This window comes from Corvus cornix, chromosome 1, assembly GCF_000738735.6.
Source record: "Corvus cornix cornix isolate S_Up_H32 chromosome 1, ASM73873v5, whole genome shotgun sequence".
NCBI lineage: Eukaryota > Metazoa > Chordata > Aves > Passeriformes > Corvidae > Corvus > Corvus cornix.
In genome coordinates this window covers 81,818,671-81,962,849 of record NC_046332.1, presented here as the reverse complement: position 1 = coordinate 81,962,849, position 144,179 = coordinate 81,818,671, and the positions used below count along the sequence as shown (strand labels likewise).

The window sequence follows — 144,179 nt, the reverse complement described above, 5'->3', positions numbered from 1 at the left end:
CTGTGCTCATTTCCTTACATGTATGGACAAATCAATTACATTGAAGCTGTGAAAAGTAACAAGAGTATTTGGGACAGTGTCCCAATCACACATCTGCAATCAGAACTCTACCTCTGTTCCTTTACCTCCACCCACATGGCCTTTGTTTGGTTCATATCTGAATGAAAAACAAAGCAGCATCTAGATTAAAATGACTACTAAAGGATGTGAATGGGTGCCCTGTTCAAACATTCAAAACTTAGGCTATCAGATAGTGGCAATGAGAGAAATAACCTCATACCATTCCTTCAGAATCTTGTCAGAGCAAGTCATCGGGAAGGCATGGATATCTATACCTATAAACACAATACCTCTGCAAAGATTAGATATCACTATGTAGTGTGAATGGACTGAACAGGAACAGCAATATTCCGTGTGAGATTGTACAAAGAAACACAAATGTAAATATTAAACTTTGCCCAGACAAGCACATCACTGGTACAGGCAAGTTATTACTGCCCCAAATACTATTTACAAATGTCTAACTACAGTAACCAAATGTTTGGTTTGAACATGTATTTTAAAGGTTGCCTTAGCTCAGCTATTCCAGTAGACCTATCCTGAACAAAACAGCAGCCTAGACAAAACCTGCAGCTGGGAATTTTTAGGGAGGATTTCATGTATTTGTACAAAGCATTGAGGCTGAAGACCTGACTAGTTGTGCTGGTGCATGACTGCAATTTAAGTGATTCATACAGTTCTGTTAAATTGCACTGTTCGGGTATGGTTTAATTCTTTACTGGAAACCTCTGTTTACAACAATTTGTTAAGCATAAAATAATAACAGGTACTTTTCAGAAATATTTTTCCAAGGTGTGGACTGATGAAATTAGTGGAAAAAGATTGGAATTTAAAAAAAAACCCAACAAAACAACTACCCACAACCAAATGTGGGGAGGGGGGAGGGAAAGTGTGTGTGATTGAAGTTTAGAAGTACATAAATCACTTCAGAAATATAATTTGCAAATTCATTGTATAAAGTAATTAATCAAAGCATGGCTAAGTTACAGTACTTGAGAGACTTTGATCTGACAACTGGAAGAAATATAAAGAAACTACTGCGTATCAAGCTACAGTGTTAGGATGTAAAATGTTTCTCCATGCTAGTCACAAGTTTAATTACTTCTTTTTTCTGCTGACAGATCCAAATTAAAATAAATGGGCCACATCGAGACAAATTTCAGATGCATGGAGTGCTTAAGAATATGTTGTTCCCGTAATACAGAAACACCATGGAATTTATTAATAAAGCTGTTCATTTTTTTTATTTCTCTGGGAATTGTATTGGGAAAGTAAAATGGAATATAACAAGTGCTTAACATTTTCCATTTAACATGCTTAATTTAGAGGTTTTAAGGGGTTATTTTTATATTTATAAAAGCATATGTGTCTACCCAGATTTACAGCTGCATATAACAAGAAAAATAGTTATGGTAAAAAAACAAAACCTGTAGTTACATATTAACTGAATGGACTTAATACAGTCATTCCTTACTCTCAATATAAATAATTTCACTTCAAGTGATACACAGTGATTACTCTGCTAATCTGTATTGCTGAAAGTGACTTGAGATGCTTCTAAAGTAACTAAATGCACTTTTAGAGTGACTAATTGCAAGAGAAAAAATGCAAATATAAAATATTTATTGGAAAAATATATGTATATCTTTGTTTCAAATTTAAAGGGTTTAGGAAGTGGCACTCTTGCTAAAGGAAAATATTAAATCAGTATGTTCTGCTACCATGAAACCTGTGAAACACGGATGGGGCTGGTCCATCCTACTGGAACTCACATCAATAAACATGCATTCAGAAACTAGAGTCAGTATCAACACACCCAAGGTCAAGTTTTCTAGTCATTTCCCTCAAATTAAAAACCACAAAGCTGAAAAGAGCTGTCATTGTTACACCACCTGTGTTATGGCTTTTAAAACCATAAAAGTTTATTTCTGATACTGTATCAAATATTACAGATGATTATTAAGCATCCAAAAGAAGCAGACAACATGTAGGAGCATTCCCTCTCCTATCCTAGTCCTGGCTGATAGGAAGAGGTCTTGAACGGCTCTTTAATCTGGAGGGTGATAATCTCACTTTTTCCCTTTTCACTTTCTCATCCTCCCAATGTTACTTTCCAGCATATTTCTCCTCCATCTTCACAGTCTCCTACTTTCTTCTCGCAGTTTTCTGCCCCAAGTTATCTGTAGCCTGTACATAGCAATCAGCAGATAAAACACATAATAAAGCAGTAGGAAAAAATGAATGAAGCAGTAATGAAGCAGTAGGAAAAAATGAAGCAGTAGGAAAAAAGCCTCCTTTCATCTATTTGAGTGGCCATCCAAATGTAGATTTTTCATTGGCTGCTGCTGCTGCTATTACATAGCCATAATTCCTCTGCATATGCTACATACAATGGCAGTGAAGCAGGTCCATTCTCCTGTCCCTGCTGACTAAATTGCGTGAGTGATTAGGCAATCTTGCAGCAGAGGGTTCCAGAAACACTCCTTTTTGTGTATGAGCCAGCAGTGCTGGAGTTGTAGGGAAAAGGTGAACTATGTAAGAGAAGGAGAGTAGCATTTAATGTACTAGCACTTCCTCTGGAAAACATACCTAAAAGCCAGGCAATTCAGAAGATGTGAACACCTTTTTTCTGTGTGATTCACTAGTGAAATTATCCTCAAATAAGGTGGTTTTAAAGCAAACCCTTCACTCTTAAGAGTCTGAGACTTTAAGGTCCCCCGCACCTGGGATCCACTGACATCTTCAGATTTTATTGACTTCACAGCATTGAAGGAGCCAGAAATTCACATGGACTGTCAAGCCAGAAGTATCAGTCCTATAGCAAAAAGAGAATGAATAATCTTTTATTCTGCAGACAAAACCAAAACAATCTTAAAGCAATGAAATGTCTTAATTGCAGCTGTAGACACAATGTGCTTTGCAAGCCCCAGCCTCACTGTGTCCTTCCTGAGGCCCTGCTTCCTTCCAGACATCAGTGCTGGTTCGCATGCACCCAGTCCCAGCTCTCAGACTACAACCTGCTGAGTTCTTGTGTTGCTAAACCTGTCTTGCAATTCACCTATTCCCACAGCTTTGCAAAGGCTGCCTCGATCTCTTGCCAGGCTGGGAAAGATTTTTCAGCAGAGGTGAACAGGAAAAGCAGTGCTGGTTTGGAAATTTGAAAATAAAAACCAAATACATAACTAAAAAAAAAAAAAACAAAACACCCCTTTTGACTATTTTTTTGCTCTGCATTAATCCATACAAGCAAGCAAGACTAAGTCCATCCCACAAATGGGATATGCTCTTGTTCACACAAGTTTCTTTAAAATGTATATGTATGCCTAAAATCCTAAGACATAACTAACAATTATCTTTTTCAAGATTTCATTATGTTCCACAGAAGTTCACTGAGAAAAAAAATCATGCAAGAAAAGGTTGTCTTGTTACTTAGGATGAGGAACTAATTCAGTATTTTTCTAGAAGAACTTCATTAGGGTAAAAAGGGTTGCAAGGATGCTTGAATAACAACAGACAATCTATAACATATCACTAACCCTGGTTATATATCTTAGAAATTCATTCTTATATTCAGTTTCTTCAGTACCTAATGCAGAGAAGGAAGATTATATGACTGTAGCCTCCTTCCTCCTGCCTCAATTCCATTTTCTTTCAATAAATGTGTTTACTGTGAGATTTGATTCGGAAAACAAACCTGGAGGGAGGATGTTGAGGAGCAGGAAAGCAGTGAAAAGCAGGCAGAATGGGGATCTTTGTGGATAAGAGTAAAAGGTAAAGGGACATAAGAAAGTAAGATATAAAAGGGAAGAAAGGAGAAATGATGAAATGTCATATCAAATGAGAGATTTTTTTTTATAACAACCCAACTTTTAACTTTAAAGGACAATGTCTAAATGTTGTATTAACCATTCAGAGCTTTATCCTATCTGTATAAATAAAACTGTCATAAGCACTCTGTACTTATTCACTCTAGTATCTCCATAGCCACTATTTTTTTTTAAATTGCTGATGTTTCTTTTTGTCTGTCACTAAGAGATGCAATATTCTACTCCATGGGATTAAGCACTTTGGATTTTTGTAAATTCTTATGTTCTCTTACCACACGTAACGTGAGTGTTACATATGTCTGCAGATATTTAATCTTGATTTTTCTTCTATTGGCATTCGAACAGTGTAACCCTCACTTCTCACACAAAAGTGAACAATGTTCAACAAAAATGAGCATCTGTTCCTTTCATCAGCAGGTTATTTCCAGAATCTTCTGTTCACTCACCTCTTTTGCTTGAAGGAAATGAAAAAATTACTGATATGATTGCTACAAATTCTTCTCCTTTAGCAAGGTTTGAAGTACATTGAAGTTGATTTTCTGTGAGATATCCAGTGAAATCAAGTCATTATAGAAGATGCCCACCAAGATCCATTTTCTCCACTGAATTAAGAGCCTATATGGTATCAATATAAAGGCTTATGAAAAATGTTATTGTTCATTCTTCAAATAACATCAGCAAAGACTATCTTTGGTAGCTGTGGATATAATTAATTTGTTTCTTTTTTTTCAGAATTGAACAGTTTTCCACAAAATATGTGTCATTCTATATCATTACCTTCATCTCAGAAGATATCATTCAGTTTCTATATTGTGGCTATGGTAACAACTGAAAATTTCCAACAGCATGGATTCTATCCTTTTTGGTGTCCTTTCCCTCATAGTCACAATTTGCTCCTCCTCTATATTCTGATTACTTTTCCATGGGATTCCATGGCTCTCCTTCTTGAATATGACTTGGGGAAATTTCTTAAATCTGATGGTCCAAGAAACAGTTTTTTGGGGTTTGTTTGATTGTTTGTTTGTTTGCATTGGGAGTTTTTTGTTTGGTTTTATTTGGGGGTTTTCTTCCATCTGAAAATTAATGAGAAATTTTAAAAATAAAATTGACTCCTTTATTTTGGTGAAATTCCCCACTGGAAAAGTTTCGTGATTCTCATCTTACAGTTAGAAAACAGAAAAAGGAAAGTTAATGTCATAAACCCAAAAACAAATATGGGAAAATTGTGGTTGTATGTGGACTAAATAGTAGCTGAAAGTTTTGGGCAGCATCTTCCCCTCCCCTACCCTCTTAGGTGAGGTTACAACTTGTGCATGCAGAAACTTAACTGGCACTGAAAATTGTACTCTGCGCTGCCATGTCATACTGCCGGAAAAAAATGGAAGACGGCAGAAATTTGTGGGTTAGAGGTGCGAGATCTGCCAGCCCTTAAATGTAGAAGGAAACAGGAGGGGGAGCTCTCAGTACATCGGCCAGCGACGGAGGGACGCTCCAGCGTAGCCGGGCAAGGAGGATTCGCTCTCCCACTGCTTTCAGAAAGGGTACAATTTTCTCACCTGCAGAGTCTGACCTTCGGCATTTACTGGCCAAATAATTTTCTTTAAATTGCATCTTCCTCTTTCTTGATCATTGGTACCTTGTTTGTTGGATTGCACAGAAAAAAAAAAAAAGATCTAATTCTCTTCTCATCTTTGCCTTTTGATAAAATACATCTAACTTGGTTCAGCAAGCAACTATAGCAAACAGCTACAGAAAGAGCTCGGACAGCACCAGTAACAAGTCAGAGATCCAAGAAATACTGCACAGCAAGAGAACCACACACAATTTCTTTTCGCCTCGTTTTCTGTCACCATTAGCTCTTTACTTCATATGTTTGCAGAGCACCACAATCTTCTCCTGTCCTGCGGCCCTATATGCCAAATGCAAACCATGCCTTGGTCTGCAATCTACCAACAGCAAAGTCACCACTAGAAATCCCATTTCCTCTTTGCAGCTCTCCTCATTTATTGCAAGGTGATGCACTCACTAAACTTGAAATCAAGTAGAGACACTTGGGAGGCCTGAAAAGGAAACAGCTAATTACAGAGCAGCTACACATGCAAGTAACAGGGCAAAGAAGTTAATTTTATAAGCAAAACCAAAATACTATTGTAATCAGTCAGGAATAATTCATCCAGCCATTGCTGCCTAGCAATTTTATAGCAGGTAACATAAATATGCAGAAGGATTGAAACAAAGGTTTAATTGACATAGGATATGCTAGACACAGAAGATAGACTGTATATATTTTGAATCATCGCCCATCATAAATTCATAATAAACCAGGATGATTTCTAGTGTAACAACCCTAGGTTCAACCCAGAAAAAAAAAAGGCTGTAAATGGTTCTAAAATTATCTAATTTTACTCATCTGTTAATTCAGCAAGTAGTATTCTCTTCAAAAGAGAAAACAATCGGACATCTTCTATCCTTTCATTATGAACTGGATTCAGACCACTGAATACTGTAAAATCAATAGTTTTTAAGTAAGCTATAAGAAAGGCTTAGAGAAATATTATGAATAAAAACAATACTTGATACAAATCAACAGTGACTGTTGATTATTAAGCACTTACCAGCTGTTCATGATTGGCTTCTGAAGTTAGAAAAAAAGAAAAAAAACCAGCTGAATTAAGTCGAACAATAATAAAAGTAAGAAATTTGACTAAATGGAAGAAAAGAGTTCCTAGGATGGTCCAGGGAATAGAAAGAAGATTTTGATAAGTCTTGATTAATTTAACAAAACAGATGCTGACAATATACACTAGAGAAGTCAAAGAGCTGGTAAAGCTGAGAAACCAACAGTCATCCAAGGATGATAAAAAAAAAAAGTATTCTTGGTTAATATTAGACTGGAAAATTAGAAGAAGGTTTCTAATTGCCAGAGAAGTAAAATAGCAGCTTAACTACTTCTAAGATCAAACTGGAAAAGAAATTATACAACATGGCTGCCAGCAACAGCAGAGAGCTGTTACCCCAAGAAGTTGTAGCTGCTCCCCATTACCCAGGATATCCTTTCACATCTCATGTCCTACCAGACAGAGAGACCTCTTGGCACTGGTTGATATTCCACAAGCAGAAAAAGAGGCTAAATATGTCAAATGCGCTTTAGAAGTAAATTATCCACTGCAAATTATTCACAAGTTTTATTATTTTATAACTCATGCAGTGAATGAAGTTCATCTAATATTAATGAATTCTCTTAGTAGGACTAATTTAAAGATTTGTGGTTAAGCACTCAAATGACACGCATCAGACTCTCAAAGAATGCTGGCTACTATTTACTTCCCCAACATCACGATTTTTCAGGTTTTTTTCCCTTTCTTTTTCTGCAACACATATTTTCCATCCAGTATTTATGCAAAAATGTCTAAAGTTAAAATGTACTTTGAAAAGTAAAATGTACTTTGAAAGTAAGAACTCCTGGGTCCAAAACCCGTGCGTGTTGATACATCCTTAAGTCACTCCATGGAGGTAGCACCCAGCCTCTCTGCTGAAAGTTATCTATATATGATGAAGGATATGTATATATATACATATAATTATAGGAAAATATCTAAACTGTGATCCCAAGGTTGTAGATAAACAAGCACAATAGTCTTATTTATTAGTGGAGACAGCATCAGTAATGGAAAACATAAAATGTGTTGCAAAAGTAGAGAACACACTAAATCAGCTTGGAAATGCCAGCACTCAGATAAAAATGAGAAAGAGAAACTCTATATTCTGACTTAAAGGAAGTATCCAGAAGGCTGCTTTGAAAAATCTTAAGCATCACTTTGAATGGAATTGATGGAAGAATGGAGAAGGATCAGAGAAAGATGCTAAAGCTTAATGAAGAGTCTCTTTATCACCACACCTGGGGATTTGTCAGCTTCCTGTAAATTTACTAAGCAGGGGACTGAGCTACAGGTTTGGCATGGAGACATTGAAGTTCAATGTTTAGTTGTATTTCATTTATAGAAGAGCTTTAGGGGAAAGTTTATTTAATTTACTTGTAATTGTTCCTCATTTTCTTTCTGATTTGGATCTGGTTTACCCATTGTGGTTTCTAGATAAGAAATTATCGGTGTAGGCATGCTGTTGATGGGAAAGACATGGCTTCTTGTTTCATTTGCTCCTATCACCAGCAGCCTGCTTCCTGACAACAATATTCCTGTCTTTTGTTCAAGGATGGTACAAGGTACTAAAAAGATATTAACAGCCCTGCGAGCTGGAGCAGAGGCCATGTATCAGGTACATGTCCCAAAGCTTCATTCAGTCTGCTCCTTCCTCTTTCCCAGCCAATGGTTGTTTCTATTTCTGCAAAGAAGCGGAAATTTGGAAGGCCTCTTACTGAAACATTTTACAGAACAGCCTTTGAGCAGTAGCTGGAGAGTTCTGAATTTCTGGAAGCTAGATCTCACATTACCTGGGTACCACACACACTTTATGTGTTATCCAGGCTTTATGTGGTGTTCATGATCCAGAACAGTCTTCAGGCAGGCATGCAGGTGTGAATCACTGAAATGAGCCTGGGCATGCTATAGTTTGCCAGATTTTCCCCTTGTCCAAATCTAAGTCTGCACTGTTCAAAACCAGACAAGTGGAGAAAGTGGAAGAGCCTACCCTTAGTCAGAGGTACTTAATTTACAGCCATGTACCTTCAAAATTAATTATCTGCTTGCAGATATAGGTCATTGTGCTCGACTGTTTACATCACTAAATTAAAAGAATTCTTTACCTAGCAAGTTTAAGTGATGCTACAGCTTTGAAAATTGAGTGACACAATCAGAAAGACAGAGAAAATAATACCTAAAGGGTGAAATGAGCCCCTTCCTTTCCTGTGAGAGAAGAGAGAGGGAAGTGAAGGTGTGAGTCATTTCCAGATTTAGTTCTGGAGATCTCTGGGAGGTACTCAACTACAGCTAAAATCGTTGCCATTATAAAGTCCTGGATAGATGAGATGTATAGAAGATAAAGTGGTAACCAGAGTCTCCCTTGGAGCACTTTAACAACTCGGTTTGAATTTGTAAGCGGCCTGATTGTACATGTGCAAATACTTCCATATAAAGGTTAGGCACCCATTGTTATTGCGGCGTCTGTTAAAAAAAGATAGCCGTATTGGTTGCTAGGAGATGGCAGCCTTCTCCTGGAGAAAAATCACTCCTGATAAAAAAAAAAAAAAATTATTTTACATAAAGACCCTCTTAAATATAAATATCTTTGACAGCAGCTATTACTATTCACTGAGTTTCTTCACAAATGAATAAATGGCAGAAAAATATATTATTTGAATACCATTATATCCTAAAGTGTTAAATAGATTTTTCTGCCACTTCTCCCCTCCCTTTTTTTGTTACACAGAAGCGATATTTACTTCCAGCTAAAATTACTGCCTTCCGTTTTCTAAAGACCATTCAGTGAAAGAAACATTTGGAGAACTGAACTCAAAAATTGAACTTGCTTGTCTTGCCTTCCACTGTAAACCCAGCTTTGATTAAAATGAACTGTACTGTAGGATAAACATTTTGTCGGGAAGGAACTTGATGCAAAAGGATGAAAAAAAGCTGCAGCAAGTCTTCACAAATGGATGGCTGGGAGAAAGCAGGTGGGAGGCTGTGTCACATGAAAGAAACTAACCATCCAATTTCATTTCAATAATGTTTGGAATTTTGCTCCTACTGAGATGGCTGGAAGTACAGCTGCCCTATAGTTGTGTCCATGTGCCCAGCTTTTGGTGAAAATGACCTTAACAAATAAAACATGAAACAAACTATATACTGGCTGTTTTAAACTTGTGTAGTCAATAAATGAAACAATAATCTTTCCTAATTTAGTGTGCTCAGATTGGCTATTGTGGACATGAGAACTCCCCAGCTGCAAAACACAAAGGCACACTGCCTGCACAATATGGGGATTCAGCAGCTGTGCCTTCCATTGACCAGAGCTGGGAGAAATGTAGATCAAATACCGACAATAAGAGATCGATGTTGTAAATATTAGCATGAGAAAGAGTGCACCAAACTCTGTGTCCTTTTTTTTTTGTGCTTGTAATAAAGTTTCTCTAGAATTTTGCATGCAGTAGGGTGTGTGTGCATGTGCATGTGTGTGAAGTGCTTCCAAATCAGGGAGCAGCATGTTTCCTTATACAAATATTGACAGGAATCCTTCAGTTTATTTGGAATTTTCCTGAGAAAGCTGCAACAATATGGTAATACCTCTTCACTACTTTTCACACAGTTGTTTCAACTGTTGGCACCAGGAAATCCTTATTGTTTTAATCAATACCACTTGGAGTGATGACATGTTTCTTTTTTACTTTAAGTGACTGACACGGTGCATTTCCTTGCACAAAGTTCTCATGAGACACTTTTGCTCTGTGCTCAATATATCCAACAGAAACTATGTATTTGCCAGAAGGCTGAAAGAAGGGACTGCTATTTCTTCCTCTCACATTTTTCATCCTGATACTTTATGCTTCATTGCTGTACTTTCAAACTCACAAATGACCCCGAGAAAAGCAATGGGACTTCTGTCAATGGTTATAATGAAACATCTGAGTAATATCTGGAAGATTAGGATTTGTTCATTTAATGAAACTTTGACTTTAACCTTGATGGCACCCTCCTCCTCCATCTCCTTTCTACTGCTTAGACTTGAACAAAAAAACCTATACAATAATGCTTCAAATGCATTCTTTAATGCTTTATATTAATTTCAAAGTGATTACAGTTATTAAAACAATTTGAATATAATATGTATATATCCAAGTAATAGACTATGATGCATGAAAACAGCCCAGTAGCCTCTGTCCCTGTGCTAGTAACAGCAAGAAATACTCCATTTTGAGTACTCAGAGAACAGGCAGGACCCTCACTCCCTGTTCCCAAAGACTCTGAGCAGTGAAGGAATTCAACACCTGCAGTACTCATGTCAATGTTTGGGATAAACAGAGAAGATGCACTTGTTTGCATAGTGCTATATATGTTCATCGCCCAGCACAATGAACAAGTGTGCAAAATAAACATTTCAGACTTCAAACTTTTACAACTTAACACATGCCCCTTAAAGAGCTTAATTGCAGCAGCTGCACATCTACTGATCTGCTGAAGCTTATGGCTATGACATCCTCTCCGTTCCTTTTTTCCTGTCTTGATCAAGTAAATTTATAGCTTCCAAGCTTCATTCAGTTAAGTATTGCAAAGAAAACAGCATTTTGTGCTTTCTGAGTTTGTTTGTTTGGGTTTTTTTTTCCCATTTCTCCTCTTTTTCCATAATTGGGACTTTCTGTTTACCTCTCAAGGACCTTCAAATCATCCTTCAGTCGCAAACTTCCTCTTTCTGCAGCGTCCTGTACCACTTCAGACAGCAAAAAATTAGACATCTGCTTTAATGAAGGTGAGATTAAAGCCCAAATTTTAGCTGTATCACAAGGCCCAAGCTTCTGAGATGTTGAATGCATTTTCCTCTCATGGATTCTTTCATGTATGTGACTGCATGATGGTCCATATTTCTATAGTTAAGACACAAAAAGTGACAACCATCTCATCCTGTTTCTCTGGCGCAAAACCGATGTGGGTAGCCAAAGGAAGTGGCAATAAAGCATATTCTGCTTTCTGAAAAGATGCAGGTTTGAGATGGAGAATACAAATGGTTGGATTGCCATTTCTTTAAACTCTGAACTAATTTCTTTGTTTCAAACAGAGCCAGTCTTACAAGAAGATCTATATCAGCCTGTTCAAGGAGTTTAAAAGTAATTATCAACATTTAGACCTTGCAGTAATACAACAAACCAGTATAATTTTTCCATTCTGCTAAGTTATAAATCAGTCACTAGGTAAATTCCTGAAAATAGTTATGTTTTAGAACACTCATAATTAACTATCTTATTTGGGGCAAATGCAGGGTCTTATTCCTTAAAACAAAATTCAAGAGCAAATACAAATCATAGCTACTTTCCTGGGAATCCTTCTGAAAAAGAGAACTATGTGAGTCTAAAGGTATTATTGCTACATTGTAAGATTAAACAGAACATTCTGAAAAAAGTTTACACACTGAAAAAAAAAGTATGCATAGCACTTTTTATATTTGTATGACTTAAATTCAACAACAGAAAGTGCACAATAAAGGGGGAAAAATTAAATATATCAGGAAACATGTCTACAGCCCTAAAGATTACCTTCATTTTTTTTTCTTAATGCACAAAAATTAATTGCTGTTTCATATGCAGAAGCAACTTTGGACAATGGCATTCTGACTGTAAAATGATCTTGAAAGAGAACTTGGTGAGACTTGCCCTTGTTAAGCTTGAACTTTTTTTTTTCTGAAACTCCTTGAAAAATAAAGGAAAGAAAAAACAACTCTAGACATGCAGGAAATACCTGGTTTTGTGTTTTGTACTCAGTCATGAGAATTAGGAAATATATTTGGAACTGTACTGAACTACAGACCATTTGGCTATGCTAGACATTTGGCTCTTATGTCACTGGTGTTTAATGCTGATTCTATGACTAATAAATGCACAAAGTTGGGTAGGACACAGCTGGGGGCATGGCTGAGTACAGCATAAAATTTTCAAAGTGTTAGGGGTGGTAAAATTACCTTTGACTTCAGCGTAGTAGGGCATACTTCACTTTAACAACTGACTTGCAACACTTTTGACATTTATTCCATCCATCTCTTTAAAAACACATCTAATTAGCTTAACTTGATCCAGACAACTTTTAAAAATTACAACAAAAACAAATAAATCCCCCGATATCCCCATTTTACTAGCAATAAGTAGAGAAAAGTCTGAGTTTAAATGCTAGTTTTGACCCCATCTCCTCACAGAAAGTTAATGTGCAAAGAAAAAGGGAGAGAATCCAGTATGTCTTTTATCAAAAGTCAATTCAAATCTCAATATAAAGTTCAAACCTTCTGCAGCATACATTATCATTAAGATGAAATATTTAGTGGCTCTGTATTCCGGTCATCTTTTGACAATAACCTACAACGTCTCAGAGGTGGCAGGTGCTGGAGAATTCGGTGAATTTTTAAAGAATATCTCATTTTTCAGGAAAGAGGGTTGAAAACCACTAATTTGTATTAGCATGCCGTTGATTAAATTGCACCTTCCATTTTAAATGTCCTGAACAACTTCTATAAGCATTAAAAATTTTAGCGGCTTTGAATCTTTTACAGGCAGTTTATAAAACTTTGAAACATTGCTATTTAATAGCCATCTCCATCTGTTGCCCCAGTGAATGGGTATAAGTCTTTGTCCTGTGGAAAATAGGAAGTCACATTTTTGGAGTTCATGTAATGTTCTTTAGAGATAAGCTTTTCACAAATCATAGCTACTAATAATGTTTCGGGCTTCCGTGTGTGATAGGTGCAAGGTGAACACAAGGTTGGAGGAAAATTAAAGTAGAACTGCTTTTACAATTTTTTTTCAGATTAAAACCTCACTAACATTTAATATTTGAATTCAAGCAAGTGGCAAATGCTAAAAAGTAAAGCTTTTGTGATTATTAAATGAGCATTAAAGCAAAATGGAAATTGCATTGCTAAACATCCCATTGCATTCACATGGATATGCACACAGGAGATATTTCACATTTTGGAAAGCATCTGCCAAGTAAAAAAGCTTTTAAATACTTACTTTTGTGTGGAACTCTACTCACAGAGTTAATTCATACCACACACAGGGCAGAGGAAAAAGTACTTCTCTCTGGGGTTTCAGAACAGCACTACAAGCAACCAGCTCTCTGAGACTTCCAGTATCTTCATTGTAGATGGCATGACATTTCCATGAGTCTTTACTAATCAAAGGCAGTTAGGCTGACCTGGTACCAAGGGATAAGACCTCTGGGGGCTGGTACCACACTTCATGTCCACTGTTACCAGCCATGCTTACAAAGAGTATCTTCTCCATTAGTAGTCCCACTCCATCAGCAGGCTCACCTGTGAGAGCCAGACGTAACTGGAGCGTGTGACATTGCAGTCATGCAATTATACAATCATACAACCATACAATCATCAACGCTGGAAGAGACCTTTCAAATTGTCAAGTCCAGCTGTCAAACCAGCACTACCCCTGTGACCCCTAAACCATCACCCAGTGCCAGACCCAGGCACCTCTTGAACACCACTCCAGGGATGGTGACTCCACCACCTGCGTGGGCAACTTATTCCAATGCCGGACCACCCTAACAGTGAAAAAGATTTTTCCAATATCTAATCTGAATCTCCCCTGTCTCAGCTTAAGGCCATTTCCTCTAGTCCTCTCACTGCAGGTGTGGTAGAGGAGACCAGCACCCACCTCACTACAACCTCCTTTCAGGGAGTTGCAGAGCTGTGCCATTGCAGGACAGAGCAAAGGGGGAGATGTACTCTGCCTCCAAGATGTACAGCCCAGGTGTCCCTGGCAGGGAAGGAGAAGGTAACCTTGGACAGCTTTGCGAGGTCTGATGAGCAGTAAGGGCTTGGGGCTGAGCTTGACTCCATTTTCTTGTTCACTCCCTTCATCTCTCTTTTCTTTGATGACACAGAGAACAAAAGAGCAGCTATTTTGCACTTGCCTGAATGAAAAGTTCTGGATAATACTTACACATGCCATACTTGAGAGGATAACTGTACATTTTAAGGAAAGATCACTTCTATAAACATTTCCACCTCAATATATGCAAAGCAAAACTTTAACTGAAAAGGGTGGGAATGAAGCTGAAGTAAGCTTACAAAACCAGCTATATTAACAATGGAAAGCTTCTTTTTCTTTTCATTTTCTCTCCTCTAGCAATAAGATTCAAGAGAAACCAGATTCATAGAAAATGAGCAAGTAAACAAGTGCCTTTCCAGATGTAATCTAATACCGTTTTGAGACTGACTTCACAGAGGAAATGAACCCTTCAATTAATATTTGACTGACTGTTTCCTTGTCTTCAGTGATATTTTTTTAGTCTGAGAGAGTAAAATGCAGATTGTTGTGACAATTGTGAGAACAAATTAGTCAGAATTTATAAATCACTTGGAAGAAAAATTGGTATTGCTGATAATTATGAAATTGGATGAAATAAGCAAACATATTGCATTGAAAACCAGTTGTTTTCTGCTTTTTTCATCTCAAAGTTAGAAAGGTAGAACTGCAGCAATCTATTGGTGATTTGGTGATGAAGGCTCCAGTACTCCAGTTAGGGCTGTTGGGCTTCATACTCCTATCTCCATACTCCTATATTGCCATAATTTTGCCTTTCCAGTTTTGTAGGAATGTGAAGACAATTGACTCATTTGCACAAAACATCAAAAGTCTGAAAACATTGAAAAGTTTTCCTTTAGCTTACAACCACCTAAACTGTGCAAGAAATAACTGTGATTTGATCAGGTTTACAAGTGGAGCAGATGACTCCCAGATTCTTAAAAGTATAATTCACACCTCAGTAAACCCATATCTCCTAGGAAATACTGGCACTTGAATCTGTAGAATTGAAGGCAGAAAATTATTGGGGAAGGTAAGCCTCAGGGATCTGCTTCCCCTGGAGCCAGGCAGCCACACCTGCACACATACATGTACACACATACAACCCACGCTTCTCACAGCACAATTGTGTTTTGTTTATATTTTATTTTATTATCTTACTTTCTTTTACAGTTAACCCGAGGCTTGCATGAAGAACATTACAATAGTTCTTTCTTAGCTGCATGATGAATAAAGGCCACTGTTTGTTCTTGAGTTACAAAACATTGGTACTAAAATATGTAAGAATAAACACTGGAAAGAAGGGATAAGTTTTTGGTTTTAAACATCTGTTTTAAAGTGATATGAGGGAGTGAAATTAAATTTAATAATCTCTCTTCCTTCCTCTGCTTTTGAAATCATAAGACAATGTGGTAGGACATGTGTTTCAGATCTAGTGTGGTATTTTCAGATGTAGACAATTCATTATCCGTGGTTCTCCTTTTCTGCATAAACCATGATTTTTCTAAGTACAAAATTGTCTTCTAAATTGTCCCCAGGTTACACAACATAAAACAGCATTTATGTATAATAAGGCATTACCTCCACCTGCTATAGACAGTGTTTATTCTGCACATTTTGTTTTCTCTGTTGGATTGCAGCCAGCGAACTCAATAGTTTGTTGGAAAGCAACGGATCTTACATGTCAAATTGTCTGATTTATTTTACATAAGTTTAATCATCTGTCAGCCTTTTTTCAAAGGAATAGAAGGGAAGTTCTTCCATGCTTTTTAAGAGATATTTCTCCAGTGAGGTTTTTCCATGCTTTTTCATGGCTATTTCTCTAGCGAAAAACTCATTTTTAACATGTCATATTCTAACTCACATATGTGTGTGCTTAAATCAGGCCACAGGGTGTGAGCTGATTTAAGCACTGAGCTACAGGACTTCTGCACTGGCATTAATCACACACATGAAAATGCTCATCAGTTGTGCCAACCACCTGCTCATTCTCATTTATACAGTGTCTTCCGGACAACTTGGATTATACCTATGCCCATCTTTATGCCTACAGCTGTATGCCTCAGGGCATCACACCTCCTTGGACCAGTGGATCAGCCTAATCAAGAGAACTTTATCACACAGAAGCTAAATCTTTTGACTGACTGTCCGTTTGGATCAGTCAGTTGAGAACAAAGCAAAAAGTGACATAACATTTTTCTCTCCTGTGCAGGACAGAACTGTGCTTAATTAGGCATTTAAGAGTGACTTAACTTCTACAGTTCTCACCACACGTTATTTTCAAGCAGCTCAATGATCTGAAACACCAATTAGTTTCAATTCACACCTATTATCCTCCTTTAGTGCACTGTTAATTCAAAGTCCAAATTCCCATCCTTGTCAAAAAGTGGTAATTTTCTCTTTTTGTAAGTGTTTCCTCTGAAGATCTGAAACATATAGTGCCAAATGCCATTACTTAAAACTTCATATGGAGGCCTTACACCACGTGCCAAGTTTCCAGTTTTCATGTTTTTAGGCCCAGCATATTCTCTTGCTTTCTCTCCATTGATAAACATATTGTTTCAACTCCCTAGAAACATTCTCTCTCAACATTTTTCTTTCTAAATCAGGTATAGATTTTTACAGGACACCAGTGGTATCACCAGAGATGACTAAGATGACTGCAGACTCATAAAGCACTGCAAACAAACATGCAATATATGTTAGAAAGGTTGAAACATAAGGTCTTCACCTTTTTCACATATCACAGTCCATTCTGCAGTAACATCAGAAGAAACATTCAAGGCTTAATATGAAAAAAACCAAAATAAAGTAAGTATGCCTAAAAAAAAATCTCAATTATTTATCAGTTAATTTTCAGATCACTCATTTTCACCAGGCCATAGTCCAAAGAGGGAGAAAAATTCTTAGCCATGTTTTTACCAGATATGATTACAAGCCTGTAAAATCAGTGATACCTACAGCTCTGTGGGCATAGCTGATAGTAGCCCCTTATTTGTTCCAAATATTACTGTTAACATAACAGATGAAAGAAATGGGGGCAATAACTTGTGGCTTAAATACGGCTTTTCTTTGAATGTCTTTAATGTAACCTAAATCAGATAATGCTTAGAAGAAGAGTCAGAAAAAAATGACCAAGTATCAAAATAAGCACTTTAAAAATGCACTTGTTACTTTACCTTTTCCTTTAGAAAACTAATGCTCATAAATGCTGATGACTGATTCTATTAATCGCCCTTTTTAACATTTTTAATAGTTTATTATACAAAATCGTAAAATTGTTCAGCTGTTCGTTAGTTTGTGAATGCTTGTTTTGAATTTTGGGGAAAATATAAGAGGTGGGAAAACATTTCAAATCTCCTGCTTATGAGTTGATAGTACAGGATTACCCATCACAACACAATAACTTTCCTGCAATATACAGAGTTACTTACCTGTGCACCTGCTGATGTTCTTTCATGCATGCTGTCTATACAAATTAGCATGTTTCACAAACTGCTTCCAGCTACTGCAAACCAAAATATCAGTTACACATTAATCTTTTCAGTTAAGCTGACAACGCTGCTCATAATCTGTTGGAGTGCTTTGTCAGTCCAGCCTACCATCAAATATCCATACATTTCACATCTATCTGACTAGTTTTACATGTGATCCTCTTAATTATGGTGACAGATTGCATAAAAATGTATTGTGTTTGTAGGTAAAAAAAAATTGAAAAAAAACCCAAAAACAAAAACACAAACAAAAAAACCCCACTTTTTTTTCCCCCCAAAAACTGGAGAGACAGTTGTTGATTGGATTTTCAGAAAAATATGATGCAAATCCTTTGGTTTGGATAGAACTCTGGAACTACCTGTGATATGAACTACGGGCACGTCTTATTTCAGCACAAATGTAACTCTCAGTTTATATATATGCATGGTATATGCTACTGCCAAACAAAATATCTCCAAGCTCAATTTTGTATGCCTCCTGCACACTTCCAGTCAAATACACACATCAAAACCACTCAAAGGAAAAAATTAATTTTCCCTCATATCAGCAGCTAAGAGATCTAGCATATCTACAAGGGTCAAAACTTGCAGCTAACTGTATTAGAGACACAAGTAACCTCAATGCCAGAAAAAATGTAAAAGCCAGACTAGAATGTATCCAAGGTGGACTATCCACTTGAGACCATTTTTATTTAGATTCATAGAACTACCTTCTCATGCTCATGTTCCGAAATGAAAAGGCTGGACAACACAGAGCACCAGCAAAGCATTCAAGTCCCAAAAAACTGTTAAACACAAAGGTCTTTTCTGTATGCAAATTTGCACAGACCCTCCACAGCATTTGAAGACATCATAACAAAGCAAGGACAAATCTTATCTACAAGTGTAATTAATAAAATTCCTCGTTGTATAGAGGCGGTGAACAAGGATTAACAAAAAAGCAAGCAAAGTACAGCTATAAATCATAATTACTTCTCCAAACCAACAAGGAATATAACTGCACTTTCTTTGCCAAGGGCTAATTCTGGATAGCTAAACAGCACATTTTCTAGAGATTTTTGTTCCAGATTGCAGTTAAATCTGGCCAGGGATTCAGACTCTCAAAATTGAGGATGTTCAACCTCTAAACAGTCACAAATGCTCAGCTTTTCATCTACAGTTCCTATCAAATATAGAAACATCTTTCATATGTTTAGTTTTTACACAGATTTCAGTACTCTTCAAACTTATTTTAAACCATTTTGTAGCTATCCTTCCTGCCTGTTAAACACATCAAGTGCTTCAGTGCCAGCTGGTGTCAGAAAAGAAAGTCTAAAAACAAAAAACGTACTGCTGGCTGTCTTCTATCCTTGCTGGCACCCAGTGCTTGAAGACAGATTATAACACTACTTGTAGCTCTTCCAGCTTTCCACAGACACCAGAATTTTATAGTGGGAGAGGCAATTAACAGTACTGCTCTCCAGAAAGGGGCATTTTCTGAGTTCCTTTCCTCAGTTCAATTATGACCTTCACTTTTGATCCCCTTTTGTTTGCAAAACAGCTTTCTATGCAAAAAACTAAAAGGAAAAAAAAAAAACAAGGCAACTGAGAGAAATACAAGGTGACTCTAAATCTTTAAATTCTGTTCTGGTGTGACCAGTGAACAGAGGAAAACAAAATGTCTTTGTATGGTGTGTATTCAAAACTTTCAGGAGATTTATGCATGCAATCCAGTACTGTCTCCACCTTCCCTTTCAGCTCCCCCACACTGTTCCTTACCAAAGAAGAAGCTCCAACCACCTTATTTCCCTCTGTGCTAGCCATAAGCATTGGAAGAGATGATAAACTACACCACCACATCAGATGAGACAGAGCCATACAGCTCCATGTGTTCAAGAGTACAATAACACTGGAAAAAAAATGGAGATGATATAAATCTTTTCAAACTAACATGCTTGAGTTATGCCTTACTTTGGCATTTAGCTAAAAAGATAACTAGGAGATGTCTCATTTACTCCATATATTGATCCTGTGTTTTTTGTCAAAACCATAATTTTTTAGAGTCAGTGTGACAATTTTCGTTTTGTACATACAAACATTTTGAAATCACTTGGATTGGCTGTTCCATTGGCTTTAATTGGATCCATTTTGTGGAGCACCTTTAAGTGAAAACTATGCATTTTTAAATAAATTCCTACAGGACTGAACCATTATGCAGTAATTGTAGGAAGACTTTAATAAAGCAATTGTTTAATATATTCAGTTATTATTTCCATGAGACAACTTATTATTTAAAACCATATAAAAATTAGATGGCAAGTGCATATCAGCTCTCGCACCATTAGAAATTTTAAAAATAGCTGCAATGCTAATCTGATTAGAAGAACAAAGTCTAATTTAGTCAAAGTTAATCAAGTTTGTGGAAAAATGTCATCATATTAGAAATTATAGTATGTGAGTCTCCTAATTTTACCTCCTAGCAGGGAAATTGAAAGATCTGCATCTAATGTAGTCATTTTTTCAATATAAGTAATGTCCACCTTTTTTCCAATAACATGTTTTCTATCATGATTAAAATATTTTTATCCCTATTGCTGTTACTTGTCATAGACTCATAGAATCATTAAGATTGGAAAAGATCTCCCAGATAATCTGGTCCAACCTTTGACTGAACACCCCATGACAATGAAACCATAGTACTAACTGCCATGTCCTGCTGCTTCTTGTAAAACAATACCTTACATTTTTTACCAAATGCACTGAAAATAAGTGTATAAATAAACTGGTAAAAGTAGCTGCAACTGAATAGAAACATCACTTCATATAACTCTGGTTTTCACAACTACTACTTTATGAGACAAAAAAGCCTTTTTTACCTATAAATAGATGTTTCAAATGAAACATTCAACCCAAAGCATTATTAAAAGTTTAAATCCAACGTCTTTGGTTATTATTCATTGCTGGAACAAAAAGAAACAATAGTAAAAACTTTCATTGGCTGTGCCCATTCTGGCAGTTTATGAAACAAATTAATAACTACTTTGCAAGCATAACTTTTGAACTTGCAAAATAATAGACATTTTGGCACTGGTCTAGTTGTTCTGATAGAATTTCACTTGCTTCCAATCTCCAAATTTCTAGATAGAGCAGAATAAACTTTATGGCTCAGTTCCATCTAAAGACAGCTAATTCTAAATAAACTATTCACATCAGGAGAGAAAGTATATTTGTGTTATGGACGTACTTCAGCCAGAATAACTTACCTCTGAGAGAAACCTGTTCCAGTATTTCTAGAGTAGAACTTACTGCACTTTGTAGACAAGACTAAGAGTGAGGACCATGGGAGGATGCAGACATCTAAGGCAAAATATAGGCCAATGCAAAGGCCTGCATCCAAAATACCAATTTCATGTTGGACATGTTTACCAACAGCCCAGCAACAGGCAGTAGAGAATAAAGGTTTTTAGGTATATCACTGTACTCACTGTTTTCTAATTCACAGCTCTGTAAACCCACTGCAAAGCCATGCATTCTCTCAATGGCTATGTTTGAACAACCAAACTGAGAATTCCCAAGCACCAAAGTCCACTTACATTCTCCAAAGTGGTCTTTCATGTAGATGACGATTCTCCCTCTTCCATCCTTTTCCTTTTTCTCATTGCCAGTAATGGAGACCCTACTGCACAAGCACAGTTATCTTCCTAAGGAACTTGAATCTCCCTGCAGATTGTATCGGAATACTAGGTGTCCAATTCTGGACCACATATATGGGCACCCGAAAAGGGAAGAGTTTCAGAGCCTAGGTCTCAGTAGTGGACCTATATCTGCAAGTGGTTATATTATATACATAGTTATATATATAGTTGCAGCCAACTCCACAATCTTATTGCATCTGAAAGAAACACTATAAATGCGCCACACTCTATAAAAATAATCAGCCTGCATGCCAATCTCAATCTGGTCTTGTAAGCAAAGATTAGAGTGCCTATTTCTGAGCCAGTTAAAATAAAGGGGCACTCTACAGTTACAGAATAAGATAACACCAGTCCTGCAAATACAGTTCAGAAGTTTAAACTCAAATTGTTTGGATTTAGGTTCCAAAAATCATTATTAGTAAGTGTTAAAATTTAAAAATAAATATTTCTAATTAACAAATCAAGAATGCTCAAGTACATCTTGATGAAAGTGACACTGTCAGATTTTGTGTGGTCTCAAAGTACAAAGCAAAGACATTCCAAACCAAGAACGATACACTGATTCCCACTCCCTCCTCCTCCTTTTCATGTAACCCTTTCAACACCTAAAAAGTGAAAACACATCTTATTGCAATAGTTGCTGAAAGTTACTCATATTTGTTGTTTCTAAAAATACCCAACTTTGACAGAATAACTTGGACAGAATGTCAGATGCTGATGTATTTTGAACTAATCTTAAGGAAAACAAAGATATTTCATCCCAAAATATTCAAGCAATTTACAAATACGATTCATAGGTGATTGATTATGGCCTTGATATTACTTGCTATACCAATAAAAACAGTAACTCAAGACTTCAAACCTTTTTGAGACTGGTCCAAAAACGCTTATGAAACTTTTCGAAAGTGATGTCCAAAACCAAAAGCATTAATCTTCAAAAGCATTTTATAGATTTTATACAAAATCCAATATATGTACTCAAATTCAGGTTGATACTTAGCAAAATCACTTTTATAACAGTAAATACTTCTAATAGTTCCAAATTGACTCTTTCTTATGACTGTCACTTAAAAGTCTTATTATTATGGGATTTGCAATTGCTGTTTTGTGAGGACTGAGAAAATTTCTCTCTTCTGTACGATTATTTTTTCACTGGTTTTAAATGTTAAGATTCCTCTTTTGCAAAGGATTTTAGGTAAGGTTCTAGAAAATTATATTTAATTTTTTGGTTAACTGTAAAGTTCCAGCTTTTCAGAGACTATTCATGTATAGATTATATGTAAAAATAGCATAACCCAGAGAGATTTAAAAACAAAACAAAGCCACTCAACTTCTGTGAACCAGACTAATGACATAGGTCTGTGATGTTTTTGTCCCTGTTTCTAGGCCCTCTGTGGTGCCAAAAAGAATACAGTTTATGCCAGTCTTAATCTAACCATGGGAAAGAAACCGCCAAAGATATATAGACAGAACTGTTTACGAGATAAACAAAAAGTTTACTGCTTCCCACACATGAGGGAAACAGTTGGATTACACATCAGCATCTGGTTGTTCCAGACAATACTACCAGGAAGTTAATGAAATTGGAACAAGGAAATTACTATGACTCGGCACTCCATAAAAAAGTGTAATTTATCATCAGTAAAAAAACAATGGGAGCTTTGCTGATAAATTAACAAAAGAAAATAAAAAGGCAGTATTGCTGTAAAACAATAAATCAATTTTTTTTTTTCTGGATAAGTTAGTTCAGTTCCAAAAGCTGATGTCACCTAATATTAGAAAAACGGCGACCTCATTCTGATGAGAATTGGTGACCTTTTTGTGTTACAAGTAAGAAGTTTATCTGAAGTTTCAAGATACTTATGGCATGGTATTCACATGAAAACTCCCTTAGTTCTATTCTAAAGGGGTTTGATTCCAGCAAGACGAGGAAACCAGAATACATTCAGCATTTTGGAAAGTTTCTTCCTCTCACTAAAGGCAGAATAAGTTTTTCTCTTAAGAGACTCATTTCCCAGGAATAAAACTTGAACTGGCAGTTTGGTGACCTGACAGGAAAAATATTCTGAAACTCTGGAATTTCGTTGCCTGAAACTTCTTAATGTTAGTTTTTTAACTAAAGTTTTTTCAACTTTACTCAATCCACATTACCTGTGGAGTACTACAAAATGTGTTGTATGACAGTTCCTAAGAAATAATTTCCTTCAAAGCCAGAAAATTTCTCTTTCAGGAATGTACTTTTCATTCTCTTTGGCTGTTTCCACAGCAGATTTATTCCTGAATAAGATCTCAGTTATGGCACTACAATGGAGTAGACTATTTCCACTTCAAGTTCTTAAGAGTGTCTTCCGACCACTGTGGGCAGAGCACACCTAGGTCAGTACACCCTGGGGCACAGCACTTATCCACTAGCCCTGGCCCAGCAAGACTTTCTCAGGCTGGGCCCCCTCCTCTCTGGCATCTGTGTGCCAGCAACCTGGCATACCCACAACCTACACAAAATTCCGTGTCTGACTTATATCAGCAACTGGCAGCACTTCTCAACAAAAGGAGGAAACTTTGGTCCTGGTCTGGGTGTTCCTTACTCATATGCTCATAAGGCGTATTTGTCCATGTGCCAACACAGGAGCAGGCAGCAAGAAGTCACCCCACAGGCTCAGTCTTCTCCCATTTGCAAATTCTTCTTGTCTAAAGACAGCTTGAAGAGGATGGTGTGCCTTCTCTACTAATTTCTTGTGCATGGGCCTAAGAATACATGTGCCCCATACAAAGTCAAAACCCTCCTCTGGATCAGTATGAACGGATAGCAGCAGCAGGCAGAAACACAGCTCTTTAGTCTGGAGGGAATAAGGGATGGCACCATATGTATGCATTCTGGGGGCAGAAAATTGACTTAATGGTGGAGAATCCCAGTTCTCTAGGAGTTTCTATTATAAGACAAGTATAAAATGAAATGTTACTCCCTTCAACTTAATAATAGTAATTAAAAATCCCATTGTGGTTTTTGGGGGGTTTTTTTGGAGCAAATACATTGCTTTCTTTATTCTTGTCATCACTGAGGAACAAATATTCACTGTCAGCCCCCAAACTACATCTTCAATGTCCTTAATCATCTTGAAAACATGTAGCAGTAGACAGGATAGTCTCTTCCTCTAATCGACCTCTACTCTAAAATAATGCCCACCTAGAGTCAGGCCTCTAAAATAATGCCCACCTAGAGTTTTGCACTACACCAGATTAGGAAAGTCTGGCAATGTTACCAAAAAGGGTCTTCTTAAAAGACCCTCCAAAGATATTCCATAAATTAAAGGTGTTGTTGCACCTACAGTCCTGGGTTCCAAGCAGTACAAAACTGCACTAAAGACTCAACACATGTCCCTTGGGGTTGACCTTCAAATCAAGACAAATGAGACCTCTTTCTCTGATTATCCAACTGCCCAAAGTAAGTGATTTCACTCCACAAGGGAAATTCCAGTGGGAAAATGGCACTCTCAAAGCTGCAGCCTTGTGGTTGGTCTCTACTTACCTCCAGCATGTGTTCACCAAAATTGAGCCCAGGGGCTCTTGGGAGAAGGTCAGCTGTGGGGAAGCTTGCTTCAGAGATGGCGTAGTTTGTCAGAGCTCTTTTCTCAGACAGTTGTCAGTATGGAAAGTAAGCTGTCATCAGATCCTTTTGCAAGCCAATGCATTTTACTAATCTGGCAGAAAAATACAGCAGAAGAAAACCTGACTAACTTCCTGCCAGACTAGTAAGACAAATTTGTCTTACTGCAAAAGCTGACACAGGGGAAGGGGTGGAACCATATGGCTAGAAATCGGAGTAGGGGTACAAAAGAATATGGAGAAAAGATTGGGACTTCCAGTTTTCTTGGCAACAACTACATTGGCCACTTACCCACAGTCTGGGTACTCACCTGGTTCACAGCACAAGATGGTAAGAACTTTAGAGAACATGCAGTTCATAAATGGCAAAGGGCAGGAAGATGCAACAGCATTTTAATGAGCCACTAAGGTTCAGGGACTTGGCCCTGGCCCCTCTCAAGTCAGCGGCACAGCTACAGTCTTATCCATCTAGCTAGGCTTACTATCTGTCTGTCTCCTCAAAAACCCACTGCAGTGTTTCCAAAGCAATAGCCACTCAGAGGAGTACTCATATATTGGATAAAATACATGCAACTGCAGATAAATGAAAAAAACCACAGTAGGATAGAAGTGCCTCTAGCATTTGAAGCTACAGTGCTCAAGAAATATATTGCCTTATTATGAAAAATACTGCTTATTGGCAAACTTTTACCAACATTTTGTCACTCCATTAAATTAGTACCCTATGACTGTTCCCACTGAAACTGCAAGAATTTCCACTGTATAAAAGGCATGTATAAGTCATTACACGATTTAAGCCACAGATATGAAACTCTACAGCCTGGAAAATACAAACAGTAGCATTGTAACAACCCAGGAACTGTACTAAAAGTTAAACAATGCCTTTGGACATAAAAGATAAGACATAGAATAGGCTAACAAACTACACAGCTGATGAAAACAGTAGTGAATTGAAGACTTGAACAAAAAGCATGAAAAGGAAGAACATCTGCAATACTTCACTACTGGAGGAAACAAAAGACAAATATTCTTGTTTCTTTAGCTGCAATCTATATCCCCAAAACAGTTAAGCTAAAATTGAATGTATCTAGGAGGTAGTGCAGCCCAGCAGGAGCAGTGTAGGATAATCATATGCAATTTTATAACCCCATAGGCAAAACACTAATTCTATAGCTATGTGAAAGAAAGCAGACAAGTTGGAGATTCATAATTTTTCAGAGAGAAATACAAAGTATCCTTATTATTGAGAATGCTTTGCTGACAACTCAGTCATTATACATATGCATACGCACACTCTAAGTAGGAAGGACCACATCATTTATTTGACTGATTTCATGCACAAATTATGAAAATAGCTATATTTTCAACAAATTCCTAATTTCAGGAAACCTTCAAGAAGGTCATCCATCATATTGTAAATCCTTGAAGGGATGGAAGTGTACTGCCAAATAAAAGTGAGCTAGGAGGGAGGACAGGCGTTAGACTTGACTTGTTGCTTAACTGTTATTCCAGTGTCTGGCTCTGTTTTGGGCCGCTCCAACTAATCATGTCCAGTACCATACCCCAAAAGCCATAAATAATGCCAGTTTATTGCAGTGAGCACTCCTAAAAGCAAAATAGGGGCAGAAAATCTGAGAAAAGCATGTCAGAATTCAAGTAAATTCTTTTTGCCATCAAAAAGAAAGAAATATTAATATAGCAAACATTATTTCAAAATGACAATTTCGTACAGTACTGTTTAGTCCAATTTGAAGAACCTGACTCAAAATAACATGAGGAGGAAAATCTGATTTGAAGACAATTTGACAATGGGCAATTAGGTACTTTATGTAGGTAGGAAGATAGTAGGTACAGATGAGTTTCTAAAGGAAGTGCTTCTGAATGTTGCATACCACATAAAATCATTTTGAATCCTGATGAAAACCACAGGAAGTATATTCTCCCAATTAAAGCAAAAGAAACAGACTAAAATTAAAAGAATAACCAAGCCTCATAATGATACTATTAATATCTTTTTGTGAGACATTTAAAAAGGACATGTTATAGAGAAATGTAAGGCTGGGACCAAATGAATTATTAATGGTGGACAGAGCCAAAATACCAGAGAGATTGAAACAAATATTAGACCAATTGGTCTAATAAAGCAGACCTTCTCCTGTATTGCTAGCTGAGGAAGGCTCCACAATTTATATTTATATCCAGATTATGTTAAAGTAATGTGAAACTTAGAGAAGGATGTTGCAAGTCCAACATCTCAATTTTGCATATTGCACACTCTAAAGCCTAAGATAAGGGTTGGAACGTCTAAGACTCCAATTCCCCAGTTAGTTCATTTGGCTAATACAGGATTAATACAGGGCACTGTTTGCTGATCACCATAATGAAATTGCTCCACGTGGGATGCTGAGCCAAGGTAATTAATAAACTTAGGAATTTCTGGACCATGAAAGCTAGTGAGACATTTGACTCATGAGCACTTTTTTCTAAAAAGGTTTTAGAGGAATGTAGATTTAAATGAATCTACATACTTTATAAAAGACCAGTGCACTCAGGTGGATAATTAATCTGTAATTAGATCAATAAGGCTAAACAGCAGATAAACCAGGAATGCTGTTATGTGTCCGGTATTACTTAACCAAGCTATTTCATTTTTATCTTTATTAAATTAAAGGATTACTACTATAGAAGGCATACAAATATTGGAACAGATATTGAAAGATTGCTTTCCCTGATAATGATGTGAAAGTCTTTGTTAAGGATTTGTAAAAGGTCTGGCTATGTTTCTGAAGGCTTAAGGAATTGTTCAGGATTGTAGTAGTACAACATGAAGTATGCTAAATCTGAAATAACAAAAAAAGACAAGCAGCAGCCTAATTTTTCCAGTGCCATTAGAATGGAATGAAATAAAGAAAAAAAAAATCAAACAAAAAAACACTTAGAGATTTGTCGTTCTCATTCTATCACTCTATTAATGCTGAACTTTTGACCAGTAAAATATTTTGTGATCTGATAAAAAAATATTCAGTCTCATATAAAAATGTGAGCTGTTTTAGGTAGACATAGGAGGGTTTCATGTGAGGGTGAAAAAAAATGTTTACATCTATTTACCAAATTTCACTCACACTTTTGCATATCTGAACATGCATAGACTTACAAGTGTTTCAAATGACACATCACTGTAAAATATTTCACATTAGGAAAAGGATGCAAAAAATTGCAGCATCACCAAATCTAGTTCAGATGGAGAAAACAAAAAAAAGCTTAATCGGTCTAGATTCATAATATTTTACAGCTTGCTATCTCTCCCACTCTGTGCACAACAAGAAGTTCTTGTGAAACCTCTGATAATATTCTCACATATTTATCATGGAAATTGAATCTCTTTCCACAGTCTGCAACCAGTCCATAAACTCTGCAATTAATTGGGAAGCATTTTCCCTCAATGGGAAAAGACAATTAATTGAGAACTTTCCCTCCAAATTTAGGACCTTAGAGGCACAGTAGGTTTCCCATTTACTTGTGCAGAGTGGAAAAATGACCTGACAACATTTCTCCCCAAGAAAACAAGACTGTAACTAAAATTTGGGAGAACAAAATGTCACACCACATAATGGTTCTTTGTTGTCAATTGCACAAAACCATTTTATTTGTAATGTGGCCTATAAGAAAAGTGTGAGAAGTGGTATCTCTGAAATCCAGAATATATTCCAGTGATGAGAACTGCATCTCCTCGGTGCAGGTAACAGTAATCTGCTTGGCACAAAAGGCACAGAAGGCTATAAGGAGTCACAAATTATATATTATTACATATCAAAATGTAAATGAATTACATAATTACTTTTACATTTTTAGTAAGCTAGATCTCATCTTCAGAACTTAATGTGTTTGGTAATGTAACAAACCTCAAAGTTCTCTGCAGTAAATGCTTTTATGTACAGCAAGAAAGAAATATGAGATACTTCAAATGACAGCCTGAATGCTGCTTTAGTACAAGGGATAATTTAGTGGTCTCCTTCTGATTCAGTTGCTGTTTAGGTCAGCGGAAGTTGTGAATCCCTTAAATGAGAACTGCGTGATCAAATGAAATATAATTCTCTAATAAAACCTAAGTTGTTGCAAACCTATATTTTATACACTAATTCCACCCCGCAGTTAAAACTCAGGTCCCTGAACAATAAAAAGCATTTTGCTGAGCACAGTCCTTCCAGCTCCTAAGCTGCTCCTTCCCCCACTGTCTTCTATGTAACCAGGCGAATACAAAAGAGACCAATCAAACAAGATTTTTGTTTACCTTTCACTGGGAGATAGAAAGTGGCGAGCCTGCATATACTCCTTTGTCCACAGAGGAAATACACTAGATTTTGTTTGATACACATTTTTAAAGTTCCTTTTAAGTTTTCACTTCTTAGAGAATGGTTGTGTTGCTATAGCTTTTGGCCCCTTGCTAACAGCAGCTTTTTTCCCCCTCACCAGAATTTGAAGCTTTTGATCTCTTTTATCTTCTGCTTGCTCATAGCCTAAGAATTGCATCTGTGGCAAAGCTTGTCCTCTTAAGAGTCCATTGACTTATTGCTAGAAAACAAGGAAATAGCTTTCTTTTCGCTCAAGTCCCTGTTGAGATAATACATTCTGAAGGAAAACAGCCTGTGTGGAGTAATCAGAGCTATTGTTCATCACTGTTTGAAATGTTACAAGGGAGATGTGGGGGAAAGATGGAAATCCAAGAGGGCTTCTACCTAAGAAAAGTATACAGCTGGCAACCCAAAGTAGGCTTTTCTTTAATATCACACATCAGACTATGCTACAACTTAAATAGCACATACTGAACATAAACAAACAGAGAAAAAAGCTAATAAATACATATCTATATATTTTTTTTATTATTTCATTTCAGTGCCACAGGGGAGGCAAGGCATTAGTAGCACTCATCTTTCCAATTCAGAACGACACAGCACAGTCCAGCAGACCATCTCATGATAAGACTGAACCATGTTTTCAGGCTGATTTTCTAAACACTGGTGACTCTCCATAGCATCCTTACCAAAGAAAGTAAAAGCAGTGCTGGCCTCCACTGTATTACTATGCCCAGAGTTCACTAGCAGCTTGGCCAGAGGACTGTCATTTCCCAGCCTCAGCTGGAAAAGGAGTTCTTCACTTCCATCTTGCATTTCTGTACACTGCAACCCAAGCAGCTGGATGGCTGTCACCAGTGAAGCAACGACAGTATTCCAAATGGTCGAGACCGAACACCTTCCTACAAAAATCCAGGTGCAAAGATGCTCTAAATGTGACCTACTGGCTCCCAATCAGGTCCTCACTGCACAAGATCTGTGGTGGTATGAAATGCTTCTGACGCTGCCAGCCTATTGCACCACAATAGTGTTGGAACTATGGTCATGCAGCTCCTTATTCTGCAGCTTTCTCCTAATGGGTTTTCCCAGAACAATTTCTTTATTTCCACTCAATAAGAGAGAAAAAGTGGGTTGAAATTATTTTTATGCAGCTTCTCAGCTGTGATGTTTGTTCCTTGCAACTGCAAATTTTATTTTTAAAAACCTTTGAGTAGAATTGTACTCTACGAAAGCAGGCTATCATTATCTTAAAAACGTTTTTTTTTTAACTTCCTTTTCACTTCTTTACAATGCTGTAGAGACTGCACAAACACCTAATGGGAAGACATTATTTATATATCACAGCCAAATTCTTAATTTAATCCATTACTGTGTAAAGGAGCGCACACACTCATGTCTTAATTATTAAGAGTGGAAATTGTGTGTGTGTATTTATCTTTAACATCCCCTTCTTTTTTATTTTCTGCAAATAATTCCATTTTCATTCAGGGGAATAGCAACTTTCAACCCTGGAAGTAGAGAAACCCTCTGCAAAATTCTGACAATGCAATGTCTACATTCTAGAAAATGAAATATTAAAGGGTAAAAATGATTAATTTTATTTGTTTCTGAGTTTGGCAAAAAGAGGATATGAAAGTATATTAAGCAATGAATTTCATGTCCTACATACAGTGCCATAAGGGAATAAAGATTTAAAGGTTAACAGAGCAAGAAAGACAACCACAGCAGTAGTAAAAAGAAAAACAGCAATCTTACTGTCTCCAGAAATAAGCAAAAATTAGTATAGCATGACCACTACCAAATGAGTTCTTCACACTTTACATAAAGAATTGTACTAAATGATATCAAAAGGCCCTTCTGGTCTTCTATTCCCTCCCAATTAATAAATATTTCTTTGTGAAAGCTACTTTTCTGCCTAAGGAAAGGGAAACTACAAATAGTCATTTGGCCCAGTTTTTATGTCTTTTTTACAGACACATGATGTTATTTGACTTTATTTCACTTGCCAACTTTCTTTTCATAGTTCAAGTCATCAAGCACTAAGGTTATTGGTGAAAAAGTTTAAGAAAAAATGGCAGAGATACACAACATTTGGACTCAGATTGTCCTTTCCCCTTGTAATTTCTACAGGACATAGTTTCTTAGGTTCTGCGTGAATATTTTTTTACAAAGATTTGCCTCTGGAGATACGCAATTTTGAGGAAAATTCCTCAGAGCAGTCCCATACCTGCTCTAACTTCGGTGGCTTCCTCAAGTGAAGTCGCACCACATGCATTCCCACCCCGGAGGGTTGTTACTCCAGTATGCACCATCCACCAGAGAAATCAATGACAAATTCAGTGTCATTTGAAGCTGCATAGATCCAGAACAAGGACACTAAACATTTTCTCTACCAGCTCCCACCATAAATGAGAGTCAAAACTGACACAGCCGAATGGCTTATGTCACAGTTTTCCACAAGAACAGAGGAAATGAGGAAGAGCCATTACTGTAAAGAGGTTGAGATAAAGCTCTATGCCCTGCCGGTCATTTCCTATGAGTAGAAGTTAACCTAGACTAGACCTTCAGCTCCAGTGACAACACTGAATGAGAATTTTACTGCTTTTTCTTTTTCTTTTTTTTTTTTTTTTGTTTGTTTGTTTGTTTTTAAAGAATTAGCTTTTCTAAGATATACACTTAAAATAATGTCATAAATTATAAACTAAGTCTGTCAAATATAGTTCAGCAACAGTGATATAAATTCTCAGCAGCAGTAGTGAATATCTCCTCACAATACTTTTGAAGTCCAAAAACATCTTCGGAGATGTTTCAGGAATCTTTTCAGCCAGGCTTTCAGGCTGCATATCGGTTGGTTTAACTGTTTTGCATACCACATTGCGAATTCATTTAATGCACTTATTTGTTGCCTAATTCCCTTTAGATTCTGTTCTGTATGGACAATATTTTTTATACAGCAATTCTGACAAAAGCTTTAAATAAAGTTAATTTGTAACATTACGGCTCTACTAAGCTTTTCAAGGTTGCAAAACAAATAGTTTCCAGCCTTAACACAAGACTTAATCAAGAAAAAAAAAAAATATCCCAAATCAACCAAGAAACAAATAAAAATCTTATCACATAAAAGGCATTTTTGTTTTCACAAGAGATCTTTTTTTGCATAGTCAGTCACAAAAAAAAAGAAGTCCAGCTGCCCCTGAACTTAGTAAGGTCTGCCATGATGCGTTACTACTAGCAATGAGAACACCATTGGTATCGGTAAGAATGACAGCAATGAGGAAAAAATAACAGGTCACAGTTACATGGTCAATCAAAAGGTTGTCTCTGCCTACCAGTATGGACAGTCTTCACAACTTCATCATGGCTCATGGGATATTTAATACCTTTTTCTTGAAAATATAGTCCCAAGGTTTGTGATGATACTGCATCCCTCAAGTTTAATTTTTAAAAGATTCTATCCCAGGAAATTTCTAAGAAATATTTAAAACTAAACTCCATGCATTCAGAGGAAAACAAAAAACCAAACCAAACCAAAAAAAAAAACAACCAAACCAAACAAGCAAACAAAAAAAAGAAACCAAAATCTCCACCCCAAACAACTAAAAAAACCCCAGAAAACATAGAGGTAATATTTCTTAATATTTTTTAAATCTGCGCCTTTTAAATTTGTCCCCAGATTCAGTACATTTGGAAAGGGATTCAAACCTCAGCTTAAGAAGCTGCTCAAAGCAGTTGTGTAGACACCAGTTCTGCATAATAGCCCTTGCAGGCAAAAGAAAGGCAGCTGCCAGGGATAAGGGTTCCCATTCACACTGCCACACATTTCCTGAAATAGTAGTTGAACAGGTCTCCTTCTCTTCTCATCAACTATTCAGGGGACTTGGTTGACCCCTAAAGCTGGATGAGAATTCTTTCACTCCAAGTTCCAAACTAAGAATAATGTAACAGTTAAATTTCCTAAGCTATGCATCGACTAATTAATATTAAGAAAAAATAAAAAAGTTCAGGAGTATTTGAATCTAAGGGACATTTTTAGTTCTATTAATGCATTACTCATGTAGGATACAAGCATTACAATATATCCTGATAAAACAAAACCAATTAATTAATCTTTGACACTGAACTGGGGCTGAGTAATCAATTTAATTTTCTATTGCTACAAAACCAAGATGATTTCGGGAAAAATGCTACATCATGTTTTCACCACCAGTGGTCCAATAGTAGCTACAACAGCCAAACCACAGAAAGGTTTAATTTCTTGTGAAGATTATCATATGACAGTAAACATCTCTGAAATGGCAGCCTCAGAAACAACAAATTCCCTAAACTGAGATGACTGCCAAGAACCAAGTTCTGTGTAATGAACTTGCCCACTTTCTGATGTTTCATATGTTCCTGTTTTTACATGATATCATGAGAAGTCAGCATGACTCTAATACCAAATTTAAGAAAAATTACATGCTTTATGTTATGATTGTTATTACAGGAAATCATTACATAAAATATTTAATATTTCCAGTCACATTGTAGGATTCTAACTTTTGTTTTTACAAACGAGGGAGTTGTTTCACTGGAATAATTCTTTTCCACCAGGGTTTGCCAGTTCAGAGATAACTACTGTAAGGTTACCCAAGAAGTTCTTAAATCCCTGTGGCTTGACACAAGTAACACACTGCCAGAAAGTCTCACCCCTCACAGAGCTCCATTATTATACATATTTGTAGTCCAGCAGGGAAGGATGACAGTGAGTCAGCCACAGTCACTGCCCCAGGGAGATGATCCCTTCTTGATGTCAATCACAGTGAAGATTCTCTCACTCTTTCACTTGCAGAAAGGCTGCAATGGCCAAGGGAGGGTTCAGGAATGCAGGTAGCACTGAGCAATAAGAGGTCCTGCTTAAACGTGCTTATTTAGGGCTTAAATGCTATTATAATGATGCTACTGAAACAATCTATTACAAACCCAAAGGTTTCACTTAAAGGAAAATTTTACCAAACTTTATAAAATATCAAGTTCTAGGATACTAGGACAAGTAGTTTCCCCTTCTGCTGTGACACAAAATATATTCTTTGGGTCTTAACTAGTGAAAACAGCCTCTGCCTTTCATAAACCCAAGACAGCTTCATATTCTAGTATGGCAGCTTAACCTAATTACATATACAAGAAAAAAAGGGTGGTTGAAGGAGCATAAGAGGAAACATTGATGCCTTCAGCCATGGAATAAGACAGACATTCATCTGCAACATCTTCCCTGGAACTGTACTGAGGATAACTCAGTCTGAGGCCTGATTTTGAATTCTTTGTAATGATGATGATCCTAACAGTAATAATATGTTTGGAACAGGCAAATGCATCTTAAATAGTAATACTGGACTCATCATTAAACTTATTATGTGTTCCTGACATTAGACCACAGCAGGATCACCATGGATTGCTGGTACACTTTGATTTCTACAAGAATCTGCTCAGTAGGGGCATTCAAAATGCTGCTCCCATAGGTATTTGTACCTGTAGAGCCTATTAACATCAGCTATAAAGACAGGCACACAGCCAACCATCTCACCTGCCTTCTTCAGACCCATCCTTTGTTGAAGTTCCCCAATTTCAAAAGGATTCAGGTGTATTTAAAACACGTGTGATACAAAACAGAGTATCAGACCGCATTTTTTCACTGAATACACTTGCTTTCCAAAGTTTTTGTGAAGCAAGACATATTTTTATTAAGATCCATTATTATTTTCATTATCATTGCTGCAAACATTATCACTCATTATTAAAATGAAGCACAGAAATTGAATGGGCAAAGAAAACACTCTGATCAGGGGAAAAGTGTAAAATTTAAATATGCTGTTGCATCTACAGACTTACTTGGCATTACAAATACACTTTGTTTCTATAAATTGAAAACTACTTTAAACCAGTGATGAAGTTATTTCTTCATCAAGGAAGTTAATATGCTTTTCATAGAATTGTGGATTATAATGTGTGGACAATGAAAGGAAAAGTACTTATTTCTGTGAATTGTTAACTTGCTGGTGGTTCTGCTCTAACATTAATGCGCTGCAGATGTTGCTTACAAGGGGGTTTATGGTACAAAGAATATATATTGAAATATATAATATATATTGAAAACTTTGCTTTTAATGCAAAACTTCTTTTTAACTAATTCCTGCACTGTTACAGGAATATAGTAAGACACCTGAAGCCATAAAAACATTTAAGATATCAATAAAACTTAATAATGGACAAACTGGTTTGTCTCAAAATACACAAAAATAATTGGAGTGAGACGTTACATGCCAGGTTTCCACTTGGAAAAAAAAAAAAATAGTGATTCCTACTACTACAAAATACTGAAAATGAAGGTTCATAATGGAAATGCTGACCAACTATTTACTTCACCCATGCTAGCTAGACATATAAATGCTCTCAGACACTGTAAAAATCTGAAGCTTTCTTTGATAAACTCTGCTTCCATAACCAAAAATGAATGACCACCTTTCCCAGCTTTTAAGATCAGTACAGATATGGGCACAGAAATTCCTATCTTGTAAATTTCCTGATTTCCCACAATAGTCTGGAAACAGGAATTATTGTAAGTCATCAGTGAAGCTGTATTATAAGAAGTGCTAAGAAAGCATGAATTACACTATTTATGGTTTGGGTTTTTTTTTGGTTAAGAGACCATCCTTTGAAGAGGTCACCAAAGTCAAAATATAATTACAAAGTTAATATTCTCTTTTCAAGGCAAATTGAAGGCATTTGTTTCAGATTATCTATCCAATACAAGCTGGGGAAATAGCTATCTAATCAAATCAAGCATGGTTTATATTACAGTTTAGCAAAAGCCACTGTATCTGACACTTTCAGAAATGATTCAGATATATAGGTACAGTAATTTCTGTACAGCAGTAGGCCAAGGCCAAACACGAAATGAAACTCATCATTAATATAAAATCCTTTAGCCTATGCTGCTCTTGAGACTTTTGCAGTAGATTCTTTCAACAGGGAAGCAAATAGCTTATTTGTGATTCATGTTTTTGCCTTTTCTGGGAGTGGTTCCCAGTACAGCAATCTTTGCCAACGGGACCAAATCACGGTCTTCAGGAGCATGTTCCAGATTTAGCCCAATGATTCAAGCTCCCACCTGCTTTTAAAGGGGAAAACCCTTCTCTGTGGAACTATTAACCTGACATGTCTCCAGTCTAGACTAATAATTATGTTAAGAACTGAGTGAGTCCATTATCCACATGGAATGGGTGGAGGCTTTGATAAACCAGTAATAATAGGCGTCAGACTAGTCACCAAGGATTGTTCTTACTTGCTTTCTTATAAAAGGGAACTTTAGGCTCATTCAAGAATTCTGCTTCCATTGGGACTGACAAACAGTGTGTTTATTTCCATCAAAGGCAAGGGACTGCCCTGTAGTGCATATAAAATGGGAAATGGAATATTGTTCAACGAAGGTTGACCTCCTCCTGTAGATTTTTGTCAACACTGCTTTTGTTCAAAATAGGAAGCAGTGTTCCTCTAATTGTACCATACCAATTCTTCTCATTGCAGTATTCTAATGGATGCATTCATTTAATATATTCTATGCTTTGGAAAAAAAAAAAAAAAAAAACAAAAAACCAACAAAATGCACAAGCAAAACAAGTGTTGAGAACTGGAAAGAAGCTGATGACCCTCATTAAAAAAAGTAATGTACAATTCCCAAGGCGACAGTTTTGAAACGCAAGTTGCCCAGACCCCATCTCAGCAGCGGGCCTGGCAGAGGCTTAGTTTTCACCAGCGAAGGAGCTTCAGTTCTGGCAGGAATCTGCCGCTCCATCCTCACGCCGCAGCCGCGGGAGTGGGGGATGTGCTCTCGGGTGCCGTCTACTGGCACCGGGAGCACGCACTGTTGATACAATCCTGTGGGCAGTCATCTCTAACGCGTGCAGTTAGCCCAATATCCCCAAGCATGAGTGCAAATCCTTTTGCTAACCTCCCTGAGTCTATCCAGAGCTATTAAAATGTTGGGTTTTTTTTTCAATTCAAGAGTGTTAACCAAAGTATGTAGCTATACAGAAAACTCTTTATCCCATTTTGAAATAGGCAAGAAGAAAACAGATTTTCAAGCACTCTTCAGACAGAGGAAAATAAATCACATAGAGCACTATTATAAAATATTTGAATTATTCACTTGCATTTTTCTCTCAAATATCTCAAAGAATTGCAAGGAGATTGAGATGCATTGTTATCACTGTTTGTCACAGAGGGAAACCAAACGAGAAAACTAAAATACAGCTGTTTTATTTCTTACAAGCAAGGCTGTTACTGAAAAGGGAAATAAAATATTTCAGGAATTCTCATTTCTACATGCTGTTTTTCATATCACTCTTAAAAACAGCATATTTGAACTGATTGCTTTCATATTAATTCATGAGTTTGATATTTTTAAATAGCTGCACACAAATGTCTAACGAAAGATAAATGTATGACCTCTTTGAAAAAATATTGCTGATATCTAACTTTGCAGAGTTATGTCAGAAGTAAGAAAAGTTACCTTCTCTTATAGTAAAAATTTCTGTCATAAATGAACACTACAGAGTGAAGCACAGCCAGTTTCATACAAAGCAATATGCAAAGGTCCCAGCACAATGACCACTGAACAACTATCAGTCTTCAGCTATCAGTGTATTTTCAGGTTCAGATTTCTTTCAATAACAAAAATATGTTTAACATTACCTCAAAAGTTCCAAGTCTGTGTAAAATATATATATATATTAGAAACAGCAATTTGCGTGGTATGTTTCACTCCTATGCAGCAAGTACTAAAAGATGACTATGCTTAAAATTACTATGCAATTTATAATGTTTTCGTAATAAAAAAGCTTGACAATTTAAAGTGATGTTTTTCTTTCTCTTTAGTTCTCTGAAGTAACTATTCTAACAGGAAGCAGCAATCCTAACAGACTGAACCCTTTTAGGGAACAGAGATGCCAAACACAGATACAAAGAAGATGGAAGAAAAACTCTTAAGATTCAGTTAAAAAAAGCAAAGATGACCCTGAAGCTCTTGTAGACACCCTAATGTAGTAACATAAGACATGGACATCACTGAAACAAACAACGAAAAAACAATCAGGAAAGAAGATCTAGCCACAGGGCTTTGTTTTCCTACAGATGAGAAGCAGTGTGCTACAGTCCCTATAGAAGCGCAGTAATTGGTGTGTTGGGAACATCCAACACCCATCCATTCTACAGCCCAGAGGACCGAGTTTATGTTACACAATCTAACCCTTCCCAGCAGCATCAGCCTGGACTCTTTCCGCAGTACTGCCTCTCAGTCACTTTCCGCGTTGCACTCAGGTTTGAGAAAGTGACACTTGCCACAGCACGCTTTTTTTATGTAACCCCCTGTGATCGAGGAACAAACCTTCCCACAAATCGCTACACGCTGCTAGTAAAGATAAGATCCCTGAGAATGCAGAACAACTGCTTGCAGCATGACAAAGCTAAACTAGATGGTGCCATTCAGTGAGGTTACCTCTGAGGAAGGGCAGCGGCTGTGGCCACATTGTCAGCAGGCGGGAAACATGACCAGAGCACTGCACAGCCTCCTTTTGTCAAGCTAATCACACACCTCTCTGTTTATAAATAACAATGGCTGTTAAAATTTGGCCTTAACAGGCTTTGCCAGCTTGAACTTAAAATGAAATTGCACTCATTTTAAATAGGGTCTTGCTGCAACACAGATATTTCATTATTAATGTATTTTTCAAGGCTATATGGATCTCCTATTGAAATTCCTGAAGTTATGATTCAAGCACTTCTTCAAATTTTCTTTTTCAATAGCAAGCTTTGTTCATTTACTTCCTGGTAGGTAAATCGACTGTTCAAGAAAAACCATTACGCTTGCCCTACCAGTACCAATATTCTACTACTGATTCTGTCACCTCAGAAAGTGAGCAAAGAAAGCTACTGGCCTGTGATTTGCAAAGTCCCTTGCCTGCCATAAGCTGTGCAGCTGTAAGCACTGCTCTCCTGCAGGCTCTGCCCCTCATTTGTGAAGCAGAGATAATAGCTACTCCTTGCTTGCTGCACAATAGCTATGAGAAGTCAAACACAATAAACCCTCGGGAACACTTTGGTCATAAGAAGAGTAAAGCAGCAAAGGTGAAAAGTCAGGACATATTTATTTTCCTGGCAGAGCACTGCTCTCAGAACAGTAAGGCAAACAACAGGCAAAGAACCCTGGTGTAACAACAGGTAGGGTTGGTCGAAAGTAAGATGCATTCGGCCTGTTGCTGTTGACTGGTGTTGTTTCTGTTGCTAGCTTTGTGGGACACTGCGATCAAATAATTATTGTTTCCTTGGTTGCCAACTAAATTTCTTTTATTAGTAATACCGGCCTTTGTTTATTCTTCCTCTTCCCATGGGAAATTTCAACACATCTCCAGAAGGAATGTCGTATGACTCTCATTTATAATGGGATCCCTCCCTTTCTTCCCAGGCAAGGCTCTGTCTTTCCTTTTTTTCCCCCTCTATATTTGTAGAGAGGAACACCAAGTCAAATCTCTGCTGTGTTCGCATTCATGTGATCTGAACAAGATGAACAGATCAGCAGTTCTCACACATTTGCCTAGGAGACCTACAGCTGAGGAGAATTCATCTCAGACACCACTCCATTTGAACTGTTTAACATTCATTCTGACATTAGCAACAGTCTATAAAGAAAAGTAGTGCACATATATGTATGTAGTATATATACATTTCCGTGGGGTTTTTTTCTTCCCTTAATGCAGTGAGTGTTTTCTGGGATTTTGCATCCTTCATTTCTTGGCTCTTTTGCTCTCAATTTCGTACTAGTTCTCCCACCATGCTCTTTTCTTTCTCACCAATGCATGCATTTTACTATCTGTCCCCAATAATGCTCACTCACAGCCTATTTCTTGATGTGGTTTTGTCTGCTTTTGTTACCCCCACCCCCACCACACACCTGATCATCCTTTACATAGTTTATTTTGCCTTCTTATCATGAACTACTACCCTTTGTCCTAGAAAATCATTTTCTTTCACTAGGTCATCATGTACTTCTGTCATTCTCATTTGTAGCCCCCAGCTCCACTACTGGCAGCTCCTGCTGATGACAGATGTCTCACAATCAGCTGCAAGCCTGCTCTTGGCTCCAAGCCTGAGGGAAGCTCCAGACTTTTGTTCACATTTTCTCTTTGCAGCAGCACTTTTATACAGATGCAGCAAAGTCACCTTTTCCTGAAGTATAGCTTCTTGGAGAATTCCAGGTCTCTCTGCACCACCAAGACTGAATACCTGTAGAAACAGCCTGAGAAAAATTGCAGACAATGCTATCCAACAGGGTGAGTAAGTATGGATGGCATTTTGCCCTGGAAGTCCTGTTTTGAGCAGTCAGAGCATGTCAGTGCATTATTTCATTGCCTAATATACACAGCAGGAGCTCCAGAATTGAGTGTGCAGATGAACCTTCATCATACCAACCCTAGGCTGCATACATCCTCCCCCACCATCTAGTGCAATACTTTCATCTCTTCCCATGACTCCTGTGCCATTCAACCTCAGTATTATCTTCCCCTACTCATTTTGTCTACTTACCTTTGGCAAGCCATAAAGAATACATAATTGTCCAACATGGAGCTAAATGAAGAGAGTCTGGGGTGTGCTAAGTCATCAAACAACTAGCAGGAAAGTCTACAAATACAGATTAACTAGATATTCCAATGCTACGCACATTTAGATTGGACTGGTGCCTATCTATCAGGTGCTGGCAGTCAAATACCACAGTCTTGTAGCCTGCAAAAAAAATGTCTCAAGGGGATATGTCTATACAGATTCAATATACAAAGTAATTGTATCAACTTTTGGCCTTTTTGCCCTATGTGCTCCGGAGCAAAGAAACCAACACCAAAGGACTTGCTAACTCAGCTCTACGTGATGTTACCGCATTGGCAAGTAGCCCTTTGCAATAAAAGGTCTGTGAACTAAGAGAGTGGCTGCTGAGAACTGGATGCCCACGTGACCTGCTTTTGGCAAGAGCTTTACTTTTCACTAGCTCTAGACTAGTCCTGCAGACTGAAGCCCCAATAGTAGAGAGAGTTCTAGAACACGCCATCTGATTTCACAGAAACACAGAACAGTTCAGGCTGAAAGGGACCTTTGGAGGTCAGCTTGTCCAACCTGCCCTGTTCAAGCAGGACCACCTAGAGCTGATTGCCCAGGACCATGACCAGAATATGTCCAATTATGAATACTCTAAAACCTTCCCAGACAACCTTCTTTTTACTCTCACAGTAAAGAAGTGTTTATGTTCAAACAGAATGTACCATATTTCAGTTTTTATTTTACACTTAAAAATTTATTATTATCCAAAAATAACCCAGTTCACCCAGTTTGAGACTACTCCAAATGCAATCAAATTGATCTTTGAGAGATTTGCTTCAACATCAAAAACATAAGTTATCATTCTAGCTGAAATGTTATTTTAGATTTATTCGCTGTTTCATCTGTACAACAGTTGTGCCACTGTTATTCACAATCACCAGTGCCTGCCTTTAAAAAGTGGTGTTTAACATAGTATTTCTTCAAATGTTTTAACATTGTACGGGCAACTTTTTCTTCTTCCCTTAGCTGCTTCCCCATCTCCAAAAACGGGACACAAAGCAAAGTACAGAGTTGTCCAAATGCAAATATACCACTACACATTGCAATGATTTAAACAATAGAAACATATATTTCATCCATTCAAAGGTCGGTAATAATGTAGGTAAGAGATAAAGAAGAAATGTGCTTTCCATTCCACATTTACTTTGTTTCCCACATTACCAAGATTATATCCCGAGACTTCTTAAAGCCACAATTAGCATCTGTGATAGAAACGTGGAAACAACTTTACCAAACTTTTATGCCAACACAAAACACTGTCAGTGACCAGAAACCACATAGACATTGACGCCAGGTATACCTCTGGATTAGTATATCTAGGCAGTAGATACTCCATGCATTTAGAAGCTGGTTTTGTTCTAACACAGTGTCATCTTAGACCCAAATGAACCAAACCCATTGTGAAATCAGTGCCCAGCTGGGCTGACGGCCGATGAAAGAGACGGTGCAGAGACACTACGGAGCGTGTAGCTGTGTGCAGCATGGCACGACGCTACGTAAGCAGTGGGCTGGATGCTACATCTGCTGAGGGTGCCCGCTGTTCAGAGCTTTTGCGATTCACCAACACAGCCCTGTTCCAGTTCAGCTGAGGTCATGGTTTTTGTTACAGTTCTGTGGCAGATCATCAGCTGGGACAACTCAGCCAGATCCCTCATGAAAATACTATCCCTTTTGACCTGCAGAATTGCTATAATTCAATTTAAAAATTATCAAATAATCTGCAGACAAGTAGTACTGATTTAATTTAGGAATAAAAGATATAAGGAACAATCATAGAGGAAAATAACATATCCCTCAATATTTTTGGTCTTCCAAAAAGAGTGAAGAGACACTCAAAAGAAAACCCCCAGAATAATGAACTTCAAAATGTCTATTTCCTCCTCAGTATTTTATTACTCTTCAGATCATTAAGAAAGATGCCTATAAGTACCGGCTCTCAGTTTCTGCCATTCTAGTGAGATTTTTCTCAAAAAGTTTCAAAAGTAAAACCTCTGTTAAAACAGAACTGTAAAATAAAATTGCATCATGCCCAAAAACTTTATTCCTTCAACCTTTAACCTAACAAGTCAAGGAAATTAATTAACAAATCAACTTGCAAAACAAAACACAACTTTTGTGAATACAGGAGGCAGAAACTGGCACTCAGAAGACTTCCTGCTAAACTGGCTTGCTCATGTCTTATATTTTTTAACTAAACTGCTATTTTCTGCCCACTCTAATATGTACAAGTTTTAAAGTTCATGAATTTGCATGGTGATTAGAAAAGAAAAGAAGGTTTAGTCTGACCCTTTTTGGATAAAATTTTAACAGAATAGCTGTTAACCTTAAATAATGCTTCAGGGTCAATTCCCACTAATTGTAGTAGCATTGATTTAATTTTTAAGTGTGGGTAGGATGCTTTTCCCATAACTGCAATCCTATTTTTATCATAAACAAGTTGCTTCTTGACTACTTAAAAAAAAAAAAAAAGTAATCACTCCCAGTCATTTTCATACAGAAAAAGTGGTACTACTAGAGATGTGTGTTTAAAGAAATAAGCAGAAAAAAACCCAGGAAAAATCATGATTGCAGATAAAATATGCAAAACATTCTGGATATAAAATTTCCACAGCCAGTATTAAATCCAAATACTTTTTTCAAAATTAAACATAATTTAGGAACTCATCAAATACACATGCTAACTAGGAGTCAACAAGCCAAGAGGAAATTCTGTACAAGGAGGCGTGGCCGTCGCCTTGTTAAAGCCGAGGTGTCTGAGTCAGCACCACAAAGGTGGCATCTTCATCTATTCAGGAGCCAAAAACTGGGAGTACTCTCCTGAGGGCAGTGCCTACAGTAGCCTTTGAAGAACAGAACATGGCTCACTCCTTTTGAAATGCAGCTGCCTTGGGAGGGGAAATGTTATACAACACTCAAGCAGTTAACAGCACCTGCCAAGTTTTGTGCTCCAGCTCTCAGGCTTAGCCCTGTCTCTTTTCTCATGATTATGTAACAAAATTCAGAACTGGTCTGTTGAATAGACTTAAATCCAGAGTAACTTGCTCCCCTGCTTCCAGAGTACCACTGACATTAGGTTACAACATGTTGCTGCCTGCCTCTGAACATTCATTTTCTATTTTGTGAAATCTGTGAGGACACAGAGGGAAACTTTGCCCCCAGCTCCCTTCTCACCTTCCTCCAGCCTAGACATTGGCCTGGTGATTAACATATGGTCATGGGAAGGAAGAGATGTTGATATGAATGAGGACACACCTGAATCCCATTTTCCTGCTTGTCCAACTAGTCTAACCACTGTTAACCACTGAATCATCAGCAACCTGGTTTTGAATAACAGTGTTCGTTGCTACTTTGGTTTGTTTTGTTTGTGGTTTTGGGGGTTTTTTAAAGGTATTATCCCAGTGTTCACATTGGATCAGTCCCTCATGAGGCTTAGATGACACCTCAACTCATTTCTGATTGGCTTAAATCCCTAGTCACACATACCAACACTATAATTGCTATGAAGTCCTTCAGAAAAATGAGAGCATGCCTACTGAGTTAAAGTAGCTCTATGATTATGCAGCTGCTCAGGAAGCTTGGCTGGACTTTTATTATTGCCAGTCTTTGACGGACCAAGGCATAGGTCCATATATAAATACTTACATGTGATCTTAAACGTGCATACTTACCATGGTATCAATTATATTGAAAAAAAATACTCAGAAAAAGGTGCATTACTATGAACCACTATGATTTGCAGATCAGTGCCTCAAGTTGTGATCAAAACTTATATTCACCACTTCTAACAGCATTCAAGAGCTTTTGTTTAGGACCTAAATAGACTAGGCACTGCAAACAAAGCATACAGATGAACATTTCTTTCCCCCCTACCATGTAGACAGAAAAACGTAGTCCAAACGTTAAAAAAAAAAGTGGCTAGTGGGCTTACATAAAACAAAAATCACAAAGTGTCCTCTGGCATTGACAATGCAATTTTTAAATTCCCACATTGATTGAAATTTGGCAATTTTCTTTATTTTCTAAAACTAAATCCACATGGGAAAGAAACCAGATATTGTTTTAAATTAATTTGATTATCATATATCCACACACTAGTCCTGATTACTCAAGCTGTGCCTTTTTGCATATCCAAATTACAAAACACTTTCAACAGCATTCTGTACAGTATTGCTCATTTCCAAGGACATGATTATCATCTGAACATGGAAAAGAGGAAAATAGTTATTTTACCTAATAACTATACTTATGTATACAGTCTACTCAACTTTTCTTTATAAGTACAATGTGAAAACTCTTTGCATTTATTTAATTTCTCATTTTACAGCATTTCTTCTACATTCTTTCAATTAAACTGTTTTTCTTCTTCTTAGTAGTCCTTTGAAGCAGAGTTTTTGTCACTTATTCTCTCAAGTTTTAGAAAGGATATTTCTCTTTCTGCCAACTGTTCCATGATCCTGCCATGCCTTCCTCACAGCTGTTCTGCCCATCTCCCTACCTCTGCAGCTTAGCAGCTCAGAACTCCACAGAGCTGCTCAAAGAGAAACAAAGCACCTGACAAAAAACACATAAGCACAACAAGCAACTCCAGCATTAGACATTAAAAAATCATTAAAAAGTAACTAAATGATACAACTTCTACTCCTGTACAGCTTCTGTGATCTACGTGACATGAATCCCAGTGCTGCCTCATACTTAGAATAAAAAATAACTGAACCCCCCACCTGTATTCATAGTTTCTGAACTCTGGCTGAAACAGCTACTTTGAAAGAATCAATACACATTTAAACCACCTTTTTCTTCTTAGCTCTTCTGTGCTACTTCTGCCCTCTTACTATTGTGAGGCAGACTATACCAGATGACAGCAAATTACATACCAAACACCTTATCCTATTATGCTCTTGCTTTCTTCCCCTGCTTGCCCTCCAGAGTTCTTCTGTTTTAGACCTATTGCAAAGATGTCACATCCAGCTGTGCCACACTAGCACAACCCAAAATAATCCACCTTTAATCTCCCAAGATCCCTCTTGACCCAGCTAATGACAGAAGTGGTAGTGTAAGCAAGAGCAGGTACAATCTGGAGATTATAAGAACACAATATCTCCATGGAGCTATCCCCAAATGCCTATGGGTTGAGAGATTTCATGTGATGACAGTAGCCAAGGTAAAGAAGGGTGAGGTGCTTTAATTACGCCACCATTTGGCTGTCAAATAAGGTATTTTCCAACTCCAAGGCAACCGTTTTAAGAAGCGAATTATGCATTTTAATATACGGAGATACATTAAATGGAAAAAATTGCAAAAACACAAGGGTGTATGGAAATTCAGTATGGCTTGCAAACTGGGAATAAAACACGTACTTACAAGGGATTAAAAACACAACAATTCTAATATTATTTAATCAAAAAAAAATTTGCATGACTTTAATCAAATATTGAAAATTTTGAAAGAAAACTGACAAGGGAAATTACCATCTTTTTTAATTAGCTGAAAACAAGAAATTAAATTATGTAATTAAACAAAGTTTTTAAATTTAGTATTTACTAAAAGGTTCCTTTTGGTACTGTAATTCCATATCAATTGTAATTATATCTGGGTGGGAAAAAAAACAAACCCTAAATATTAATATTTTACTATCATTAAGCTGGGAAATATAAGGTGGAAGAATTAAAAAAAAAAACCAACCAAAAACAATCAAATAACTACCAAACTTCAAAGTAAAGAGAAATCACAGATAGCAATGTTCTTCTACTAAATTTTTTATCTATTAGGAATGTATTTTTCAAGAGGAAAAAGAGCTTTTTCCAGAAGTACTAGAAGTTAGACCTCATAAATAACCAAGTAAATAGAGTAATGACCTTAAACTATTACAGGTATTAAAAATCTTGTGTTCTTATTTATTTGGAAACTTAAAAAAAATGAGACGGAACAATACAATAATGGATTGGAGAAAATTATTTCATTACTCTATATAATTCCTTAATTCCACACAATCTATCATAATTAATTGTTCTCATAAAATATTGCATATTACATTTTATAGCTCTGATGAGTCAATATTAATAAATAGGAATAAAAATCTGCTGATGAAATTGGTACTTCTTCAGACAACCAAGGTTGTCTAAAATAACAATAAATACAGGTCCAGGTTAGAGTGACTTTACCAAGGAGAAACCTTGGTTTATGAAAATTATTTTTAAAACTCATTTATAGTTATAAGTGACCGTGAAATAATTAATTCTGCCCCTTCCTCCCTACTACATTTCAGGTCAAGTTTGGTACATCCGCTATGATATGTAGTACTAAAAAAATTATGATATATTTTTTATCCAGAACCTGATGCACAGTATGAATTTAAAGGCTCCAGCACACACTTGTAGCAAATTGCTTCAGGAAAGGTGCCAGCTAGAAACTTACCTACCCGGTGAGGGGCTAAAAGGTCTGATTATCAACTTTCTTAGTTACCTGTTGCATGAGCTTCCCCAGGGCTAGGGACAAACAAGTATGCCCAGGGCCTGTGGCACTGGAATTCCTGCCGTGCAGGTTTCACCATGTCCTTTACTCAGCTATTACTTGCACAATGACCTGTCAGAAAGATGCTTCCATTTTACTTATTTTTGGTACTAAATAGACTGAGTTTCAAAATAAGAAAGTCTTCCTTTGAGAAAAATAAGGCAAGTCAATCAAATTAGTTAGAAGAAAAGATCTTAACGTGAGAGTGGATTTTGTCCAATGGCTAAAGGAACCTTTTGCAAGCTTAGTATAAGTACTTAGAAAAAATGCAGACCTATTTAAAAAAAAAAAAAAAAAAGCACACAAGTTCTGAAAGCTATCAAGGAGCTAAAATTTTGGCTCAAAGTAAAGAATGAGGTTAACTATCTATAGATTGCACCAGTTCACTAAAATAAAGAATAACGCCAGTTCCAAATTTTGTTATAGCAGAAATGGCTAACAATTACACGGCAGAACTGGAATAAAAACATCCTACACATGCCTATAGAACAACTGAGTTCATAGTCTCTGCCTGACCTGGATACCACTGAGTTCATACTCTTCTATGCCTACACACCTGTTGCTAACAATGGACAATAACATGTACAGGTAAATACATTTAAATACGACCAAGAGAGCCGTTCCCTATGCCACACTGGAGACAAACTAGAAGGAAACAGACCCCTAGGACCCTGGGCATCTCATCGGCCAGACCGACACAGCTGGATGGACGCTGAAATCAGGATTGACATTCCCTCAGCTGGGTCGACGGTGGAACCAAAACTGATGACCTCTTTTTCAGCTTTAATTCTTCTTTCCCTCATTAATTCCTCTCTTCCCTTTCACCCTGCCCTTTTATCCAAAACCCACTGCCATGGGACTAACATACTAATTTCTTTGCCAAGTGTGTGTAATTCACTGATAAAACCTTCTGGTTGTTTGCGACCCTCTGACTGTTGTCGTTCCTTTCTACCAATGAGCATTTACGAATCTCAGGTGATTCGTTCCCTTTAAGGATGGGTCTTCACAGAGGTGCAAGAGGACTCAAAAACTAATTTTCACAATTTAGTGGGGCCTTTAAGCGTTTTTCGCAACTTCCGTAATCTGCACTGATAATTCCCTCTGTTTCCCGTATCAAAACAAAAGAAAAAGAAAATATTCAATGCTTGATACAACTTTCAGTTAAAGGAAACCCAGCAATTCTCTCTCAGGCAACCCCTCGGCCGGAGCGCTCCCCATCATCGCTGCCGAGGGGCCCGCTCCAAGCGGCGCTTGCCATTGGCTGCCGAACATTGACGAGTGCTCTCGGGCTCCTCCGCCGCGGCGCCGGAGGCGGTGGGGAGGGGAGCGAACAGCTCGGGCGCGGCGCGGTGCATTGTGGGGCGGGAGAGGAGAGTCACTGCTTAGCCAGGGCCGCCATCTTGGCCGCGTCCGGACTCACTCCCGCTCCCGGGGCCTGTTCCTTCTCCTCGCAGCGCAAAGCGGTGGAAAGGGAGAGGACGAAGGGCCCGCCCGGGCGGTGCTGATGCGCGCAGAGCCTCCTCGCACCTCTCTCAGGCGCCGCTAGCAAAGGGGGCGGGGGTGGTCGAGCGGTCGCCGGCGCGGCCTCTCCTCTCCTCTGCCGGGATGGGTCGGTCCCGCAGCCGGAGCTCGTCCCGCTCCAAGCACACCAAGAGCTCCAAGCACAACAAGAAGAACCGGAGCCGATCGCGGTCCCGCTCCCGAGAAAAAGAGCGGGCACGGAAGCGCTCCAAGTCCCGGGAGAGCAAGCGGAACCGGCGCCGGGAGTCCCGCTCCCGCTCGCGCTCTAACACGGCCCCCTCCTCCCGGCGCGACCGGGACCGGGACCGCGACCGCGCCTCCTCCCCCCCGACCGTATCGACATCTTCGGGCGCACGGTGAGCAAGCGCAGCAGCCTGGACGAGAAACAGAAGAGGGAGGAGGAGGAGAAAAAAGCAGAGTTCGAGCGGCAGCGGAAAATGTGAGCCCTGGGCCTGCGCTGGGGACGAGAGGGGTGGTGAGGGATGGGGGAGGAAGGGAGGTGCTCCGTGCCTTGGTGCCTCTCTCTCCGCGCCTTCTTCCTGTGGGCTAGGGCCGCTTGCGGCTGGGTACAGGCGCTTAGGCCCTCGCTGAGGCCTAACCAATGCCTGTTTTCCCGCCATCCGCCCCTTTCTCAAAGCCCGGCTCCCTCAGGTGCGGTAGGAGCCGCCCACTCGGGTGCGAGCCCCCCGCACGCCTCCTCCCTCCCGGCCGGCTCTGCCCGCTTCCCATCCGCCGTCGCTGGTCTCTCCCTCCTGCGCTGCTCCTAAACTTCCCTCTGCGGCGGAGGCCTCGGCGCCCCTGAGGCTTTGTGCTGCACTTCCACACGCCCGCCCCTCCCCTCGGTGGCGTGGAGCTTGTTACGCGTCGAGCGGAGGCACCTAGAGTTGCTCGACTGAGGTTTTCAAGAAACACTGTGCAGCTGCTATATTAACACTGTGGGATTACTTTCTTGCCAAATGGGACGGTGAGATCCGGTGACTTGTTTCATTTGAAACCTTGCCCTTTTTTCAGTTTGTTATGGGGAGTGTGGTTATTTATTAAGTCTGCAGATATAAATACTACTTTAATAATGGCGGTGCATTAATATGTTTAGCAACGTATAAAGTTATAAAACAGACCTTTATGCAGCAGAGAGGAGAACGGTTTGAACAGTTGTGATCACTACCTTTGCTCATTGGACCACCTAATTCAGAAATAGCACTTGTTTGTACATGCGAAGCCAAGTAGTGCGTTAATTCTCAGGTGGAGCTTTACTTCAGCCATATTGTTCTCAGGAAATACTAGTTGTCATTGTCGGGCTTGGTGACCCCAAGTTGTCACTTTCATTTTTGCTTGAAGACAATCACCTTTGCTAATTTCAGGGTTTTGACAGTGATGTCATCAAAAACTTCCACAGTAACACAAACACGTGGAAATTGACATGTTTTGACATACTGATCCTCGGTTTGTGGTTTAGAATTTTATTCAGTACCTAAATTAAGAAAAATATTCTGTGCATATCTACAATGAAGAACTGGAATGTGCTTAAGAATTTGAGAATAGAATGAATAGTTTACTCTAGTACTTACAAGCTGTTTTAGTTCATATGTAAGTAAATTTTCTATGTAAGTTAGCTTTGAAATTTTACAGCTCATGAAGTGTGTATAGAAGGAGTTTGATATTTGAGCAATACTTGCTGCAGAATAGTAGACACATTTGAGGAAGAATCAATATTGGAAGCAATTGGGCATGGAATTTTGATACTCCTTCAATACACTTTAAATTTTAAAAAGAAAAAGCAATAAAACTTAGTAGAGTAGAAAAGTATGGTATTTTAGTAAGTTATCTGTGAATTGTGTTCTGTATGTTAGTATAGATTCATGTTAGATAATGAAAGAAGTACTTCCTTTCTGATTGAATAAATCAGTGAACAGTTCATAGATTGGAAGTGACTTTCTTCTTCTCATGTCTTGTTCAAATCTCAATACACAGCCTAACTTCAGCCCTTTCCTGTAATGCTCATTTTCTTGCCTTGCAAGTATGACTTTTTTCCCCTCAGAAACTTTGTGAAATATAAGTGGTTTCTTTTCTGCAGATTTCATACAATTAGTGTTTAAGAAGTAAATGGATCATACTAAAAATAGTTTTTACATTAGTGACTTATCTGGTGCTCTGGAATCATAACTCAGTAGGCCAGGATGATGAAATGATAGAATACTGTAAGTTCATGTGATCTAAAAATAAAAAAAAAAGAAAAAGTTGGTATACTGCAGAATAAATTACCGAGATTTATATCTGTGTTTATAATTTTATTTTCTTGATAAGGTCTAAGTCATCGTAATATTATCATTGCCTACAAGGCTAAAACTACATTTGATTGGTTTAATTAAATTTGAGTGGAATTTGTTGGAATGAGAAGAATGAAATGTGTGCAGGCACAGTGCTTAATTTGAGTACATCATCAGTTGCTGAGGATATTTGAAAATCTATTTCAGACATGAGTGCCATGGTATTTTTGTAATGATGCACTATCTTTATTCAATTAGCTAACTTTTTTCCTAGATTTCCTGATGTTAAACATAAAGCTATGATAGTTTAATAAAACATGAGAATATGGACTTTATGATGAATTGTTTCTTTAGAACAGACGCTAAAGTATGCTAAGATGTATTGGTACAGGATGGTGAGACTGCTGCTGAATAAATACTTGTAAGAGGGAAAGAAAACCTTTTAAAATAAAATGATACCTAGTGTATAAAGGATGTTTAAACATTTGGCTACAAAGGGTCATAGCTTGGCAGCGATAACACTTAAATGGGTTTCAGAATGGCTTTGATGCATTTTTCTGGGAGTGGTCTAGGTTTTTTGTTTGTCTTATGTTGTTTTGGGGGTTTTTTTCTGAAAAAAATCACCTCAAGATATTTTGTGTCCATTTTGAAAAAATGACTGCTGGCCTAATGTGCCCCCAGCTAAGATTGCTGTCTTTGGAGGATCGTAAGACTAAAATTGGTATTCTCTGGCCGAATGATTGAGTTGAGGGTTCCAAAACATTCTAGGAAGGAGATCCACTTAGTTCAGTATACTTTTGAAAAGATGACACGTGAACAGGGGAAATTGGGAGCCTTTCACCTTTTTATTTCCCATATGTATGTAGATGAGTGATCCATACTTCATCATCTCCTTATTGCATATTTGCAAATTGTACCTTAGGTCATCTAAAAGTTGGTAAATTATGTAACCTTTTTTTTTAATTAGTTACTTTTCACATAAGATTAGGAAGGATCTTCCAAATGACATAGGAAAATGCAAACATTCTGAAAATGACAGAATATTAAGATATTACAACAGTAGTTGGTATTCTGAATCCTGGATTTGTGTTGCTGACAGGCCAGAAGATAAGTTTCATAAGATTGTTCGGTACTTCATGGAATATTTAAAATGAAAGTTCAGTGTCAAGTTTAAAACCAAGAGTCTTCTCCCCAAAGCTCATAATAATTCCAAGTAAATAGTACTACATGAAAAACAGAATATTCTCTGTTGGTCATCCTTGAATATCTTAATTGCGATGTTGCACCAGTGATTACTACCTGGGTTGTTTTTCTGTATTTGGTAATTAACCTGCAAATTTACCTAATATATTTGTATACTTTTTAATGAAAAATTAAAGTAGTGATCAGGCTAAATGATGATGCTGCTGCTAAATTAAAATAAAGACAATACATTTAAAAATATTTCCAAAATTCAGAACATGGAAAGCAGCAGTTTGCAAGGATTTATTTAGTGCTTGGTACTGTTGATAATTTATTTTGTATCATTATGGTAGAAACACGAGTGCTGCATTAAAAAAGTTAAGAGCTGAAGTACTTGAAATTTGTTAGGGTAAATGACTGGATAACCAGCTTACAGATACAACACCTAGAATTCTAGCTAAAATATTAAAATCACAAATTTTATTGCTTCTGTCTTCTATTTTAAGATACTGGAAATTAGTTTGGTGCCTCTAAGGTGGTGGCCTTATGACAAGATTTTACAGGATATTATTACTATATGTGAAAAATTGAGACCATTTAAACTCCTGAAGGGTGAATAATGGTCAAAGTTGGGTGAAGTTTGGATTTTTTTGAGGAGGGTGGCATGGTGTTGTGGTTGTTGGTTTAGGCTGGGGTTTTTTCTCTTTTTTTCCCCCTAATTGTAATCAAGAAGTAGTAGGATAAGTTGTCTTCAATTTAGTCTGTTAGTATATAGAAAGATGTTAAATATGGTGTGGTGTGAATGGATTTCCTGTGATAGGAACATTGATGGCCTGAATATTCACTTTCTTTAGATGTAGGGCAAAATATTCTTTAAATATATCATCTATGTGTAGAAGTTATTCAGTAGCATGGCTGATGCTGTGTGTTGAAGGAGTTTGTTTCAGTGCAAACACTATTGATTAAAAATGTAATTCTCATGTTTGCATTTTGCAGTCGTCAACAAGAAATTGAAGAGAAACTCATAGAGGAAGAAACTGCTCGAAGAGTGGAAGAACTTGTAGCTAAGCGTGTAGAAGAAGAGTTGGAGAAAAGAAAGGATGAGATTGAGCGAGAGGTTCTCCGCAGGGTGGAGGAGGCTAAGCGCATCATGGAAAAACAGTTGCTCGAAGAACTCGAGCGACAGCGACAAGCTGAACTTGCAGCACAAAAAGCCAGAGAGGTAACGCTCGGTCGTTTGGAAAGTAGAGACAGTCCATGGCAAAACTTTCAGTGTCGGTTTGTGCCTCCTGTTCGGTTCAGAAAGAGATGGAATACAGCAAATCTAATTCCCTTCTCATACAAACTTGCATTGCTGCGAAACTTAATTTCTAGCCTATTCAGAGGAGCTCACTGATATTTAAACAGTTACTCTCCTAAAACCTGAACAAGGATACTTGATTGTTAAAGGAACTGACCTACATATTTCAGAATTGTTTGAAACTTTTGCCATGGCTGCAGGATTTATCAGCAGTCCTTTCATTTTGGGGAAGGGTATTGAAAAATCTGTAATTATATATCCTTCATTTGTTTCATTTTGTTTACCTAGACTGTAAGAGGCTTTTGCCTTCAGTCAGGCAAAAAGCAGGGTCCAGCAGTGAGCTGCAGTACCTGTCTTTAACAAATAGGTTTCTTATTCTTCATTTAAAATGAACATTTTCCTTGAGCTTACATTGGACTAATTCTGGGACTTCAAGCATAAGCCAATCCATGTCTTCACGAAGGATCTCTGTCCAAATCATTATATCCATTTTTAATAACTACTAACAACTCCTTTTTTTCTCCCTAGAAGTTATAAAAGAGCAGGTTGCCCTTGTCTGAAGTCAAGCTGAACGTGTGACTTGGGTTTTTGGGGCTTTTTTTGTTGTTTTGTTTTGGTTTTTAATCAGCAGCTGGAGCAGAAGCTGAAAATGTCTTTCTGTGAGACAGTAATTTGCTACTAAAGGCTTTGATGCCTGCCTGCACCAATCATTCCAGGATCTAGAAATTTCAAGACAAACTTCAAACTGTAGAGGAAATTTGTGCTAAATAGTCTTAAGTGTCAAATGCTTTTTTCACTCTGTACGTCCTACACAGTTTATTTTAAATTAATATTTTGATTGGCTTACGAAAGGAGAGACAGTAGCAATGCAGCTTTCCCCTTCGTACTAGATGTGACTTGTCAGTCACATAGTATCAAATTAAATGGAAACAAATGGAATGCTAAGTTACAATAAATATTAAAACCAATAAATTATACTTTTTTTTTCAAATTCAGACTTTAATATCAAAGAGTTTAAGTTGAATTTACATGTCCATAGTCAGCAAATTCATAATATTTAGAGGTTTTCATTTGAACAGATGGATGACTTGATTTTTTTTAAGAAAGTATTTTTGGTATCGTCATTGTCATGTGGAGAAGTCCCACCAGTTCCTTGTAATGCAGAATAAACCTCCATGCCTGGAGTGAAGTGTGCTAGCTAGTAGCTGGTTACTAGTCATAGTAAGAAGTTTTCATATGCTTGCTTTGTTCGTATTAACTTTTTTTTCTTACACAGACACAAACCTCTGGCTAACTTTAAATCCTCCAAATATAAAAATAATTTGGATATATATTATGTGAACTGAAACACTTCAAAATTTTTCACGCAGTCTTCATATTTGAGTTGCATAACAGAGTTCCATAAAATTCACCAAGAAAACAACAATTAAAAGGCTTTATTTCCTGATCTTGCCTTCCCTGGACTCCTGAATTCCAAGTTCATACTGCAGACAGTTTCAGCTGTCTTAAAATTGTCAAAATACTGACTGAATGTTAAGTCCATTCTCCCCATGAAAGAAGCCCATAGCTCCATGAAGTATGGATTACCATTTGTATTTTTCACTAACAGTAAATGTATTTTTCTTATTAATTGTTTGCCTTAGGAATGATTTACATATTTTTGTTCCTTCTTACCATAAACATCTGCATTCCTCAGCTCAGCCTTCCTTGTATGTTGTTTCTTTATAAATGGTTGAGCTGCTGATGCAGGTATTGCCAAGCTAACAGTACAAATCATTTTAAAGAGGAAGCTGGCGCGTATGGCAGCCGAGGAGCACACTCTGCAGGACACTGGACAAGACAGTAAATATTCAACTTTTAATGCTGATTAAAGGAGTATAGGTAAAGAATACGTAGGTATACTTAATTGGTGAGACAAACTATTCACTTTATTTATATTTTCTATATTACTTTTTAATTTGGTAAATACTATCCAGTTTTTGTAGTTGTCCTTGTTGATTTGTGTGATATTAAAATTCTAGTAATAAATTGTCAGGATTCTGTGATTAGGGAGGGTTTAGTTGGTTGCTGTTTGGACTGGGCGGGATGATTTAAATTGAGTACTAGAAACCAGTTTTAGTGGCTGCACAGTTTACCGTTGTGAGGCAAAATAGGTGGCTGTAAAGCTGCCACTTTAAGTCAGTTCACAAGAGAATTCTGAGAAAGATTAGTGAACATGCAGAAATGAGTATTTTACTTTACTAACATCTTGCCCTGTCCTCCCCTTTAGGAAGAAGAGCGTGCAAAGCGTGAGGAACTAGAGCGAATACTAGAAGAGAATAACCGAAAAATTGCAGAAGCACAAGCTAAACTGGTATGTGAAGGTGTTTTTAACTGTTCTGTAGGGAAATACATGTGTCTTTGCCAGATTTGCGACACTTAAACAAATCAACCCTTTCTAGAGTTTAACTTGCATATTGCTGGTTCCATCAGTAACGCTGCTTTCCTTCCCCTGAGCATAAAAGACCAGATCCTTAGCAGTAACACTAGGTCGGTAAAACAGTTTGGATGCAGTTAATTTAGAAGGGAAATGTCTGCCTTCAGAATTTAAAAAGTACGTTTTAGCTATATCTCATGGGGAATGTTGAAGTAAGTTTGCAAATGTGTTCAGCTTTGTGTGACTAATTCTGTTTTGTTGAGCAGGACAAGTACAAACTAGATTTGATTCTAGTATAATGTTGATGTAGAAGTGCTGAAAGGGACTTTCAGCATAAGCTTAAGATGTGTAAGTTAGGAAAGTCTAACTTTTGTTGGTCTTCAAGCCCATTTAATCAGATGCTTGCCACATGAAAACATTCAATATGAATTAGCTGATTCTAATCAATTGATGATAAGACAAACTAAGCTGCTTCTAAATTCTGATTGAACTCTGTCAGTTTCAATTGCCCAAGTAGTTGCACATCTTTCATATAAAAATGAGGCTTCTTAAATCTTTTTGCTTGAACTACATCTGTTTTAGATCTTTCTGTTTTACCCTCTTCTCAACCTCTTATGGTGGAAACAGGACAAATGGAAAATTTAAAGTATTGACTGATGTAATGAACTATAAGCACCTTTAGAAGACCACTGAGAGAGTTGTAAGAATTATAGGTCAATGTAAGGATCGACAAGTTGCAAATCAAGTGAAGATGGTTTTGGATTAGGAGGGGTTTTTAGATGGGTTTTGGAGCAGGGAGACCTCAGCCTGAAGGTATGTTACTTCATTATGTGTGTATGTTACTTCAGCTTACACGTGACAAGTGTTGGGACACTTTCTGTATGTATCTAATGTCTTCCTTAATTAAAATATAATGTTATGTGCAAAGCAATGCTGAAAAACATGGCATGTAAGCACTCCAGATTTCGATACATTAGCTGTAGAAAGTTCTCAGTGTTTCTTCTAAACTTAATTGAAATAACCATTTTATAAATAGTTTCACTGAAACCAACTATGGCACCTAGCTCAGGCAGAACTGCTTACATACTTATGCAGGATTGGACCTGTTTGGAAGCTAATATGGACTTGTAAATTGCTTTTATGACTGCAAAATATGCTGGCCTAAATTTTACCATTTTCCTATATAGGCTGAAGAACAATTGAAAATTGTTGAAGAACAAAGAAAGATTCATGAGGAGAGGATGAAACTAGAACAAGAGAGACAGCGTCAGCAAAAGGAAGAGCAAAAAATTATCCTGGGCAAAGGAAAGTCTAGGCCAAAACTGTCCTTCTCCCTAAAAAGCCAGGATTAAATTTCAACTCTGAACTCTTAAAAGAAAAAAAGAAACAAACAAAAAACAAAAAAAGGAAAACAAACAAAAACTTTGTATGGTAGCTTCATGTTGAAGTGTTTTTTGGTTTTTTTTCTTTCTCTCAAATTTTTTTTGTCTTTTTTGAAAGTTGGAAAGTTAGCTTGTTCTAATAGGGGCTGTGCTCTGCAATTCTTTTTTTTTTAAACTTCCATTAAGTTAAACCCTTACCAGATCATCGTTGACTTTTAGAGGGTAATCTGTTTTCATCAATTTTGTTTCTGTATTGGTGGTCTGAAGCAACTCATGTCACTTAATGAACTGTGGATGATCTGATAAGGTTTTACTGACCTACTCATCAGAGTTTGACTCTGATAATTGACAGAACTTTATACTGGGTATTGCTGACTTTTAATGTTTTTATTTTAAAGTCAGTAAATACATGAGTAAATTGCCATAGTATTACTGGACCTCTGTGGTTTATTGTTAAATCAGTGTCCTATGATACTGTCCTGTTGTTGCGCTTGATGTTCCTGATACAGGTAAGGAAATAGTTTGTCATTTCTGCTATGAATACATAGAGAGTTCAGTATTGTCTCTGTTAGATTTGTTTTTATTACATTGACAGCATTCAACCAGCGTTCCCCATTGTGTAAATAAACCAATTTGCCGAATAAAGTGAAAGTCTTAAATTCGTATGTTTAAGTAAATTTTTTTAGTACACTTCTATAAACGGCTATAAGAGTGAAAATTCACATTATTAAATTCAAGACTATAGTGATATTTTTTTAAATTTTGCTTTAAACTATTGTGGCTTCTACTTATAATGCAAAATTACACACAGTAAAAAATCCCTGCAGTTGTGAATGTTATTGATGGCTGCTGCTGTTTTTATGAATGTTGGTTTTTATTCTGACAGAGACTTATTTCAGCTGTAGTATCATGTTTAAACGGCTGTTTGGCTTACTGCACCCAAACCAATACTTCCGATATCTAAACCCCTTCAGTTCACTTCATAATATAATATATTGTATAAGTTAAGGTCATTACCATATAATGAATCTGATGGATCCTAAAGGATTTAAAAATGGAAGTTTTTTCTCCCAAAGGACTGGACTGGCTAGTATATTTGAACTGAAAAACAGAAAGTGAGATTCTGTCTAAATATATTGTTTTAGCCAGAAAGCAACTGTTATACAGATCTTGAATATTATCCATTTATATATACAGGTTTTATTTTGAAAAATGAAACTACAGATTGAAAACTATATATATAAAGTTCCCCTTTTTGTATGTAATTCCTCTACCAAAACCTAGATTACTATAGCTTGTCCAGTTCTAAAACTTTCTTTTTCCTGTCAGCGTACAACATCTGTAGTAACCATAAAATGAAAGTTACCAGTAGTTGCCTGAGCATCTGAATGCCACTGGACAAAGTTGGAAATAATTCCTGATATTTCCAATGGGTCTGTTTCTGTAGATTTAGCAAATTAAATGTGAGATCAAGTTGAATGTGCCACTGAATGCAGTATTCAACATGCTTTGTATGAAACCGGGGCTTGGGGGCAGACTTATGTGTATCACTTTGTCCAGTATGTCAAGAAAATGTGAAGACGGTAAAATACCTACACTATTACTGTACTTAAATTTGTCTATATATTGTATTACAAAAGAAGGTTGAAAGTTGCTTAATGCATAAAAACAAAAGCTGAAGCCAAATAAATCATGTACATGACCTGTTGGCAGGAGCAGGCTGTATTTAAAGATCAACTGATACCTGTATTTCTAAAACAGAAAACATCCCCTGTTCCCTTATGAGAAACAAGCTATTAAAAGTCAATACTCAAAACAGACCTATGCAGTTTTGTTTCCTCTTCTAAAAGCAAGAAGCCAAGTAATCATACATGCAGCTGTGGTATCAAGCATTTTGTTCTGCATCACATAATTTGCTGCTAAATAGCAGCATTTGTTTTCTGCATTTAATATTGTGTAGGCTTAGATGTTACCAGGTTATTTTCAGTCCCACCTCTAGGACTATCTTGTGGACAAAATGCCCATTCCTAATGAGATTGCCCCTTCTGCCATTCCACATTTCACTACTTGTTTCTCCTTCCAGTGCCCTTTAAAAAAAAAAAAAGAAAAAAAATAAAGGGAAAGCAGCTAGGTCTTTGGTTTGGTCTGGTTTCATTTCCTCTGTTGCGTAGAAGTTCAGTTGGTGGAATCTGCTGTCTCTTTGCTGTCCTAAGGCATTCTCTTAAGTTTTAGATCTTTGCAGACCTGGTGTTGGTGAATGTTATGTTTGCATTGTTGGGTTTTCTTTTTAAAATTATTGTAGGACTTCAGAGATACTGTTGATTTCTAGGAAAATAGTGCACACAGTTTGGGAAGGGGGCAAGTTGGCATTTGATGGTAAGAACTTGGGATATTCTTATATTCCCATAGGACTTCATATCCATTTAATGCAAAGTATGTAGGAACATAGGCTGACATTTATGTAGTGTTTAAATTGTGAGCTCCTCATATGCATCTATAGAAGGATATAAACCTACATAGAGAAGGTGCTGTTGGTGATTGTGTTGGGTGTTTAATTTTTATTTCATTACAGTTGGAAGTTTCAACTTCAAATTTTGGTTAGACAAGTCTTGGGTTATTCTGGGGTTTTGTGTGTTGTTGACCACCCCAGGGAGGCAGGTAGGCATTTTTGTTGCCACCTACTTTGAGCAGTGTTCATTTCCCTTATATGGCAACAGAAGAGATCTTAATTTTCCCAAGCATGTTCATAAATGTCCTGGATAATTATTTTAATACGAAACAGTGCATCTGTCTGGCAAAGGCAGGAGCGTGGAAGGCCTTAGAGCAGCACACTAAACATGTGCTCTTACTTTGGAGATTTGCTAAACTGCCATTTGAACTTCACATGTTCATTTATCATTGTTTTTCCAAGCCCAAGTGGAAAGCTAACTCCTAAGATGTATTGGAGGGATGGTATCCTTGAAGCTTAGCAAAGCAGAGACAGTTAAGTTAGTGAGATGTCTAAACTGCCAAGCAACTGCATACGTATGTATAATCTCACTAAAGTATCAAGACTTCAGCTATTCCTATCTTGTCTTGAAAAAGAAGGATTTACCTTTGATGTCTCCTTTTCTCTTGAGCTATGTGCCACCTCACACACCTCACCCTATCTATTGTCCTTCCTGACTTGAAGCTGGTATCACCCTCTGCAATGCTATTAATATGCTCTCAGGATTGTTTTGAGTTCTGCCATTTATTGCATGTACACCAAATACGGAGGTGTTGGTTATTATTCACTTCTAACTGTATGCAGTATCTCATTAAACATTTTCAGAGCACTTGGGGTCTTAGCTCTGTCATTGCAGGGTCTCAGCTTGGTGCAAGTGCAGGCAAAATTCAAGTCAATAAACACCTTCCAGGCTGCATTACAGAGGGGATTTATTTCAGAAGAGAACTGGAGCAGCCTGTGTGCCTAAGGCTCATTCCAAGGCAGGAGGATAGGGTTGAAGTGCCTGGGTTGGTCTGGTTTCGGACTGATGCGCCAGTCTAGCAGGAGCTGAACCGTGACTTTCATGCACCTCTGTTCCATTCTCATGCTGGTCCTGCCACGTGTGCCTTTCAGCGTTATACCCCTCTTTCCATCCCACCGTTTTGTTAACCTGCTTAATAGTGCCAAGCTCCTGTTGACATTTCAGTACTGAACAACCTCATGCTTGCAATCATCTTCCCTGGACTGACACTTAGAATCAAGGGTTACGCTGCCTCAGCATCAGCTCTGCTCAAAAGGACATAGATCCCCTTTGATAATAAAAGGCCAGTTGTGTGGCAGAAGCTTGATCCCAGGTCATTTTTCTTACCCCTCATGTCACAGACCGTAGAATAATGTAAATAGTTTTGTTTTCAAATACTGGGACTGAGAATTGGCATTAAGTCAAACAGAGTCAAAATGCATGGTTTGGATGTATGAGTCTTCTCTGACTTATTACAAGGCTGCTTGAATTCTATGGCTGTATTTGGGAAAAGCCAAGCTCATTTTCTAAGAAGCTATGGTTAACCAAAACTACGGTTATGAAACAGACCTGGAGAAGGCAAATTAACATCTAGATATGTACTTACTCTACCATAAGTGCAGAAAATGCACTGTTGTGGTGTGAATGAAGAGCTGTTTCAAGTATCTGGCACACTTGGCCTTTTGCACAAATTATAAACAATCCATTTAAGTCAATAAGCATCAATTGTGATCATTTCTCTTTATTGAATTTAGCAGTAATTGTATCCATTGAGTTATATCTTTTCGACTTTGAAAATTGGTACATTTTCATGTAATGATGAATGATGGTGAGCTTTTCCGCTTCAAAATTTTCATGTTTTGGTTGATGTTTAAAAGAGAATCTGGGATTGTGGGCCCAATCCTGATCCCATTCAGGTTAGCTGCCCTTCGTTATAGATTCTGTAGTACCAGAGCCAGTAGTATCTGTGTAGTTATTCCCCACATTACTGTCGGAAAGAAGGTGAAAACACGATTTTTTTTTTTTAACCCTGGGTGAGGTACAGGAAATAAAGGTTTAAGCGGTGCAAACAGCTAAGTCCCAGTTTTTCAGCGAAGGCAAGGGATAGGCAGGTCTCACCTGCTCTCTGGCCGCGCTTATCCACCCATCTGTCCATTTGTGCGTCCATCCTCGTCCGCCGAGCCGGACCGCCCGGGCGCTGGGGGACCGCGGCGCCGCTCCCACAGCCGCGGCAGGATTTCCCCCAGAAGCCTGTTCCCTGTGTGTTCGTCTGTAAGGAAACCGCGTTCCTTGAGAAACCCGAAATGTCTGCCGGGCCCTCCTCCTGAAATAGCCCCCAGAGAAGCGGCGGCCGAAGCCGATTTCTAACTTCCGAACATTCGTCGGCATTTTTGCTTTGAAATCCCCGTCCCCAACCTTTACTCTTACGTTTCTCCCGTGTCCGAGGCCCTTCTCGGAAGCGAGACGGAAAGGCTGGAGGCCGATGCAGCGGGCGCAAGGGTCGAGACCGGGGAAGGAGCGCGGTCGCAGGGCGGCTGCCCAAGGGCTCCGCGCCGCCGCAGCCCCTCAGAGCGCCGCCCGCCCCGCCCGGCCCCCGCCTCCTGGTCCGGCCCGGCCCGGCCCTGCTCGGAACCGTAACTCTGCAGCGCTGAAAGGGCTCTGCGACCCGACCCCAGCCGCAGGGACCGGTTCCTCGGCCAAAAAGGGTGACCTGAGCCGTGTAGCCACCGAGCCCGCATTTCTTTGGATGTCTTAATCTTTGTTTCTTAGGTTATCTCGGAAACAAGTGCCCAATTTTGTCTTGTTTTTTACTGAAAAATGATTTTGTTAACGCGGATTTTTTACTCTTACAGTGTGCATCGGTAGGATGCTGGACAGTAGAGTAAAACAGCTGTATTTGCGTAAAAATGATTAGGCACTGGACAATAGGCGCCGTGTGATATATTTAGCTTCAGGAGGATATTTTCAGACAATACCAGGGCTCTTCATTTCCTCTGGTTTACTTAAAGCAAGGATACGAAGAGTTAGAGGTCACAGTTTACTCACAGCTTTTACAAAACACCGCTCGTAACCTTTTGCTTCTAAACAAACAGAAGCAGCAGCATCACAAAATTGAGATAGACCTATTTTTGCATGTCTCTGTTTCTGGAAGCATTGATCAGGCTCCGTGTTTACGTTGCCTCACGACCGGCTATACACCACACATTTGCTTAAAAGTTTAATAATTAAGTACTTTCTTCCCCTCATTGGTGAAGTTCTCCTTTGATGCCCCTCGGTGTGCATAGATACCTAAGCTCCCACTTGAGTGCTAAGTTTCCGTCCCGGGAATCAGATCCTTTTCCACCAAATTGTGTCGCCGGATCTGCAATTCCTTCCTCACTGCAAATTAAATTTAATTAAGCAGTTTACTTAAAACGTATTCGATGTTTTGTCTGAAAAGCAAACTGATTTCCTTGTTTTCTTGAGTGGTAGATTTCATTAGAGAACAACCCTACACAATTAACACAAAATCTATGGGGCTTCGAGCGCGCGTCCAATTTTTTTCCCCTCTGTTGCGGGCGGGAGGAGCGGGCTCTGCCAGGCTGAAACACCCGTTCAGTTGAAAAGGGGTCGAAAGAGAACACTGGGTTCCAAAATTGATCAGGGAAATAAATTACACTGCCAGTTGTTTTCCTTATAAGAGCTTCTTGGCGTTCGTCTAAAAGCTGGACAAGCACCACCACGAAGCCGATTTTTAAGCGAATACCCATATTTCATCAGGAATAAAATTATGCGAAATTGGCTCTTTATTAGGGTCTTTGGTAGCATGTTCTTTGCATGCCTCGACTAAAAGGTAGGGAAATGGCAGAAAGAGCGCCGTAATTTCCTGGGATTTCACTTTTAATCCTTTCTGCAGATACTATTTTGGCAAGAAGTCTCTACTGGAAGAAATTCGGTAACCCCCTTAATTTCACAGGAGCGACTATGCCATTACACCACACGTGTTTAGCTTCGGTACAGCTCTCGTTGTGGACCCCATTCGGTAACCCCCCTAATTTCACAGGAGCGACTATGCCATTACACCACACGTGTTTAGCTTCGGTACAGCTCTCGTTGTGGACCCCTCGTGTGTGCCGCCTCCCCAGCCCGGTACCACCTCCCGGGGCAGCGGTACCGCCGCCCTGTTTCGCTTTTGCCGGCGACTTTTGCCGTGGAACCGTGTGGGCGCCGGACCGGGCAGGACGCGGGGAGGGTGGAGGGGGACCGCCGAGCGGGAGCGCCCCCCCCGCGGAGGGCAGCCGCTGGCCGCTAGTGGGAGCTGTGTCCCCGTGGAAGTGCCGCGGGAGCCGCGGCGTGTCGGGCTCCGAGGGCGGCGTCGGGGGTACCCGCGACCCCCGGCGCCCTCCGCACCTCCCGGGGGACCTGCGAAGCCGCGGGGAAAACACCTCCAGCGCTGCCCGCAGGTAGCTGCCTCTGGCCAGAAATTAATGATAGGATGAAATAAAAGGGCCAGGTGCCGTGTTGGTGGGATACGCGGCGTCTGAAAACGAACTGTGTCCGAACCCCTTCCCACGAATATCTAGAGGGGAAGAAAGAGGCTCTGAGCAATCGCCAGAGAAAGGGGAGGGAATCCTCAGCCGGCCCCGGAGCCCCGCATTGCCCGCCGTTCTGCATCCCTCTGAGGGGCTCGGCATGTCCGGCTCTTCTTTATTCAGTGACGGCCCGTGGCTAATAGTCGCGCAACCAGATAAACTTCGAAAACTCACAGAAGCCGTGGGAAGGGCCAGTAGGAACCGAGCGCGGAAGCACCCTCAGGCCTCCTTCCCGGCAGGGGACCCGCAGAAAGTTGTGCACGGAGCTCCGCGCCAGTGGGAACACGGCCCAGCCCTTTCCCGCGCAACGGCGCGGAGGTGGCCGCTGCCGCGCAGCGCCGGCAGTGCGCTCCCCCGGGGTGCTGCGCTCGCAGCAGCGGGCAGGGTGGTGGGGAGCCCCGTGCCTCCGGCCCTGCCGCTGCTTCCCGCTCTTTGAACGGCAGCGTACTTGGGAAACAGTTTTAGCAAAGGCTGTTTTTTAATGCTTATTTAATTTCTCCCCCCCCCCCGCCGCCCCGATTTCGCTCCATCTGGGCCCGCCGCGCCTCCCGCACAGCCCTGATGTGAGTCACAGCGAGCGGACTGTCCGCGCACGGCGGACAGCGGCCGCCCGCGGCGCGGCGGGCCGGGGGGTGTTACCTGCCGGCCCGCTCGGCTGGGCTCGGCGCGGCCCCGCCCGCCGCTCGGCGGTAAGTGACAGGCGCGGCGCCCAACCAGCGCGGCGGCCCGGCGGCGGCCCTATGAGCGGCGGCGGCGGGGCAGCGGGGCCGCGCTTATATGGCTACGGCAGCGCGCTGCTGCCGGCCGCGCTCCTGCGCTGGGAGCTCGCAGCGGCGGCAGCGGGGGTTGGAAGCGCCGCGGTGGGAACGACTGTGGCTGGCGCCGCTCCTCTTCCCTCGCTCCATTCCTTCTCCTCCGCCCTGGGTTGCGCGGTGGCGCAAGTCCCGCGCCCGGCGTTCCTCCTCCTCAGTCGGCCGCCGCGGCGCGCACTGCAGATCGCGCAACGGGAGAGGGACGATTTGACGCTGCGACCCCCCCGCCCCGCCGTTTTTTTGGTTGGTTTTGTTTTTTGTTTTTTGTTTTTTTTTTTGTAATCATTTTTGTCCGCCCCTGTTTATTTCCTTGCTCCGCTCCGTGGTCTTTGCCGGCGACAAGGACAGCAGTGCCCCTCGGGGAAGCCGGAGCCCTGTGGATGCGCCTCCTCGGGACTGGGGGAGCTGACTCGGAGTGGATTTATTGACTCGCGGTTGCTTCCGAGCTGCCTGAAACAGCCCGGGCTGGTGCCCGTGCGGATTGCAAACTGCGGGGACCAGTGAGAGACATACAGAAGGAATCTCCCGCCGAAGCTGTGTCCTTTTTCCCCTAACCCCTTTTATTTCTCCCACCATCCTTTATTTTACCTTTTTTTAGATATATTTTTTTGTTTTACTCCTTTTCACACGAGCCTTAGACACTGTGAACGCGTATGGCGCTCTGGATCCAAATGGGAGTTGGCAGTTTGAGTGGCATCTTCCAAGGCAGCCGGGAGACCCCCACTAAGAGGAAGGACTGAGGCGTTTGCATTTTTGTGCTATTGCTGTTACTTCGGAGGTAGCTTGGATCTGACCTCTCAGGAGATATCCCTACGTGCGAGTGGCATACATGACTCAGTAGATCTGCTTGCAGCTCTCGCCAAGTGCATCGTCGACTCTTACTGTGTGATTTTTTTCAATTTTTTTTTTTTATTACTCTTTTTTCCGTATCAGTCGTCCCGGCTGTTGGGATACCGGGCACCCACCCTGCTGTTGCTGCTCAGGTGCGTGGGAAGGCGCACGGCGGAGTTGGCGAGGCTCCGGGGAGGGACTCGGTGCCGCCTGCGACCATGGCAGCGCGGAGGCGAGATGCCTCCGCCTGGAAGTACTGCTGGGGAGCCGTGATGGTTTTATGCAGAACTGCACTGGCGCGGTCCATCGTTTTAGACCCCATATATTGGAATTCCTCTAACCCCAAGTAAGTTTCCATCCCGCTCCCGGCCGCTGACTCCCCGGGGGCCGGCGCTGTCCTCCGAGGGCGGGGGAGGGACGGGACGGTGCCGCAGGTCGGCCCCGGCCGCCGGGAGACACGGGGACGGGGCGGGGTGTACTGGCGGTGAGCAGCGACGGCGGCGGGGGACTCCGGCCGTGGCTGGCAGCGGGATCCGGCCCTTCCTGGGGCGGGTGTTCCGTGTGACGGCGGAGCTGCCCCGTCGCCCCTTGCCCCCCGGCGGGAGGGTCTCGGGAGGGAGGGGAGGCCGGGCCGGGTCGGCGGACCGGGAGCGGGCTGGGGTGTAGTGCGGCGGTAGCAGGATTAAACCTGCGGGCAAGGTCCGGACTCGCCCGGGCTGGAGCAGCGGAGGAGCCGGGCTGCGCTGAGCTGCCAGGAAAGGGTGATACTCTCCAACTTCTCCGTCTGCAGATGCAAACTCATCCCATTGACTCCAGCGAAGTTACATCTGCTTATAACAGGGCTAAATTTGGTTGAGGAGTTGATGGTATCAAGGCACATGTCAGTGAGTAATGAACTAAGCATTACCCATCACACAACAATTTAGTGTCATTCTTCATTAACAAACCCAGGCAAAAATGTACATGCGTTCCCAGGACCTCACTTTTAAAGCTCACTCTTAAAATAGATGTGTTATCTAAAAAACAAACAAAAAAAAAACCACCAAACCCAAAAAACAAAAAAAAATCCTCTTTACTGAAACATACAAAATTATTGCTATTAGAAAGAGGAACTTTTTGAAAAGTGAGCTGTCCTTCTAAAGAAAAGTCTGAGGCAGTGGTGTAAAGCTACTTATACTTCTTTTGTCTCCTTGGATTTTTGACATACAAAATGGAAGTTGGCTTTGTTCACTTGTGAGATCCTCTGAACCTTTGTGATTAGAATCACTAGTCTGAAGAACAAAAATCACGATAGGAAGAAGTAATCTCTAGTGAGTTAAGGGAATTTTAAAGCAGAAGTGGATTGAAATTTTTTTTTGCATGCATGCTTTATCTTCAGTTATATGTGTATATATATGAAATCAAACCATATGCAATGTGTTAATTGAATTTAGAATTTCCCATTAAGTCCAGTAAGTACATGTTTTCTTTTCCCGGGGGAGTTTGTAGAGGAAATGTTAGGTGGTGATGAGACAAGTATGAATGGAGTATTTCCTGGATCAGGGATTAATCCTGCGCAGGTGGCAGGATCTCTGGGAGTTTGAGGAAGATTTTAAAGTTTGAGTTAGGAGTACCACCTCGAGTTTACCAAGTAGCCTTGCCTTACATTCATCATTATCTACTGTTGTTTTCACTGAAGGAAAAAAAAAATCACCACAGATTTCTGCCTGTATTATTTTTTAATACTTGCTCTGCTTCTCTTTACTGAGAAGTTTCTTGATCTTTGTTAAAGAAAAAGAATCTAAAAAAAAAAAATAGAAACCGGCAGGAGCGCTGTGGGTGGCTCAATTTCGAGTCTTTATTTGTAATATTGATTCACAAATGCTTATTTTGTATATGCACCAGGTGGGAAGCCTGTTAAAATTAACTTTATCTCTAGTCACTGGCTCATCACTTCCATGATGCTGCATGGTTAAAGCCTTTCTTTGGCTTAAGAAAGGCACGGCATCACATCAGAGGATAAAGCGGCCTGGCCGGTTATAAAGCGGGCTTTATAAGGCTGTTTAGGCTCTCGAAAGGCAAAGGCTGAGAGCTGGGGTTGCATTGCAGGAGTGGGCCTGCTGTGCTGGTGGAAAACAGCCTTGGCTCGGCCTAGGAGGGAGGGGAATGCTTTTGCATCCCAGCCCTCGCTGAGTGTATGCCTACAGAGGTCACTCTTCCAAAGCAGAAGAGCCGGCTGCTCGGGGCTCTCCTCTGCCAGCCCCAACCTGCTTTCGCTTTTTTTTTTTAGCTTACCTTGATCGCTTTTATTAGCCATCAGTGAAACGAAAGGATCCGAGCAGCTGAATTCAGCCCATCTCACAGAGCCTGGGGATATGCTTCTTTTGTCAAACACGATTTGTGTTTCCATTTAGTTAACTCTAAACTGTTTGATTACAAAAAAGGTTTGAATGTTGTTAATGGTAGATCTAATGATAATATCTAATTACTTTTTCAACTTAAATGCGCGCTTAAAAATAGGTTGTGTTGCTGATGTAATTGAATTTTCTTGAGTGATTCATTGAGGCTTAATCACCACAGTGAAGAAGTACACTATTAAAATTAGTCTTTTCAATTGCTGGGGCTAGTGATTTATAGGCCTCTTGGAGGCCTGGAGTTTGAGGAGGCTTGCAAATGCATTCCTCATACTGCTGCTGGTGAGGCTGCTCCACTTCTCAGAGCAGGATTTCTTACTAATTCTTCTCACACTTGTTTGCCTGAAGGATCCTGAAAAATTTCTCCTTAGATAAGGTTGTCCTCACTCTGAATTCAAGCTGAATGTTAGCTTGGGAAGTAAAGCTGTTGAATAGATCTTGGCATGGTATAATAATAAAGCTCCTTTCTAGGTTTGAAATAATAACTGTCTTTCGTGCTGGTTAATTTATTCAGGGAATCTGTGCATTTAACTCTGTTGAAAGTCTCAACACATAAATCTGCTGAACTGGTAGGCAATTAAATGGTGGGAGAAGTTGTTAGGTTAATATAAAGTACGAAATAATAAATTTTAGGTTAAGGTGAACATATAAACTGAATTGGTTTTGCACTGAAGTCTAGAGGTTATAATTTTTAGCAGGTGGCTGGGATGGAGAGCACGCGGTAGCTACTTGAACACACAGCTCTCTCCCCTGTTTCCCCCCTACCTCTTTAGAGATCTGCTTTATTGCCTTGACCAAATCACGAGATTGAAGTGACCTCCATAAAATAATTATGCCTGTGACTTTATTGCTTGGGAGGCTAAACATCTTTGTTGCAGATGGTCTAGGTAGACCTTACAGACTTATCATCTGAAGAACTTTAGGTCACCTGATCTTGAAAACACAGAGGAAAAATTACACTAGGTCTAACTCCTGTTGACACTTTTTAACGGGAGACTTTCTGCCTGTGTTGTTTCTGCCAAGACAAACAATGTATGCAGATAGCATGGATTACCTCAGTTTCACCTCACAAGGGCTCAGCACTGCCTTTGACATGCAGGACCACACGTAATGTTATGGGGTGCCTTTTGGTGAAGCAGTAGGGAAATCTCATTCAAAAAAGCATCGCTTATGTCTAAGTGTCACTATTTCCCTGTGTGCTGTAGGCTGGGAAGCAAGGCGGTTCTCCTTAGTGACATGTGGAAGGTTATCCGCATAAGTGGTGCCTTTGACACTGATTAAGTTAGATTATATAGCTGTTTTTCTCCCCCTCTGATAACCAGTTATCTATGGGATATTTCACAGCCCGCCTCTGAATGAATGCTAACATGTCAGAAACTGATAAAATAAACTACAATTGATGACCCTGTTAAATGTTCTATTCAGTAGCATACAGACTAGTCTGCTTCTCATTGTGTCTGAAATTCTTATTTTTGTAGGTAAACAAATGCACATTCACTACCGATTGAATAGCTCCTTGAACTATGCTCTGCAGTTTGCATTTGGGTTAATCTTGTCTGTTTTAATACAGAGAGAAAAAAAGGAGAAAGCACCAGGGGTGGAATTGTTAGTGCTTTCACATCCACATTCCTCACATTTTGTCAGGATGATAAACTGTAGGTAATGGACAGCCCTTGTTTCACAGGACGGACAAGCCAGCCAGAGCACAAAGAGCTTGCTAAAACGATATCTCACAACATGTTTGGGAGCCTCTCAGCTAGACAAGAATTTATTTGGGAGTCCTGTGCTGTGGGACTACACTTTCTAACCTAAGCAATTACAGCTTCAAGCTGAAGAAACAGGAGTGGAAGGTTAAAATGGTTTAAACACATGCTCCTAAACTGTACCCAAAACATAGCTGTTGACACTTGGCGTGCTAATACATGGAGCAAGTGGTGGCTTCCAGTCAGTCCATTTGATAGCTCTAGCATTTGTAGCCAGGTCTCTGAAGCACAAGTGAATTAGGAAAATGAATTCAGAATAAACTGAAGGCCAATTTCTTGTTATTTTCCCCATCCTTTTTATATGTAGAATATAATTGCTATATTATTTATAGCAATTATCTTAAAGCATGTTATCTGTAAGCTGTGTTACGTTATTTCACTTTGTTTAATGAAGTAATTGCCTTTAGAAAGGCAGTGACTAAAAGTCATGCTAAAATCACTTAAGTTCTCCCTCTTCCCACACACAGAATGCCTCCCTCTCCTTTCTTTTCTTTTTTTTTTTCCTTTTTTTCTCTTCCCTCTTTTATTATAAGGAGATCACATTGCTTGAGGTGTGACACTCTGGATCCTCTCAAATTCGGTCAAGGTTCCTGGCATGGGAAATCAGGAGTGGAGGAGCTGAGGTGACTGCTCTGACACGCTGGCAAGGACAGGCCTTTCAGCCCTGTGCAGCAGCCACAGGCAGGCCTCCTTTGGGGACCTTTTTTTCCTTTATGATCTAGTCTTCATGCACCATGCAAACCTGCAGTACTTGAAATTGCTTGTTGCAAATGAGAAGAAAGTGTTCTTCTGAGAAAAAAAATAGTGATTAAAATGTTATTCATGTGTGCCTAATGTCTGCCTTGGCTGCTGACATAAAGAAACCTGTTTTTCTGGTCATTTATCATACATCTACATGGATTTGCTTATGAGCTCATTCTTTGTGAGGCGTTGTGAAAACTTACATAGGAATGTTAAACTGCTTGAAATATTTTGATTAAAATACTCAGTGCCACAGAATGTAGACTTTTAACTAAGACACTGTTGTCTTGAGGGAGGGGAGGTTTTTTTGGGGGGGTTAGGGAAGGGAGCAGCAAGGGAGAAGAGTTTGTGGAGGAATTGCATGAAAAAGCAGAGGAAGGGAGGATGGCAAATGGACAGTGTTAGAAGAGCTTGGAAAAAACTCCTGTGGCTTCATTGTCTCCTTAAAGCCAGAGAACACAAAGACAAATGCAGTTCAGCCTTTCTCCCATGATGGAAAATGTAAACCGTTGACACAGCTCCCATGTTTAACTTGTTTAATTCTCATTTTAAATTCAGTACTATACCAGCCGTGTGAACTCTGAAGATTTCTTTAGTAATCCATTTTGTAGTTCCGAATCAAAAACAAAGTGAAAAGGTCTGACACAATTTGCTTTTATTTTTAGGCAAATCAACCCTGGTCATAGTTAATAAGGGGATTACAACCCAGACTAGGTCTTTACAGATGTAATGTAAATCAAGGGCAGAGTATAAAGAAACTGATCCCTTTTGATTGAAGTATGGTAAAAAGGCATAGAGAAACTAGCAGCAGTAATCTGATTGTATGGCAATAAAACCACCATTTTCTGTCTTTCAGATAAAAATAATGTGGTAAATCCATGCAGTTCATAAGATGTAAAGGCAGATAAAGGGTGATGCCATGGCAACATATAGATTAGCTTGATGTTAGAAATGACACGTCTCTGAAAGGGGTGTTATAAACTAAGGGCCTTGCTCCGGGCTGTAAGGTATTATGTGAGAACTGCACAAAACTTGGGGGCCGGGATTAGGAACTATGAAAGGCCTACTTGTGGCTTGGGGTGGTTGGAGCGGTGAAGAAAAGCTGCTCAGTTCTTGCTCATTGGTGGTGTATAATATGGTAAAGATAGATTTCATTTACTGCTTTTTGCCAAGATGGGGGCCGATTAAAACTCGAGATGGCTGCAATTGTGAGGTGTGGAAGATTTTCCTTTTTAACTCCTGCCCTAGCAGCAGCCTTTCTGAAGAATTGGCTGCGCTTGGGGTTTGTTGCCTTAATCTATTTGGGCTTCGGGCAGGAGCATGCTGGCAAGGCACAGAGAACAGAGGGGATAGGTAGGACTGGGGTTATCTGGAAGGAAAACAGAGACCTTTTGATTTCAGCTGTGTTTTAGTTTGTGGTCTCCATCTCACACTCCATGGGAGCAGCAAAGATAAACATGCTGCATTGTCTGTGCCTCAGCCAGGTGATACTTCAGCATCTCTTGTGTTTCCTATCCTGCAAAAATATAAAAGAAGAAAAAAACCAAAAACCCCCAAAAAACAACAACAACAAAAAAACCCAACAAAACCCGAACAACCACAAACAAACCAGCATCCATTCTTATTTACCAGTCAAGCTGCAGATAACCGAATGGCTCTGGCTCAGTCTCTAGGTGGTGTTTATTTCCAAAAGGCTGGCTGAAATCTAGAAATGAATGAGATAAGCATCTGTCTCCCCCCCCATTCCCCTCCTCCTCCCCGGCCAGCTTACAATCACTGGGATGAGTTTGCTGTTAGCCCCTTGAGTTCAGCCGGCAGACAATATAGCTATTGTTTCATCACTTATTTTAAGTGATCCGCAGCTGTAAAGGTAGTAAATACCTCTTCTAGTGCAGCTACTTGGATGTGGTTTTCCTTGCTTTTTCTCTTAAGGAGCCTTTAAATAGTTAATACTTGCTTTTCTACCCAACTGACAACCCTGAACGCCCACAACTTAAAGTCAGTATTACATTGCAAATCAGGGGTACGATTCAAATGAGAAATATCTACTTTATTGCCTGTTCATTTGTCTGCGAAAAGGGGAGAAGAAAGCACTCTGCATTTGTTAAGCGCAGTCTAGACACAAGGGGGAAAAACACCGAAGCCTGCAATAACAGTTGTGTCTTTCTTCAGTGGGAATGAGCCTGGGATGAGCTCGGCAAAATGGAATTCATGCTGTTTGTTTGGCAGTGGTTGGACACTTTTAAAGTGGATTGGGTGTTTTGTTTGTTTGTTTGTTTGATTATTCCAGGGTTTTTTTTATATAAAGATGTTAATTACATGCTTGAATTTATCATTCTTACCCTATCCCATAGTATGCTGGAAATCTTCAGAATTCTGACTGAAAAGGGAACTCCAGACCCCAAACTGTCAAGCTGCTGATGCTGATGTGATTTAACAAATGAAAAATAAATGCATATAGGGAGCCGGACAGATTGGCAGAATATACAGAGCCTGAAGTGCTCAGATGGGTTTCCGGTCTTGAAATTTAACCTTCACAAATCTCTAGCAAAAGGTCCAATTCATTTGCTGAAATTCTCCAAAGCGCAGGGGCAACCTCATCTAATTTACAGGCCGGTCACATCCAAGCACCTTGCATTCTGCATTTGACAATGATTGCTAATGGGCCATTCAACTAAAGTATTTGCTTGTTAACAGGGAACAGAGCATGATAAATGTCCAGCAAGCTTGCGGCCTCCTTCAGCTTTTCAAATGCAGACTGGTGCATATTTATGGCAGGCAAATGACAAAGGGGGAAGCTGAATTACTCTGGCCTTATGCTTTCTGTTCGAACAAGGGTTAAAGTAATTAAAGAAATAATGCAAAAACCGATGTCCTTTGTTTGCCCACCATTATCCAACGTTTAGCTTTCGAACCTGCCTGTCATGTCACATTTCAGAAAATGTCACAGATAAGGCCGGACAGGTTTGGCAGGGCACAGGTAGAAATGGGGAATCATCTATGGAGAACATCCTGGACAGTGCACCCCAGCTCTTCCTGCGTCCAGAGTCTTTCCCCGCCAGGTTCCCCCCTCCTTAAGGAGTTTTCACTGATACAGACTCGAAGGTGTATTTTAAAACAGAGATTTTGCAGTTTGCACTCCTGTTCCCTAAATGGGAAAAACACTCCCGAACACTGAAGAGTGGACAGGCTTTGAGAAAACGTGTATGCTGAGCTCAGTATGTTTCTGGAAGCCAAGTATGAAAATAAAATGGCAGAACAAAAAACAATTTTGCATTGCTCCTTCACCCCCAGATAGATCTTGAGACCCAAAATGATAAAATGTGCACACAGAAATTTCCTCAACTTGCAGTGTCTTCAGTGTAATTTTGAATTATCTGGGTTGGTTTTTTTTTTTTGTTGTTACCATTTTTGTCCTTGTAAATTCAGGTTTAATCTTAGCCTATCTAGCTTCTGTTCAACTTCATGAAAATACCTCCAGTGGTTTCAGTGAGTACTGCAAGTCTTGCAAGCCTTCAGGGGCTTTACATTATAATTATTTTTCATTATAGGCAAAATTGAAATTTTCTTGTAATGAAAAAAATCTATTGTTTTACTCTAGGAAAGAGAACATACAGATTTTTTTTTTTTTTTTCTGTTAGCTGTGATGCACAGAACTTTCCTTTGATGTGATTATATACATTGTCAAAGACAGCAAATAAGGGCAGGACCTCTATCTTTTTTGGCAATCCTGGCCAGCCAACACCCAGTGTTTATTGCGGTATCAGCATGATAATTATAATGCAGCTGATTTAAACTTTGATGTAATAGTCTATGCTTTCTTCTGGTTTTAAACATAAGTTCCAAGCCAAAAAAGATAAAGGCTGGTAGAGGACTGTGTTGCTAGGTGAATCATTCCTCATGTATGACACATACATAACTATAAGATGGGTTTCCTACCTATAGTGTTCTTTTAAAATGTCTCATGGGTGATGGCTAAAATAGGATTTACAAAACTTTATTTGGTACAATCAGAGCTTTGTACTCTTTAAAGAAAAGTCAAGTTTTACACATGTCAACGGAAAACAAGAAATTATTTGGCTTGTTTTACACAGCAGGATAGGCTCGATGGTGAAATGATAATGTTAGGCTGAAAAATTTGTGATGCTGCCAATTGCTTCTCACTGTTTTCTTACTTTTTGTTTGAATAGGGCATTTATTTAGATACCCAAACCAGAGAACAGCGGTGGGAAAGGTGAACACTGCACTGTAAAGGGAAATGCGTTTTAAAGCTAATAAGAGTGATTTGAAATTTTATTATCATTATTATTATTGTTAGTTAAAGCCCAGTCTCACTTGAATGCTGTTTATTTTGGATTGGGAGTTCTGCCAGACTCCAGCCTGTCAGAGTTAAGAAGACTCAAATCAAGCCCAGGCCTATTTCTGCAGCAAACGGGAATCCTGGCTCCTTGCCTGCGGATTCATTCAGGAAGACCCATCTGGCTTTTGATGTTCTGCAAGTTTGAAGCAGTTTGTTTAAGGAACCTATGCAGCAAGCACTGGTGGAAGCACACATAACTGTGCTTCTTCTGACTCCTCAAGTGGTGCATCGTTTCGCAGTTTCATTTTTGCTTGGTGCTTGCCATCTGCTTACCTACTGCCTGAGCAGCAGTTGGTTTCTATACCTGACTGGATAAAAGTGTAAATTTGGAGTTGGGAACATCTTGACTCCTTTTGAGGATTTGCAGTCCCGTAGCATTCTCTGTCCACACTTGAGTTGCTTTCTTCATGTTTAATTAATTTCAGTTTAGTTCAGAAGCAGTATAGCTTAATCACTGCACAACACTTGACCTTCAGGTTTTTGGGGGGTTTCTTTTTCCAGGGTATGGCTGAGCTATATAGATTAGCTGAACAGGGAAAGTCACATTGGCAGACTGATTACTTCACTGCCTGAAAAATACTTAAAAGGTGATTTTTAGTGATAATCATTCTTTCTATCAGACAGTTTTCAGGCACCTCTTGAAGAAAACCAAAAGCCAAATCTTAAATTTATAGCTTATTGTAGTCTTCCGTTCTGTGGATCAATGTGTGACACCAGGGCAAGCAGGACTGCACTGTGCTCCTACAGTGTGACTTGGGAAACTATCCTTATTCAGAAAAGCTCATGTCGAGCATGTGCTGAATGCTGAATATTTCTGCTGAAGCAGGACAAATTAAGCATGAGCTGTCTTGAAGCAAGGCCAGTGTGAAGAGGTTTTTTGGGGTTGGACAAATACAGGTCTCTCCAAGGCTTCGTTGTGTTTTTTTAAATCAGAAAATAATGTCAGAAGCTACAGCCCTGTCTGCATTTGGAAAGAGATGTATAGCTTGCCGATAGTCAGTGTATCCCTTGTGCCAGCTGGGACCTCAAGCAGATCCATCAGCTGTGCCTCTGGAGTCTGGCTGCACAGGTAGCTCTGCTTCAACTGATTTTTTGGTGCTTTTTTTTAGCTTAGTCTGGTGTAATTCCAGCAGCACATTTCTACTGACAACTGATCACTGGATGTGACCTGGCTGTTCCCAAGAGCCCAGGTTTCACCCCGCAAGAGAGGGCCTGGTTTATGAGGGGTGCACTGGCTGAGCCTCCCTGCAGTAGAGGCTGAACCAAATGTCAGGGTCTCATGAGTGCAGGGCAATGGGTTAAAACTGAGTGGCAGGATCTCCTGTTGTCCCCAGCTTTCTGCTGAACTCCTCCAATGGACTCTTCCATCTGGGGCAGGGGTCCCAGTTTTGTCAAATACCCTTTTGGAAGATTACAGAAGTTTTTAAACTACTCCATTGTCAGTTTAGCTTCATTTCAGAGGCTCAGACCTTGTAGTGGGCCAAAAGCTGTTTCTTCATAGGTCAGATATTACTACTGCCTTGAAGGCGGCTGTGGCCACCTGGTTTTATTCTGCTACTGCATGTCAGTCAAACCTTGGAAAAGTTGGTACTTCGTGTAAGAACACAGGATCTCTGTGCTTGTGAGTGGCTGAATCTTGGGTTTCATGTAAGAAGCAAGTGCAGACTGATTGTAGATCTCCCATTTGGATTTTTGCTCAAGGTCATTTTCTCCTTGGCATAAAAATGATTTGCCAAAATAGGTTTGTTGTACAATTCTGTTACTGATTTGGCATAACTTTTCCTGAAAGTTGTGAGTTAACAATTTGTTCTACTTCCAGTGTTTACTTATGCAGGCAAATGGTATGCAATAATATATTTTCTAGCAACTGCAAAGCAGATGAAATTTTGTCTTAGAATTGGAGATATAATCACCGATTATTAATGTCTCATCAACTAACAAGACAGTCCCCTCCCTCTTTTATAGACTTTGCTTGGAGCATGTCTTTGAAACAAGACTGTACAGGTGTGAGCAAACTGTAGTTAAGAGAAGGAAGACTGCAAACTTTGGTTGGCATCCTTATATTGTGGCTGACATAAGACATTTGTTTTTCTAAAAGGAATGGTAGAGAAGAGCACAGAATAGCATAGCAGTAGAACAATCTGGTTTGCACTTTTCAAAAAGTAGTTCTTTGGCAAATGCCAGCTGCTCTCTGTTAGCTTTCTAAAAGCAAAGGCTTTAGTGAGTTGTGTAAGACACACACATGGTTTGGTTTGACTTTCTGTTCCATGCTAACTCCTGCTCTGCATCTTTTCAATAAAGTGCCATCTCTTGGGTTTGGCACACCCAGCCTCTGTGAGCACAAGTCAAGTAGAGCAGGGGTTTTGTGTTATGCTGAATTCATGGCACAGATTTTTTTTTTTATTATTTTACTTCATTTTTAATTTTTTTTCCCCAAAATTCAAACCATATAAATACCTGATTATCTTTGCCATGAGAGCAAAGAACTACTTTAATATTCCCAGTAGCATATTTTGAACAACAACGATTCTTTAATTAAAACAACATTGGTCTCTTCCTGTATTTCATGGCTAGCAAATGAGAGAAAACACCAGTGTTAATATCAAAGGGAGTCAGTTTTCATTACAGTAATGGTTCAATTGTGCAATGCTGTAGGCACTGAAATTTAATATTATTGTGACTTGTATTGTAATTGTAGGATGACAGAGGAAAATGGATTAAGTTTAAATGTAAGTGTACACAGCAGCACATGGACTTTGTCAAATGGCAGCCGAGGATTGGTACAGGATGGGTCCCCCTCTGGCTCTGTCATAATGAATTAGTATTTTGTAAATAACTGGCCACTAGACTATAGATTTATTACCTTTTGCAGATCTATGTGGACACACACAGACATACGTCGATTCTGTACTGACTGTAATTGCAGTGCGGAGTTGCAGAACGGGTTTATGCCTGTAGGCTTGCAGGGTATTTGAATGTCTAGGCTTCTTGTCTTCACCTTTCATGAAAATATTCTTGTCTGCCAGTTTGTGAAGTTTTGTTCTGAAGGATACACCCATCCTTTTAGTTCAGGCATTGCTAACGTATGCATGGCCTCAGACTGGAAAGCCCTTTGTCATCCTGATGAATAAACCGAATTCAAGTTGCAGATGATCTTTGCTTTAGAAAATTATGCTAGAGACAACTAGTGTTAATAAGCAATATCCCCCTCTTTTCCAGTTGCCCATAAACATGCAGATTACAATGGAAGACAGTAATTTAAACCATCCATTACTGATCTCTTCCATGGAAGATAAAGGACAATGCAAGCTAGATGTTTCATTTGTTTGCAGTGTAGGGAAGTGGAAGATGTCCCTAAAGCAGTGACTGATAGTGTATTAGTGACTAAACCATGATGCCCTGTCGTTTTACCCCGTATCTTCACACTGTTTCTCAGATGTATGTTCACATTGAAACCTGTTCTAATGTTAAAGTGCAAAAGGGGGCAGTAAAGTGCTATCCAAAAAAAATGTTTATTTTTATGGGTACTTTTTGTGGCAAAAGTTGGATTTCTCAATCGGCTTATAATCGCCGATATTGAAGTAAGGATCACAAGAATATCTTGTGTTTGAAAGGCTTACAAATGTTGCCAAAGCATATCATTAAGTGTTGTGGAAGTAAAATTTGTAACATTTTGGCTTACAAATGTTGCCAAAGTGTATCATTAAGTATTGTGGAAGTAATGTTTGTCCTGTGTATTTCCACCTACTTCTGTCCTTGAATGGAGCCCTGAAACATGCTACATATTTGGAAGGAATCAAAGGCAGGAAACTTTCCTCAGATATATTTAGGACACAGCTATATGAAGCACTTCTGAAAGAATTCCAACTTTGCTAATCATCTCTGATTCTCATGTTGTGCATTACTAGCCCCACGTTTCTGGAAAAAGCAAAATGAAAAGAATGCTGAGGCTAGGGGTTTCTGCTTGAAGTACTGAAGTGTGTAGTGGTGGCATGGGTCAAGAGTTGGGCTCTCATCCAGACCCGCATGCATCATTTGTCAAGAGGTAACTAGAAAGAGCAGCTAATTACAATGCACCTACTGAGTGTTTTTTCTTTCAGAAATTCCTCAGAATAAGCCATTTATACAGACTGGCTGCTGCTTTCCACTGCAGCCACTTGCAGTTTTTAAACTCTACACAGAAAGCACATTTCTGCTGAAGTGAAATTAAATAAAAAGGAGAATGTGCCTGTGTGTTTCCATGCTTGTGCATGGAGCAAGTGAGCAATGATTCTTTCTATTTGCTGAAGCTGAGTAAGTCCAGCACTGTTGTAAGGTTCATATTTCTGTAAATGCTGATGAAATGTTAATATAATACACTTTAAAATAGAACATTGGTCATATTCATCCTTTTTTTTTTTTTTGCTCCTTACTTAGAAGACTGTCGTGAAGCACATTAGTGGTTCTTTTGTGGTAACAGGAATTGATTTAGTAAATGGATCAGAATTCTCTAGTGCTTTAAGTACTTTAAGCAGAGCAGTAATGGCTTTCTGCATATAATACAAAAAGTTAATTGCTATTAATAGTGCCTTATGTGGAGGTCATGTATGAAAACGGAATATAATATCTGTATTTTTTGGAAAAAATGCTTAGATTTAGTAAAAGATTGGATTGTATACTTTTCAACATTTCAAGCCTTACCCTTGCAGTAAATGTTCTGAGTCAGGTTTCACATTCTTGTGCAAAAAACCCATTGCACAGGAAAAGACCAATAGGTGTTTGCTCTCCAAAGTTTTTTAAGGCAGGGAAAAACATGCCTGACTTTTACAGGGGAAAAACAGGCGTTCATTTTTGCACTCTGGATTTACTGGGGGTGAAGGGGTAATACACAAGTTGGTTTGAAAGTTTTAGTTACGTAAGTGGGCTTTTTGCTTTTTTCTGCGAGTGAGAGCCAAAGCAGCAAGGGAAAGGCCAACTTTCCAGCAAAACTAAACCACCTCTCGCAGGCGGAGATGACATCCGATAGATACACTGCCATACAGCAAAACCCTTCTGGCAGCTGCACACTGGGCGGCTGAAGGCAGGACGCTGCCTTGGCTCCGCATGGTGGGCTGGGGAGAGGAGGCTCTTGGTGCCCCTGCGTCCGTGGTCACTCCAAGATGCCATGATCCCTACCTGAGATGACACGATTCCCTGGAGAGGGACTGCTAAGCAACCTACCTCTGCTGGAACCGAGGACTGGGGTAGCCTTGAAGGGGAGTCTGCGGCATTTCCTTTGGCTTGCTTACTCTTTGTGAAGACCGAGGTCACATTTGTAACCTCGTACATCACAGCTTTTAAGGAACCAGATTTTCTCTTTGAGTGTCTCCAATACGATGTGTTTGGTGCTGGGTTGCAGGCGACCTTCTGTATACGTGAAGGGTGAAAGGGGTACAGTTTTGCCAAATATCACGTTTTAGCTGTGGGGTTTGTGCTCTCTCAAGTGCAAGGCACCTTTAGACTTGTGATGATTCTAAGCTGAGTGGAATGAAAAAGTGTCTGTATTTCTGCAACAGCACTAGTCATAAGAGTTTTTTGTTGAAGGAAGCTCGTGACAGATCTTTCTAAGAGACCAGCTAGGGCATTTTCTGATGTGTTTGGAGACGAATGGTGTCTGTGGGTGTCTCTGTACAGTAGAAGCTCTGTGCCTTTAGAACTGTGATGTGATTGTGCAATTTGACTGTCAAATCCTGCAGGTCTATGCAAAAAAAAATTTCCTTTGGGGGAAGCAGATGCACTCTTAGCCCATCCTTAGTTTACATGTATTAGAATGCACTTGTTGTATTTTAGTTTTTTGCTAAAAGTAGTGCGATGAATGGATAAATGAAATGGCTAAAATTTCATACATGTTCCTAATTCCCTGTCCACTAAAAATTTTGAGAAAATGTAATAATGCTACAGAATCATTCTTTTGTAGGTTATTAAGATTAACATACTGCATCATTTTGCCCTACTGAAGTTGATGGAAGTCTTGCAACTGATGTCAGTAAGAATAGGTCCAGGAAGGGCATCGAGAACAGTGCCCATTTGCATGGCTGCTTGAGACACTTGAAATGGTGGCACCACTGATGTGTTGTGTCCCGCGCTGTGATTAAAACAACATAAAACCTTTACCATTCCCTTTTTCAGTGCACTGCAAGCATTTGCCCCAGGGTAGTCTGAAAGAAGATGGGCTCCTTTGGAGGTGAGGAAGGGTGAGGAGAATGAGGTACCCCAAACCCTAGGATGGAGATCAGCTGTAGTTTCAGGCGACTGCTTCAAAGCATTTATGAGTTTACTGCAGGTTTTATTGCAGGGGAACCTGAACATACATTTTTCCCTTACAGTAGAAGTGAGAAATACAGGACTTGCTACTTTACCAGCTTGTGTTACAATATTTTATAATTTGGCTTTGTATAATGTGGTACTTGCCATTAAAGATCTTAAGGGATGAGCGTGAATATATTTGTTTATTTATTTGTTTGAATTCCATTTAGTTTCTAGCCTGCAAGTCCCATTAATGCTAGTAACCTTACATGAATAGTTTCATCAACTTTGTGGAAAAATGTTACATGTAAATAAAGGTTAGCAGATTAAACTTCTTAAATTTTATTTAAATTCAAAAACATCCCTATTTAGCATGTTGTATAAAACTTTCCTGGAGTATTAAAATGATTTAATAAGATTGCACTGGTAAAGAAAAGTAGCTTCCAAAACTGACTTAAAAGAATTTTAGTAATATGAAATGCTATACTTTTTTTGCTCTCATAGTTTCATTTGCTAGTCTGTGTATAAAGCCAGTCTGTCATCTTGCTGTGTCACACTATGGTATTTTTTCTTGCAAAGATTTCACGTAAGTGGTGCCTTTTTTCCTCGCAAAATTATGTACCCATTTTCAGACTGACTCTACATTAATCATTTTTTTATGAAGCTTGTTTTTCTGTCTGTCCACAGCAGTTACTGGTCCTGTTCTCATTGAATTCATGTTCACTTAATCTATTTAAACTGGAGTGAGATGAGTCCTATAAAATTACTGCTTCAGCACAAAAAGCAGCTGAGTGTGCACATGGCATATTTTTGTACATGGTCTTGAAGCTGACAAAAACTAACATGAAAGTTTTGCACAGAGCGTTTGCAGAGAGCTCTGGTCTGTGTTTTGGATTTTATGTGGTTCAGTGTTTTTCGGAATCAGGAAACTGATTTTCATCATCATGAAACTGCTACTTCACTGAAATCACTACCATTTTCCTGAAACTTATATTGGCCTTGCATCAAGCTGGTTGGACTTTTGCCTTGCTTAAATATTTCTTCTGTGGACAAAGTGATGTTCAAAATATGAATGTTGTTATTTTCTCAAAAGTCAGATGATTAATATATATACTATTTAATAACCATTCTTTTTAAACAGCAAGAACTTGTACGTGGAATGTAATTCTGTATTCTGTTTCAGTTTGCAGTTTTACAAGTAACGGACTAACATACTGTGTTATTAGTATTCATGATATTTCCTTAATAAAAGTTTTCAATGAATAACCATAGTCAGGCTGGTAGTTAAACTTCATAAAGTTAAGTGGGTAGGATTCCCCAACAGTAGGTTTCAGGCTGCATTTTAAGAAGCATCTTGATTGTTCACATTTTTAGGATTATTTTTGTGACATTAATTTAAAGCTAACTGCCTACACCAATTAGTTCTGGTAAGTTATTAAAGCACAGAATTTTGGCACTGCCTCCCCAGTTAAATATACAAGCCTTGCATCAAGTAGTAACATGCTTTCTAAAATTGTATTTATTTTATAATTACTAGAATATAGTTAAAGCTAAACATGCATATATATTTATAATATGAGTACATATATGTATGTATATAGTTTTGCAAGTTGGAAAAACCCTGACAAGTCACTTGGTTACATCACTCAATACTGATTAACAAAATCTCTTAAGAATTTATTTCTCTAAGAATTTTTTCTGTTGATAATTTTACAATTTCAGAAATTTTTGCGTACTAAGAAATGGTAGAATATTCTCATTGAGAGTGTGGGCAGTTTAAGTTTTTTTTTTTTTGAGAATTTGCTATTATGAGGTGAGGCAGGTTTGAGTGGTTATCATTAAGCAAAATTCGTTTGTAATTTAATATGGTTGAATGTGCTGAGTTTCTTTAAACAATAATTAGATTGTTAAGAAATTAGTTGGAAACTAATACACATTTTATTTTTTTATAAAATTTCACAATCAAATTTAACTTCTTGAGGACTTTGACCAATAGGGTTACATTAGTGCCAGGAACTGCTGCTGAGCCTTAAAATAAGTGTGGTAGATAAAATCATTGTAGCATTGGTGTGAGTGGGGAATGAAATACTCTGTTCCTAATTTCTGTTTGTGTGTCATGTGACATTTTGGTCAAGTACAATAATTATTTTTAAAAAGCTTTGGGAACTCTTCAAGTTGTTGTTATTCAATGAGCTGCGTGACTAGTTGGACGTGTGGGAGGGATTCACATCCCTGGGCTTTGCACAGATGTCAAATGTCGCCCACAACACACCAGTTTTGGGTTGATGGTAAAAATGCCATCTGTATCAAAAAGTGCCAGACAGAAAGCACATTAATTTCATCATACAGCTTATATGGAACTTAATATACTTTTCTGTGTTTTCTCGCAGCAAGCACCAGGATTATTTACTGTGAGCAGGATTTTTCGAATGCTCTAAGAGTCTCCCTGTATCTGACTGCTGACAGAAATGAGTTGGGAAGCTTGCTAAGCTTTTCTCTTAAGTTTCTGTTGGGTGCAGTGGCCTGTTTTGGTATTTAAGTTTTGCACTAAATCATATTTAAAGCTGAAATGCAGAAAGTTAGAAAGCTTTTTATAGAAAGCAGTGGTTCCAGTGCTGTTGCTGTCCCAAATGCTTGGAGAGCACGTCGCTGTCCTAAGCCACCACTGGAGTAACAGCCTCCACAGGATCAGTCACAGGATCCTGGAAACACCTTGTTTCATCTTTATTATATCTCTGTTTTGATGGGGAAAAAAAAGCTTTGTAATTAGTTGAAGGCATGTTTTGATCAGACTTTTAAAGCCATTTCATTAACTTAATTTTTACAGACACCATCCTCCAAACATTTCTTCAGTTTTTTTGCTACTTTGGAATACTTAAGGTAACATATCAACACTTGCAGAAATACTCAGGATTAATCCTGAAGTTTTTTTAACCTCTACCAAGGCTGAATGTACATTGTCCTTTCTTTTTTTTTTTTTTTTTCAGCTAGAAAGTCTTCAAAAATAGGATCATAAAACAATAGTCTTAATCCTCCTGACATTTCATAAATAGCTTCAGAAAATGCTTAGTACCCAGCAAATGATTTATTTAAAGTCTTTATAAAAAGTACAGTAGCAAAAGTATTAAAAAAATGCATGGATAATAATCATGCCTTCTACTAATCAGCCACTGTAAGTTTTGTGGTTGAACTGAAATGCATGAGGTGAAACTTTTTTATTATCTCCATCCATATTTGGGCTTTGTTGTAGTAAGAAAATAAGGAAAGTAAATTGGAAAAATATCTCTCTGACAAAGGTCACGATCAAAACTGCAAAGTGTGGAAAAAAATTTCAATACAATCAAGTTCTCAGATTAATCCTTGCATTTTCATCCTTTTTTCTTCCTTAATCCCATCAGCGTTAGATCCTACAAGTTCAGACACTCAAGTGGAAGGAGATTTACTGAGTTTAGTTCTAAAACTGTACAGACTTCAGAGTCATAGCAAGAATATTCCCTGCCATAAAGTCTAACGAGTGCATTGGTTGAAAGCTCTTGTAAAATGTAGTTTTAACTGTCTGTCAGGGGCAGTTCTGTCCTCTACATTTTATGGGACAATTCCTGGCTGAAACCAAGGCTCACAAGTGTGCCTTCTCTCCTGCAGCTCTTTCTGGGGATTGCCTGGCATACCGTCTCTGAACCCATCATGTTTGTACTCATGTTTGCATGGAGAACATATACTGTGGCTGTTTCATGTATATATGCAAACTCTAAAATTAGAATCAGTGTCTTTTGTTTCTCAGGGCAGCTTTAGGGTCCTATTCTTGATAATGGTGGACAGGTGCATTTATCTAAACTTATGAATTTCATATATTTTATGTATGGAAATCTCAATTGATTAACTTATAAGCAAAGGTTCAGTCCTTTGAAATCTCATGTGTTTCCTATTACACAGTCCCATTATGTGAAGAAGAATTGCTGGCAAGAAGGCGTATGTGCAGCAGTGGGGTCATACAGTGACCGGCCTTTGTCCTGGCATGCAGATGGGGGAATAGGAGCAACTGTCATTTTCCTGGTACAGCACTGCTGCACAGGAGCAAAGTTTAAATGGGGCTGTGGTCAGACAAGGTAGTAAAGTCAGTCATAGGTGACATAGGTTGGCTTGGAAACTCTGTCCCTTTGCTTTTGCCTGGTCGGAGTTGATCCCTGAGGAGAGCCAGAATCAGAATACATGCTGCTGCCTTGGGAATATTTGCTGGCTGGGATCCTCCTCCTCACCTTTTCTTGGTACCCTTGAAGAACTGGCCTCTCCCTTAGTCATAGGACTGTAGAATCGTTTAGGTTGGAATAGACCTGTAAGATCATCAAGTCCACATGTTAACCCAGCATTGCTGTGTTCACCACTAAACCACGTCCTAGGTGCCACATCTACACATACATCTGGTTGTCCTTCACCAGGCTGGTAACTCTGAGGATACATTTCCACCTTTCCATTTGTTTGATCATTTCAGCTCTCAGGAGGTGGTAGTCACTGCATTCCTTTGGCATGTCTGGAAACTGGAGGAGGAGGCACAGCTTTGCCCCATCTCCACTTCAATCTCAGTTTGAACAGCCGTGGCCAAGCCCAGTTTCTGCAGTCTGGAAATTACACTGCACAGCACAAAAGAGAGCAGTGATTTATACATCAACAGTCGCTTTTCTTGCCATAACATTTCATTGTTCTAGTTCCCTAAATCTGTAATTACATGTCTTTGTCCTGCTACGTGCTGCTTCATAACAAATATAATTCTTACACTGGCTTTTTGAGTGAAAATAATCCTGCTCAATTAGCACAGATCATAAACTTGAATTGTGTGGGAGCAAGCAGTTGTAAATGATGGATTTGAAATTTGGGCCATTGCATCATCCTTTAATTTAGTGGGTTCTCCCCCACCACGACTTCATGCTAGTGGCTCCTTTCGCCAAGCCAGAGGTTGGAGGTCACCGACGCCTACAGCTTTGTTCTGCGTGGGCCTTGATACTCTAATTTAAAGTTTCCAGGAAGGCTGCCTGTGAATAAGCTAGATTTACTACGTGTGCTGTTTAAATACTAGCACTTGGAGAAGGGTGTTCATTAGGCAGCAGTTGTTTCACTTGGTTTTTCAGGCCGATTCTCCATTAAGGAAGATCTTTGGAAAATGCTGGCAGGCAGGAGAAAGAGGAAAGAAAGTCAGTCTTTTTGGTCTGTGCATTCGATTACGTTGTGTTGTTGGCTGTTGTTCTAAAACATGCACTTCTTGGCCTTAACTGAAATAAACATGTCTTAGTGGAGAGAGAAACAAACAAACCTGCTGTGGCTTTTATCCTTGTGAGAACACGACTCCTCATTTTGTGGATGAACCAATAATATAAGTAATTATTTATATTTTTCTTCCATGAAGAAGTGGTCATGTTTGCCTGTTAATTAATATGAGTAGGAAAGACAAAATACTATGTCAAACTGCAAATATTAAAGCTCACTGTGGGTTTGTGTAAGAACTCTTCCCATACTAAGAAAATAAGCACACCTGTTTTTCACTACTAGCACAAAAAAATAAAAAAAGAGCTAAAATAATGACAGTAATGTAGTGGAGTGTAATGTAATGACAGCATTGTAGTGGAGTGGTCACGCTGTGTTGGATATAGGTGTTTTCCCAGAATCTTGTGTGGTCCATGGATCAGGTAGATCTCTGTCCATCCCAGGTCTGTAAGCATGGTCCTGGTGAGTGACTGATGTTCCTTTGTGTTACACTAGTAATATCAATCAGCATCTTAATATATTCTTTAAAATCTTTTAAGTTTTTTCCTGTCCCACATGGCTGTTCAAGGGGGTTGAAAGATTATTTTTATCATTCTCCCATGTCCAAAATTAGCAAAATATGTGCAAGAATAGAAGAAATATTAGCAAAACAGAAAAACAGGTTCATGGCCCACCAGGTATTGTATTAGCTGCTCTGCATGGCTAAATGCAGTGGAAGAAACAGCATTGCCTGACAGAGAGAGAGATGTAAAATCTGCTAGAATGGGATAAGGACTATAAGACTCAATTGATTTATAATTTCCAAGACCTAAATAAACATCTTGTTGATACTGAATCAAGACCAAACTATTAAGATTTGGTTTGCTCAGTCTGTCATTTTGGTTTTGGAAACTGTGTTTATTCCTGTCTGTTCATGGCAGTTACTACTTTTCTGAATGAGATTTTATCAAGTGTCTCACATTCTACCTCTTCTTCTCTTCCCCCATCCCCCCTTTTTTTTTTCCTTCCTTTTAGATTCCTTCCTGGACAAGGATTGGTACTATATCCACAGATAGGAGACAAACTGGATATTATATGCCCAAAGGTGGACTCTAAAACTATTGGCCAATATGAATATTATAAAGTCTACATGGTTGATAAAGACCAAGCAGATAGCTGTGCTATTAAAAAGGACAATACACCTCTACTTAACTGTGCCAAGCCAGATCAAGATGTTAAGTTTACCATCAAGTTTCAAGAATTCAGTCCTAATCTCTGGGGCCTGGAATTTCAGAAGAACAAAGATTATTACGTCATATGTAAGTTCAAAATTTCAGTTGTTCATTCTTTTAAATATAGTTGTTCATTGTTTTGTATGCTGTCTTGTACATTATAAGCAAACTAAGAGGACTACAAATGGATTTGTATTTTTTTGTCTGAAAACAATTTCTTGCCAGCATATTTTTAATTTTGTTCCTGATTTCCAAAGGGTCTCTGTCTCTTTTTTCCTTGGTTTGTGTAAACCACATTAGATTGTACCTCTGTGCCTGTGAAAGGCTTCTTTTTCTTGTGCACAGGATTGTGTCCTGTATTTGCATTAGGAGTTGTTTGCAGCTGGACTGTGACACGTTTCCTGCTCACAGCCCTGCTGACGTGCCTTGCTATTGGCCTTGTTCTTGGGTTCTCTTATGCCAGGAATAGGAGTACGGTGACCCAGCTGTTCTGACCATCCTATGTGACATGGCTAGCCATTGCTGCAAGTGGTCCAGGGACTCTCACAGGATGCATCTTTTGGCCACTTTGGTGCCAATTTTGTCAGTGTAGTTTCCTCACAAGGGTTACTGGTAAAGGCCTGTAATTGAACATGCTTTTCCTCAAAACAGACCTACTATGTTCATACAGTAGCTAGGAGAGTTCTTGGGTAAAACCTAGGCTAGCAAGGTCTTGAATTTCATCCTTTTTCATGGTCCTGGCTTGCAAAACAAGTGTGCATGGCACAGGCCTCTGTGCAGCAATACAAACTTTGTGTGAGTTTCTGATCAGGGATTTATGGCTGAAAGCAAGTCTGGAGGTAGCCACTGTGTTCAGTGACTCAAATTACTTATGATGTGTAAAGTTAATGATGTGAATCAGGAGTTAGCATAAGCTGAGACCTCAGCAGTACAACAACAATTTACATTAGTTTAGGTTTTGTCATTTTAATACTATGCCCTGTGTATCTCATTTAGCCCCATGGGCACTTTTGAAGTCTTGAGCAAGTATCAACAGTTATTAGGTGATGGAACAAATTCTGCAAAGACTTGGCTTTTCTGCAGTTACAAGGAAGTTAGATATTTGTGTGTTTTATTTCACAGAATCATGGAATAAGTTGGGTTGGAAGGGACCTTTAAAGGTCATCTAGTCCAAGCCCCATTCAATGTGCTGGGACAGCTTCAACTAGATCAGTTTGCTCAGAGGTCTTTTCCCAGGTATGGAGCATCTACCACCCCTCTAGGCAACCTGTTCCAGTGTTTCACAACACTTATTATAAAAATTTTATTCACTATATGTGGTCTAAATCTACCCTCTTTTAGTTTAAGACCATTGACCTGTCAGGTCCTGCTGAAAAATTAGACCCCAAACAGATTTCTGCCACCTTCTTGAAAACTGGAGGATTGATAACTGTTTCATGTAATGTCTGCCAGTGTAATTATTTCTTAACTTCTGATTTTAAAATATTGGCAATTTAAAAAGTGCTCTTATTAAGTACTTTTAAAATGGAAATGAAAATTAATTCAATATAAATTAATGCTCTCTTCCCAGTTATATCCATAATGGTACGTGATAATGTATGAAACAGGTTGCATGTCACAGAAACTTAAGTTAGAATTCACTGCATCATTAATACTAATTACTAATTTTAGAAATTACTGAGTAAGAGTTACAGGAGATACAAACCACAATTTTTTGGTTTTAAAGATTGCTTAATATAGGCACTTTCTCTGTTTAGTGAGGGGGTGTGAAAAATGTGATCCCACTTAAACAATAAAAACTTTGACAAACTTCCCACTGAAATCTAGTGAGATATTTACGAGGGTGAAAACGACAAAACTACATGTTGAGAGATAGTTATCTGTAACTCCAGTGAAAAAGTGTAGCATAAAAATAACCATGCTCAAATATTTGGCTTAAATGAGGAAATATGCTCATTATTAAGTGCTGCTTTTAAAAACATCCACAGAAGACCAACTGTAGTGGAACAAATGGCACTGTTACAATTATTACCTGAAAATTATGGGCACAAATGGAGCTTTCTGATACACTGTCAGTTCTGTCATATCTATGTCATGGATTTACCCAGAGAATTATTAAGTACGTCTCATTTTCATTAGTTTTGTATAATTATTTCATTATAGCAATAAGACATAATAGACATTGCATTTCCTGGAAGCTTAACAGCATAACTTGGTTGAAAGAACTTACTCAGCCTTCAGTCTAATGCCTCAAAAATTACGCTGGCCTAGCAGTAATACTGGAGTGCCCTAGGGTATTACTTTTCCTACTCATTGTGGCATAAACAACTGGCTAACTTACCACTCCATTGCTAGCATACTGACTGAGCTTCAGCAAGGGTACCCATACATTTTAATAGGCTAGACAAAAAAGCACCCCACCCTTGAAAACCCAGCCATCCTGAAGCTAAAATCCTCACTTTCCTCTTATTCAAGGGGAAAACAATAAACTCAGTGATGCTGGTCTCAGAAGCAGAAAGAAGGGTAGAAAACTAGGCCAGTGCTCAGCTGGGACACCATTTTAGACAGTACTGGAGCTAGATAGGGTTTTAACAGTTTGTATTAAAAAGCTCATGACACAGCCTTGTCAATGCAAGTTCTGGTAGTCAGAACATGTGCTGTCATTTTTATAAGTAATAAAACGCATCTTAGTCATGTACACAAATCAGGCTTTAAATTGTTTGCATACATCCCTGTTCACAGACCTGTAATTCTTTCTTTTCCTTCCTTCCTTCCTTCCTTCCTTGAGTTTTGTTTTGCTTGTTTTGTTGGGTTTTTTGAGGGGGTGGAAAAGCTGTGAAATGAAGGCAATGATGCATTTTATGTGCCAGCTTTTGATTTTGAAGTATTTTAGGATCTTGCATTCCCTCAACTAAGTGGCATCAAACAAACCTAACACAAGAGCTTACTGAGCTCAGCATCTTTGCAGTGCTTGCTGTGGCTTCACCTACAGCCTAATCTCACGCTGTTTATGCTGGCAGGCTGTTGTCAGCCCTTTAAATGTTTTGTGCACCGTCATGTACCTTTATCATCTTGCCATTATTTGAAAACAGAGTTTGTTTTTCTCATGTAATAGTATGTGGTTTGTGGAGCTGTATTAAACAGTAAAATGTCTATTCGTATTAGGGGGTTAGTCATTTTGGGATGAGGAATTGCAACACAGGATGAAGCAGCTTCCTGAGCCCTTTAGAGACATGTGATTGCACAGGAATTTTTTAAACCATCATTTTTATATCATCCAGATGTATTCATGATAGGTATAGCAGAAGGACATCTTTTCTATTCAGTGCTTCCCTAATTCTAAGCACATAAAATCTTCTCATTCCACCATTCCCTATTTTTAAAAAGTAAAAGTGTGGGTAAGTTTCTCATATCTGTTTTCGCATTTAGTGGTACTTTAATAAATTAAAAAAAAAGGAACCCATTTCTTGGCAAGATATTCCTCAATATGAGTATCAGTATCCAAAGAGTTAATTCTGTGAACAGCAATAATTGGAAAGACGATACTGAATGGTATTGTGAAAGTGAATAAATGATGTAACAGAGTGTCCTTGCTTTTCTCTTCTTTGCTATCATCAATTTTTCGTTCCTCGGAAATGAATAGATTCATTTTCCTACAGTTACCTGATTTCTTTTCAGCAGAACTGGAGAAGGTCAAGTGTACTTGAGATCTCAGAAGTATTAATGTTTGATTATCCTAAAATATGCGACCATTTAGCTAACATATCATAAGTCTCTAAGGAAATCCTTAATCAGATGCATGAAGGAAGATACATCATGCCCAAAACCATAAATATCTATATGAAGGGCAAACTTGGGCAGAAGGATGTGAAGATTTGCAACTCAGATGTTTGCATTAAAAAGTCTTTTTATGTCTTTGTACGGTTAGAGAATAAAGTATAATTTTCTGCTGTTGTGAGTTGCTCAGAACAAGCAATGAGTATCTTCTCAATACCGAGGAGATACTCAGTACTTGATCTGCAAGTACTTGGGTCATGGTGTTGCTGCTTCAGTACCTCTCAGATGCAGATTCTTGTTTGTGAGAGAGACATGTTAGCATAGTTCAAGTGCATATAATATACCAAAGATGTTTACTTTTGGTGAACAGGAATCGTCCTGAACCCTTCCTCATGAAACTTGGCCTTTAGTCAGAGGGCACAGAGAGCCCGGTGATACACTGGGTTTGTGCTGAGGGAGCACCAGGGGAAGCCTGTGAGAAGCTATGCCAGAGGGAAGGGAGCAGTGCCAGAGGGAAGGGAGTAGTGCTGCCTGCCTCCAAGCCACCGTCAAGCTCCTTAGGTAGTTTGGCCAAGCAAGCACATATTTCACACCATCTCTTCTTTTGTGTAAGTAAAGTGAATTTTATGGGCTGACATCATCAACATTAAAAAATAAGTCACCTGCAATGAAATCTTCACCTGTTCCGAATTTGTAACAGAGTGACTTGAGACTTGGGAAGGGGCTACAGAACAGTTCTCTGAAAGATTCCTCTATAAGGCTTGCTCTGCCTGGACCTCATTAGCTGAGCTTGCTGAGCTAATGATGCTCATTGGCTTTGACGTTGGCAAAATTGAATATGCAGCTTTCCTTAAATGTTTTTTTGTCAACTTTTTTTCAAGCGATCCACTTACATAATTGGCTTCTGGCTTAAATTAAAAAACATATATGTATATATATTTGATCCCTGACTGATTTAAAGGTTTATACTGGCTAGTAGCACTATATTTTGGATAACTGCTTTAATAGTACTGTGGCTTTTAAAATCAAAACAGTCATTCTGAAACTTTAGCATTAGCTGTGTTTGAAAAAAATCACAAGGCTTTTTATGTTTTCACTTTGTCATTCTGTTACAATTAAAGGGCAATAACTGTCTGAGGAAGAACATATTAAAGGACAATATAGATTGTGCCCTGAAATATGGCCCAGCTGGGAAGAATAAATCTCTTTGCGTGGCCAAATAGATTTACATTAAAATGTTATTTTAGTATTCTGGCCAGTTTAAGTGCTGGCTAATCTGTCTGGCTGAGCATTCTGAAAACGTTCTGAGGCAGATTTCAGCCTGCAGCCCCCTGCAACCACCAAATCACCTAGTGAAAGCTGCCCAAAAGGAAACAGTAAACAGGTTTTTCTTTGTTAATGCCAAACTAGCCAAAATGGGAACAAATACTGTATCAGAAATTCAGTTCCTTTACCTTTGCAACAAAGATGTTTTTCCTGTTTTTTGTTAAAGGCTCTGTGATCCAGAAATCTACTGTTACATTTTTTTTGTTGTTGGGTTTTTTTTTTGTTTTGTGGTGGTGGTGGTGATGGTGTTAATGAAAGCCAGTGCGATAATAGTCACTCTGATTCCATTTGTACAAAGATCAGGTTTTTTTCTTTCCTTTCTCTTCCTCCTTCCTAGAAAATGAGATAAATAATTTCTCCTCAGTGTAAAATGATATCCAGAGGTCAGTCTTTGACTTTGCTGAAGAGTCTTTTAAGGGATGTGTCAGCAATACCACTTAGCTCTTGTTGAATGAAATATAAATACAGCTTATACAAATAATATTATTAGAGGGAAAAATCACTGTCTGTGCAGCTTCAGATTTCTAACAGAGTCTAAGACCTGCAGGATTAATGGAGTCATGGTCCTTTGGGGTTTTGTCCCAGACCACACAGGTCTTGTAAGAGAATAAGGCTATTTTATATTGATGGACTGTGTTCATATTCGGTGCCATTACCTAGGCAATACCAATCGTTTATCTCCTTTAAAGTAGACAGAGATAGTTCAGCAGGAAATCTGTTATTATGTCGCTATTCCTAAGGGAGGGAAATGAAAGATAGGAATGCTCAGTTTGTTAATTGATGGCATGTTGTGAAAAAAATACAGTTATCTTCCCCCGCACCCCTGCAAGTATTCCAAATAGATATGGAATCAGATGAAAATGAAGAATAATTTTTCAGACAGGAAGAAAAAATTATTCAGGAAATACCCATGAATTGAATAGATTTTAAAATTTCACAGGAAGCTCTTTAATAGTTTTAGTCACTATTTTTATAACTCGCTTTTATAGTTCCTCAGAAACAGTTTATAAATACAGGAAATATAGTACATTCACAAAGAAAGATACAATATTCTCCTTTAGAAGTCTTTATATATGTAGTATTTGTAGTGCTTTGCAAAAAAAGCTTAAACCCTGATCTTCTCCAAAATGTGTATGTTCTTAGATTTGCATAAACATCCTTAACAGGACTAAATGCGGAAGAAGATTGTGTTGCGTATGTATTTTATCCTTTCTATTCGGGATATGAGTAACTGTTTAAATCGAGGGGGTGTGTATTGAAAAGACATGCCATGCTATGATGAAAGCATGAAGAAAGTATCTGTCTAAACTGAAGATTGAGAGTGCACTACCACACTGAAACACATTTAACTTTTATTTTGTACGTAGGTTCAGTGATGATCATTTAGCTCATCAAGTGGGATAATTAGTCTTTATAGAATTGCTTGTATCATATGTGTTACATATTGCAGTATTTTAAGTCCTAAAATAAAAGATGAGGAGCTACATAAGGATTTATGAGGGCTTTAATGAAACTCTTTTTAAAGACTTGAAATTGTTTGCCTCATTAAAGTCTTTACATAGCTGGGATGGGGGAAATGTACTTTTGTCTGAGAACTGCATTAGCTAAAACAAAAGGTTGGAATGGCTGAAAACCAGGGTTAAATGTCAGTTTGGATTTTCTTTCCTGACTTCAGTCAATCCTGGAAACCTTGGACGAAGAATATTTCAGGATTTATTTCTGATAAATCAGACTATAAAACTAAGCCCTAATGGGCAGTCTTCCAGTTTCTTTTTTTCAGTCCCAAGGAAATCATGCAAATATTTCTGGGAGTAGACGCAGGATTAGGCTTAAGGTAGTCTTAGCTGTTCTTGGAGAAGAGTCCGTATTAAGCTGATAATGTTGGTTTTTAAAAGCATGTTCAGATCTTTGTTAGCATGATTTATCTGTTTTGTGTTCAGTAAATGAAGACACCAAAAATCACTAAACCGCAGCAGCAGAGCAGTCCTTATGTGCTTACTGGGCTGCTGTGAGAGAAACAGAATTCTGAATCCAAATCCTGCCAGTAAAAGTTAAAATGATTTGTTTTTCAAGTATTTTATGTTAGCACATAAATGCGTCAGACCACAACAGCACAGCCAATTGCAGAATCCCAGAATGGTTTGGTTTGGATGGCAGCTCTGGAACTCATTGAGTCCCCTGCTCAGACCTTTGCTCAAGCAGGCCCACCTGCAGCCAGTTGCCCAGAACCGTGTCCAGCTGAGTTTTGAGTATCCCCAGGGGTAAAGCCCCTTCTTCTGTACAGCTGCTGCAGTTCCTTCATCATCTTCATGAGCATTTACTGGACTTGCTCCTGTAAGTCCATGTCTGTCTTGTACTGGGGAGCCTGTGACTGCACCCAGCACTGCAGGTGTGGCCTCACCAGTGAAGAGTGTGGTGTGGTAGTATCACCTCCCCAAACCAGCTGCCGCTGCTCTGACAGATTGAGCCCAAGAGCTGGTTGCCCCCTTTGCCATGAGGGCATGTTGCTGCCTCATGGTCAACTTGGTGTCCACCAGGACCCTTAGAGCCTTTTTGCAAAGCTGCTTTCCATGTGTTTGGCCCCAGCCTGTGCTGAAGCTTGATTCCACATGCCGTCCAGAGGCTGCCACAGCAGATTTGGTAGCACAATCAAGACATTAGCAAAATAATTCACATTGCAAAAGGGAAAAAAACCCAACTAAATAATGTTACACTGTTAAAACACCAGTGAACTTTTAAAATCTCTATGAATATAAGTATTAAAAGTATCAGTTCACTTGTCTAGTTGTGACTTTTGAAAATTCTAAACATTGGCAGATTAACATATCCCACTGGAGTTTCATAAAATGAACCAAGATGTGCCTACGTGATAATTTCTAAAGCAGCTAAACCTCTTAATTTCTTAATGGAAAGTATTTGAACAGGAGGTCCTGTAGAACCATGGAAATTCAGATTGCTTCATTTCTGCAATGTTTCCTCATTAAGCTTTACTTTGTGGGTATTTTACAGCTCTAAACACAAACATAAGCATACTGCAGTCAAAACAGTGCTTAACTTCTGATCATCTTTGCCAAGTGTACAGTCATCCAATAGTATCATAATTGATCTCAGTACTAAGGTGCCAAACTCTGTGTTGCTGAAGGATAGTTAGATGATGTAAATAGCTTTTTGTGTTTTGCAATAAAGCACACTTTTGTTGTGCTACATGTAAAAGCAGGAGATGAAGGTATTCTTTTATTGAAGCAAACATGTGGAAAATTGCTCTAGATTGTTATAGTACAGAGCATCTCCCCTGAAAGGAATGAGGTTCATCCACAGGGCAAAGTCTGACTGTGGCACTTTATTGGGGTTACTCCTAGACTCTGTGTGGTCAAAGCAAATAACATCATGTCCATCTAAACTGTTATAACCATGAGACTGGCACATTTTCTCCTCTATAGTGTTATATTCTAAACTGTCACTAGGCATTAACTCAGTCACTGGTGAAGTCCTACCACCTAGAGATGAACTCTGCCTCAGAATGATGTTTTCCACTTCAGTGCTAGTCGTATAGCAATTACTGGGTCATTAATATCATTGCATGCAATTAGTGACAGTGGAATGAGCAAGAGGTTTGTTATTTATTTAATATGAACTTTCACTATAACCCTTTCTTATCCAAGTGTCCACAGATAAAAAAACAGAGAGATTTTTAAGGCAGGTGAACATCCTTGTAAAGTTGAATTTGTATGATACAGAAAGTGGGTCCTTATTTAATGTTAAAGCTTCTGTTTTTGTTTCCAGCAAGCCCTCTTGTCATTAGCAACAATCAGTGTAACTTGAATGCTAACTAATTTTATTAGTTCTGTTCAGCTGAACTGTTAAGCAAAGCTTGCTGTGGTAGTGGGAGACGCTTCTCCGCATCCATGAGACGCTTTTGTGAGTAGCATGCTGGGAGAAAGGATAAACTTGCATAAAATACCTGTTGTGAATGGTGAAGCCAACTAACTAGTAATCTGTTTTAGATGCATACTTTCAGATATACACTAAGTACATCATAATTAGTGGGCCTACATCTGCCACAGTTACTTCAGCACTCACAAATATATAATTTGTTTATGTAAACTAGAAGCAACCATGTGTGCAGTGGATCATTATCTGACAACATTTCTCAGAGTATGTGAAATATAGAACTGAAATTCTTTTAGAAATGCTTAACTGTAATGAAAGACTCAAATTGTCGCTCACAGTGGTACAGTATTGAGATGCTTCTCTGGTTTGTTTTTATATAATCTCTAAATCATTCCAAGGGAATTTTGTAAAGGGGCACTTGACAGCAGTGAAGCAAGTAGGATTTTGTTATGGGTGGGTGGAACCTGTGACCTTCAGTAATGGATAATAATTCAGCAAATAGTTTACTGTTCATTACACTTCAGCTGTGGTGTTCCTTAACCCAGAGAGAAAGTGGTGGTGTTTTTAAAATGATAGGCAGAAGTAAACAGTCAGAATTCACAGCTTTTTTGATGTTTTCCAGCTCTCTCACTGTCTCATTTTCCCTTTATGGAAAGACTTTGTTGACATAAATGGCTTTTTTTTTTTTTTTTTTACCACGTATATTTTTCTTATATGGTGCCTTGCCTCCCTGGAATTAATAAAATAATTCTGAATGTAGGAAACTTTACAACTCTCTTCCTATTTTGTGCTGTTGGATGACATGAGATGTGGGATGGAGAGTCTGTGGATTTCCAGAGATGTCCCTGGAATCGTACAGCTGGTATATACCAAAGTATATTGCAGTACAGAATTGATTGGCTCTGTCTTGATTGCGTCCTCCACGTTGCACCCTCAAAAAACCATTGAAACAGTAATAGAATCTGTCCCTCTCTTAACATATGAATACAAGTGGAGACTTTTATGGGGAATTATATAAATACCCTTGTATCATGAATCCCATCTAAGTACCACAAGTCACGCTATTCACAGCTGGACAAGATACATTTTAGAGCAGTGGTTAGAAAAGTGAATCATGAAGTTTCACTGCAGAGCCTTTGCTTCTTCCTGGCAAGAAGAGGCCTGTTCTTTATTTCACTTCATTTTGTTCGGGTTTTAGCTTGACTGGAGGGGGCATTGCTGCTTACTTGCTGCTTACTTGCTGTGCAGAATATAATTTGTGGATCCTGTTTAGATATAAATCCTGAGACATGCAGTATAGGACTTAATTTATGAAACAGGAATGCAAAGTGAAAAAGAAGAATAGAGAATTCTTGTCCTTTTCTGCGCATTGAAGTTCTGCCTCATGTGTGGATACAGGGGAAAAAGGCTGGCATCAGGAGTATTTATAAACACTCCCTAAGCCTTAGTTTAAGTAAAAAAAATCTATCTTAATTTGAAACAATATGTGGAATAAGATAGAGAGAATGAGAGTTTCTGAATGGTTTTTAGGTTGAGAAGCTCCTCAAAATTCTGCTGCCACCTTGACTTTGCAAGTAGGGCAAATAAAAAAACAGACATGTTAGAAAAAAGCAAAATCATTGGTAAGCTGTTTTTATACATTTTTCTTTATAGACTTGGTGTCCTAAATTGTATTAGTTGAGCAAATTCAGCAGGTTTTGAGGTTTTTTTGGGTTTTTTTTAGGATCATTTCTTTGTCTCTACAAGATCAGTAGAAAGTTGTGATTTTATTGTCTGTTACAAAAACACAGTCAACACATAACAGCACTCCATTCAACTATTTGTAATGCATTTAAGTTTTAGCACTTGTGGTCCAGGTTTTGGACTGCTGATGGTTACGTTTCAGAAGACAATTTAATTTTTTTTAAAAGCGAAGGTTTCAGAGTCAATCTTATTTTTGTCACTACAAGAAAAGGTAAACCATTAGTTGCTAGTATTTGAAATTAGCGTACTTCTCTTCCCTCTAAACATTCTTCAGCTCACTCAGCGTAATGTGTGCCAAACTACCTGTTCTTTGGTGAGTGGCCTGAACAACTTTTTTTGATTGTTTCAGATCTCCATGCAGATCTGGCATTGTTACCAGGGTGCTGAATTTAATTTCATTTAATTAAAACACTCCTTCTATTACCTCAGCTACCTTGTTCTTTTGTCCATGGCTGTTCTAGAAACAACCTCCCTGTTGTGATCAGTGATTTATGGTTTTGCAGTGTGTGATTTCTGGTGTTCTTAAACCTCTCCCGTAAATTATCTAAATTTTTAGAAAAGAAGAATTATTTATTCAGTGCTTTACTAAGATTATCATTAAAAGGACCAAAAGCAGATGAAAGCAGTCAGAGCACAATGATGCCTGTCCAAAATAGTGTTCTATTACTTGATAAAATAAAAAACCCTCAAAAACTTTACATGCACTTAGTAATCCTGAGAGTGCTTGTGAGATCAAGCGCAGCTTTGCTTTAAGAATAACTTCTTACTGTTGGATCTAAAGCTTGTGTGGATTTTTGCTGCTGTTTTTTCTCTCTGTTTCTAGGCACAGCAGGGGAAAAGTGGAAATAGGTAGTGTTATTTGATTTTATTTTATTCTGATTTTGAGAAATTTATTTTCTGATGCGGTATTCAAGCAGTACTTAATGAATAAAATCTGTGAAAATCACTACTATTGGATAGTACTGATCTGCCCCTCGAAAACCTGTAATTCTCAATTTGCTGTTAACAGATCCACATCAGCAGCAATTAATTCTTCATGACCTCATCAATGATGTGTCTTTAATATATTGCCAAATGACTTTTATTGTCCAGCACACTAAGGAGGGACAAAATCAATTTTGCCCTTGCCCATCAGTTGACATCATTCATTCATTCCTATAGTCTGTGTTTTAAAGTCCATTTAGTTTTCACAGGAAAATTAAATAAGATGATCATCCTTTCTCTCGTCAGCTATGTAGTCCATTTCATATTCAAGCACTAGAAATAGATGTGTTTTAAAGTTGTGTTGGTTCAAAGCATATGGCATTTAATTTGCAAATAGGTAATGTTTTTCATAATCCTAAAACATGAAACTGTGGGTAATAATAGCAGCAGAATTAAGAGGCTGAGATTTTTGTCTGCGGGTGTTTTAAGTAATTGTGGTGGCATTTTTTCATTTTGTAATGTGTGTTTTTAGGAGTGAAGGAAGTTGAATTTTTGTGACTGTGCCTTCATTTCTAATCTCTTTGTGAATGAAAAGCTATATACAGGCACAAATCCAGCAGCTTAATTCTCCGTCTGATTAGAGCAATGTTACCAACCTGATAGGTTGAAAACAGCCATGATCCATGCAGTGGCGTAGCCTCCTGGGAGGCAGAGTAATAACAATCAAATGAAGACATATTAAAATGTAATATTACTTCCTCTCCATGGGGACTGTATAAGAATCATAGCCAGGAACTATTCTTGTCAGCTGACTCTGCTATGCTCACTGAATCCCTGCCTCTGCATTTATGACTAATGCACTTTGTACAATAAACAGCACTTGTGGATTTTTAAAAGCAAATAAATGTAAAACATTATACATTGATTTACATGAGTTCCAGGCTTTTTTGTTTGTTTGTTTCTTTGTTTGTTTCATTGGGGGTTTTGTTTGTTTTTATACAATTCATGTATTTCAAAGAAGGGGAGGCAGATCTGAATGAGGTTCTTTGGTCTGAATAATTTAATTTCTCCCTTGTGTACGGAGGAGGATATGTTAAAGCAGTATGTTACCAACCTGAAAATGTATACTAGCTTCTCTAAAGTAAGTATGTATTAGCAAGACTCTTAACCATAATTTCATAACAGTAAGTGTTTTCTGAATGTTGAAAAGCTAAACTTGCATTCCTTGTAAAATGGCAGCTGCTGTTGTATTCAAGGAATGCAGACAGTGTCTGATAAACTACTGTAAAATGGCCCAGAAGTGTGCAATTTTGTTAGAAAGTCTTAAAATTAGTAGAGATTTTAGCACAATTATGTGTTTATTTTTAGGTGTGGACAAACTGTTGAATAATTTCATGTGGTTTTGACTGTAGTTATTAGTTTTGCAGTTGACACCAGTGGGGCAGGACAGGTCTCAGAAATCAGACATATTTAACCACCAAAAGATTTAAAAATATTTTGCTACCTGTTTAGCAACATTTTACTTACTTCTAGATTACTATGTGTTGCTGTATTAATACAAAGTGAAGTGTGGGATCCTGAGAACATACTAATACTAATGAGAAACTTAATATGAATAATTATATTTATTAATGTTAATATTTAAGTATTTAGTCTTCTTAGCAGAGGGCTTTGTATGGTAGCTCGTGTCAGTAATTGACTTTAAAATATATCCGTATTTAGACCTTTATGTAAAAAAACTTGTTCTTTTTTATATATATGTATATAAGAATAAATTGGATGGAAGGTTTAAAATCTGATTATATAAACACACTGGAAAGTAACATTTCCATTTTGGACACCAGAAACTTGTGTTATGTTTTTGTTTAAATCCAAAACTCCTATCAGGGGCACTTTTTTTTTTTTTTTCTTTCTTTTTTTAATATCCTCTCAGTGTGAGCAGAGCTGCAGGTGCTGGGTCACTTTCCCGCAGAGGTGTGAGTGCAGTGGAGGAGCTAACATGACAGTCAGTGGGTGTAATTTTCATTTGAAGATCAATATAGAAAGGCCGCAGCAAGTGTTTGAGGAATAGGTTGTACTCACTCCCTTGTTTGACTTCTGCACACTGCACTGTCAAGGGGCATTAGCAGTATGAAACTGTGTTTTCTCTGCTGTCCCAGGTTACTTCTTTTTCTCCATGCAGCCTTTCAAAGCTTAAAACGATGTGTTTAAAGCTATCCACTTTCTTCCTGGTACACTAGGGATACGCAAGGTTGCATTTTGAAAGTCTTAATGAATTTTGAAAAATAATTTCCTCTGGTGGCCTTGGGTAATTGTCAGTTTAATTACAGGAGAAGCTGAGAAGGAAACTTTGCTTTGTCACTGAAATGCTCCTCTTTGAAAATTCCCTATTCCTCAGGACGTAGCAGTCTGTACTCTGAGCCACTACATAGGCTTTCCTAAAATCCCTTGAAGAACTGTGGAAAAAGTGAATACTTCTGCAAATTCATTCATCTGACATCAAAGCTATGAAAGCATTCTTTTAGCAAGCAAGTGAGGCAGATTGCGCTGGCGTAGGCACACAACCAGACTCATTGTACGTCTGGGTCTTCTCATTTGGAGACTGTATTTGAAGTAATTTTGCATTCTTTTTTGCCATCTTACTTTCTGAGGTCAGACTGCATCCTCTGCATCCTATTGAGGTCTCCTACTCTGTGGGTTAAGTGGATAGGCCTTTAAAGAATAAAAAGGCATTGATGTTCAGAAGAAGCTGCTTTCTATTCAATTAAAATCAAGTAGAAGGTGTTTAAGGAGATGTGATTCCCTTCAGCTCGATTTAAAAAAGAATCAAATAACAAAAAACCACAAGAGAAAGTCAGTGTTTTTTATTTGTACATTCAGTTGGTGCTCAGCTTTGGTATTTCTATTTACTGCTTTTTTTCTCTGTGTCCTTGTGCTGGTACATTGGCAAATAGATCATAAAAAACACTTTCAGCAAAGACACATTTGATTTATGTCCAGGATGGGTTCTTGGTATTGATTTTTTTTTCCCCTCTGGAAAAAAACCAAAAGAAAACAAAACTATATGTCTCCATTATTTTCCGAGCCTGGCAATGCAGTGGCACATTTCAGATCAGCTTTTATCTCAAATTACTCAACGTGCTCTTTGTATTTTGAAAGGTCTTTTTGCCATACAGCTATTGTCATGTTTTTACAGGGGGGAGGGAACAAGAGGAGGAACTGGGAGTGACAACGTATGAGGAGAAGGGAATTTTAGGAAAAGAAAGCACAGTTTGGGAAGTTTGTATGGTGGCTGTAATTCGAGTTGGTCACAAAAGAGTCAGAAGTGGAACAAAAACAAGAAGCAGATCAAAGGCTAGGAAGCAGGGTTCAGCGGTATGGGGTTTATATCTTTACAGCTAGAGAGAAGATTAGAGCAAGAAAAATACTGCCATGGGGGTAGGAAGACATTGTGAAGGAAAAAGGAAATACACATAGACTGCATTTGAAAGAAAATCCCCAAGGAAGGTGAAAGAGAAGGAGCAAGAATTAAAAACAAAGACCTGAAGAGCGTAAAGCCTACAAACTGAAAGGAGAGGGGCAGAGGGAGGCATGTGCTGCTTAAGCAGCTCACCGCTGCCGCGGCAAGCAGTGAGCTCCCTTACATCCCATTTTCCATTTGTTTTCTCCAGTTGGTGGCCCAGTGCTGGTGCCTGTGCATGCACCCGCTCATAAGTCTGTTTTGGTCCTTGGATAAACGGCTCCAAGAAATGACAGTGAAGTTTCCATCCCCAGGACAGCCAGGGTAGGAAAACCCCCAGTGCATGCCTTGCACAGTGAATCCGGAGCCTGCCACTGGCAGTTGTGCCCTGCTCGCGGTGGCCAGTAGCCAGTGCAGTGCAGTGGCCGCAATGCCTGCTGCCAAGGAGCCGCCAAATAATTTTCCAGCAGCTGTTTTGCAACCAACAGCTGGCTGTGGCAGCAGCGGCGCACCCATACACCGTGATTCAGTGTTGTGGATTCTCCCAGGGAGTGGTGCTTTGCACTCACATCGCATGGCAGTGTCAGCCGGCGCCTGGATCGCGTGGCTCCAGCTGGCACCTAGATAAGCAAGAACAATATCAGCACAGGGGAAAGCACCCTGTTGTTTGTATGAGCTAAAAGGCTTCCGTGAGAATAGAGCGTATTCCCCTTTGCCACCCACCCCTGCAGAGGCTCCTCAATGCTGAGAAAAGTGAGATTGTACTTTAAAATATTAAATGGTTTTCCAATCAGTTCAGAATCTTAGCTTTCACCTGGGTCTTTTGTATGCGTTCACTTCTTCCAGCAGGAGATTTGTAATAGAGGAAGCAGGTGTAACATGGTGATTATAAAGATATTGTTGGGAGGGGAAAAAAAAAGGGTGATTTTTCAGTGCTTTTCTCCTCTGAGCCTGCCAGAGCTTCCTTTTCAGCTAACTCCATCACCTTTTTAGCAAGATGGTGTGTTTTTGTCCAAGTAAGTCAGTCAGTCAATTGTGCATAGGAAAATAAAAGGTTGCTGGGTAAATTTGAAACCTTGATAACACATTCCTCCATTTGTATATATTGTACAGTTTACCAGTGTATTCATTCCTTTGGCTTTCAACATTTCACAACTTTCCATAGGTCAGCCTGAGCAACAAGAACAGGTTCTGGTAGATTGAAAGATCCCTGCTTTCAGACACTCATGTTCACATCACTTTGCCTGTTGATTTCCTGATTTTTATTTATTTTTATTTTTATTTATTTTTCTTTTATTTTCAATCAGCAACATCAAATGGGTCTTTGGAGGGCCTGGATAACCAGGAGGGAGGGGTGTGCCAGACAAAAACCATGAAGATCCTCATGAAAGTTGGACAAGGTAAAGACCATCTGCTGTTTCATGAAATCACTTTGATCGGTCTCAATGTCTTTTTTAGTTTTCAGGCTTCTTTTAGCAGTGTAGAGCAGAGAGCCAGTCGAGTCTAGTGTGGTCATTCCTCCCTTACAGTCTGAAAGCAAAGCCTATTTTCTCTTCCTCAGCTACTGACAGATTTCTACAGAAGGAGGGTTAACATAATAAGATCTCTTCATTGGAGAGATCCCTAGAAGGAAAGGTCACCTGGGAGTAGTGTGTTTCAGTCATTTTTATTTTTATTTTAAAAACAAAAGCCACAACTCTGCTGCTCAAAATTATTTAAAATACATGAAAAGAGGGAAGCTAATATTTCTATAGTTTGCTTGTTATGAATTCTGATTACAGAGAGGTTTTTGTTCATTGTCTCTTTTCACATATAGATAACCTATTGTGCAGGAAGAAAGAATTATTCTTCTAAGTAGAAGTTGGTTTAGTAGTCAATCAACTTCCTCAGTTAAACTGAAATGTCATCTGCAAAGCTTTTCTTGCCAGTTACAGGAGACCCTATAGTTTCTGCAGATGGCCTCACAATTTAAACCTGAAATAACTAATATAACCATTTTGCTTTAAAAGGAAAATTACGTTCTTGTATCTCCCAGTCCTTTGCATAAAGGTTCTTCTGTTAAACCATTTGTTTCTCACGAGGTGCCTAGAGCCAGCTTGTAAGGCTCCGTACCGTCAAGTGCCAAAGCTGCATGAGTCGTCTTTCTCTCCCCCAGATCCCAACTCGGCAGGGCAGCCCCGGCACACGGATCCCACCAAGCGCCCCGAGCAGGAAGCTGGCACCAATGGGAAGAGTTCCACCACCAGCCCCTTTGTGAAGGACCACTCAGGTAGGTGTGGTGGGACTTTGCCCTGGAACGTCTTCTTCTCCTTTGTCCCCAAATGTGTTTTATTTTACCATTTAAGCGCCAGAAAAGCAAATGTTTTCATGGTGAGATGAAGCGAAAGCTTGTTCTGTTTGCTCCGGTGGGTAATGTCTGGGAGCTGCACGTTTTGGCAACAGCTGCTCTCTCTCCCCTCTTCTACTCTGCTGTAGAAGTTAATTACGTCTTGTGATAATGTCACTCATTTACAGGAAAAATTTTGGATAGGACATTTGCTAAGCAGCTTAACAGTGGTCTGTGCTGCCTTACATTTAGTACTCTGGCAGATGAACAAGTCTTTGTCTTTCTCTTCCCGCATAAGACATTGTCAAGTGGTTCTCAACAGCCATTTATGAAGTTTATTTCAAGGCATCTATAATTAATGTCCTGATCTTTTAGCTGACCATATAAAGTCTAGACATGGATGGCTGGTCTTTTACCAAATGTAAAGATTTTTTTTTTTTAATAATTATCTTGGCAAAATAAATAGATGATTCCAAACACATATCTTCAGGATGCATTTCACTCATAGGGTGAACAAGAAAAAACCTAACTCTTAAGACTCAAGCTGTCCAGAAGAAAATTCAGTAATTAGTAATGCTACAAAGCAAAACTTCTCTGACAGGTGATTCTGGGTTTCCCAAAAAAGGCCACAAGCTTTCCTTGCCAGCTCTGTCATTAGTTACTGGGCTAATGAATCTTTGATACAGTAAGTGGCTTCAGCTGATCCCTGCAGAGGCTTTGGAAGGAAGAGTTAACAATTATGTGAATGTAGCATCTATATCATTTTTTCATTGTGAGTGAGCATCAAGAGAGGAAAATAGGTCCAAACTTGAAATGAAAACGTGCCAAGTGAGCATTCACGTAATTTTTGTGACAAGTATCATATGATGGTGTGATGGGCAGCAAATACTCAATAGGCTGTTCAGCGCATGAGCTTTTCCTGACTACCAAATTCATGATGTTGTTTTCTTTTAAGTAACTATAAGTTAATACTAACAGGCATGCTGTAGACATTTTGCCTGTCTCCCACGCTGCCTCAAGCTCCTTAGTTTCATTTCCAAGCAAGAGGAGTCCATGTAAAGAGGCACTAAGGATGGTTTAACTTAAATCAGTGTGCAAAAGATAAAAGAGCAGAGGGAACAGTGTGGCACTGAACAGTACCAGTTGTTCTGAGAATTGTCATTTCCCTGTGTTATTTTCCCTTCCAGTTCTATCCCACCCCTCCCTTGTGCCCGGGGCTGGCCGGCATCTGTTAAAAGATGCCGTGTGCATCAAAGGCTGCCTTGTCAGTGACAGTTCTCACCACTGATGGATGATGATGTATGAAACAGAGTGGTTTGGGAGCGACACAAAAGTGAGACCAACAGACACAAAGTCTTGTTCTATATTGATTGCTGACTTCGGCTGTTTGCATTTAGCTATCTAACAGGGTAATTGGTTTGTCAAAGTTTAGCTGTCAGTTAATTCTTCTGGTCTTGCTTACTCTACACATTTTTAAGCAACATAAATGGGTCACAGGATGGCAATAACTTTTGTCTATTGTATTTCCGTTCTTTCCAGGATCTAGCACAGATGGCAGTAAGGCTGGGCATTCCAGTATACTGGGTTCAGAGGTGGCCTTATTTGCAGGGATTGCATCAGGGTGCATCATTTTCATCGTCATCATCATCACTTTGGTGGTTCTTTTGTTGAAGTACCGGAGAAGACACAGGAAGCATTCCCCGCAACACACGACAACTCTATCACTTAGTACATTAGCCACCCCAAAGCGCAGTGGCAACAACAATGGTTCTGAGCCCAGTGACATTATCATTCCTCTAAGGACTGCAGACAGTGTCTTTTGCCCCCACTATGAAAAGGTCAGCGGCGACTATGGACATCCGGTGTACATAGTTCAAGAGATGCCTCCTCAGAGTCCAGCAAACATTTATTACAAGGTCTGAGAAACACACAACCAGCTCTGTGGTACAGTTGAGTCATAGAGGAAACTCACTGGTCAAATGCTTTCTGTTGGGGTTTGTGATGACGCCTTGTGCACTAGCATTGACTTAAGCACAGGGGGGAGAAGGCACAGCTCTTTCTCCAGGAACCGACGCGAGCTGGACAGCTTACCTAGTCTGTAGAATTCCTATCTCGGTGAATAAGTATTCACTAAAAGCTGGAAGACTTTTATGTAGAAGATGCCCATTCTGATTGCTGTACTCTTGTTACATTCATCATCCTCAAAGCCATGTGCTGTGGGCGTTCAGGCATGTACAAAAGCCAAGGGAAGATGGAGCAATCCGTGGATGTTAATAGCTCTAGGCATCCTGGGAAGGTGCTCTAGGATATATCAAGCTTGAAATGCAATCTTCTGACTTTTGTGTGTCTCTCTCAGTGCGTACTGGATTTGTCACACAGACCTTGGTGTCTAAGTAAGACTCGTTAAAGTTCTCTTGCTTTTAGTCCGTCACTGTTCCATTTGTTTCTGTTATCCGGGGCTCTGCCATCCTTCACATAAGATTTCCTTTCACTCCACCTCCTGAATCACTAATGGAACATTAATGTTTGGAGATCCGCACTCCATCCATCTGCTACAGCAGCCTCACTCGAATGGGTAATGCATTTATAAAAATTGTGTTTGATAGTAAGGAGCCTTCCAGCCAAAAAGTTAGGCTGTCAACAAAGTCAAGAGCAGGACTGGGTGGTGGAGGGAAGGGCTGATTGAAGTTTGCAATTGAATATTGCTGCCTCAAAAGTAGAAACTGGGAAGAAAAACAAATACATTTAGGTAGCACAGCACTTTGGTATGCTAAGTTTTAAGAGGCAAGTAGGAAACACAATAACATGCGCAGTGGTTTATGGCTGCATTTGAAGGAATTCATGGTTATCAAATACCAGTGTGCAGAAAAAAATAGTACCTTCAATACAGTAGAACAAAGGGGTATTGTTAGTAAGTGAACAAGCCTGGAGAAGACAAGACAATAGCAGGCCGCTGAGGATATATTAGGGCAGGGCTGTTGTGGTACTGGTAATAAAATACACAGCTTTGAAGCTGTAGCAAAAATGTAGTCTGCTTTGGGTGACTTTTAAGCAGACTCAGCTGCTATACTATCACATTATAATAAACACAGGGAAAGCATTTAAGAAAACAACAGAGAGCCAAGTGACCAAGATGATTATAAGCCAGTGGGTCAAATGAGCTATAATTCTATCACTGGTAAAGTTGTGGAAAAAAGCCCAAAAAACAACAAACCACAAAACCTTGCTTTAAAAGTAAGGCAGAATCTCTTTGTGACTGACCCTTTTGGCACTTTGGCTTATTGTAGTGCTGTCCCTGCACAGTGAGTGTAGGTACTGACTGACACAGCCGTTCATTGGTGCTCTGTTGCAAAGTTAAAGCACATATGGCAAACCTCTGGCAGTCCGTAAGAGTAAAATAAATTATGACACTGAGATGGAGAAGCAAAATATGTCTTATTTATAATAGGTGTATAGAACACAAGGGATATAAAGTGAGAGTTTTTCTTTTGTTCATTCTTTCTTACTTTTGATTTGGTTTTTTTTTTTACTAATATATATTTTGAGATTGCACAGAATCTACACCAGAAGATGTGAAATTCATTTGCGGCAATTACATAGTCTTAACTTGTCATCATTTTACATATATATATGTGTGTGTGTGTGTCTATGTATATACACACATACATAAGTCTATATATGCATACCTATGCATATATATGTATGCATATGTGCACATTTTTTTTTTAAATAAACTACTTCTGGAAAAAAAAAAATCAGCCATCCAAAACCACCAGTGGGAGCATAGTTTAAAAAAAGAAAAATTCCAAAGCATCTTGTAAGAGAAAAGTAGAAAATACAAGGTCCAAAAAATCAGGAATTCAGTGTTACTGCATCACATATTTAACAGCAACAAGATGTGCCGGCATTTATTTTCTGTGTTGTGTTTTCCCTTGCCTTACAGGCTGATGTGTTCTGTAGATTTTGTTGAGATTTGTAGAGGGGGGTTTCAGGTTAAAGTTTTCTCTCTAGCGTGGCTATTCCCCTAAAGCTCCCACCCTGGGGAGGAAATAAAAAAACTCTACTTTTATATGTGCTATGCAAATAGACATTTCTAACATAGTCATGTTACTATGGTAACACTTTGCTTTCTGATTTGGAAAGAAAATGTAGCAACAGCATTTTAGGGTTCTCAGACCTCCGGTGAGCACCTGCAAAAAAAAAAAAAAAAAAAAAAAAAAAAAAAAAAAGAAAAGAAAAAAAAGAAAGAAAAGAAAAAAATCAGTCATAGAAATGATCACTCTCTTTGTTTTCTGAACCTGAAGATAATGTTGGGATGTTGGCCCAAAAGAGAGAAACGAAAAACAAAAAAATTCCAACCCATGGTTCTGTGGAAGGTTACCATGGTGACTAACTACAGTACATATGTAATTCTTTTCAACAACCCTTCTTTTATATGAATCCATCCATACAAGGTTCTCTTGTAAGTCATTAAGATTTTATTTTGGGGGAGGGGGAGAAAGGGAAGGGATGGGCTTACTGAGCCTTATTTTTATTAAATCATATCTACGCTTCATCAGTTGGCTACATTCTAGTTACATACTAAACTGTGAAAAAAAAAATCAGACTAATTGCTCAAGAGCAACCTGCAACCAATTGAAAAAAAGAAAATGTACTGTGCGTCTGTTTTGTGTCTGGTGCAGAATTATGACAATCTACCAACTGTTCCTTTCTTTGACGTTGGTCCAGCTTTGAAAAGTTACTGTAAATGCCTTGCTTGTATGATCATCCCTAGTCACCCGAATTGGAATTTGCACCATCATGTCTAAGTGAAGATGCTGTAAATAGGTTCAGATTTACTGTATATGGATTTGGGGTGTTACAGTAGCCTTATTCACATTTTTAAATAATAAAAATACCCACATGAAAATAAGACAAAAAAGGCTTTTCTTAACCAGATTGTGTATATAGAGCAATGTTGGTTTTTTATAAAGTCTGAGCAAGATGTTTTGTATAAAATTTGAATTTTGCAATGTATTTAGCTACAGCTTGTTTAAAGGCAGTGTCATTCCCCTTTGCACTGTATTGAGGAAAAAATTATATAAAAGGTTGCCAAATTGCCGCATATTTGTGCTGAAATTGTGTACCATGAATATTTATTTAAGAATTTCTTTGTCCAGTTTGTAAGTAACACAGTATTATGCTTGAGTTATAAATAATTTCTTCTTTCTTTTTCTTTTTTTTTAATTTTATTTTTTGTTTTTGTTTGTTTGTTTCATTCTGTATTAAGACTAGCCGGTAATAAGTTTGAAATCTGCTTTAGTTCCACATTGCAATTAGTTCCCAGAAAATGAAAATTATGAAAATCACATTCCACGTCTGTTTCAAACTGAATTTGTTCTTAAAAAAATAAAATATTTTTTTCCTATGGAAACCTTGCCTTCTAAGTATTTTCTTCTTTAGTTTTGCAATTTTTTTCTTTATTAAAATATGAAAATAAATAAGGAAGTCACCAAACTGGTCTGCCTGCCTGCCTCCCTCCCTCCGATCTCTCCCTTCCTCCTCTCCCCCCTCTCTCCAACCTGACTGCTAGCGTTTTATAGGAAATCTCCTTAGAGTACACTGACTTCTGTTAACCTACTTCTTTCAGATTCTCTCTTCCATATATCAGCAGATTTTAGAAAACACCTGGGCATCTTACGTCCTTGGAAGTCAGTGAACTGCAGTCAGATGCAGTAGCCAGGTTTCTTGGATTATCTTGGAGTTGAGAGTATAACCACAAAAATAATTCCCAGACATTATGGGGTGGACTTACTCTGTGAGCAGAATCAGAGAAAAAAATTATCTGAAGTCTTCTGGGCACTGTTGTTGTCACTGCTTCTCCTGAGGAGGGGAAGTGGTGAGCCTGGGATGACAGGGTTGAGCAAGAAGGGACAGGAGATGGAATACATTGGAAGGATGATGAACGATTGCAAGTGCTGCAAAGCCAAGACATCTCTTCATGTTTCTTTTAGTGGGGCCCTGCATTGTCCTGTCCCTGCTTTACTGCATCTTAAGGGAGATGAGGGCCAACATGTGCAGGTAGCACAAGCCTTAATACAAGATCTGTGGTTCTGCTGCCCTGATTTTCACTAGGGTAACAAATACATTTAATAAATTATACCTTAATTTTCTGACAAAGCCCAATCACCCTCCCTGAAAGTGAAGCACTTTTCAGTTTGTTAGCAGCACATATATGGTATGATCATCCATGGAGCAACAGGTGGGAAGGTCTACAGAGGGCAAATATGCATTTGTCACTTTAACAACAGATGCCAGTTAGCCAGAGAAATTTCACTGAAGAAAGGCAGTTAGCTATTCGTGGTATGGGTCATGCAATTGCCATTTGTCAAATTATTTATTATTTTCTGAATAATCAGGGAAAAATGACTGTATGGTGAAGGCACTTAGCATGTTGCAATGGCACAAGTACTCTGAAATGGGATGTACAGGAACCCCTGGACTGGGAGATGGTTGGACTAGTATGACTTCTTGCAGATGGAGCTCATTTTAGAGATCTAGTTTACAGAATCTGTGCTGGAAGTTGACCTTAAAGGGAAAGTCACACAGTGGCACTTAGGTTCTTCTCCTGGTTCTAGTGCAGAGGACCTTGGGAAACTGTCTTGGTCCAGTAGAAGGCACAAGAGTGGAGCATGTGAGCATCCTCTGGCATCTCAGTAAATCTTGGGCCTAATCCTCTATTTATGTCTGTAAGTCACTTCAAAGGAGATGGCCTTGTGTTCTCTGAGCACACAGGTACTCGGCTGGATTGTGTTTTCACTCCCTGCTTCCTGCTTGCACACAGGGAATTTCGGTGATCTGATCTCGGTGGGTTTTCGTGAGGGCTCCCACGTCGTTATCTTCTGTGAGATGCTCAGGTCTGGTCTGTGCCTTTCTGGCACAGCCATCTGTTAGAGCTGTGGCTCTAGCTTAGTTAAGGCCAAGGCTATTGTTTTTATTTTAATCCTTGGTAAATACTGGAAGATGTTGACAAACAAATATTTCAGTAGTGTCAAGTTTACATGGCATTTTCATTACTGTGCCTCTTTATTCAAGTATAATAAACATGCATTATTATATATATTTATAACTAGCATGTATACTGACACCCATAGGCACCTACTTTTGCCACTGTCTTAGCAATAAGGGAAAATCAGTGTTGCTATAAACTGTGTCTCCACTGGGAGGGAAAAATCGTTGCCAGTGTAATAACTATCTGTGTATTTATGCCTGGGGCCAAGGTTAACAGGAGTGCCTTGCACACATACCTTCCCAAACAGAACAGAACCTCCACTGAGCTGCTGAACTTATTTTAGTAAAAGATATGTGCCTTAGACACTCAGCATAAAGTCATTGACTTATAACCCATCTTTTATAACTTGCAGAGGAAAAAAAAATACTTTCATTTTGTCCTGCTGCTGACACCTCACTATTAATTATCAAACAAGCACAAAATCAGAATTTACTGCCTTTATTACAAAACCGGTTCTCTGGCAAGAGCTAGTCCAAGTCAATAGGCTCTACTAAGTAGAAAATAAAATTATAATTCACAGTAGTTATCCATCTAGAGTGGAATTAGGATCTGTTATATAAAATAGTGCCTCACAAAGTAAGCATAACAATGTTACTGCCTGGGTTTAAAACGTTGTACCTCTTCTTCAGCCTGTCTCTTTAGCTTTGCTGTGTTGTATCGATCAAATGCTCACTCAGTCAGTAGCACACTCATTTTGATTCTATGGGCACCATAAATTTTCTTTTTGCAGAAAAGCTTAAAATTTTGTAGTGGTTAGCAAAATAAAGGACAATGAAAATTCAGTCTTGCTAACTGCCACTCTCCATCTTCACAGCCACAATACAAATTTTGGTGGGGAAAATGCCCAGGGTTTAAAAACACTAAACAAGCTCCTTATACAATTGGTATATTATTATAGGAAGCATCAGACCAGAAATCAAGTAATATTTATTTTGGAAAAAGATGAATGTTGGAGCATATACCACAGTGTATTAATGATTGTGCTATTCATAAACCAAATGGTGCTGGATTCAGCTGACTGAACTATCATCTATGAAACAAAATAATACCCGTCTTTCACATGATTCATGCAAATACTTTGATGTGTAATTAAGGCATAATTCAATCCATAGGAAACCCTCTTGAGAAGGAAGGGCAAGAGCCTGCCAATACACAGTGAGGATGAGGAGGTGGCGCTGCTGGTGGCTGCTTCTGGAGGAAGGCCTGTGGAACAGAGGGAGGAGGCAAGAGAGGGAAAGTGTGTGAGAGGGCAGTGACTTTCTGAGGAGGAGGCTCAGGGAGATCTGCAATGACAAAATCCAGGGAGAAGTCAGAGCAAGGTGGCAGCTGTGGAGGTAGAGAAACAGGGTCTTCACAGCTCTGGGAAAGGCTTTGGTGGAAAACACATAACAGCAAGCAGAACAAAAGTATTGACAGATGAAAGGCAAGTAAGTGTAGAACTGGTTGTTGTTTCAGGTAGGTGTGGAGATTAGGCCAGGTTGTTCTGCTAGACACAGAGAGCAGACTGAGCCTAAGTGGGGTGGAGAACCCAGGCCGGAACTCAGTGCTTTCTGCAACCGGGGATCCTGTGAAAAAGACACCAAAGATCCGCAAGAATTGAATAGCTGTAGGACTGTTGAAACTCCAAAAAGGAGACAACCTTGTGCACAGCTGTCATAGCCCCTGGAATAGGACTTGTGTTTTCATAAGTGCATTGACAGACCCTCATGTGCTTAGACTGCTGAAGAAGTGCAATTATTAAATTAATAATATGGGGAATTCATTGAGGGTGGGAGGATAGTTGCTTCTAGATCAGACCTTCAGTGGATATAAATTAGCATAGTTCAGTTTGATACCTGATCCTACTTATCACAGTTCAGAATTGCACACGCATAAGCAATACTCATACAGATTTTATTATAGCTCTTAGCTATGAGAAAATGCTTTATAAGAGTGTTGTTCTGAATATTATGAAGATTGTACTCAAAAACATACCAACAGTGACTTGCTTTTATAAAAGACTGCTATCAAATGCCATAAAAATTGTATTTTGTATTTTATTGAACATTGTCAGCAATTTGCTGTATCTGTTCATTAAAAGTAGGTTGGATTACTAGCAAATGTGTAATAAAAATTGTTTACTTTTTAATGAGTCTTTTTGTCCTCTCTTTAATATTTAAACTTGTTCCTTCCTACTCCTGCATTCAGTTCTATTCCCTATGCATAACAGGCAGGTCGGCTGTGCAACGTTATTACATTATCTGTTCATGCCCACATGCTATGTTTCTAGTCTTTCCAAATCTCTTAATTCGTTCAACATACCTAATTTTGACTGCCTTTAAACTCAGCTGTTGGAAGCATATGACCACATGAATAATTTAGTAATTATTCAGAATCAATAGCACTTCAGCTTTCATTGCCATGAGGAGTATGGGAGGATATGAGGCCAGGAGGCCAAAAGAGACCTTTGCTTGTCACTCTAAAAGATCTCAGGATTTGGGGAAATCCAAATGGTAATGCAAGAGTTTAAAATAATGCATGTGCTGCCTTTGCTTCACACTTTTTCCTTCATTATGTATTACGTTTTCATACATAACCAACAAAGCACACACAAATTTTCCAGGCCTCAAAACAGTGCCCAAGCTGTAGGGATTCATATGGCTGGGTCTGTAGGTCTTTTCTCGAATTTCCACTCGTAAGTGCTGGCTGCTTTTCTTCAGCCTATTTATTGCACACCCAGATGCCATGCCCTGATCACCTGCTCATCACAGCAGCCCTGCCCATGACACCAGCCCTCACTGGGGCTTCATATCTTCCCAAATAAGGTTTAATTTCTGGACAGAGCTTTCGTTACTCACCCTGAAAGTTGCTTTTCAAATGTTGCCCTAGGCTTTCCTCCTTTTACATGCCTGTCTCTGGATTTCAGCTGGTGATGACATTTCCTGAAAAAAAATAAGGTTCTGATGGAGCACAGGAACCATCCCTGTACCAAGAGTGTGCTTTCCTATAAGCCCCTTATTTTCCAATCAGCTTTAGTTTGAATTTTTATATGGCTTTATCTCTTCCTTTTGTATTTATTCAGTTGCATCTGAAGGAAAATAGCACGCAGTAAAGTTCCTAAATACAATTTAAATGTAGCTCATTTCAATCTGCTTAGTTTTACATTTCCATTCATCAATACATTAAGCTAAAAATATCTCAGATTGCTTTGTTTTGCTTCTTGTAATTTAAGAAAAATTATCGAATCTGTTAAAATTTCTTCTCAGAAAAGTGTAACCTGTTCACTTTAGAAAGCATCATTTGAGCAGAATTAAGAAGCAGTTATTGGTGTGCAGCTCGAAATTGAGTGAGCATATTTGAAAGACAGAATGACTTTGGCAATAACAGATATTTGGTTCTGTTTTGTTTCCTTAAGCCAGCTCAAAACTGGGGAGCAGAAAGTGCTGTTGGTTTTACTGTCAGTGCACCAGTCTGGTGGCAGCCAGCTTGGAGCTTCTTTGGTTAGCTTTGTCCTTTCAGTCTCTTATGACAAACAGTGATAAAACTGAAGTCTGGATGCTTTGGCCACCGAAAGGTGTATCCTATGTGATTACACACAATACAAGGGATTTATACTAAGACATTGTTCCTGCAGAAGAGACATAAATCCCTTCTGCCAGCTCCCCTCCACTGCCTTCTACTGCTGCATTTTAAAACAGCAGACATTTTTGCTTTGGATTTTTTACTCAGCCTAAATATTTCAAAGATAGAATCAGAACTATATTTATCAAATTATACAACACTTTTGTCTCCTTGTGTAACCGGCTGCTTGCAATGTTTCCTCAGTATCCTCTTTACACAAGACACCATTAACAGACTGGTGCCTACAAGCATCCAGATGAGACTTGGGAGACTCATTTTTGCACCAGTTCTTTGCGAGATATCTTACCACGGCATTTGATCTGTGTTATGCTACTGATGGATTGAAAAACCAAGACATTTTGCTCCAGAAAGGCCCCTTCACTGCTGACGAAAGTTAGACAGGCTGGTTTTATTTTCTCTTTCAGTTACCATCAGAGAGGGACTACTTTGCTGTTCAGGCTTTCACAGGGAGGTGGAGAGGAGGAGGCGAAGTCTCACTCCCCAGCACTTTGATAAATCCTTCTCAAAGGGAAGGGCTGCTCCATGTTGCACAAGGCAGGAGTTTCACACAGCTCTCGCCGTGGCACTGAGCGTGGCAGACGCAGGACCGAAGCTGCGAGTGATGAGGCACAGTCATTCAGCTTTCTGTGCACGGCTGTGAGAGCAAGCGCCTGGAATTCAAAAGATTTCTTGGAAGTGGGCTGAACCTCTAAAGGAGGCACGTGGGAGCTGATCCCGGGCCTTTGGCATGCCTTAGCTCATCTGCTGCACCGCTCTGCCAGACGTGCTTTGCAAGGGGACAATGAGGAGGATCCGCCTTAATTAAACCCTTGGAAGCTTCACGGGTGGTGAGAATCACGGATGCAGGGATAACCAGCTGCGACTGTCACGGCAGTATCTTCTGCAGACCCGGAGGTCGGCACCAGCGTCTCTGGAGAGGCTGTTTCTGGGTCGCAGAGGGAGATCTGCAAAGGTTTACACTCCCTACTCACTTTTTGGCGGCCTCACTTAACATTACTGCCGGCTCCTGGAGCAGCGGCTGACCCACTTCATGATTTCTTAAGCATAAAGTGAAGCTTCTCGTTGATGTAGCTGACTGATCTCAGTGCCCTGAAGAATCTGGCCCCTGATTACCAACCAACTGACAGACATGAATCAGGTGGCAATTAAATGCTTGTAAAATATAAGACCCATTCAGTAACATTTCCAAGTCCCTTAGAAATATTGGTTCTTGGAAATATCCTATCCGTTGCCAGCTATTCTAAGATAAACATAAACATTAAGTATACTAAATTATTTTTCTTTAAGGGCAGTGAAAATCAGAACTCTGAGCACTCTTAATGGGTGTTGAAATTCTGATTTTTTTTAATCTCCCTAAAGTCCAGGCCTATGTGGCTTCCTGTGGAGGTGAGTTTTATAGTTCAGTCACACATCATATGAAAGAGTGTTTTCTTTGATCAATTTTTAGCTTTCCACCTTTGAATCTCTCTATTCCTTTCTTCTGAGACAGGGAAATCAACTCCTAAGTTCTATCACTTGTTAGCATATTTCTACCTTAAAGAAAAGTTAAAATTCATTCATCTCATTCTCTTTCTTATGGTACCCATGCTTCCCTGTCTATTTCCATTTCGTGAATTTTCCATGCCCCAAACGCTTTTTTTCTGTACTTTGAAATCTCCCTTAGTTCTGCTTTGTCCCTTAAAAAGAGAGGGAATATACAGTTTACTAGTCAAGCTTGCATGGCTTTTTCCTATAGTATAACCTCAGAAAGGCTGAAGAGGAACTGCATGAGAAACAGTGTGGATGCCATCCTGGCCAGTTATTGTGTCCACAGCATTTTAGGAAACTGCTCCTGTAAAACATCATAAATGGTGATAAAGCACCTTAAGCTTGCATTAATAGTAGTAGGATTTAAAACTGCTCAGCACCTCTTAGGTATCCTATCCAGAAAGAGAGGATTGTATTTTTGGCTGCAGTTACAAAGCTTAAGATGTTTCTACCTATGTTTCTGTATAGCAAAATCGGGATATTTCCTTTATAGTACATCAACAGGAAATATTTCTCTGAATACTCTGTTGTATTTTCCAACCAGATGCGTAAAGCTCCTTTTGCGAATAGGCCTCTTAATCCATTTTTTTTCCTCACAAACCACATGAATCACCCATGTACTAACAATTTGCCTCATTTCTCAATCCATTTTTTTTAGACAGACCGCACCCTCAGCTAAGTCTGTGTGCTTTCTCATGTACTAAAAGTCCCTGCTAGCAGCCAGACTGTCACCATCTCCATGACCTCTGAAAACAGGCAGTTTAGGTCATTCACCAGGGATATGGGAGTCTTGGGTTGAAATACACTGTGTGCGTGACTCAGAACAGAGGTATGGATATATGATTTCAGGTTAGTGCCCTGTCAGGTATTTTCTGTTGGAGTTTTATCACTTTTGGTAGATGAACAGTTATTGCTCAGAAAAGCCTCTAAAATTCATGAACCAGCAGTCTAGGGAGTGAGGCTGCAACACTGCTCACCAGTCATGGGCAGAGGCATTATCCTGTTGTTGTTCAATAAGAGAGGTGGATCAAGATTATCCCAAAACCTGACATTTAGGGAGTTCCCCTTTAATATGGAGGGCATGGCCATGTCTCAGAAGAGACTGCAGGCCCATTTGCACAGCTTAAATCTTGTTAGAGGTCTCTGACCCTCACACTGTCCTGATTCACCGCATCCTAAAGTGGGAGATTGGATCTTACTGGCAATGCACTCTCCTCTTTTGAGCTTTTGGCTTGGGCTGAGATCCCAAACACTTCCCTAATGATGGGCAGTGGACTCTGTGAGGAGATTTCTTTTTTCAGAAATCAAGGCACCCTCTGGGTCCAGTGTCAGAGAGAGGTGTCAGCAGTGCCAATCAGACAGATTTAGAGGAGAAAACACACAGCAAAGAGCCTGACTGCTTCTGAAGACCCAAAAAAGATGAATCTGTCAATTTTTGCTCTAAATGGGAAGCTGAACTTTAAGTCATGGCTTAACCAAAGGGCAGCGTATGGCAGCACTACAGCTGTTTGAGATCCACGTGCACTTCACACTGGCACTTTGACAAACGCTATTGTGTTACAAATACTGGATGACACAGTAAATCTGGGGCTGCATTCAGCTCTGCCCTACGCAGGCATAATTCCCACTGACTTTGTACACGTCTATACCAAAAAATGTGTGGAAGTGCGTAGGACCGAAACAAATACACTGTGCTTGTAAGGAATCCTTCTGGCAGACTGAGAAACATTTGATATGGTTAGACCCCTGTAGCAGGAAGCATGAATGCTGTAATATGGAACTGGAGGAAAAATTAGGGAATCCATGAGGTCTAGAAGCTGCCTGGTGATTTTAAAGACAAAACTTGAATTTCTGCACTGGAGCAACAGACATGCTGGCTGGTCATTATAAGGGGAACAGGGCTCCTCCTGCTGAGATCCATTTACTGTCTTTCATACTCTGCTTTTTGTCTCTCTGCCAGTTTCTACAAGGAAAGAAAGAATTCAGAGGTTTTTTGGTTTTTTTCTGGAGTGAAAGCCTACAGGAGGCCTAAAAAGAGCACTACACAAATATATCAGAGAAGAGATCATGTTGCAGGGAAGCTGTGGCTGCCAATGATGAGATCTTCAGTTTCTTAGCCACTTTAGGTCAGAAACCAGGTGTTATGTTGTTGATCCCATGGCTGCTTGCCATCCCCTGCCTCCTCCTGTAACAAACAGTCTCAGACGAACAGCTTTCACAGCTCCAGATGTTTAAAAATACACTTTTAGAGTACTTCAACAAGGAAGTGCTCTTTGCAAAGTGCTGCTTTCTATGTTCAGTGGCAGAGCCGGTGCTAACTCCTCTACACTGATTTTTAGATGGCATTTTAAAAGCTTCAACAAGTCTGGACACATATTTTCTCTGCTTAAAACCTGCTTAACTCTTTCAGCACTGTTTTTAGATGCCCCTGATGTTCATATAACTGCAAAGGGCTTAAAATCAGAACAGTGGAAAATAAGTGAGAAATTAATGGCCTTCTTTTTTTTTCTCAAAAGAGTAAAGGCCAAAAGGAACAATGCTGTAAACATATCAATGAAATCAACTTACTTGTGCATTTTCTACCACTAAGAGCCAAAACAAGCTGGCTTATGCCAAATAGTCAGGCAGCAGGGACAATTTTTGCAAGGGGTACAATAACTGCAGAAAATACCATCCCACTGGAACATTTGGGACACTTTAACAGTCACAGCTCCAAATTTATTAAGCCAAATGACATTACAAACTGTGGGGAAAACAGAGCAAGAGCTAAAAATCATTTAAGATTTAGGTAAAAATCCATCTTCATCTTAAAGACAAGTACTTTATGCTAAAAGAGGCAAAGCTGGTGCTGGCATCAAAGGCAAGGGTGTCAGCAGGAAGTGCCAAGGAAACAGCTGAGGCCTTGTACTTCAAAAAGCTTAACTCTGGGTGAGGGATGTTCCCACCAACAGTCAAGATTCACAGATGACATTTTCAGATGTCTTAGGTTTTTTCCATCCAGGCAGTCACATGATGGTTCCTATGCCATATGTCTTTTCCATGGGCTTCAGTTTCTTAGGTGTCTACAGCTGCTTTCAGTTCTCCGCTACAAGGTGGAAAAGAAAGCCTCAGTGGTTTGTCTTCTTATTTTAGGATTAGTTCCGTGAGATTTGGATGGATTTCTATTTCTCTTCCATTAGCAGAGACAATTTTTAGCTGCTAAATGCAGTGTTAACCAGTTTCTCTGACATGGACATGGCTGACCCATCAGATCTTTGACAAATGATTGATTTAATCTAGAAATGTCTATTTATAAACTAATGCAAAAAAATATTAAGGATGAGTAAACTAATTAATAAGCATCCCACTGGCAACATGAATAAAATTACTGCTAGGTCAACTGAGAAGTCAGCATTGCTCCATATGCTTCTTTTAGTGGTGTTCAAATAGCACAGGTGTAAACTTTGGGTGACCTTATTTATTTCATATTTAAGTGGGTCGTTAAAGGAAACTGTCATCTATTGAACTAATTGCTTTTTTAATTCCTTCCTGTGAAGAGGAATAATAAGCTTCTTATCTTATTAATACATCTATAGTTCTTATCAAATTTGTCTTGCTTTTGGAAAAACTCTGTATCCTCAGAAATGAGGCTGAATTTCCCCTAAAATGAGGTTGAATTTCCTCTAAAATCAGAGGCATAATCTTAAACATTTATAATCTGAATGTGGGAAAGAGACAACCTGACTCAGTGTTTTTAATGCGCTTCATTCATCTATTTGCTAAGGTGGGGCAGAAAACCTCAGTCTGAAGGTGTGGGGGAAGGGGAATCAGCCTCAGGCGGAGCTGAGTTACATCTCTGTGCCCCAGATGCAGAAAGACTTCTGTGCGTTGCAATGCTCAAACCTAAATTTTAGGTGTCTGACTTCTGTTGTGGAATCCAAGACCCAAATGGTCCATGAATTCTCCATCTGACGCCGGGGGAGAAGAGTTAGGTGAATCATAACCTACCCAACTAAATTCATCTATTATGTACAGGCTCTGAAGCCAGTAGTGTTAAATTGAAAATTACATGGAGAACACTTGGCCTGTGGTTTACTTGAAAGAAAAAAAAACCAAACCAAAACGAGTAAAAGTGTGTATTTCTTTAAATTTTATGCTGACAGACCAGAGATAATTAGCCTACAGCTGCAGACTGAGGAGAACGGCTCTTTTTTCTGCCTAGAAGCAGCAGGTGAAAACCCTGAGAGAGAATCTGGGTGCCACTGACTTAATTTAGTTGCTTGAATTGAAGGCAGCATACAAGACCAGAGAGAAACAGGGAGGTGGCAAATCTTCAAGACCAGGATTTCTAAAGAGTGGCAGTTAATAAACAGAAATGGGAGTATGACTAGAAAGAAGAAAGGATTAAAAAACATGTACTTATGACACCCCTGTAGTATCATAGATGCCTTTGAGATGTATCAACTAGGCACAAGCCCGGACTCAAAAGCAATGCACTCTCATGAGAAATGTGATGTAACAATGGAGAACTGTAAACAATAGGAGATGGAGGAGTGTTACAAAAATCATCATGAACCTGTATACTGCTACACACATATCTTATGCAAAAAAACCTTTCCCACTTGTCCAATGTGCTCCCATACGTTGTTCTGCACCCTACCAAGGCCTGCTGCTTTGCAGGCACTCCTTGTGACTTCCATATACTCGTCTCTGTTGTGAGCCAAAACGCAATCAGGCATTGCTTGCAACATTCCTTGTATCATGAGTACCTTTATTTTAGAACAGTATTAACATGAAGATTATTTCATTTTTGTGAAGGGAAAATTACTTGTCTGTTTCAATAGGCAACAGTTTAGTAATAATAAAAGGCAATAATAAAAATGACAACAAATTAACATAATTATCTGCCCACATAAATTCTTACAATCCTGTTCTATTGGGCATTTGTTTGAAGAGGCTTTTTTAATCTGCATGAGATGATAAAATGTATAGAGATAAAATTGCTCCATTTTTTTCAGGAAGGATCTTCAAAGTAGCCCGATCACTGTATGCTGACATTTTAATATCATCAATGGGAGGACTCGTGGAGAAAGCCTAAATAAGTGTGGCAAAGTACAAGATTAAAATGTATTAAAATGAAAGCGTAGAAGTTGTCTTTCCAGCACTTTCATTTGAAGGTGAGAAAGAGCAGAGTCAAAGAATACCGTGCTGCTTTGTAAATCAGGCAATAAGGAGTACTGGCTACCGACAAGCACCAGTCTCTCCTTCTTTCCGTGTGCAGTGTACACACACGGTCAGGTGTAATGAGGGGAGAGAAATCCTTGTTTCTTAAAGATTATATACTCAAACATGAGTACAGCCATGATGTAAAGCCAGGTATGACTCCACAAAAGAATCATAGCTCTAGCCATACTTAATAGATCAGGTATTGTGTGGTCTGAATGCTTGGAGTCATTGTCCAGAAACAGTAAAGTCACATTTGAACAGCCTTTACCCAAGGTTAATATTCTGGCTATGAGAGGGCTCGCTAGGTAGGGCACAGATCCAGGTGGAAAAAAAGGCGCAAGTAGCCAGTGGCCTGAGTTGTCTCCCTGTGCCCACACACTGCTCCACCTGAACAAACCACCAGAGCAGCAGGTAACCAGGAGCAGGTGCAGAGACAGCACAGCACCACGAAGGTCAAATCAGGAAACAAGCCTTTATTACTCATGTTTGTTTTGTTTATTATTTCCCCATTTTTAAATTTGTCATTATGTCAAGTTATGGAGAATTTGTTTCTTGAGATGCCATAATGAAGCATGTGCATCATCCAGTGCAGTGTGTTACAAAATGTTGTGGGTTTTCGTTAAAGCCTACCCTAGCAGCTGTTGTGTTTGATATACCATCACATCAGCAAATTTATATGCTTTTGATTAAACTTTTTGGTTTAGAATGGCACCTCTTACTAACACATAAGAGTAGAGCCAAGTAGAATAGCAAACAGGAGGAGGGAGAATGCTGGAGGAAAAAACCTGAAGATCTTGGATAGCTGCTTAGAGATTTTTTATAAAAACCTGTGAAGATTTCTTGTCACTGAGAAAAAGAAATTGTTTTAGAGGTTTATAGGAAGTGTTAACAACTGCATACTAGGCATTATTTTCCCCTTGTTAAGCAAAATAAATAATAAAAGTACCAAGGCTTTTCAAAAATTCTACCAAGGGGCAAGAACCAGCTTTTTGTTTATTTATTTAAGTTTATAAATTAGTGATATACTGGATGCAAAATCATTTGAAGGGTTGCATATTTATCTGGTGTGAATAATCTCAAGACCTGTGTTAAATTTATGGCAGCACAGTGAAACTCAGCCATGCCCACACACCTGCATGAAGTGGGTGCTTTTGTTCCTTGGATCATGTGGATTATCTCCACTGTAAACAATGCATTAATAAAGAGCAGAGCAGGCACTTACCATATTCCCTTTTGGAATTAAGGAATAAAAGACAACTTGCATACTTGGCTGCCTTTGAGGAAGCTTCTAGAAAAAAAGTTCAGAAGGAAAATGAGAGGAGTATAATGACTAATAAAATAAGGAAAAATACTGTGCCATTTTAAGTGTAAATGTGTCTTGGAAATACCAACCCAAAATGCTACTGAGTAGCTAAGTCTATGCAAAATGTCCTTTGTTGGCCATTTGAAAAAATAAACAAAAAAATCACCAAACATAAAAATCGTCTTTTGTAGAGACATCAAATATAAATTAAACTTTGTTAATCTTAGACCTGAAATTTGTATTTATAGGGATAATAGAGTCCATGACAACCAGTTTGATTTTTCCACCCATTCTGGCCTCAGGAAAGGAAACAGAATCCAGGAAAACAGTCCCGCCTGACACCTATCTCATCAGCAGCTTTCACAGCACAGTGCGGTGGCGAGGAACAGTTTCATCAGGAGATCAGGAGTTTGAAGAGCTGCTAGTGCAGAGGGGAGGTATTCCTCAAGAAGGACAGGAAGCAAGGTTGGGGTGGACTGAGAAAGTGAGGGCAATAATGTACAGATCCAGCAAGAAAAATGCAGAAGGGAATGCTGGTAGGCAGGGAGCAATGCTCTGCAGAAATCCACACCATGTCCACTTAGTTCCCTATTCCCTGTACAGGCAGCTTGAAATCAGCGTGGCTACTCACAGAGTGTGGTACAAAGATATTAAAAACGAGTCTCAGCTAAGCAGAAATATCCTGCAGATTTGAACCACTAAGATCCAGGGTGCTGGAAAGGTGGAAAGCAGTCCTGTTCTTTTGGCTATGTTTGATTCCTTACTAATTTTGTAGTAGTATATACACCTGGTATAGAACAGATCAACTCTTTTTTTGTTGTTATTCTATCAATTTTTTTAATGTATTTTCCGTAACTTTTTTTTTTTTTTTACCAAAAATGTCACAGTAGTCTATATCAGTGCCACCTTATGTTTCAAGGAAACATATTTATATTGCCACAAGAATAATCATGTGATTCAAAAGCCCTTCAGTGCTTTGTGGCTGTAGGCTTGCATTGTGTCTTGCAGGAGGATTGTGGCTGCTGGTTTTTTTTTTTTTGCAACATCTCTTACTTTACTTAAGACAAAAGAAAACTTCTGTGGATAGGCATGGAATCACTATCATCCTTTTGTCTCTTCATTCTTTAGGTGTGCTCATAATATAAAATACTCTGTAATTTCAGAAGGATATAAATGAAAGAATTAATTGAAAAATAAGTAATTTCATCTATGTCTCATTTTAAACTTGTATCTTTCATGCATATCCAAAGATTAGATAGTGGTATGTATTTTCCTTTCCTCTTTAGATTTGTATTTGAACATTTGTGTCAAAAAAGCAAGTTCAAACTAATCAAGCTGCACCTTTGTGCATATACCTTTTCCCTGAGGCAAAATTATTAGGCAGATTGTTGTACTACTGATTAGTGAAAAAAAAAAAGGGCAAAAAATAAGAAATTGCAACTTTTTTCAGTTTATTTTTTGGAAGATTGGTCAGGATAAATACCATCTCTTCTTACGTGTTTGACTGGTCAGTCTCATCTGATTTAGCTCAATGACCTTTCATGCCAATTTACTCATGGGCCAGCATTGCTTGCAAAGTGCTAATTGAGAGAAGGCACCATTGCTCAGGGCTATCCGCTTTCTGGCTTGGACGGCTGATTTTACTGACAGCATTATCAGCCAATGCTTCCAATCCAGATGATGAAAATGGGAAGATTTGAACTGAGTCATCATTTTGATACAGTTAAAATGAAAATGTTTGTTGCATTGCCAGGGTTTAAGTAATCTGCTAGTGGAAAATGGAACTTTTAGCATGGACCATATCTGTGTCAGATTCAATTCAGGTAATCACAGGTCAGTTTAAACACACAATTTCAATGTTTATATCTTTTTGTAGTAGAGCTTATTTAGGCACTCATTTAGGCTTCATTGACACTAAGCTCTTGTGCAAGAATTTAGGCAGAAGAAGTTCCTAGATTCATAACTGTGAAGGCCTTGGTCAGCTTTTAAAAGAACAGTTTACAAAAGTTCCTGAGTGAAAGCCTGGAGGTATCCTAACCCCACACAGTGAGGGTGCCAGTCAGTCACTGGGGTGGGTTACAAAGGTTACTGGAGATAAAGGAATTTTGCAAACCCTGCGTGATTCAACACACCAAGAGGGCAATGTGCTCACTCCACTGAGCAATTTAATGTCCTGGAGTAATGAAATGATAAGTCTGTTTCACACAATGAGCCTGTCAAAAAACCCCAATAATAATGATAATGGGATTCCTGTAGGAGAACTCTGGAAAGTTTTACTTGGAAGACTTAAAATTGTTAATTTTTTGATGCAAAATGGTAATTAACTCAAATAAGCTCCTGTAGCACATGGTGAAATAAAGATAATCACTAATACTGAGAAATAGTGATTCAGCCATTTTCATCCATTACACATGGCTGACATAGTTAACTCCGGTTGTCCCTCTGAAACACTGTGGATTGCCGGAGAGGAAAACACAGCCTGGTCCAGAAAGTGTGAACATAATTTTACCCCAACATATGTTTCATTTATTTATTGGTTTAGCCTCAAATTAGGTGGAAATTAGAACCCTCAATTTAGACCTTATCTTTCACTTGCAGCCTCTCCTAAAAGTAGTCTGTACACGTGTATGTGCCACAGTATGTGCTTTCATGTCCATGCTCCTTCAAATGCTTATATTTAATTAATACTTATTAAATTAATACTTGGGAAAAAAAAAAAGGTGGACAATATGTAACAACTGCTCTTTTTCAGAACAATATCCACTTATAGAAAGCATGCAGAATAGTTAAAACAAGTAAAACCAGGTAGCCTATTAGATATTTTTCGTATTATGCATTCACACTCTGTGAGAAGGTCTGTACACCTAGACTTTGATTGGTCGCAACATTTTTTTTTTCTCTAGTTACAGTTCATTTTTAGAAGCTTTACTCAGGTGGAGCAGGATGAAGGATGACTCTGCTTCTATCTAATGAGCACTGCTACAATTATCCCCTCAAAATACTGCTTTAAATTTAAGCAGTAAGAGAGAGCCTCTGTAAGTGTGAATAAAGGCATTTTATTATCACTACTGATAGCATATAAGCTTTAGATAACTAACTAGCTCAGTTTTTTCTTGCATCACACACCAAGTTTTGGTTTGTTTAACCACAAATTTAGGGTAAGCTTGTCACTAGCACAGCAAATACATGAATAATAGCCTTTTTATTTTCAGCAATAACTGGGCTTTATTATATTCAGTAATATCCTCTACAGAATGACTTGGAATGAAGCCATTTCTAGAATACAGCTTTCAAACTTGTTTCAGAAGTCATGCATAACGGGGGAATGAAATACGGTTGGAATACAAGAGTAATGTTTGGACAGTTATATTGTAATTGTATGCTGTATTTCCTGTAGTGAAATTCGTACTTGAGTACTTGCAAATGTGAACATAAGTTTCAAAATTTGCTGATTTTCCACCAAGAATCCTTGTGTGCTTTCTATTGTACTTGGTTCTAGTCTTATGTCAGAATATTTGATGTCACTGTGAAAGAAAAGGAAGGTAATTCAAAAGTGTATCTATTACCTTGTTAAGTTGAATTTCATTTCCCACTGAAAGATGAAGTTTTAAAGAAAATGCTCAGTGTTTCTTAGTTTCATAAAGGATTTTGTGAGCGACGTTACATCTGTCCTGACACTTATGGATAGTGTCTTTATCACCTGACTTAGCAAATGAATTGGTAAATTACTTGATTATTTTTCTCTCCATATAGAACCCTTAACCTTTTACTTTTAAATACTCATTTCTAAGTGCAATGCTAGCCTGTGGAAAGCTTGATAACAGCTCATAGGCCCAGATAAATATGATAATTCATTTAACCTTTACTTCAAATCCACTTATTTGTTACAGGCATCAATCACATCTAAAAGCTTGAAGATGAATGTACAAGCTGCACTTGGATGTGTAATTTGAGTGGTCAGGAGCATAAAGACATGAAGCATGGGTGTAGTGCAAGCAGAAGTTGGCAGCACAGACAAGGTGTGAAATAGCAGCCTTGCAGCTCAAATACTAGGTCAATGAACTATTTTAAAGCTAGTTTAAGGTTTCTGCTACTAGATTTTTTCTGTTTGTATTAAATATTTGGTTTTTTGATAGTTATTAATATTCAGTTTGTACAACTCAACATTTTTAGTTTCTTCATCTGTAAGCCTTGGGGGTTTTGTGCTCAATATCACAGAGATTCCATGTCAAACTATAGTTTTCTAATCCTATTAGAGCTGCATCTGTTATGATATTAATTGGTGGAAAATAGTATTTAATAGTTATCCTATTATACAGTCTTTTGCTTTATCACTGGTTTGTTTCATATCTCTAGAGCTCTGATTTTCTTCTGGCTTTAATTCAGTGTGTGAAAAATCTGAGTCTCAACAAAGGCATGAATGGAAGCATGATATTCTCACTCCTTCTTCTTGGCTAACACAAAGAAAGTGTAGTATATCTCTCCTTTGTTTCTAGGTAAGGATTTAGAATGGCTTTTAAAATATCTCGGATTATTTTTCTCACATTGTTTATCCAATATGACCAATCATAGCAGGCTCTCTTCCAATCCTCTTGTTTAACTTATCAGCTTGCTTAGTTCTATGGAATCTTTCTCATACATTTTTTACCCTTCACACAACACTCACCACAGGTGAAATTCATTCCTGGGTCTAGAGTCAATTCAAGGATCATGTGATAAGTTATTGCTTAAATTTATAGCAATATTATGAGGGCATAAATTAGCTTTTAAGGACTTGGTGTGGTCCTCTGAACAGGTGTGAGTTTCAACTATTAAGATAAAGTTCTTCTCAGCTGGAAAACTTGCAGCTTTTCGTGTACTTTCAAACCATTTAAACTTTCAGTCTCCTTGACTATAAATGCAGTTTGCAGTGAGTGAAGCCTGTGGTAATGTGATGCTTAAGCCTCATTTGTATGGAAGGCAAACAATGGCTGTTACAGAGTTTCAGAATGGTGTGGAGGACCAAATTATCTGGTAGCTTCAGTAGGAGCAATTAAATGAAAATATTTAAAAATTTCAGAAAAATCAACTGACACCTGCATGCTTGGTATTATCTACAGCTGAATTAACTGGGAGAAGCAGCTAACAAGAAAGTGATTGTAATAATGATAACAAAAATAATGAGATAATTTCAGTGTTAGACTCATTTTTGTAAATTAATAACTCATACTAGATTTGGTTTAAGGAAGATCAAGAAAATACTTTTTTTTACTCTAGAGAGAAAAGAAAAAAAGAAAAACTTACATAAGTCTAACATTTTTTTATTATTACTTTCAACCAACAAACAACTTCTCTGTTGGAAAACCAAGCATTCTCATAGTATATTCTCTGTTCTATATCTCAGTCAAAAATTCCAAGAAGATTAATTCATGGGCAATATGATAAACTTGATTTAATTCAATATAGAGGGCCATGGTTTCTGATACATTTAATTACAGTTCTCTGCATGATGATTAAGTCAGGATCTGTGCTGGAGACCTTAAGCTGGATATAGAACTTGTCTTGTGGACTACTGTCTTTGCCCTGCAATGCAAAGCCTATCACATTTAAAATACCATACTGGGTTTTAGTTTTGGAAGTTCATTAAGAGGGATAATTAAAAAAAAAAAAAAAAGAAAAGAAAAAGCCTTGGTGCAGATTTCACTTCTCATGTTTTGAGCAAACTTGTATCTTGCAAATACAAATGGAGTGTATCTTCTCACAAAGCTTCATGTGAAAAAGACTCCCACTAGAATACTCACTCCCTGGCTATGGCTTTTTGAAACAGGCCCTCCCTCCTCCGTGATATGTCTTTTGCTCATTCCTCTTGGGTACCTCTCTTTTCACTTTTGGTGGCACAAATCTGCCACGAAGTTGTGCCACATGTCCTGGTATGTTGATTGGCACTGTTTGTCACACACTGGAGTGTTTACCTGGCTTACTTGGACTTGTCCTTCGCAGAGGTTGTGCAGTTCTATCCATGAACAGGAGGATAATACCTGAGGGGTAAATTTAACACTGAGGATACCTGCTACACAGAGGTAGTCTTCATGAAATGCTTCCCAGCAGCAATGTGCCTATGAAAGAAAGGCAGCTATTAACTAAACACAGCTTTGGAGTAGTAATAATAATATCCCCCTCCCTCCACCAAAATAAATATATATATAAACAAAATTCAGAAATGAGCAGCAGCTATTGCTGACTGAGACAAAAGAGTAAAAATGAACTTGAATTAAAGGGAAAAAAATCACAATCATTTTGCTTGAATATTTTTTTCTCCTTTGAAATGCCTCTCTCTTTCTCAGTGTTCCCTTCTATAATTTCATTTTTCCTCTAGTGAAAAATATTTTAACCTGCGTTATATTCTGTCAGTTCTTTTCTTATTTATTTTCACATGTATTAAAACTTCTGATTCACTATCTATAATATCCAATAGTTGATACAGTAGACCCTGTTACTGCATTCACTGTTTTTGCCATGCTTCCTTCCTCTCTTAATATCTGTCTTCACAATTACTCAATCATTATCTTTATTATTATCCTGTTTCTCTTGTGCCTTATCTCTGTTTCACTCATCTTTTCCATCCCTGCAGCTGGTCTCCCTCTCCTGTCACCTCTCTGGAGTCTAAAACTAGGTGTGTGTCATCAAAGAAATATTTCATATGCATTGATTTTTCCCTAAGTGCATCTGCTTGTCTCTTTAGTTCTACTACTTGATATTTCAGTACCACAAATGATAACATTTTTAAATGTTCAGTCTTGCTTCACCATTTCATTCCTTCGTGGGGGAGAAAAAAAAAGTTTTATTGCATACCTGAAAAACTGACACCATTTGAAAAATCCACAGTAGATTACCCAAATGTTCATGATGATTTACTGTGTCCACGTTAAAAGCTGACTTCTAGAAGAGATTGTACACCATGTCTATGGAAACTAGCAATTTCTTATTCTGCGACTATCTCCTCCAAAGTTAGAGCAATTTGCTCTGTTGAGGAGAAGAAATTAACTCGGACTGCTTCCACTGCAGTGGTAATGATGTCTGAGCTAACTACGTTAAGATAGTCCAGATAGCTCTGTGCTTCAGGGAGCTCACTTCTGAGCAGGCATATCCTAGGAATAGTGAGATAATTAGGAAGCAGTTTCAGATAACTGGTGGCAGAGCTTCACATTTTAAAGACATTGCTATATATGCCTGAAAAATGAGATTTTTGAATTAGTGATTTCACATGCCTCAGCTTCATCCTCTAAAAATCAAGCCCTTTAAAGCCAAGATGGTTACATGGAGTCAGGGCAACCAAAGTCATGCAACACTGTTAAACACAGTGGTACTATGAGTATTCTAAAGGGCATGTGTGGAATTACATTACCTCCTGATTAACTGTGGCTTTTCTGAGTTCCTTCGTTGTGAGGATGACAAAACCATTTCTGTCTTGGATGTCTTGCAAATCCCTTGGGTGGCCAAACCTTAATAGAGTCTCAATTTTCAACTTCGGGTTGTGAAATTCTTTTCTATAGTGTTTCAGAGGGTGGGAAGCTTTTATTTTTCCCTTCTTTTCATCTCAGAAAGCCTAGTGGGGTGTCCAAGAAATCCCTAATAATAATAATAATAAATCTAGATCTTCAGTGCCTCTTAATTTTGTATCATCCAGATCCCTATTGAATATTTGAAACAATGATCAGTGAATGCTTAAAGTAAATGATTGGTGTATCAGTCTGTACCATATTAAACAATGATGTTTCTTTAAATGCTGTTACACAACTATTGAACAATGCGTTTCTGGTGAGTGAAACATGATTTTCATAAACAGCATATGGAGCTGACTCTAAACCAGATTTGCTTCTTACTTTTCTCATAAAAAATCAAGTTGACTCTGCCAATATTAGGCAAAGTCAGTCATCTCCATGAAATCTTTCTGGAACAAAAAATAAGGTACTTTTATGAATTTTTTTCCCCCCCCTCACAGAAGTATTTTTCTCCTTAAACATCACTTTTATGGCTGTATTTTAGCCTTAATTTAAAATAAACAAAAATAATTTTTAAAAAAGCTGTGGGGAAGATCTACCCAGACTGATTTGAAAGGTTTTCATGTGTATCCCTTGTATATTTGAGGGTTTTCATGTGTATCCTGCCATTAATTGAACACCAGAGATGAGAAGATGGGGAGCACAGTCATCAGCCCTGTGGAGCCTGATGAGGAAAAGGTAAATGCAAGACCCTCTCCATTGAGGTGAAGAGGTTTCTTTTTGGTGAAGGTAAGACTTCAGTGGGAAATATCAGAAAGTCTTTTCTTGCAGTATCTGTAGATGACCAAATCTCCGCTCCAAAGTGTTGCAGAGATAAGAAAGATCAGCAGCCTGAGCTCCTGTTGAACCACCCTCAGGCCACAGCTGGGGATGGTCACCTGAGCAGTGATATCCTTCAGGTGCATGAGGCACACACCAGCTCTTGCTCTGAGAGCCACATGCGATAGGGAGGCATGAAGAACTCATGTTTTGAAATGAGACGTGACAAAATGCTGCAGAAGTCATGCAGATTTGTGTTAACTGAAGCCCATCCTTTCCACTGCAAACTCCCACAGGAATAAATAAAATTTACTGTGTTTTTTCCACCTGAAACCAGCACAGAGTTGAGTAAAGGGTACACTGTGTGTGTATATATTGTGAAGTGCTTCCTTACTCCTGTTTCAGGGTGCTACACTTAAAGTGAGACCATATAAATGCAGAACAAAGAAAGCTGGAAGAACAAAAATCCAGTTACCTCGAGTGGGACCAGTGACCATCCTCTTTTGTCCTGCACGGTCATGAAAACCAGCAGCCTCTTGAAGAGGGGCAGAGTACTTACGGATATAAAAGGGCCAGCAAGAGGACACAGAAGTGTAACAATTTACTGCTTCCTCCACATAGCTTTTATTATTATTTTCATCTCCTTTTCCTTTTTGGTGCAGGTACTATAAAGTGCATCAGATTTTAATGTGAAACATTTGTGCACATATTAAATCTTGTGATTGCTACTTGCCCAGCACTATGCAGTAATGATTTGAATGATGGCTATCTGCATATTCCATACTCCAAAATTATACTAAAACCTCTGAATATTGCATTTTGCGGTCATTCTCCCCTCTATCTGAGTAAATATATTTTGAAACGAGGTAGAGTTCAAAAAAATTACACTGGACTGTGACTAAACCAAGATGTAAAGATATCTGTCAGAAACAACCTCCTGGCTAATATTTTCACAGTAAAATTTCTCTTTATTTATATATAGAGTGAGAAAATGATTCTCATATATGATTTCCCCTTGTCTCAACTACAGACTTTTCCTGAGGAAAGGCAGTTGGCTCAGATTTTGACCCTTTGTCCCCTTTCTTTGTTTTCTTTGGCTACCTGTATAGCAAAAATTATTTTTTTTAAATTAGAGCCAATTATGTTACTGGCTGCATATGTCTGACAGACCATCAAAGTTTAATTGCCAAAAAAATTGCTGCAAAAAATCAAAGTTACCTATGTAGTCTGCAAGATAAAGTCTTACTCTGATTCTACAAGCCTATTTGATAGCAACAGGTCACAAAATAGGAAAAATCCAAGGAAACTAGAGGTGATAATTGCTTATTATTGGTGCACCAGCACCAGCATTCTTGTAAATCCTCCTCAAAGATTAATACAAGAATATCAGCTCTAAATATTTTACAGTTTAATAGAAATCTGATTTATTTATGATTTGTTCTTCCCAGAAACAATGCTTACATACAAAACTAAGCTATAACATATAAACCTATGAAAATGTACATGTAAAAAAAAGATTTCTATCTCTTTGTGCCAGAGAACTGTGCAATATGAAGTATTTTTGTTATGCCACTTTATTGAAAAGTGCTTTATACATTTGACAATGTCTTTGAATGAATAGCATTTTAGATAACTCAGTGTAAATGTTTCCTCCTCCCTCTATCAACATTATCAGAATTAGAACAGTGTCATGGGGCCTGGCTAAAAAAAATAAAATTAATGGTAAACATGAAGTTATTTAGTCATAAGAATATTTTCCAACTTTTCAGCCGATAAAATAATTGAGCCTGGAAAGTAGATAAAACAATCAAGTAATATAAATATTCCCTCCCTACCTCACATATGTGAAGAATTAAAACTCCATGATTAAAAATACATTCAAAAATACCTACAGTAGTTTCATTTTAACACAAAGCTGGCAAAAGTCAACTTGTCATTTTACAGATAAATTGCTTTTGTTGTTATTTCACTCTTGCAAAACAAAGATTAGTGCTTGATTGCAGTGGAATTCTGACACCTGTGAAACCCATTTTGTTTTTTAGCTAAAGTAGGTCATAGCTTCAACCTTAAACTTTGCGGGTGGGGATGATGTTCTTTATAGCTATAACCTGCCTTGACTCAACCAGTCTTTGATGTGTTGGATGGACATTAATAGAAAGAAGGAGAAATGCCATTCAAAACAAGGGGAAACGATGTTACTGCCTTACATGAACCTGTTTAGGTCTGGATCCAACACCCTCTGAGCTTAATGGCAAAGTTCCTCCTGATGCCAGTGGAGCAGGAAACATAAGGGGAATAGACATAACAATTAGTTTTGTTTGCTTTTCACACAGAATAGGACTTGTAACAGGGAAGGGGACCTCTGTGAAAATAGAGAAACTTGTATAGACAAAAATTCATCCGTAAAGTAAACTACAGCCACTGAAAATAGTTTAAGTCTTGTGGGACATTCTGTAACTAATTTTATTTAAGGTAAAGAAAATAAAGCTCATTAATTACTGATGGCAGACTATATGAACCAGTAGCAAGAAGCAGTAGATCAGACTCCAACCTGCATTATGAAGGAGCAGAGGTGGGTTGTACTTCTTAATTTAAGTGTTCCTGCTGCCTCTGAACCTCCAGTATGAGAGTCTGTGTGACCTCCTGCATGAGTGCAGGTGTGCCTGTATGTGTGCGTGCATCCAGGGATATGAGGAAGTAAAATAGATGAGTAATTCCCATCCGATTGGAAGGAAAATATGAAATATGGGGAGATAATTGAAATAAATGGCAGATGGCTTGAGCTTGTAAAACTGAAATCCCAATCTTATATGCTGTATAGGGAAATTAAGATTGTTCATGACTGTCTCAGATCATTTAAGTTTAGGAAACAAAAAAAGCTGAATGCTTTTTTGAACTGGAAGTCCATACAAAAAGAGATCTAGGCAAGTGTTTGTATCTATATTTTAGTTAGAGGTGTTCTTTTTGAAGAAAACCAAGACACATGAACAGGGATGGTGCTGACACACATGCCAACAGGTCCCCCCAGTTTGGGTGGTCAGGGGCTGCTCTTTGTGGGGTGTACCATGGAGAGTGACTGTCCCGTGGTCAGGGGTCGGTAGTCACCTGAGATTAGTGATCACACTTCCAATCACACCTGCCCCACAGGCCAGAACAGCCCTTATCAACTGCTGGGAGCATTAACACTTTCTTCAGCGAGGTGCTTTGCAAATGGGATGCAGGACTCACTCACTGTCCTTTCTGCAGAGGAGGGATGCTCAAAAATGACTATTAGACACTCCTTCCTCTATCAAAGCCTGAAAGAAACCCTGACTTTCCAACACAATTTCAGTTTAATACAGTCTTTTACCTGACTAAAATGGCTCCAGACCCTATAGAAGTGTAGCGTCAAAGTGAAGGAAGGAGGTTGCTAACGGAGTTCCTACTTTAACTCTGAAATTGATCTCACTGAAAAAAGTATTGTTGTAATTACAGCTAACTGACATGGAAATTTTTTTTTTTTGTTTGGTTTGAGTTTTTTGTGGTTTTGTTTTTCTTTGTTTTCTGTAAAGAGATCTCGCAGGAGATGTTTCTACATTACCAGCTAGTGGACATAATTGTGTAACTCAGTAGGGATACCAAAGCTATAAATATCTTGCCTTTGTTATTAAAAAAAAAGACATACATATATATATACATGTATATATATATGTATATTCAATTGTATGCCTCTGAGTTTGCAGTCAGATTTCACAAGCACTTTAAATCTTATGTCAGCATTAGAATTTCAGCTATAAAATCAAATTATTTTGCTGACTTGTTTCAATTAGTTTACAAAGATTATCTGTGTGTCCAATAAAACTTCCGTGGGAGATAACTGTTGGAAAGATAGAGCTGGTTGAGAAGTATTGATTTTTTTTTTTTTTAATAAAGTACTGTGGTTTTTAGTTTTTAGTTGAAACCCAAAGTACTATATTGCTTTGTTTTCAGAAGTTATAAATATGAATGTTAGTCTATAAAAAGCAAAACTCCTTCTCTAAGTGCTTGGCCAATTTTCATGTGTTTAGTGAAAAAGTGAGCAATTTCACAGATTTTTTTTTTTGTGGGTAACATAACAGCCCAAAGAAAAGAAGAAAACAGCCACAAAAGGAATTGAAAAATAACTTTTTTTGTTTTGCAATGTTCTTCTATATGAGTACTTAAAGAGCATCTATCAACTCATACCATTTTATCTGATAATAGGACCATTGTTGTTTGAATTTGTGATTTGTATGATCCTCTCTTTGAACTTTCTCTATCAATAAGTCATATTTAAAGATGCAGATGTTAGCAAGGTTAATATATTTGACCAACATACTTTTACAATCTCCTATAGAGGCAGAATATCTGCAGCATATTATGTGCAGTAGAGCATCACAGACGATTAATATACAGGCAGAACTTTCAGAGAAAGGCACTCCTCATTGACTAGCTGTACTAACAAAAGAGAATCAAATTACAGGAGCCATCAAACCCTGTACTTGGGGAAATAGGTAGATCACTATCTGTTCTTTGGCAGAAATTTAGCTTTATCATACAGAAATCTATGGCTGCATACAGTGAAAGGAGTTTACAGCTTCTTCTGAAATATCCAGCTTTGACTATTGTAAAACACAGGAAAAAACTGTTTGAAATTGATTAGTGTAAGGAATTCTGATCCTTCAAAAAAAAAATCCTTCATTGTGCTATGTAGCTACTGAGCCTATTATAATATGTATAGCACAATCCATCCATTCAGTGAGATGTACTTAAGCTTACTGCAAAGTTATATTAATTAACAAATGTTGTGAGGGTTGAGAAGCAAGAACTTTTTTCCTAGTGAATAGGACTTTTGTTCTCAGATTGTTTTGTTGTGCTCTTGATAAAACAGTCTTTTAAAAAATGTTGATAATTCAGATTCAATGGTGTTATATTTTATAGTTTTAAAATATATATATTTACGGTTAAAATTCATAACATTCTATTATGTTTTTTGTTATGCAGCATATTGGGGTCAAAAATAATTTTTCTTTGTCAGAAAGTATAATTTAATGTTTCCAGTTTGTCTGCTGTATATGTGAACATTCATGTAAATTACATGCTGGCTGGATGGGTGTACACTATGCCAAGGACAAATCAGCTTGTAGACAAAGCAAACTGAAACTCTGTATACAAGATCCTGAATAATTCCATCACATTCACACAGTACTGGTTACACTTTTATCGTCTTCTCCATTTCATTTATGCATAACTGTATGGGATTAGATCAAGTGTACCTGATTGCCTACTAGATCCAGATGAGAGGAAAAAAGCTCGAGAGAGCAAAAACATTGGTAAAGATGCACATGATTGGAGGATAATTGTCTTAAGCACCAAACATTTCACCAGGACACTGAAGTGTCCTGTAAGATTGGCTTGCCTTCTATTGTTCTGTCCATTCATTCTGTTGCACTCTGTTCATTTAGGATTGACCCAGTATAATTCCTATGCAATATATCAATCATTTAATAAATCTGATTTAGGAAGTTATTTGCAATTTTGCATCTCATGGAAGTATGACATCGGGTTTCAGAGTCTTATCCTATTTTACGATGTGTTCCCGGGTTGCTGTAGCAACGCTGTTGCTATGGATTACACAATGGGAGTCAGTAGGGTCAGCAAAGATCAGAGCCCCGCCATTCTTCATTCAAAGGCAATTGTCCCTGAAAAATGTGACTTACTTCAATATTTAAGGCCTGGGTAGTGATATTAAACCAGAATGATACTTCTGTTAAAAACCCATAATTAACCTTGTCTTCAACTCTAGGTCACACATTAATAGCAATTTCATAAAGTGGACATTCCTCTGTCTTTCATTCTCGAAAGCCAAGACAGGTTTTAAATAATATGTCTCTTGGAAAAATACATGGGTAATCGTTGCAATTTATTTTATGTCATTATCTAAGCCCTTGAGACCTCACATTCCCAGCTCTTCTCCCTGAGGTAATTGCATACATCTTGGGAATGTGTGAAATGGTGTTAATATTCAGTGCACCATGCCCCTTCAGAGGATCTGCAGCCTACAATGGTGCACTGTCTAGATGTTTCTCTGCAGAAACAATTTTTGGGCAAGGGTAATACGAAGCAGTTCTTCACAAAACAGGGTCCTGGGATATTTAATGATTCCCTGGATCCCAACAAATTTCTTAGCAATTTCAGTTGTAAACATATACTCTGGAATTTCGTGGTGCAACTGACACCAACTGATACATTCCATCAATATTTTTTTCTTTCCTCAAAGAAGAATCAGCAGTACCATTTCTACCTGTAAGTTATTCTGTCTAATGCTTGTTTGATAATATTTATGCCCTCTCTGAATATTCTGGGAGAAAGAATTGTATATACAGAGACTTTTTCAGATTCAAAATTTTAGGATGCAATAACTGAACTCTACACTCTTTTGTCTTGTATCGTCATTACCTTGTACAAACTGCATTCAAAACAGTACCGTCACTCAAGGGCAAGGTAAAGAACAGCCAGGTTCTGGGTGCTAAAACCCATTAGAATTGACTTTATTTCCTGTGGAATTTAACTTGAAAAATAGTATGTGACCTAATTTCCTACTTTCTTCACAGTATCAGTTGTTACTACATAAGATACAACAACTTCTTGAAAAAGGCAGAACAAATGTTGTCTTCCCAGTATTTTTCTTTGTTGTTTCTTGATTAGAGTCTTTGATAGAGAATACACTCCCATCTCTTAAAGACACAGCAGTTAATAACATTTCTTTCTAAAGTAACTGACTACTTTACAAACTTCTAAAGTTAGTCTTGAACAATCCAGCAGAACCTCAAGGTGCACACATTTAACAGAGAAGGTAGCTGATGCATATCAGAGATGCAATTTTTAAAAAAGCATAATTTCCTTTTCTAGTAGTCGAACACATTGTCTGCACAAGATAAATAGTACCTTCACAACTTTGTTTGATCAAGCTGAAGCTTTGACTGTTTTCCCCAAGCCCCACCTAAGCCGATCATTAAAAACCAACCCATTCTCTTATCTATTCCATAGATCCTGAGCAGCTAACTGAACATTGGTGACTTGTTGCAAAACCCCCTAAAAAGAGCTCAGAGGACTCGGGATTCATCTCACCCATCAGCTGTGCAGAAGTGAGGAGTCTGGTTTAAGTTTGCTATCTAAAATTCCTGTAGAGTAATGGAGTGAGATATGCCATTCATTCTGTCCCGACAAGGTGTTTAGGATGGATAGATTTTGGAGGGGAACTCACAGCCCTATTGCCCACTCTGTACTCGAAAGCACTATGTAATTTGCAGAGGAAGTAAATTTTAGTCAGCATATGTTCCTTCTGTAATACTGTCTCTATAGGCTGAAATCCAGCTGTAGGTTTCAGAGGAGATCTCCTTTTGACTCTGTGTTCTCCTTTTACCCTCCCATCTACCTTACCTGATTATTTTGGGTATCTTAAATGTTAACCTGTGAGTGTTCTTATTACAGCAATACCTTTTCATTATGGCTGAAAAGACAAGGCTTGCTTTCCTCTGAAAAGGTAAGGATGGTACATGATAGTCAATTCTGCGAATCTTAATCAGAGGTGTGGCTTCTGTGAGGTTTGGAGGGCTATTCAAACAATATTTGCCTATCATGAGTTAAAGAAAGCATAGTATTTTGTTACTCTGTTGACATTAGCTATGCAGATGAAACATGAAAAGTAATTACTTTCTCCAGCTACTGTTTTCCCTCTAATTCAATTCAAAAGGGGTATCAGTGATATGACATGCTCAATTCAGAAATCATATGAAGAATATGACTGATGCTGAAAAATGAAGTGATTCAACACTTGTTTTGTTATTAGAAACACCGACTTCTAAACAGTAAATTATTTTCTTGGGTAATTCATACTCAGAAACTCAAATGTAATTTTGAAAAATGTAAATTATTCCAACATCACACAGTAAAATGAAAGTTGTTATAGCTGAGGGACTCGTTAATGTCATAACATCACACAAACTATTACACATGGGAAAACAAATTGTTGCATATTTTCTTTGACTCTGAACTTGGATCCAAACTTTAGTCATACGTCAACTCATCTTTTCCAATTAGCAACACTGTTTGGAATGACTTTCCTTTTTTTTCTGCAATCATTTTTAATGAACCTTTTGATCAAATACACCTCATTATCTTTCATGAAGAACTGAGACAGGCAAGCTGATTATTTAAAACAGTTAAAACTGCTTTACATTCATTTAGCTTTGATGGGGTAAAAAAATGTGAAGGAAAATAGAAATATTTACTTTGTCAAATTCTTAAAGACCTTTACATGTGTGTTCAAGTCAGATTATCTTTTGGACCATAGGTAGCAGAATATAAACAATAGTTTTTATCTTCAGTTTGTAGAAGGTGATGCATTTAAATATAATACTTTTTATTTCAATCTATTTTCCTGTAATATCCAAACAGGAAACTATTTAGAAATGTATGGAGAAAATCAGAAGTCAAGGCAAAGTGTATCACTATTTTATACAATAGTGTTGTCACGTCTAAATTCTCTGTTTCTTTTTCAGCGAACACTTCTTTGGTTTGGTTGTCTTGGTTTTGTAGCAGTCAGCTAGGGTAATTACTGATCTTTCTATCTGGTGAATGTCACCTGTAACTCCAAATTAAAATACACCATTGTAATTAGATTTTAAATATATTTCTGCTAAAAGGGTGAAATGACCGGTTCTTACTAGCTAAATCATTATAGTGTTGTTATAATCAGTTTAACCTCTCCTGCACCTTTGTGGTTTCTGTAGAGGAATATTTTACAAGTAGACCAATTCACTTCAAAATAAGTAGGCATAGCAGAATTTATGAAAAGTGTGTTATAAATAGGATCTAATTTCTCTTCTTTCTCTCTTTCCCCTTCTCTTCCCATTTTCCTATCTCTTTTGTAATTATCTGAATTTAATTAGAAATAATATAAAATTGAGTCACAGCTTTCCTTTCACCACACAGGTCACTTAATACTGTCCTCCCTCTTTGTGTGTCAAGGGAAGCTGAATGGTATTTCCTGAATGACATTTCAATAGAAACCTACAAATACAGTCTAACAAAGAGATCAAGGGATACTGTAAGGACGAGTCAGATTCTTTTTCTTTTTCGAAGGTGTGAAGAATCCCACTAATTACACACCTACATACTTATGCACAGTTTTTTCCCCGTGGTCTGTGCCTTGCTCTTCCATCCCTCCATTACCTCTGTACCGAGGAGGTTCATAGCCCACGCAGGCACCAGGAAGGTATGCTGTTTATTCCCCCTGTAAACAAAGCGTGGGGCTCGTCCTCTGCCAGCTCACTGTTGAGTGAGATAAGCAGACCTCCTATTGCTGAATTATGATCTTTCTTTCAGGCATATGCCCCCAGGATCTATAGCAATCCCTCTAACAGCTTGAAAAATGGAAGCGTTTTCAAAGACAAGCTTGCTGGTACTGGGACTGACAGACTATGAAACCTTGTTGTTATTCACACTCTGAGAAAAGACCATTCGTTGGCTTGCAGCTCGTCTTTTCATCCAATTGTTTCCCTAGCAGTTATTTAGGTGGTGATAACATTTTTTTAATTGCAGGTTTAATTACAGGAAAAGTCAATTATCTCATAGGTACAGCATTTTACATAACGGAGGAGCCAATTTTAAAACATCAGCAACAGCAACTCAATTATGGCTCTCTCAAATATTTAGTTCTTGAAATCTAATAGTGTGATTTTTTTTCAAAAAATCTTTGTTTGGTGTGTCCATTAGAAATGGTTTATTCTACTTAAGATGTTCAGGAGTCGATGATAAAAGTAGCAGCAGCAACGTTTCAGAAAAAGTATTTAAATGATTTCTTAATAAATTTACTGATCTCTGCTTCTGGATCAAATCTTCCACTGATGTAAACCAAGCCAGCTTCCATGAGGGCTGTGAAGCTGCCTTTTTTCAAAGGGGCATTTGGCCAATTTTGTTGGGCATGTGTCTCAGGTTGAGTAAAATTTGTGAACAATAGGTAGGAGTACTGAAATACTTGTTCAAACAAAAGTTGCATTGACCTCCTCACATAAAAAACACAGTGTTTCACTGAAGTTTTTCCTAAATACAGGTTGAGCCCAAATTTTATACAATATTGGACCATAAGCATATTTAGTTACAGCTTTTGATGTTGGTCTCACAGGGAAAATCCCAGTCATTTTTCAAAATTTTTTCCAGATCGCTGCTACAATAGCTGTCTGTTTTTCAATGCAGTAAATATTTATAAGGAAAACTGCCTGTTCAAAATAATATAACAGCTGTCTGCTCCAACATCCCCCTAGTGATTCCTTCCATTACTGTACTGCTGTTGCAGTCAATCATCCTGGTCTCTTGAAACAGCAAAGTCCTCAAAGTCTGGCTTGCTCACACAGGCAGATATGGAGAAACCTGTTGAGCTAACGGAGGATACGCCCGTAAAAGAAAAGGAGGAGGAATGGTCTGCAAAGAAGTTTGATGCTTACGGAATGGAAGAATGCCTTTAAAAGCATTGTTGGCACAAGTGCTGTGTGAGGCACTGCTGGCGGGAATGCAGGAACAGGTTGAGCAAATGTGTTCAGTGTGCATCTACCCAAACAGGGGAATGAGGGAACCTTGCTTTCCTGTGAAAACCCAAAAATTCAAGTACCATATTTCTATGGGTTTGATGGTGGTAATCCCTGAATGTGATGGGTCTGATGTTCAGCTGTGACTGCTACCACTGCTCAGGGCTGATGTGGTAGGCACCCTTCTCATTCCTACCATAGTCTGTCATAAGCTGTGTGAAAGCTGGGAAAGTCTACACAGAGGACACTGGCCATAGAAAATGCCTCTACAGTGATCTCAGTATTTGACTCAGATACTGTGCCTTTTGCAAGCCTCTGGAGCAGCCAAAGGCACCACAGAACAGACTGTAACCAGCATGCTCAGGCAAGACTGGGCATGCTCATGCAGCCTTTTCCAGCCTGAGTGTAAAGCAGTTGAATATAGATTTTTTTTTGTGAGATCACTGGTGGAAGGTTGTAGTTTGCCTTTGCATCACCTCAGGGCGAAAGTCTCGGTGCCCTTTCAAGAAGAGGTGTAACAGTGGTGCTTTCTAAGAGAAGGAAAGGTGTAGTTTTTTGTTAAATCAGGGTTCAGAGGTTCAGATTTAATATCGGTCTTTCAGTGTAGTAATTTTCTTCTTTCAAAAAGAGGTATAAGTGCTGTGCTTAAGCTAAGGTGCTAGAGAAAGGACCCCAGATACGGAGTATCCCCCAGTGCTCCTATT

At 38.8% G+C, this 144,179-nt stretch overlaps 2 protein-coding genes and 1 long non-coding RNA gene across 3 annotated transcripts; 2 read left to right on the top strand and 1 right to left on the bottom strand.

Moving 5' to 3' along the window:
- The first annotated feature begins 49,018 nt into the window (after positions 1-49,018).
- ARGLU1 (arginine and glutamate rich 1) lies at positions 49,019-59,564 on the top strand. The gene is given in 5 exon segments (XM_010394672.2): positions 49,019-49,518; positions 49,521-49,636; positions 53,643-53,868; positions 56,216-56,299; positions 57,550-59,564. Coding segments are annotated over 5 exon segments (828 nt in total). The 5' UTR covers positions 49,019-49,281; the 3' UTR covers positions 57,715-59,564.
- A 2,390-nt stretch (positions 59,565-61,954) lies between these two features.
- LOC120411270 lies at positions 61,955-62,804 on the bottom strand. The gene is made up of 3 exons (XR_005603652.1): positions 62,661-62,804; positions 62,352-62,502; positions 61,955-62,220 (listed from the first exon to the last, which is right to left on the bottom strand). It is a non-coding gene; the product is annotated as an uncharacterized LOC120411270 (long non-coding RNA).
- Positions 62,805-65,601: 2,797 nt separating this feature from the next.
- On the top strand, positions 65,602-111,295 carry EFNB2 (ephrin B2). The gene is made up of 5 exons (XM_039565041.1): positions 65,602-66,793; positions 88,239-88,522; positions 104,864-104,956; positions 105,712-105,825; positions 107,422-111,295. The coding sequence occupies exons 1-5, from the start codon at positions 66,666-66,668 to the stop codon at positions 107,802-107,804; spliced, it is 1,002 nt and encodes a 333-aa protein (XP_039420975.1). The 5' UTR covers positions 65,602-66,665; the 3' UTR covers positions 107,805-111,295.
- The last annotated feature ends 32,884 nt before the right edge of the window (positions 111,296-144,179 follow it).

Coding starts and splice junctions, on each gene's coding strand:
- EFNB2 (XM_039565041.1), top strand. CDS start 66,666: ATGGCAGCGCGGAGGCGAGATGCCTCCGCCTGGAAGTACTGCTGGGGA. Junction 66,794..88,238: donor TGGAATTCCTCTAACCCCAA/GTAAGTTTCCAT, acceptor CCTTCCTTTTAG/ATTCCTTCCTGGACAAGGAT. Junction 104,957..105,711: donor CCTCATGAAAGTTGGACAAG/GTAAAGACCATC, acceptor TCTCTCCCCCAG/ATCCCAACTCGGCAGGGCAG.